We start from the raw sequence: 144,179 nt of genomic DNA on the forward strand, positions 1-144,179 counted from the left end.
CCAAGGTGGCATAGTGCTAGTCAGTTGTTTGCGTCTAAGCACGTACCAACCTGTAAGGCAATCCTGAGACAACTGATGTATGGTTTCAATTATGCTTTTAGATTGCTACTTAATGTGCCTAGGTGGCATAGTGCTGGTCAGTTGTTTCTGTCTAAGCACGTACCAACCTGTAAGGCACTCCTGAGACAACTGATGTATGTTTTCATGTGTCGACTGGACAAGTCTGAGAACTGAATAGTAGAGGCTCTGGTCAACCCTCTAAAGAGCTGCTATCAACTACTTGGAACTTAAGACTACATTGGCACAAAAGTCTTCATACTTTTTATGCACTGTATTATCTATGTTTTATGTTTTTGTTTTACTCTCTTTTTTATAGCTCTATGTCTGTTATTTTATGTGGAACTTGGCGTCTGAAATAAAGATTTATATATATATATAAATACATATATATATATATATATATCAATGTTTCAGGATTTGTATAACTTTTTACCATTGCATACAAAATCGGAAATGCAATACCAAAAATATCAGCTTTTGTTAAGAGATCCAAGATTACAAGATCCACAAGGCCTTTGCTAGAGACTAACGAATGAGTGGGGGCTTGGTCAGCCCACACTCTCCTGAAATGTTGCGTGTGCGTCTTGCCAAGCCCGCGCGTGTGTAAGTTAAGGCTGAGTGTGTGAGGATGTGGAGCACGCGCGGGCAGGAGGAGGGGAGACATTCATTGGAAATTTGGCTAGAAATTAGCCAAGCAAGCATGTTTCAAACATTCACCAAAAATCGACCTTTGATCTTACAGTCAACTTTTTCACAGATTTGTGTTATAAACATTCTCAAGAGTCTTCATATGAACTTGTGATTGAATCAGAGTATCAGTTTTTGAGTGGCTGATGTGTAAAGCATTATTTTAGCGTTAGCGATAAGTTCAATTTGCTTTATATCAATCATTTTTGGAGATATGAAGTTACCTTTGCACACGGTAAGATGTTGTAGTGTCTTCCATCGATATACCAAGTTTCGTGTTGATATCTCAAAGATTTGCTGAGACATGACTTCACATCCTGTTTGGCGGCTTTTCTGATGAATTTGATTGGCTGTACCGGACAAACGGTTGTGAGGATCAAAATTATTTTCAATAACTTTTGTGAGGCTTGGTCTGAAGATCATCTCTGGTAACTTTGAAGAAGATATGACAAAAATTGTAGGAGGAGTAGGCTTTCAAAGGTTTTTCATAAAACCGGAAATAGCGGAAAATCTACATAACCGGAAATTGACGCCATGGGGTGCGTTGAACTCGGCTTGATCCAGGGAATCCAATGGTACCTCATTTTTGAAAATGGGTCATACGGTTCAAAAGTTGCGTGTGTAAACACAAGTCCAACTTTGACCCGTTGGTGGCGCTGGAGTGGTCTAATGGGAGACATGAAACTTGGTGTAGGTATAGAATCAACTGTCCTTAATGAGTGTGCCAAATTTCATAAAAAGTTGTCGAAGGGTTCTAGGGGCTGCCATTGACTTCCATGGAACAAGAATAATAATAAAACTAACAATAACAATAGGTTTCCTCCTGACGGAGGAATCCTAATAAATATAGCTGCAGGCAGCAATGGCGGGTTCCTCCATAACATTTCAAACCATTACCAAATTGACATGACACAGACATGTATTCCATACATGTACACAACATTTCAAGACAACTGGCTCAATGGCTGATTTTAAGTCATTTTCTGAAATTCTTCACAAATTGTCACTCTAGAGAAATATCCATGCTGCCGACATTATGGGTTCTTGACACTCTTTTGTTCCCCATGAGCAATATAAGGCATGCGTACCAACTTTTAGACATTTTGGACAAACAGGGTTAAAATGCCACCCTTTTGAAAGTGACAACTTTGAAGCGTGTTCTGTCAGGCCACCCGTGCTCTGGTCAGGCCCACCATGCAGAGATCCATTCTTTAAAAGCTTTGATTACAACAATAACTTTATGAAAGGGAAGATACACTTTAGTAAAGGACGAGTATGTAATGGTAGGACGACAACTACATTAAGGCCTATAAGTATAGTAATATATGTATTATATGTAAAGTAGCCCAATATTTGTTGGGTGTACAACAAAGGAGTTACCACTAGTTCCAATAGATGCCTCGATATTTGAAATGTAAAAATGACTGGCGGATTAATATTTTCCTTGTTTTCTGCTGTTTTTGGGGACTTTCCACATCAGCACCCATTTCCCAGTGTCATGTAACTGGATCTAGTTAATGGCGTAATGTTTTGGGCATGGAGATGAGGCTACTACAAGGGGCCGGGGAGCAGGGCGGTAGAATAAGGCAGGGCGAGACGTTATATACTGGAAACACACCACGAATAAAGGGAGCCTTCTCAAGTTTTATAAAACATGTCACGGAGCATTCATTCCGCAAGCAGAAGCTTGTACACCCAGTTCCTCTATTCTACGCTACTACACTTTGACTTTGAAACATTCATGTTGTCCCATACTATACCAGTTACAGATATACAACACAGATGAGAGTGAATAAGAGATAATGGTAGTGGGATGGTGTTCCACTGTTCTGCTTCTCTTTTTCACCACTCCTACGAAACATTTCTGGGTACCACTGCTTTTATTAGTGTCTGCAATGCTGGGAAGAAAACTGTATGACAAAAATAATGTTTAATGTAACTGGCCTTTCTAACAGTACAACTGGGCCCAGCTTGGCACCCCATAGTTGCATTGCAAATTAAAACAAGAGCCTTTTCAATAGGCCCAGTGGCAGACTCATGCTGTTTGAGGTTGTCAAATATCACCAGACATGGACTTCTGCCTAAATTGACATGCACCAACTCAGAGCAATGAGTTTCAACAACCATTAGCACAGTTATTCAATTTGTTGACTCTACTCTTAATGCAAGACTATGTTTAAGTTATTATCTGAAATTCTTTGTCACCAACTGTTTATGTAGGAACCCGCCCTCACCAAATTGCTTTGGTCATGCTTTCTTAAAAGTCTAGTCCTTAGTTTAGATGTGCCAACGAAGGTGATAACATGACCAAGCTGTGTTTGGTTGATTCAACTGTATAGTTCTGAAGAAGAAGACCTTCTGTTTATTTTAACAGTAGAATTAGCTGTGGCCAAACTAACCACACAATGCCTACTAGTCTAAAATGGCTACTAGACTAAGGAGTGAAGGTGGGAGCTTGGTACTGTTGGGGCCATGTACTGTTATGGTTTTTGAGTCAAACAACTTGCTAAATGATTAAATGTCTGTTAAATGTCAAATCCAACTTTAAATGTATAAAAGAGAGAATTAAACCTAGAGGTTTAAAAGGCTATGTTTGTTTAAACAAATTACAGATAGGATTTGGGGAAAAAGCATTAGAAATTAGCCAAGCATACATATTTTAAATATTCACAATGAATCTAATTTTCATCTTACATTGAACTATTTTTCAGATTTGTGTGGGTGCCGTTATAGGTTCTAGAGGCTTTTTTGTTCCTCATGAGAAATAAAGCATATGTAATGAATTTCAGAATTTTGGGACAAATGGGATGCAAATGGCAGCACTTTGAAAATGGACAATTGGGGGGTGGCCATAGCGCCACCTATGGATAATGGTGGGTCTTTTGTGGTGTGGTAGTTACTCATGGCCTATACTATCAATGTTTCAGGATTTGGAGAACTGTTTACCATTGCATACAAAATCGGAAATGCAATACCAACAAGATCCACATGGGCTTTTGTTAAAGTGTTTCTTGGCCTATACTATCTATGTTTCAGGATTTTGAGACCCTTTTACCATTGCATACAAAATCGGAAATGCAATACCATCAAGATCCACATGGGCCTTTATTTCAAGCCAAGAAGTGAAGGGAGGGGGCTTGGTGAGCCTATCCATTCCAGAAAGCCTTGTATCTTGTGCTTTAGGGCGTAACCTGTAGCGCCACCTATGGGTAATGGTGGGCCATTTGTGGTGTGGTAGTTACTCTTTATTACTCTTTACTCTTACTCTTACTCTTTATTCACTTCCTGTTTGGTGGCTTTTCTGCTGAATTTGATTGGCTTTCACGGACAAACGGTTGTGGGGATCAAAATGCTCTACCATAACTTTTGTGCGGCTTGGTCTGAAGAGCATATCTGGTAATTTTTAAGAAGATTTGACAAAAATTGTAGGAGGAGTAGGCATTCAGAGGTTTTTGATAAAACCGGAAATAGCGGAAAATCTATATAACCGGAATTGACGCCATGGTGTGCATTGAACTCGGCTTGATCCAGGGAATCCAATGGTACCTCATTTTTGAAAATCGGTCATACGGTTCAAAAGTTGCGTGTGTAAACACAAGTCCAACTTTGACCCGTTGGTGGCGCTAGAGTGCCCAAGTATGGGACATGAAACTTTGTGAATTGGCCAGGGGACTGTCCCCAATGAGTGTGCCAAATTTGACAACTTTCGACCAAGCGCTTATGGGGGCTGCCAAAGACACCCAGTCCTAAGAATAATAATAATAATAATACTAACAATAACAATAGGTGCCTCGCAGCTTCGCTGCTTGGCCCCTAATAATACTAACAATTACAATAGGTGCCTCGCAGCTTCGCTGCTTGGCCCCTAATAATACTAACAATTACAATAGGTGCCTCGCAGCTTCGCTGCTTGGCCCCTAAATATAGCTGCAAGCAGCAATCAAAGGGGCCAAGCATCATTCGATATGGAGATTCAGTAGCTAAAAAGCAAATTTTCATAAAAAACATTCATGTCATTTTGAGACAAAATGCGCTTGCTACATGTAGCAGCGTTATATCTACAAAGCACAATAAATCCGCTTCTTCTTGACTATAAATCCCCTGACAATGAAACGTTATCGTTACCATTATGATTATACTGCTAGACAGCTACTGTGGCATACCTGGCTTCGATAAACAGATAATCCAGTGTCACTACATGCTTGACGACGGTGGCTGGATTTGATCCTACGACCTTGCGTTTCAAAGCAGCCCGTCTTCTCCCAGTGCGCTATTCTCGCTGCTGGAAAATGCTGTGTTCGGTTACTTTATAAAAAAAAGGAAGCCGTTTCTCCCGTGGCGCACTTTGTCAGATTTGACCCAAGTATAAACAGCTGTAATTCAGTCATATTTTGACATATCAAGGTTATTGTGGTAAGAAGATGATTAGATTGCATGCTCGTGATGACATTTCCAAAGTTTCGACTCCATACGGTAAACCGTCACAGAGTCAAGGCCTCACGTCCGCTTTGGCGTCCTCTTTGTCAAAATTGTTTGCGCGTTATTCGTGAACGATTTGGCTCATCGATAAACTTTTGATAACTTTTTGTCGGCATGGTCTGAAGATGATCTGTTGCAATGTTCATGAAAATCGGAGCAACAGCCTCGGACGAGTTCGAAAAAGTAGCAATTTCTTAAAATACAAATGACGTAAAAACCATCATGACGACAATGACGTCACAGGGTTCAATCGAATCGTCTGCATCCAAGGAATCCAATGATACCTCAATTAAGAAAAACGGTCTCACAGTTCAAAAGTGGTGGGCATAAACGCACCTCCAACTTTGACGCCTTGGTGGCGCTATAGAGCTTCAGGGATCAACATGAAACTTGGTGACGATAATCATGAGACCGTTCCAAATCAGTTTGCCAAATTTCAAAACTTCGCACCAATCGGTTCTATGGGCTGCCATAGACTCCTAGTCCTAAGCATAATAATAATAATAATCACAAAAACAATAGGTGCCACAACAATTGGCCCCTAAATAAAGCTGCAAGCAGCAATCAAAGGGGCCAAGCATCATTCAATATGGAAATTCAGTAGCTAAAGCAGCAAAGCAAAACTTTTCATAAAAACATTCATGTCATTTTGAGACAGAATGCGCTGGCTACATGTAGAAGCGTTGTATCTACAAAGCACATAAATCAACTTCTTCTTGACTATAAATCCCCTGACAATGAAACGTTATCGTTACCACTATGATTATACAGCTAGACAGCTGCTGTGGCATACCTGGCTTCGCTAAACAGATAAACCAGTGTCATGACATACTTGATGACTGTGGCTGGATTCGATCCTACGACCTTGCATTTCAAAGGAGCACGTCTTATCCCAGTGAGCTATTCTCGCTACTGGAAAATTCTGTGTTCAGTTACATTATAAAAAAAAGGAAGCCAATTCTCCCGTGGCGAGCTTTGTCAGATTTCACCCAAGTATAAACGGCTGTAATTCAGTCCTATTTTGACATATCAAGGTTATTGTGGTAAAAAGATGATTAGATTACATGCTCGTGATGACATTTCCAAAGTTTCGACTCCATACGGTAAACCGTCACAGAGTCAAGGCCTCACGTCCACTTTGGCATCCTCTTTGTCAAAATGGTTTGCGCATTATTCGTGAACGGTTTGACTCATTGATAACATTTTGATAACTTTTTGTCGGCATGGTCTGAAGATGATCTGTTGCAATTTTCATGAAAATCGGAGCAACGGCCTAGGACGAGTTCGAAAAAGTAGCAATTTCTTAAAATACAAATGACGTAAAAACCATCATGACGACAATGACGTCACAGGGTTCAATCGAATTGTCTGCATCCAAGGAATCCAATGATACCTCAATTAAGAAAAACGGTCTCACAGTTCAAAAGTTGTGGGCGTAAACGCATCTCCAACTTTGACTCCTTGGTGGCGCTATAGAGCTTCAGGGATCAACATGAAACTTGGTGACGATAATCAGGAGACCGTTCCAAATCAGTGTGCCAAATTTCAAAACTTTGCACCAATCGGTTCTATGGGCTGCCATAGACTCCTAGTCCTAAGTATAATAATAATAATAATAAAAATCACAAAAACAATAGGTGCCACAGCAGCTTCGCTGCTGCTTGGCCCCTAATAAAACCACCAATAACAATAGGTTTCCTCCTGACGGAGGAATCCTAATAATAAGAAAAGGTAGAAACACTTAAGTGGCTTCGCCGCTTCGCGGCTTGGCCACCATATATAGCTGCAAGCAGCAATGTGGTGGCCAAGCAGTCAAATGACCCATAAAACACTTTTGAAATCCTCAGAACAGGGTTCCGAGTGCATGAAGCAAGTTTGGTGTGAATCCATCAAAGATTTGCTGAGATACGACCCAACTTCCTGTTTGCTGGATTAATGGCACATTTTGACTGCCTGTACCGGGCAAACGGTTCTGAAAATCAAAAAATCATGTGAAGCCCTTTGTGAGGCTTGGTCTGAAGATACTCTCTGCCAAATTTTGTGAAGATTGGACAACATATGTAGGAGAAGTAAAGAAAAAACGTTTTTCAATGAATTAAAAATGGCGGCCGGATCAATTCGGCTATTATCACAAGTTATCATGTATCACACACGGGATGTCCCAACATATCATGTCAAAAGGAATATCAAAGGAATCAGAATCCATGGACTTACACATTCTTCTTTTTAGTCAGAGATGGACTTACATGTTCCACTTATCACAGGACTTGTGTTCATTTTCTAAATGAGAAATCTTACATGCTCAACTTCTTAATGAGAAATGTCCAACTTTTTATTTAGAAAGCATTAACAACATGTTGGCTTGACTTTTTAAAATCTTTTTATTAGGTATTACAGGTTTCTTCTCCTTCTTCATAAAGTTCATAAAATTCATAGATAAATATAAATATTGGGCTTGACTTTTTAATGAGAAATCTGGGGCTGTTTCTTTTTTACAAGTCTGTCAACATTTGGGGTGATTGAATTGATTCAACGTTCAGTTTGTTTCTGCTTTTGTTCAAGCAGAAAGTCACTCTGCTAAATGACTAAATGTAAACGTAAATGTTAAGCAGTGTGAGAGCACAAAATCCAACTTTGCATTAAAAAGTGGTGCTGAAAGGCAAAAGAACTCTGATTGCATTTGCCTGAAAGGCAAAAGGACTCTGATTGCATGGTGAGCAAGGGTAGAATACTCGTGCGCAACACTGCACCAAAACTGAGGGAGAGTCAACTCTAAGAACTTCTTTGGTAGGCTATGATCACATGATAGGTCCACCAGTTGAGATTCCTCTTCTGATGATAAAGTCACCGTCTCCACGTCAATTCCAAAAGATTCCCTTATCCAATATTTGTCCGGCACCTTCTGCTCTGGAAAATAATCACAAAAGCGCACGTGCAGCTTTTCCAAATGTGCTCGCTCCGATCTGTAAGTAGGCCTATCCGTCAGGTTTACTACCTCTTGACTCACGTTCGTGAACAAGTCCAATCTGTCGCTGGAAACATGCTTGGTCCACAGACTCAACTTTTTCTTGAAGGAGTCGATGTTGTCCATCTGTTCAAATCTGTTCTGCCCCCTGCTTGTAATGACACATTCAAAGTGTTCAAATGATCAAAAATGTCGGCAAGATATGAGAGACGTGCAATTCGTTTCAGAGTTCGTAAACTCTGGATAACACTTTGCCCCTGGATAACCAGCGGACCTCGGCATGATACAGCAATTGTTTGTGATCGCTCCCCATCTCTTTGCAGAAGGCTTGGAAACACCTTGCATTCTTTGCGCTATGCTTGATGTAATTCACAACTTTCACAACCTCTTTCAATATTCCTTGAAGCTCCGGTACTATGTCTTTAGCAGATAATGTTTCCCCATGTAAAAAGCAGTGATTCCACGTAGCGTTTGGTGCAGCTACATCCAAAATTCTTTTGACAATACCTGAATGTTTTCTTGTCATCGAGGCTGCCCCATCCATTGTCACACCAACACACTTTGACCAGGAGAGCCCCACTGAGTTTAGGTATGTGGCCATTGCAGAAAAAATCTCTGCTGCAGTTGTTGATGTTGGTAAATCTGCATTAAATAAGAACTGCTCTTCAACGTCACCATTCTGCACATACCGCACATAAACCAAGAGAATGGCACGGCTTGTCACTTCTGTGGATTCATCCAGTTGTAAGGCGAAATAGTCACAAACGCAGAGACGTTCAGTGAGGTGCTGCTCAACATCTATGAAGTGTCGTTTGACAGGGGAATTGTCTTTTTTTTGCTCCTTCGCTTTGCTTGGAATTTTGCTCCTTCTTTTTCACCTATGTGTGCAGTGCACATATCGATGGCACAGGGGAGGATAAGCTCTTCTGCAACCGTATGGGCCTTTTTGCATTTAGCTAGCCGTTAGGTACCAGATAGGATGCACGTAGTGCTGGCTCCTGAATAATGATGGCACGTTCAAATGTTTTTGGGGATGCCTCAAGGTTTTGGCTCATACGATTGAAAAAATCAAAATCTTTGTCTTTGTAATTGGCACAGGATTTTCTAATGGACAGAAGGAGCATGGCTAATGGATAAAAAGGTTAACATTTAGAATTTGTCTCGCGACCCTTTCAGAAACTCCCAAATGTTGAGAACCGCTGATTTAGATGGTGGTTAGCTCAAGCTCACCCCAGAAAAGTATCGATAGTGGTATCGATAAAGACTCGGATCGTTAAGCATTCTTGAAAATGGTATCGATAAATATAAATACAATTTAATGATCCCCATCCCTCGTTAAAAAAGGGCGTGTTCAGGGGGGGGATACGATGCTGATTCACGTAGGCTACGCACACTTGTGGGTAATCTGTGATTTATAAAGGGAACATTTCTTACAGCGTATGCACCGTTTCATGAGTCAGAATTTTGGAATGGATTGGATTTATTATCATCAACAGACTGCAGACATTACGTTTAACCACAAGGTGGTTTACGTATACATGGGAGTAAAAATAGGCCCTGAACTTTGATCCAGACCGGCCCACCAGAACTGGCCCCGTATACGCCACCACAGCTGCCCTGCCAATGCATCCACATTCTGTGTTTGATGTGATTCTAGTTCGGGAGTTGGATAGTAAATGTGCGAGCGCACATAATGCGTGAGCCACATTTTTTGGCCTTTATTTGAGCGCAAAATAGTTTTTGAGCTTTGTGTAAAATAAACATAGCCGTTTTACAATTGATAAAACCTTGTCTAGTGAAGGTGATGTCTTTTTGTCAAAAAATTTCAGCCCCACCCTTACGTTTCTTAGCCTGGTTTCCATCGTTATTCTTCTCCCGGTGCTCCCGATGGCCAGTCCGCTACTGCGGGGCAAATCATATTATTTTTAATTCTCGTAATGTCAAGGGGTGCTGCAGCATCCTTAGCACCCCTATTTCCCGCGGCCATGGGTATTCCCTCTCCACTGAAATCCAAAACTCAGCCAGTGTCTTGGCTGAGAACGCTGCCTTTAACGTTCGGTCGCTTGACAGTTCAACTAATGCGTCCTCCTGGTCGTATGTCAAATGGTTTGCCGTACTTACAGTGAATGGAAAATCAAAAGGCTGAAGTTTTTTTTATTTGCATGCATGTTTGCATGTTGCATGTTTATTTAACTACTATTTTGAACTTTGGCAACAATATGCTATTTCTAATTGTTTTAAAATGTTCCTTGATTTTCTGGAAATCCACTGTTCTAAGGGTTCACCACCTAGCCTGGCTCTGCTCTCCTAAGTACTCGCTGCTCAATTTTCATTTTGCTTCTGTACTAGGTCTGGCCATGAGGTACGTAAGTCAGATGTCTCCGGTTAATTTTCTACCGGCCAATCAGCAAACAGAGGTAGTGGCTGAGAACGATGACGTTGATGTCGTGCGCTAGTTTGTGTTGTTATTCCGTAATGGCGGCGGAGAAAGATGCGAGCGAAGCCATTCGGTCCGTTGTGGCAACGCTGCCGAATCTCCATAAACTAAAGCCGGAGCAAGAACAAGTTTCGCTGAGTTTTGTTGGTGGCCATGATGTTGAGGCCCTCTTCCTTACGGGGTTCGGGAACATTTTTATTTTCCAGCTGTGGCAGCTAGCTCTCTTACAGTAGTGGTGAAGGAATTGGCTAAAGTAAGGCGAACGCTAGCGATTGGTTATGGCAGATCAGTGTGGCTCTAGGCAGATCCAATAGTTTTCAACTTCGACAGACTACCTGCCTACAAGGAAGTCAATGCTTGTCAATGTAGCGAGCCCAGACTCTCTGTACAAATGAAATGTACGAGAGTCTGGTTCGGACCAGGCTATTCACCACCTTCAAAACCCTACACAATGTTATCCAGCATGTCAAACATTTTGCGTGGAACAGTTTTTTCAGTATAGTACATGTTTATTCATATAAAATTGTGATGTGTTAACTTTAACAATTAGACACAACATGCCAGTTTTACATAGGCCCAAACCAAATAAAATGAGAGGCTGTATTCATTTTCATTAATATTCATGTTAGACACATTCTATGAATACAAAGAAATAATCCAGGCTGAAAGCACCCATTTCAGCACTAAGTGATTAGTCTCTAAATTAATTTCAATAATGGACATTATATTAACCGACATTGTAAGATTTTTTGGTAACTTAGTCGGTCAGTTAGGTTACCAGGCACATGACATCTCAGAGGCTGCATCACTGTTGCGTCGTGTACGAATGGAGTTCCAGCCATTCTCTGAGTGGGCATCATCTGCAAGCTGAAGCCGGGCCCAAAGAGTGCCATCCCTGGATCCCTGCTTCCTTCCCCACATACGAGCTTTTGGGTTCGTCTGTAGAAGCAATATCACATATTTGAAAACTCATGAAACAACACACAATTAAAGATGCAGTCTCAAGTGGGTGTGAAAATATCTTTTTTATTTTTCTTGTGTTCTGTCTGGGTCCATGTACCTGGTGGCCATTGTTTTTTCAATTTTGTAACCCATGTTGACAAACTCAAAATAGGGCCGTAATATTGTTTTGTCACTTTAGTAACCCTAACACACATTCAAGTTTAACTGCTTGGGTTTGGTTGTTTTGTTTTTGGGGGAATAATGAAATAACCAGATAACACAAATGGTATAACGACCCATTAATCGTTGTTTTGATTATTCCATATCCTTTATGCTGGTATCTGCAAAAAAATGAAAAATAGGCTCGTATATCGTTTTGTACATTTCCGATATCAGAACTGGATTATGGGGAAATACTCGGTTGTTTTTTTAATATTTTGGAATAACGGAATAACCATACAACACAAATGGTATAACGAGCCATTTACTCGTTTGTTTGATTGGCCATTAAACATTAAAACAGACCTATTGGCCAACTACAATTGTAAATCTCTTATGACTTCTGCTCCAATTGGGCCTTGATGCAATACCATCTAATATTTTCTGCAACATTTTTGGGGACTTTCCATACCAACACCAGTTACAGTCAGCCCCACACTGGAGCCCCGTCTTGTAATGTTTCTAATATATATTAAACTTGGGTTTATCAATGATTATTGTTTATTAACTAAGTAGCAACTAGCAAACTCGGGCAACATGTGCATCCAGCTTGGTGTGTGTCTTCTACTAAAGAACCTGCTCTGTGTCGTCAAGATAGTAGGCCTACAGATCACAGGTTAAAAAAAAATAGATAGTCGTTGCTGTCCTCTGGTGTTCCGAAATAATAACACCTCCAATCATTGCACATCTCTCTCCCCCCCCTCTCTCTTTTTCATAGTGCCAATGTGCATAATACGGCCAATTGTACACACATGACTGCCTTGCCTCTTCCTCCTCCAATCTCATTGTCAAATTGTGCTTGACAATTGACAATTGTGACAATTGTGCTTGTCAGTGCTCGGTCTCATTAACAACAACAATGAGAATGCCTATAGGAATGAGGTGCAACATCAACGTCATGGTGCTACTGCAATAACCTGGTCTTGAACATCAAAAAGACCAAGGAGATTGTTGTAGATTTTCGAAAATTGGACACTCTCTATTGGCGCAGTGGAAGTAGAGATGGTGCCCAACTTTAAGTTCCTGGGGGTGACCATGACTGAAGATCTGTCCTGGGGTACTCACATTGCCTTAGCTGTGAGAAAGGCCCAACAACGCCTATACAATATGAGGAAACTGAGGAGCGCCAAAATCCCGAAACCACTGATGGCAAACTTTTACACCTGTGCCATCAGCAGCGTTTTAACATATGGATTCTTAGTGTGGTTCTCCAGCTGCACTAAGGCTGAACAGCAGGCACTCCCAACAGGTGGTAAAAACTGTAGGGATAATCATTGGGACGACTCCCCCCGAGATCAGTACCGTCTACGCCACCCGCTGTCTGAGTAGAGTGCACAACATCCTGCGGGACTGTCACCACCCAGCTCACCATCTGTTCCACCTGCTGCCCTCAGGTAGAAGGTACAGGTCCATACAGGCCAGAACATCAAGACTGACCAACAGTCTGTATCCTCAGGCTGTGAGGCTTCTGAACAGTGCCCCCTCCCCTTTTCTGCCTCCCTCTCATGGACAGTAACCACACCCACCAATACCATGACAATGAACTGGACTTTGCATTGTTGCACAAATTACAAAATACTCCACATTTCTTGACTGTACCGCCCTTGTTAATGTTCCTGTTATGTTGTCTATGCTGTTAAAGCCCTTCACAATGCTGCTAATGACTGAAGATTGTTACTGTTGAGAACACGCGTCTTGATTGTGCTAAGGTTTAAACAGAGGTTATTAATGAGAAGTTTATTGGAGGGATGTTGCACCTTTGTATTGTACTTTCTACGTCAAAACTATGCAGTGTTTGAATGCTCTAAACATAATTTCGTTGTTTTTCTATGACAATGACAAATAAATATTGAATTTAATTGAAAACAACGATTAATGGCTCATTATACCATTTGTTTTATATGGTTATTTCATTAATCCCCCAAAAAACAAAACAGGCAAAAACAAGCCCGGTAACACTTTACTATAAGGGCGCATTAATGAACGTTCATTGATGCTTTAATTAATGCATGAATCATCATAAGTTAATACATAACTCACAAGGTAGGCTATTGAATTATGCATTGATCTTTAACACATCCTTTGTTAATAGGGAGTCACATATGATTTACTATTAATTAAATCCGGAATCATGGATCAATTCCTATCGATATTAACACATGAACTGATACGTGAGTTAACTACTTCAGTGAAACATGTTAACTAATACTGTTAGTTAACTGTGTGAACTAAAACCCTGAGTTAACAGGGTAAACTAATGGTAATACCGTTAACTCGTGTGTTAATTACCACAATGGCTGTTTAGCAGAGAGTCAACAGACAAAGCATGGTACCATCCACACCTTTCTCCTACCCCTGACAAGGGAAGGGTCTTTCCCCCTTTGTCCTTATCTCCCAGAGCAGGAGTTTCAAAGCCCTGACCCACATGGTCTCACAGTATCAGACAAAGGATTATAAGGAAGAACTTTCTTTTGTGGATTGACAAACATATTCTCAAGGACTACATGGCTCATGGACACTAATTCATTGACAGTAGTCGATGTGTTATAATGTGTGTTTTTCTCATTTACCTAGAACATTGTTTAATTGATGTTTGATCATAACTCCCTTTCAGATATAGTTAAATCAGTAAATCTCTGTATCAAAATAATTGTATCATACTAACAAAACCAGTTATGAACGTTGTATAGTTATATTCTGAAGTTTAAGCATTCCATGGACATTTGAGATAACGGAACTCAAAGCTATCAGCCACTTCACACCTCTGGGCAGATCCCAGGACGACGCCCAGGTGGAAGTAACTGACCAATGAGAGAGGTCACCTTCACACGGATAACCCCCTGTTCTTTGGAGTATAAAACCCCCAAACGTACAATCACCCCCGCTTGTTCGTAGGATTAACCTGAGATGAACGCGTCACTCTCTAACCTATTCCTCTTACCCAGGACAATCACTGAGCGCCCGGAACTTTGACGAGAGATTCCGTTTTCTATTAGTTGGACATATCGAACCATTGACTCCGTCCTTCAAACCGACAAAAGTAACCGCGATTTGCAATATTTCTTACTTGTGACACGTGATGGAATTGTTGATGTTTGATTGTATTTTACAAATTATTTAACTTAACCATCGTTAGGTCAGTTGCCATTGATCGTCCATTGTTACTATAGAAGCCTCTTCCTCTCTACCTCTTCCTCACTCTCTCTCCCCTCCCCCTCCACACGTGCTCTACGCAGCCATTGTGTAGTGCACTCTCATTAGAATTAAGGCCTACTGTACTACTTTAGCCCAACTAACACGTAACTTATCTGGTACGTGTTCACTATAATTACATTCTCTTAAACAAATAATTGTGTATAATACTCGCTTATCTCTCACGTTATATGATCTGCTGTACTTTCATAGAATTCACTACTTAAAATTAGACTGATTATTACGAGTGCTATTATTCAATATTATTAAATAAGGTTCCTCTGCTCCTTTCACAAATCAGAGGTGGTGCCCCCAAGAACTACTATACTTTACTATAAACTAAGTATTGCTAATCTTAAACGTGCAAACCACGCTACAGCTGCATCCATGGATTGAGACGGTACTTAATCATTTGTTAATAGTCATGTGCCTCCCCAGGGAAAGTCATAACATAATGATACATTCACAAATCATTTTGTAATGATCAACCAATTATTCACGAAATCAAATACGTTTTTTCAGGGAGACAACATTTAAATAAACACTATTTTTAGTTGGAATCCTGCTTTACAGTCAAAATTACTTATTTGACGAATTGATGACTACTATGCAGGGGCGCCATATAGGGGGGGGGAAAGCTAGGACGATTCTAAGGGCCCCTGACTGACAGGGGCCCCAAAAAATAGAAAAATGTATAGAAATCATCAAAAAATATAAATATATATTTTAATTTTCATGGGGCCCAAAATTCCTGACGGTGCCCCTGCTACCATGCCTTTGCAAATCTTTTTATTTCACTCGGACAACACATTCAAGGCCACCTTTTGATTAAGTAAACTCAAAGTTTCAATCAGATCTTCTGTAGAACATGCCTGGCTGCAACAAATCCTGGAGTCTGGACCGATTCATGACGGTGAACTTCTATCTTCAAATGTTAACTTTCCACTATCCCCTAAGCTCAGCATTAACTTGAAAAGGGTGAAAGCTGACAGAGAAGAATTTACACTTTGAAGGGTAAAGACAAACTACATAGAGCTGACTGCCCTCCTCAACTCATACAAACTTAACAATGCCCCCCCCCATTATAGTTAGAGCTATACTAGCTAGCTAGTCAGCCAGGCTAGCTGACAGGCTAACCTCTCCATTTAGAGACGCTGAGGTGATTGAAATTATAAAAAACAGTAGTTACTAAAATGATTGGTAAATACTGATTATAACAGTACAATACAAGTATTTGTTTTATTCAATAATTATTCATTAGTAGGCTATGCAGTGGCATAGCTACATCTCTGACGTTGATAACAAACCAAACCGTTTAAAAATCGGTTGAAAATTGAGCAAGTTATGGTTATTTAAAAAGTACATGTAGCACCAACTCAATGTTGTGGGTGAACGAGTTCACTGTAACAAGATGGCCGCCATGTGCAGACGTTCTAGACTCCGCCTTAAAACATCTAGCCTTTATATATATCTATGGTTCTACCCAGAGCCATATACTTTTTTTTTTCTATGGCTCTGGTTCTACCCATATTAGACATTTTCTGGAACAGAGGACAAGCACAAAAGGGAACATCAGCAAATCGCTGATTTACCTGAGCTGAATGAGAACAAGGAGAAAGGATTTGATAATCTACAGTTGCCTGCCTTTATTGTAGCAAGTTTTACAAATAGTTGCACACATTGTTGACGGTTGTTTGTAGAGTTTATTTCTGTTATTTTATGCTCATGGCATGACGAACGTCATTATAGGCAAATATAATTTGTTATAATATCGTGGCATGTTACGGCATCATTTTAGATTGTCGACATGTTATTCTGGAGCAAAGACGAAGATGTATAAATCATGTCTGATAACCACAATATTGTTATGGTCGTTATATTCTTAGAACATTATGTCAGTTAACACCACAACAATGGCATTAACAATAAGATAGTAATAGTAAGCATCACTCATCATCATTATAATAGTCACATATGTAGGCTTAATTTAGCTTGCTTTACAGAGCTAGAACAACAACGGAGCCAGATATTCAAGTTTACAGTTTCTTCCTGTTAAAAGACAGACAGTCCGTCTGTCGAATCAGGAGGGTCCGTCTTCTGTTAGATAGGCCCTACCTTTTCCGTCTGAAGTTAATGTTGTTGTGTTTTCCTATTTGCGGTTGTGTTTTCCAATTTGCCGTTGCGTTTCCTATTTGCCGTTGTGTTTTCCTATTTGCCGTTTGTGTTTTCCTATTTGCCGTTGTGTTTTCCTATTTGCCGTTGCGTTTTCCTATTCGCCGTTGCGTTTTCCTATTCGCCGTTGTGTTTCCTATTTGCGGTTGTGTTTTCCTATTTGCGGTTGTGTTTTCCTATTTGCCGTTGCGTTTTCCTATTTGCCGTTGTGTTTTCCTATTTGCCGCAGTGTTTTCCTATTTGCCGTTGTGTTTTCCTATTTGCCGTTGTGTTTTCCTATTCGCCGTTGTGTTTTACTATTTGCTGTTGTGTTTTTATTTGCCGTTGTGTTTTGCTATTTGCCGTTGTGTTTTGCACCTCAGGGCCACCTTAGCTTTTTGATCTGACTTGTACCACATTCTGACAGTTTTCTGCAATGCCTTAGCTCCAGCTCACAAGCTCGCGACTAGTTGTCGCAAAGTATGACGTGTACAGTAGTGATGGGAAGTTCGGTTCATTTTACTGATTCGGTTCTTTGAATATCGTTCAGTAAAATGAACAAATCTTTTTTCGAGTCATTCGTTCATTTCAACGGGGGGGGGGGGGGGGGGGGGGGGGGGGGGGGGGGGGGGGTATACGTCCACTGCAAACACGTATCATATTCTCATGTAGGTTAGTGCATGACGTGCACCAGTAGATACTGTTTCCAAAGAAATTCCTGCATTAAAATATTGTATCATGACAGTTTGTATGATTTGGTCATTTATTATCACACTAGCATTTAATCATCACGGCAAACAATTATATTGCACTAAACTGTAAGTGTAAATGTAAAGTGAAAATAACAAAACCAGTCAGTATTATGACTTGAGCGAATATCATTCACGTCCTACTAAAACAGCTGCCACGCGAAAGGGAATGAGGAAACTGTTTCCTCTACTGAAAAATACAATGCGGGTCACGGGAAAAAAGGATCCAAAGACTCGTAGAAAGACCGAGTCGGGAAATTAATGAATCGTTTGTTTCCTCTAGCTACCAGTACAGAGCCTATGCAGGTCACGTGAAAAATGATCCAAAGAATCGTACCCGAAGACCGAGTTGGGAAATGACCGAAACATTTCTGTTTACTTGGACGAGCCTATGCAACAGTCCCGATGCGCGGCAACGAGAAAATGAACGAATCACTCTTTGAGAGGACTCGTTACTCCCGAGTTCTTGTAAGGATTCGTTCAAAATGAACGAATCGTTCACGAACGACACATCACTAGTGTACAGCTAGTTGCAAGCATTTACAAGTTTTGGAGCTAGCTAGACAATTATATTCAATTTCATCTGGAAAAATAAGACACATTATATAAGAATGACTGTTCTTATGGATTCCTATGAAAATGGTGGACTAAATGTATTGGATTTTTGTACTTTAAATAATACTTTTAAAGGCCACAAGACAGGAAGACATCTTAATTTTATTTTCGCTGGAAATGCGCCAACACAACCTCTCAAAGTTTTGCATGTCTGCGCCAAACATTTCAGCCACCACTGTTTCCTTAACTTGAGCCAATACAAAGTTGGCCTTGCTGACCGTCTGAAATTAAATTCTGGATCAGTACACCTTGGTCCAGCTACAAACCTCGGACAAGGAAGTCAACTAATACTATATCATTTGTTGCTTACTATATGGTTACCTAGCTTGCGACCCTTCTGGCTGTAACATTAGCTATGTAGCTATCAGCTGAGGTACTGTCGCTAATGTAAAGGTAGATAGCATCAAGTATGTGTGTGAATACACATTCTGTAACGCTGTGTTGTACGCTTTGTTATTATGTGGATAACGTTCTGCTATTGGTGTTATGGCGCGATATCCGCCTTTTCCCACATTGAAATGACTGAGTGTGCAGCTCTGCAAACCAGGGTTATCATATGAGAATGGGCAAATTTGAGCCATCTTACAGCAACGGGTCTACGAGCCATTGCGATACATCCACTGTAAACATTAGCGCATGGTGCTGCCTCTCTCCTCCTCATTTAGCATTTAAAGCTACAGACACAGAAACAGCGCGTTCTGAGGAAAGCTCATTGTGGGACTACTCGTAGTGGCTATAATTCTGTACCAAGGCTGAATTTCGGGAAAGAGAGTTCAGATACAGTATTAGGGGACCACTAAGGCCTATACAAAAGCATCCAAAAACAGCATTTCATGTGACCTTTAAGATAAATTGGCTGAAATAATTTTTTGGAAACCCCTCTTCATTTTGGAATATGATATCTCTCCATGTGTTGTCTTTCATATATAAACACAATTTTCCTCCTCACAACTATTTGATCTGGAATAAAAAAAACATTTTATACAAACACAACTTTCTATTTTTGGAAAATTGGGTCTGTAATAATATCTTGCTGGTAGATCAATTATTTAATGAGAAGGGTCGTCCTTTCACTTATGAAAAGTTTCTTGCTAAATACAGGATTCCAGTGACACCTGGGGATTATGCAAAAGTCTTTGGAGCAATACCCACTGGTATTTATATGCTCTGTATTTCTCAGCCAAGGGTTACACTCCAACGTCGGCCCGTTGTGTATAATCTTGTTACAGACTCCCCTATAGGCAAAACCTGCTTTTCCAATATTGGTAGAAATAATAATAGATCTATTCGAACTTTGTTTCAGAGAGATATAACTACGATGTTATTCCTTACTGGAATCGTTTTGTCAATGATATTGTTTGGAAGAACGTCTGGCTTTTACCTGATTTATTGTGTCACAAATAAAGTAAAGGAAATTTCATTTAAACGTATCCATGAATGTTGTCCGGCAAAAAGCTATATTAAGAAAAGATTTAAGAAAAACATTGATGTTGTTTGCACTTTTTGTAATGAATGTGGAGAAACGGTTGTGCATTTATTCTGGCATTGTCCAATTGCAAAATAATTTGGCAAAAACTTTGTAAGTTTATTACAGAAAATATTGAGGCTGATTTTGGTTTATTTTGGAAGGATGTATCGTTTGGGCTATTATATTCCAGGAAAAACGTCAGCCATGATGGATTTTCCTGTACAGTGATAATTTGGGAAAACATTCAAAATTCCTCTTCTCTTGAACCAAAGGTCTAATTGACTTGAAATTTGGTACATATATGTATCATTGACATATTTTTTTTTTTTTACTTAAGGCAATTGACTCAAGTACAAAATGGCTGAAAGGGGTGTATTTATGTAAATGTCCACATTAACTCAATATGTTTGTGTCACTAAATCAAATGTCATTTTGAATGATGGTTTTTCAAACCTAATAGGCTTTAAAGTGACATCACTCTGACGTACCGTACACAATTTCACCTTGGTATGTCAAAATATGATTGAATTAGAGCTGTTTCAACTTTCGCTTACCACAGGAGAAACAGCTAACTTTTTTTATACAGTAACTGAACGTGACAATATTCAACCCTAAGATTAGCTCACTGGGCTGGGTCGGCAACCTGCAAAGTATAAGGTCGCAGGATCGAATCCAGCCACAGTTGTTTAGCCCGTCTTAAATTTGAATATCTGTTTAGTTGAACAGGATTACATCGTTCTGAAGTACCATGTGCAATTTTACCTTGATATGTCAAAAGATCATTGAATTCCAGCTGTTTAAACTTGGGCCGAATCAAACAATCCGTGCTACAGGAGAAACGTCTTCCTTTTTTTGTACAGTAACTGACCACATATCCTCATTCTTGAGGGTAGCTCAATGGGTTGAAACAGTGTCCTATAAAGTGCAAGGTCACAGGTTTGAATCAAGGCACAGTCTTTTGGCCTGTCATCATTTTGATTACTTGTTTAGTTAAACAGGCAGACATCCTTCTGAAATACCATGCGCAATTTCATGTAATTTCACCTTGAAATGTCAACCGTTTCTTAACCTTTGTCCCAAAGCTGACCAAAAACTAATACTCATATCACGCAGTCGGAGCACAGCTAGATAATCAGCGTCGGCACACTTGGGTACCCAGCATGCAGTGCGACATGGAAAATAGTTTGGTTACAAAAGCCGTGCCAGGGATTTCAGTTGTTGTATTCGTTCAGTTGGATGTTTGTAATGTTATTGTTGGTTAGTTAATATAATCTTGTTGGTCACCCTGATTGTGCATGTTGTGTAGTTTAATCTCACCAGAGAGTCGGCTGCTGACCTGTCACAGGCTATTCTCGCAAGGAGTTGAATATGTGCTCTGCCCTAGCCCAGTTGCCCACATGACTAATGTTAGTTGTGCATTGACTGAGAGTCTGGAAAGAGATCAACTCAAGAAGAGTTTCAATAGTGTATGGAAAGTTAATAATCAGCCCTTAATAATCATAAAATCTCAGCGGTTGGTGTGTAGCAGAGAGGCTCGAGACACTGACATGTAACCTTATGATCATGAGTTCAAATCCCCGTTCAGCCTATTGTTGTTGGCCAAACATGAAGTAGTTTTGCTCTCTTGTTGTCCAAGTTTCGATCTTCTACAGTGTACTAGGGATGGGCGAACGATGCCTTATGAAGCTTTGGTGGTTTCTTCCGGATTGTGCCGGCCCTAAGAGCCGAACTATCGGCGCATTGAAAATGAACAGCATCATCTAGCAGCCGTTTAAACTGGCTGAAAGAGGCGTAGTGGTTGTCTCCGACGGTAGACTACCCTACGTTATTTAATATTTTAATTAAGGCTACATGTGTTCATTTTGATCTGATATTAGTGCTCACACATTAAAATGTTGTGATACATCTGTAGGCCGTTAGAATTATAACATTTTCTCACAGTTAAAGTAAAAGAATATCGTACGAGGGTCCCGCACTGGGGCGCGAACTCGGGAGCCCAGATTCGCATCATCAGTATTTTGTCGTATAACGCTTTAACCAACTACACTACCGAAAAAGCTGTTACTTGTCGATGCGGGTGGACGGTATTTATACGATATGGTCTTCATATCAATTAAACTAGGTAACACTGATTTTTTTGTGATATGTAGGTCTTGTGATATGTAGGACTGAACTGGGGGGACTTTTTTTTTTACAAATTATTATTGCTGTTGACAATGTTGACGAATCGTCAACATTTATTTTCTGGGCACTGTATAGACATACCTAGTCCTATCATGTTACATTTTATTTCAATAAAATAACACAACACAAGTGCACGGATTTATAATTATTACTAAACGGATTTGGCTAAATAATAATGACTGATGGAATAAACTCGAGCGATGCCTGGTGCTGCTTCTCTGACGACTGTGAGATTTGTCTTACCAAGAAGCGGTGGCTTCGTTCCTTCTATGGCTCTGCTTCAGAAGAGCGGAAAAACTTCGAACCAGTTTGTGACATTTGGAGCATTGAACGTCATCTATCACGTGGTTTCGTAATTTGATACAAGCTCCAAAACACTTATTCGAAACTGTGCGTATTGGTTTTGAGACACAAGCATCGATGCGTCAGTGCCATCCGTCCCATCCCTACAGTGCACATGTTTATAATATTTTGCCATTTTGCGGAGGAACCCGCATCGCTGCTTGCAGCTATATTTCTTATTATTCTTGTAATTTATCTCATGAACACATTGGTAAAAAGTTTATAAATTTGGCATATTGATACATGCCACAACTACGGCCCAAACACAGACTGGCCCACATCAGACCATAGGGGGCGCCACAGGCAACGCCCAAATGTCGACTTTTCAGAATGATTGCATTTCCACCCCATTGCTCCAATTCTTTTGAAAATTGGTGTGCATGCCTCATATTTCATGAGGAACAAAAAAGCTTCAAGGACCCATAAAGTCCACCACGATGGATTGTCCTGTACAGTGATAAATTGGGAAAACCTTCAAAATAGATCTCCTCCTACAAAAAAGGTCAAATTGACTTGAGATTTTGTACAGATATGTATCATTGACACATTTAAAATTTTTACCTAAGACAGTTGAATCAAATACAACATTTGTGTAAATGTCCACATTGCCTCAATAAGTTTGTGTCACTAAATCAAATGTCATTTTGAATGATGGTTTTTCAAACCTAATAGGCTTTAAGATGACACCACCCTGAAGTACCCTGCAAAGTTTCACCTTGATATGTGAAAATATTAGGGCTGTCCCCGACTAAGATTTTCTTTGGTCGACCAACAATCGACTAAAAGGTCTGAAAATCGACTAATCAAACTTTAAAATGCTTAAAAAATAAATAAAAAAACTAACATTTTCGCAATCTCACTCAACGACTGCTGGACATTGCAGATTCAGCCACTAATAGCCTACTAATAAGACTCGTATCACCAGTCCTGTTGTAACCGAATGCCGATGGTATTTAGTATCTCTTACAATGTACTACAAATTAAAAATATTGTTTGTTTAACATGCAAATCATCAAAGCGCGCTTATCACTGCCTGAAAACTTGCAGCATGCGAACTTAAGTAGAAGCTGAGTGGGGAACGTTGCAACATAGACAATTTTTGTTGTCTTGGCTGGAGAAGATGTCATTCGATTTGGATCCGTCCGTCCGTCATCTGCCGCTTGTCCGGGGATCGGGTCGCGGGGGCAGCAACCTAAGCAGGGAGGCCCAGACTTCCCTCTCCCCGGCCACTTCCACCAGCTCTTCCTGGGGGACCCCGAGGCGTTCCCAGGCCAGCCGAGAGACATAGTCCCTCCAGCGTGTCCCGGGTCTTCCCCGGGGCCTCTTCCCAGTGGGATGTGCCCGGAACACCTCACCAGGGAGGCGTCCAGGAGGCATCCTAATCAGATGCCCAAGCCACCTCAGCTGGCTCCTCTTGCCGCGGAGGAGCAGCGGTTCTACTCTGAGCCCCTCCCGGATGACCGAGCTTCTCACCCTATCTCTAAGGGAGAGCCCGGACACCCTGCGGAGAAAGCTCATTTCGGCCGCTTGTATTCGCGATCTCGTTCTTTCGGTCACTACCCATAGTTCGTGACCATAGGTGAGGGTAGGAACGTAGATCGACTGGTAAATAGAGAGCTTCGCCTTTCGACTCAGCTCCTTCTTCACCACGACGGACCGATGCAGAGCCCGCATCACTGCGGACGCCGCACCGATCCGCCTGTCAACCTCGCGCTCCATTCTTCCCTCACTCGTGAACACAACCCCGAGATACTTGAACTCCTCCGCTTGGTTCAGGATCTCCTTCCCGACCCGGAGATGGCACTCCACCCTTTTCCGGTCGATTACCATGGCCTCAGATTTGGAGGTGCTGATTCGCATCCCAGCCGCTTCACATTCGGTTGCGAACCGCTCCAGTGAGAGCTGAAGGTCACGGCCCGATGAAGCCAACAGGACCACATCATCCGCAAAAAGCAGCGACCCGATCCTGAGGTCACCAAACCGGATCCCCTCAACACCCTGGCTGCGCCTAGAAATTCTGTCCATATAGGTAATGAACAGAATCGGTGACATAGGGCAGCCCTGGCGGAGTCCAACCCTCACCGAAAACAAGTTTGACTTACTACCGGCAATGCGGACCAAACTCTGGCACCGGTCGTACAGGGACCGGACAGCCCCGATCAGGGAATCCGGTACCCCGTACTCTCGCAGCACCCCCCACATGAGCCCCTGAGGGACACGGTCACACGCCTTTTCCAAATCCACAAAACATGTGTAGACTGGTTGGGCGAACTCCCATGTACCCTCCAGGACTCCGCGGAGGGTATAAAGCTGGTCCACTGTTCCACGGCCAGGACGAAAGCCACATTGCTCCTCCTGAATCCGAGGTTCGACAATCCGACGGACCCTCCTCTCCAGGACCCCTGAATAAACGTTCCCAGGGAGGCTGAGGAGTGTGATCCCCCTAAAGTTGGAGCACACCCTCCCGTCCCCCTTTTTAAAGAGGGGAACCACCACCCCGGTCTGCCAGTCCAGAGGCACTGTCCCCGATGTCCACGCGATGTTGCAGAGTCGTGTCAACCAAGACAGCCCTACAACATCCAGAGCCTTAAGGAACTCCGGGCGGACCTCATCCACCCCAGGGGCCCTGCCACCGCGGAGCTTTTCAACCACCTCGGCGACTTCAGCCCCAGAGATAGAAGGGCCCCCCCTCCACGTCGGAAAGCGTGTTGGTGGAATTAAGGAGGTCTTCGAAGTATTCCTTCCACCGAGCCATGACGTCCCCCGTCGAGGTCAGCAGCGCACCATCCCCACCGTATACAGTGTTGACAGAGCACTGCTTCCCCCTCCTGAGCCGCCGGATGGTGGTCCAGAACCTTTTTGAAGCCGTTCGGAAGTCATTCTCCATGGCCTCGCCGAACTCCTCCCATGCCCGGGTTTTTGCCTCTGCGACCGCCAAAGCCGCGTTCCGCTTGGCCTGCCGGTACACATCAGCTGCCTCTGGAGTCCTACCAGCCAATAAAGTCCGATAGGCCTCCTTCTTCAGCTTGACGGCATCCCTCACCTCCGGAGTCCACCACCGGGTCCGAGGGTTACCGCCGCGACATGCACCGACCGCCTTGCGGCCGCAGCTCCGGTCAGCCGCTTCAACAATGGAGGCCCGGAACATGGCCCATTCGGACTCAATGTCCCCGGCTCCCCCCGAGACATGATCGAAGCTCTCCCGGAGGTGGGAGTTGAAGCTCCTTCTGACAGAGGGTTCCGCCAGCCGTTCCCAGCAGACCCTCACATTACGTTTGGGCCTACCAGGCCTGACCGGCGTCCTCCCCCACCATCGAAGCCAACTCACCACCAGGTGGTGATCAGTTGACAGCTCCGCCCCTCTCCTCACCCGAGTGTCCAAGACATGCGGTCTCAAGTCCGACGACACGACTACAAAGTCGATCATCGAACTGAGACCTCGGGTGTCCTGGTGCCAGGTGCACATATGGACACCCTTATGCTTGAACATGGTGTTTGTTATGGACAAGCCGTGTCTAGCACAGAAGTCCAACAACAAAACACCACTCGGGTTCAAATCGGGGGGGCCGTTCCTCCCAATCACGCCCCTCCGGGTCTCACTGTCATTGCCCACATGAGCATTGAAGTCCCCCAGGAGGACGAGGGAATCCCCAGGAGGAGTGTTTTCCAGCACCCCCCCCAGACTCCAAAAAGGGTGGGTACTCTAAGCTGCCGTTTGGTGCATAAGCACAAACGACAGTGAGGACCCGTCCCCCCACCCGAAGGCGGAGGGAGGCTACCCTCTCGTCCACCGGGGTGAACCCCAATGTACAGGCGCCGAACCGAGGGGAAACCAGTATTCCCACCCCAGCTCGATGCCTCTCACCAAGGGCAACTCCAGAGTGGAAGAGAGTCCAGCCCCTCTCACGGAGACTAGTTCCGGAGCCTATGCTGTGCGTCGAGGCGAGGCCGACTATATCTAGCCGGAAACTTTTTACCTCGCGCACCAGCTCAGGCTCCATTCCCGCCAGCAAGGTGACGTTCCACGTCCCTAAAGCTAGCTTCTGCAGCCGAGGATCAGACCGCCAAGGCCCCCGCCTTCGGCCGCTGCCCGTCTCACACTGCACCCGACCCCCATGACCCCTCCTGCGGATGGTGAGCCCACTGAAAGAGGGTCCCACGTTGTCTCTTCGGGCTGTGCCCGACCGGGCCCCATGGGAGGCCCGGCCACCAGGCGCTCGCCATCGAGCCCCACCCCCTCCAGGGGGGGCCCTCGATTTTTTGTGATTCTTATAATGGACATATTAATTTTTCAACCCAAAACGTTAGCATGAGGTAAGTAGAAACTTACGTTTTTCAGGTGGTAGGCTACATCATATTCAACGTTGAACTATGAAAAATAAACCGTTGTTAGCAGAGTTTGCATTCAACGTTTTTCGAGTCACCTGGTACTTTGTAAATGTAAATGTACTTTAATGAAATGCTGCCATACCACAGATTTCTTTGCCATTTTGACTAATAACACCGACAAAGTAGGCTATGGCAGTTTGTAGTTCTGCAGCCAATTGTGCTCGTGCCGTGTGCAAAATACCAAAACAAAACAAAGCGCAGATTAACGAAAGGGAAAACAGTGACACCTTTTCTATACATTTTTTGAGTTGGTTTATTTGTCTTAAATAATATGATCTACAATTTCTGTTGAACATTTTGTTAATTCAGCAATGATGACACAAGCGGGAATCAGATCTCACACTGCCATATGGCAGCTTGACTAAAAAAATCTTAGTCGACCAAGAGCATATAAACCAGAAAATCGACTCGTCGATTAAGTGGGGACAGCCCTAGAAAATATGACTGAATTACAGCTGTTTGAGCTTACACCAAATCTGACAATGCTCGCCATTGTAGAAACATCTTATTTTATTATCCAGTTGATGACTGAACATGGCAGAGTCTAGATCTGGCAATGGCTCAATTGGATGTGATATTGTGCTGGTAATCGTAGAGTTGTAGGTTCAAAACCAGTCAAAGGCTAAACATTTCTTTTTTGACAGAATGGTTTCTAGTCTTCCGGTCAATCCTCCGGTTGTAAAACATAGCAATGAGTGTTTATTTGAGCCCATAACAACACTCCGATCATCTATTTAGCGAGACTGTGTAAACCACTGCAAAACAAGCCAGGTTTACAACAGTAGCTAGCTACTTGGAGTCTACGCATTGTAGTGTCAGATTCACAACCGAATTAGCTCGAATCAAGTATATTGATTGTTCAATCTGTTGCGCAAATTCATTTCAGGAACCAAAGTTGGGCTGCCACTAACGACTATTTTTCTATCGATTAATCTGTAGACTATTTTTCGATTAGTCGATTAATCGAAACGATTAATTTTCCTCCCAAATTTTATGTATTTTTCTTTGATTTTTTACCATTTCAGTAAATTTTATTTTGAAAACAACAAACTGTATGTCATTGACAAACAAACAAAGGCTTACAAATTAAAGTGCAAAACTGTAGATTTAAACTATCAACTCCAACGTTAATTAAAATATTTAGATAAGGTACATAACATATCCCAACATACACGAACACACACCCCTTTTAAACCAAAAAACCAAGGTGCTGGTTCTGGACTGGTGCTTATGCCAGTTTGGTAATGATTCGATAGCCAGGTAGTGTAAATTTACCACACACTATAGCCGGAGTAGGGCTAACGTCTTTAAATCACTTTATAAGCCTCCATTGTCCTAGCAACGCGTCATGGTTACGGTTAACAAGTTAGCTAAATAGCAAGAGAAAGGAAACTTACGGAGCCGGCGATTGTCATGGTAACGCTCATAAACAGTCATTGCGGTAATCTAATTCTGATGCGAAATAAAACATGTGGGAACACAGCCTGTTACACCTGAATCTGGACAATTTGATCATACCTTTGCCTTCTACTATCGAGGGATGGGAGGCCGACCTGAAAAAAGGCCTCAAATAACGTAAACAAGCAAATTTAGCTACTTTATTAACTCTGTTGCTACGGACGACGGGTGAAGCGATGAATAACCTGAAAAGCTCAAAGTTTAATCAGTAGCTAGCTACCTCCACAGCAATAAAGTTGGTCGCGTTTTAATAACGGAGGTGGGACACAACCTTGTCTACCTTAAAGCAGACAGAGCCTAGTCAAAGCCACAAAGTCCCACATCACCGGTCCTGGGTTTTAGTTTCATCGTCAGGTGAAATAGAAACGACTGGGTGCTCATGTGTTGCTGGACCAGGACACTACTAACCCACAAAAAATCCTATATGAACACTTGCATCCCACCTTTACTGGCAGTACTGCAACTAAATCTGTCGAGTTTGGTGGCCCTGAAGTGCAAATGACACCCCCTAATATGAGTACATCCCCCAAATGAAAATACTCCCCCCCAATACGAGTCAACTCCCCCCAAATCGGATGACTTGTTCACCTCCCCCCAATACAAAAACGCGCTCCCCCAAATGGAAAATGACATTACATTAACTCAAAAACACATTACATTAACTCTGAACAGAAAGGGTAGGTACTACACTTTAGCGCTGATTGGATGCAGTAGGTTAACTAACAAGAAATAATAAATTAATCGATAAAAGTACAAAATGCAATAGCCTGACAGAGTTACGTGCACCAGGACATTTATTTGGGTATCGAAGCATGTAGCATAGGCTACGTATGCAAAAGCATAAATTGCGTGTTAAACGTAAACATCGATAGCCAAACAACTAGTCCACGTAACTCTGTCATTATCATGAACTTAATCGTTTTGATTGGAAGGAAAGAGGAAACATTAATGTTTACAATTCAGAGTCATTACACTACTCTTTATTTTAATCAGGGTCATTCCTATGAAATAATCTTAGATCTGCTGTTAACGTTTCACAATATAAGTAGCCTATGCGCACGCTAAAAACGCAGTTGAAGGAAGCAGGACTTTTCAGAAGAAAAAACTAATAGTCCACTACAGAAGAATGAAATGCCACAATGACAGAGTAACGTGGACCAGGATAGTTTACATTTAGTCATTTAACAGACGCTCTTATCCAGAGCGACTTACAGTAAGTACAGGGACATTCCCCCGAGGCAAGTAGGGTGAAGTGCCTTGCCCAAGGACACAACGTCATTTGCCACGGCGGAGAATCGATCCGGCGACCTTCTGATTACTAGCCCGATACCCTCACCACTCAGCCATCTGACTCCTACATAGTTGTTTGGCTATCGATTTTTACATTTAACACGAAATACTTTTGCCTCAGTAGCCTACTATTTGTACATTCTTCGATAGCCAAACAAATGTTCTGGCGCACGTAACTCTGCCAGGCTATTGCATTTTGTACTTCTGTAACTGCATCCAATCAGCGCTAAAGTGTAGTACCTACCCTTTCCGTTCAGAATTAATGTAATGTGTTTTTGAGTTTTTGTATTGGGTGGGAGTTGACTCGTATTGGGGGGGAGTGTTTTCATTTGGGGGATGTACTCATATTAGGGGGTGTGGTTTGCACTTCAGGGCCACCGTAGTGGAGGTCTTTCGTAGCCCAAACACAAAGTAGGATGCGGATTTCCTCCGTCAGCTTTTTGTCCACAAAATGAAATGAGTACACATACGATAGTGTTTTGGGTGGTCTCTTTAAGGCTAGGTTTTTCAGCTACATTCTTTTGTAGTACTCATCTGTTGGCAGGCGATGGAAACTGTACCGTTTGTCACAAGAACAATTCCTTTTTGTTGTGGGTGTGTGTTCAACACACTGTCGTTGAAGCCACAGATTTAGCTAAATCTGGTTGTTAGCTGTAGTTAAGCCGCAAACAGCACAACAGGTAGCCTACCAGAGCTTCGCAATGACATTTTATAACAATAATAATAACAATCAAATGACAACATATGTTAAGAAACAAACCAGTTTTAGTTAAATTATAGTTGAAATTACTTTAGAAAGAATCACTGTTGATGGCTGGCTGGGACTAACGTATAGCAAACCGCAACTTCCGCTACTCACCGGAAGCTGCACCCATAATCATTTCTACAGTAGACCCCCTGAGAATAAGGTGGATAATGAATTGAAGCGTTTTTTGTATTTTTTATAATAAAAAATTATAAAGATTTGTCGATAATATTGATGTTGACGCATTTTCAGCGACGTCGACAAATTGCGGCAGCCCTAAACCAAAGCCAGGACAAATCGCCACTGATGCTAGGCATGTTTTGAAATTCCCTTACATGACAAGTTTTGGCACCACAAGCAACCTTTTTAAAGCACTACGAGTAAACTATTCTTTACAGCAGCACCCAGTCTTCCCGTTGTCCCGTTTTTACGTCCCATATATAAATAGGACAAAACTACAGCAGTTTGAACTTTAACCATATCTGACAATGAGTGCCATTGGAGAAATGTCTTATTTTCTGATACAAAAACTGATTGATCAAAGGTTTAAGTCTGTGAATGGCTTAGATGGATGAGACGCAGTGCTGACAAGTGAAGTGTGGTGGGTTCGATACCAGTCAGAGGTACAAACTTATTTTTTTATTCTGACAGAAATTACAGTTGCAAGTCTCCTGGTAAATCCCAGTGTAACTATCTATTATGTCAATTTTACAACATATTGCCATTTTCAAGGAGGAATCCCCCATTGCTGCTTGCAGCTATATTTAATCTTATTATGGCCAAGTATCATATTCATAGAAGCAAATTCATGGGAAGACAAATTGCCTTGAATGGATAGCTCAGACAGTATATTTTTTCAATAAAAAAAAAAAATTAACAAAAGGCAATTAAAACAGTAACAATATGTAGTAATTAAAATATATTTATGTCAAGTTTTATATCCCCAAGCATTAATTTTATTTATTTTAATTTGTATTGATACTTTTTTACTCTGAATGTAAATTATGTTTTTTTACTTTATGTATCTTGTAAACCCAAATGCATTTGACACTGTTGAAATTGCTAATAAAATATTAAATAGAAAATTAACAAAAAAAGAGTTTCTGAGCTAGGAACAAGCTTCTGCGTAAGACCAGACGAGTCGGTCTGGAAAGATGGCGCGGTCCATTTCGCGCTTTCGGTTGCCTCACTGCGCCACTGAGCACTTTTCATAGAAATGAATGGGGACGCCATCTTGGAAGAAAAATAGCTGTGTCTATTAATATATAAGTCTATGCTCTAAATAGATAGGTTAGCCTGTCAGCTAGCCCGGCTGACTAGCTGGGAGGGGTGGGGGGGATTGTTAAGTTTTTATGAGTTGAGGAGGGCAGTCAGCTCTACGTAATTTGCCTTTACCCTCAAAGGCTAAATTCTTCTCTGTTAGCATTCACCCTTTTCAAGTTGATGCTGAGCTTAGGGGATAGTGGAAAGTTAACATTCGAGGATAGAAGTTCACCGTCATGAGTAGGTCCAGACTCCAGGATGTGTTGCAACCAGGCATGTTCTACTGAAGATCTGATCGAAACTTCAAGTTGAATTTATCGTCTTAGAAAAGTGGCCTTGCATGTGTTGTTTTGCAAACGGCATGGTTGTCATCATTTTGTCAACAAGTAATTTTGACTGTAATGCAGGATTCCAACTCATAAGTTAATTTAAATGTCGTCTCTCTGAAAAAACAGTAAGTATTTGTTTTAGTGAATAATTAATTAATGATTTGTGAATGTATCATTATGTTAGGACTTTACCTGGGGAGGCACATTACTACCGTATTTCTTCGATTAAACGCCGCCCCCGAATAAACGCAGCACCAAAAATAAACACCAAAAAAGATCAATGTGTGATAAACGCTGCAGCATTTGTTCGAAGAAATATGGTATTAACAAATGATTAAGTACCGTATCAATCCATGGATGTCACCATTGTGGTAATTAACACACAAATTACCGGAATTACCTTAGGGGGGTCAGAAGCTGAGCGGTAAGGGAGTCGGGCTATTAATCAGAAGGTTGTTGGTTTGATTCCCGGACGTGCCAAATGCCGTTGTCTCCTTGGGCAAGACACTTCACCCTACTTGCCCTTAGGGGGAATGTCCCTGTACTTACTGTAAGTCGCTCTGGATAAAAGCATCTGCTAAATGACTAAATGTACCCTGTTAATTTAGGATTTTAGTTCACACAGTTAACTAATTGTATTAGTTCGCACGATTAACTTAAGTAGTTAACTCACCTATCAGTTCATGTGTTAATATCGATAGGAATTAATCCATGATGCCGGATTTAATAAATAGTAAATCATATGCGACTCCCTACTAACAAATAATGCGTTAAAGATCAATGCATAATTAAGTAGGCCTACCTTCTGAGTTATGTATTAGGCTAACTTATGATGATTCATGCATTAGTTAAAGCATTCATGAACGTTCATTAATGCACCCTTATTGTAAAGTGCTACCACAAGCCGTTATACTTAAGTGTGTTTGAGTAACTAAAGTGACAAAACGATATTACGGCCCTATTTTGCCAACACGGGTTGCAAAATAGACCAATGGCCACCAGGTCCACGGACCTGTCTGGAGCCTCACCTGAACAAAGACAGTTGTGTTCATCTGAATATTATCCAGTCTCTCAGACAGCTGATGCAGCCAGTGTAGATGGTTTTCAATAGATTGATTTAGCTCATCAGTACTCTGCAATGGCAAAACCAATATCTTTGGACAAACGCATGCTAAATGACTTCATGTAGCCTACTAAATCAGGGGTTCGAACAAACAAGTCACAATGTCATTGATTGACATACAAAAATGTTTTGCAAATGATGGCCTACATTTTTGAAGCGTAAGGTAAATCTTATGTCAGGCATTTTGCTCAAAGTTAACTATTGAGACCTAACTATATTAGTCAACTCTTTTTTGTCTTGACCTGCAGTTACATTATCAATATTTAGTCGTGAGCAGTTTAACGCTAGCTGTGTAAAAATGGTAGGCTATATTTTCATGGTTTGGCTATGTGAATTTACCCCAGATAAGTTGTCTTTCAGTTCAGTGGTCGAGAAACGAACATGTTCCAGTTTGTCAATTTGCTCCTTCAAGCGGTCGTCCAATTCCTGCATCATCGTCAGGCCTTCAACTGGCCTCATTGTTCCTTTGCCTGGCATCTTAACACAAAATAAGTTCAGCCGAAGTACTCTGACCATTTCTTGAAACAATTCGCATGTTGTTGTAGCGCGGTCTTATCAAGTAGGCCCTAGACCTAGACCAATTTGGAAACAGTGTTTCCACATGTATTCATGTTTGATCAATTCAGACTAGTGTTTTCAGATTGGTATAATTCATAATATTTCTAAAAAACGATTAACTGTTACGCCTACCAATAGGTAAAAGGCACGAAAACTTTTAATGGCAGGGCAATGGTTTCGGGAAGTGAAAGCAAAATGGAGCCTCCAATCCCGACACATTAAGGGGAAAAGTATTTCTAAAACGATGCAATTTTACCTTAAACCTTATTTTTCGTCAAAATCTCAGTTCGTTTCCGAAAACAAAACGTATCCTGCACTCCTTGTATGTTATCCAAACTCCAGACAATTCGAGGGGAATTCGACACTTGTGACGTCTACGTTCCCCTTTTTTCTGGTGAACTGATTCAGAAAATCTAGCAGGAATAATACAAGTTGAACCCTAACAGGTATTTCAAGCATATTGTCAAAAGTAAACTTTTACTACAATTTCACTGCTATAATCCTAAATTAATAAATACATTGATCATGGACAAACGGTTTGATAAAGCACAACTGCTTTATTTTCACTTTTGCTCTTTTTTAGCATGGAAAGAGCGAACAATGATCAGACATGGATAATAGAAGGAAAAATATTTGGTAGGATGAATACTGTAATCAGTTCCAGAGAGCACTGATCCTTTGACAAAAAAACTTAAAAGTCGAGAAAAAAATGCACCTGGATGAAATCTTGCTGTGTAGTTACAGGTATGAGTGTAGATAACAGGAAAACCCCTCAAAACAGTTTATGGTGTATGTAAGCAGTTTCTGTACACTGAACTACTGGATGAGTGCAAAGACGTCAATCCACAATAAGAAACTGTAGCAGAAACTGTAAAAAAAAAAAAAAAAAACTTCTGAACAGTGAAAACAGTTCACCCTATAAAAACAAGGGCCTTTTAACATTAAATCCTTTTATTTGTGATACAATATCTAAATCAAGCAGTAGCCTATATATCAGGTGTCACCCATGGATCAAGTCTGAATATAACTGTACAAGTATGCAATGCATGTACACAGTATACCAGTGAAACACAACCCATATAGATGAAGCTGAACATGTTTTAGTGTCATGAAGCATTACCATAAGAATCTGTAACATTTCAGTTATGATCGCACTGAGTAGTGAATTTCAAACCAAGTGTCCATTTGACCATTAAAAGAAGAAATCTTTCCAACAACAGAAATCTAATATACTTTCTTCAGTCTGTTGCAACTGCAGTGCTCACAAAATAAGCTTAAGCGAAGTACATCAATTCATCAATCTATTCTAAGTCATGTTTGAAGTCAAATCATACATAAAAATATATATTTGGACCCTAATTTAGATTATAGATTTTTCTCTCTCCTTGCAACACCAGAGACCTGACATGGGAAAGAATATAGAAAGATGTTCACTCATTCCTTCACAACACCCCTCAAAATTGTATTAAATGGAAGAAATACAAATTGTTTTTATGGGGAGAAAAAAAAACATTAAACACTGAAGAGGAATAGAAAAATCACGTTAGGCAAGTCATACATTTCCAACTCATCACAACCAACAATTAAGCAATAAAGATCAAAGCAAAATTTCTATTGGCTAGTTTGATTTGATTTTACACTAATAATTAAATGAAGTTCACCCTCAGCTTCCTGAAAACAGAACAGCCAAATTATGACAACCACACATTATGCATAAGCTGCATTATGTCTAAAAACTTCTGGTAGTCTTTTCTAGAAATGTCTCTGCAGGTCCCGTGGAAAGGCTCTGCGGTTTACACATGTTCAGCATGTCACATGCACACAGCATCAATGCCAGAAAAGCTTGAGGCAACATGATTTTGCTTAAAATGTCCCAACTTTTGCTTTTGTTTACAAAGTACATAAACAGAATAACAAAACTGAAAAGCAAAAATAATAAAGACCATAATTTTATACTAATAATCTAAGCAGTTTAGTCAGTCTTTGAGCTGTACCCTATAAGGACTGCCAAAAGATTCCCTCATCAGATCAAGCTTCCCATGTTAAGCCACAATAATGTCCTCAAAGTTGAGTTTGAAGGATTTTTATTGAATAAAAGTAGTCCTTTAATAATGGAGCAAGCAGGCAATGATATTTAAAAAAAAGTTAAAACTGTCCACTTTTATCAGCATATAAATCGCATATCATGTGAAATGTGAAAAGGAGAGTGGGGAAAGATGAACAGGTGCCACTTAAAAGAAAACACTATACATATTTTGCTTTCTTGTCTCAAGTGTCAGCCTCCTTTTATGGGCGCAAGTCCCAAAAATAGGTCTTGGTACAGTTTGGCAAAAATGGTGTGGAGAATGGACTGTGCAGGGGCTGGCGGTTTCTTTTTTTTCTTCGGACTGATCCAAGAACGACAAAACAAACACATTTATTTTCCTCTATCATTATTCTTCTTGCAAAAAAAGGACAGATAAATGTTAATAAATAAAAAGGACATTGAAGTCTGCTTAGAAGTGTCCCAAACGATGGTGTCTATGCATTTATATATATAACAACACTTGTTGTTATTCCTTCACACCACATACAGATATATCTGTATGTGGTGTGAAGGAATAACAACAAGTGTCCGTTTTGACAGTTCAGGGAGGGTTCATTATGCCTGCCAACCAGTCGGGTCCTCTGTTCAATGCCGGTTCTGGGTGGTGGAGGGGCAATGGAGGGCTCAGAACTGCTTCTGCTGGCAAGCTGGGTGGGAAAGTGGAGGTTTAAGGTCCGTTGCTATGCCTTGCCCTCCTCTATTCTGATGGCATGGGGTTTGATGGCTCCGGTGCGTGATTGTTTGTCCTGCCTGACCGAGATGAGGGGCTCCTGGAGTTTGCTGGTCAGGCCCCCAAAAGGAGCCTGGGCCTCACCCACTACCTGGCACACGCCATGCAGGCCTTTACTCTGCAACATACACACACATCGAAGAGGCAGCGTGTCAAGTCAATTTCTATGCATCACTAACAATCATCTATTTAAACAATCTTTTGGTGGCCAATTGATTAGTTTATTATTGTTGTTGTGGTCGTGGTTAGCAGTGTATGCCATTGAAGGGTCTTTCTTTTCAGCTCTGAAATGTACAAGGTAACACCAGTCTAGTGGGTTGGTGGAATTACTGAATTGCAACCAAAAATGCATAGACAATTTTGCACAAAATCTCCTAGAATACTTTGGTAGGGTGAAAAATGCCTTTGGCGGGTCACGTAAGCCTTTTCAATGCAAAAAATAAATAAAAATAACCTGGATAAGCAAAATCTTTAACTTGTCTATGAAGTCACTCGACAAAATTATTCTACACAGTATTCTACACATTTTTGCAAAGTTGGCTAGCATAAAATTTAAAACATAACACTATCACAATTCATTTACTGTATGTATCAGAATACTACAGATTTTCTTACGGCATGAATGTTTAAAAAAGAGAAAGAAAGTCAAGACACTTGTCACAACAGATAGGCCTACTTGTTATAGAGACACTTGTTGCAATGTGGCCATCGATGGACCAGACCAAGAGGCCTTTGACCGTTTCTTGAATAGTTTCATCACTTTTACCTAATAATACACAATCACCAACTACAGCCAGTTATTATTCTTAAGAACACCATTTGCACACAGCAGGCTTTCATTAGGAAAACAAAAAACAAGAAAATTCATAAATTTATAAATTACCTATCGGTTTTACAGTGGGTGGCTCACCTTCATGCCATCCTCCGGCCCTTTGACAGGGGGTTCAGGGGCAGAGGGTGGGGTGGAGTGGAGAGGTTCACGGCCAGGGTTGGGATAAGGGGGAGAGCGTATGATGACTGCCTTGTTGACCTGCATGACAGGTCGCTGGATGGGGGTGGGGAAAGGGCCAGTGGTGGGAGGGCGCATGTGCATCACCATGCTACCCTGTGGAGGGGGCACCTGCAGAGAGGGGGCAACGAGACAGAGAGAATGTTAGCATAGTAATGCTATTTGTTGCATTGTACATTTTTTTCTTGCCTCAGTCTCAAAGACTGGAGATGTGTGCAAGCTCATCTAGAACACAGTTCACAAATGCTACACATTTTTTGTTTTATTTCAAAATTGAAATGATGTCAAAATGACCAATACATTTATCTATTATCAAGATTGATCCTCTGACAACTGGTGCAACATTATGGTTGTGTGTGTGGAGGTTTCTATGACCTTCCTGTGGAGGGGGCACAGCGAGGGCTCAAACCAGCCCGGGTGTGTGTTGTAGCAGGTGCTACAGGAAAGGAGAGAGCCACTGGAGGCCCCACCTTGCTGCACGGTCTGCATGGGAGAGATCCTCTGTGTCCAATGAAATGGGAGGGGAGAGGGCTATATGTAAGTGTGTATAAGGGCAGGGATGGACTATGAGAGGATGGGCTGTGTCTTGTTTGGGGAGAGTGTGGGTCAACGTGCGTGGCAGTCATTTTTGTAATCCTAATTTATTGTGGCGTGTGAGCAGTACATGTAGTGTTTGTGTGTTAAGTCATACCTGTTGAGTGTAATGTCCAGACAGTGGGCCCATAGACCCCCCAGGACCAGAAGGCTTCCCACTGGGGCTGGCAGACCCAGGCCTGAGGACAGCAAAACATCATAATGTGTTCTTTAGCCATCAGAACAAACCTTTCCAGTTAGTATGCATTGGGCTTGCTATATAGAAGGGAGTTCACCTGTAGGAGCCTGGCATGCCTGGAGAGTGATTGGACTTGTCAGAGAACTGGAATCCTTTCATCTCCATCTGAGAAGCCTGGGAAAAAAAGTAACTGGTTAACGGGAATGGGGGGAAAAGCAGCTTTTAGTGCTCATTGTGGAAAAACATCCAACAATGAATATTAACAACAACTTTTGTTAATATTCATATTTTGAAAACATGTATTTAGTTATTATTGTTCCCCATTAAATATCAATTCAAATTTTGATAAATACCACAAAGTGTGTGACATCATAGAGATAGTTCACCTAAGTGACAAAATTGCACACATTTTTTCTATCCATTTGACTTACCTTGAAAGCAGTATATGGACCAGTAGACATTGAGAAATTCTGCAAAACATTCAAGTCATTTTGTAATTTAGGTGAACTATCCCTACTTGTCAATTGGGAAAACAATCCCTTAAATTCATTCCCGCTTTCAATCTTCCCATGTTAAATTTAACAGCGCTTGTCAACCCATATGAAATCAAACAGCTAGACTGATTTATCCAGGTGCATAGACGGTGCTCACCTCTCGGTTGCCTGTCAGGACAGGAGGCTGGGAGACGGGGGGCATCATGCGGCGCGGAGCTCCCACAGTCAGGTTCTGGCCTTGCTGGAGCTGGATAGACTGGGGCAAAATGAGGTGCTGCTGGGCCGAGCCGTAGCGCAGCTGGGAGCCTGGTAAGGGCATGGTCACCTAGGAGGTAGGATACATTGTCATATTCAATAGGGCTGTAGGTATATCCACAAACTCCTAAAATGTTCAGGTAAATGGTTTATCCACCACCTAATCCTTGTATGGAAGAGTGGGCTCCACTGACCTGAATGAGCTGGGAATCCATGAGCTGGGAGGAGCCCATGCCTGCGCCCTGGTTCATCTGTCCGTCGTACACCAGAGGCTGGCTTCCATTCATAGGTTGATAGTGGGAACCTGACTGCGGCTTGACCATGTCAGAGGGCTGCATGGCTGGGAAGGCTGAGTAAGGGCCCTTCAGTGGAGCTCCGCCAGACAGCACCATGGGGCTGGGCTGGGATAGGTTGGGGTGCATGTACACCTGGGACCTGGAGAAAACAAAGATAAATAACGAGTTGGACAGTTGAGTTCTGTGGAGGGGAAAAGGACATTTTAACTGGTTTCTTGGGTTTGTATTACTTAAGTAAGTGGACAGCACGTGATGCACTTGGTGATTACGATGTCAGCGAAACACACAGATTACTTGAACTATAAACAGTGCCCGTGATATCGTGTGGCCACGCACACACACATTGAATTATAGATGGGGCACAATGGCCACGATAGTGTTGGTGACAGATTTCTGGAATTATGGACAGTGCAGTGCCTGTGATGCAGCCAGTTCTTCTAAGTGGCTTTGGTAGGCTAACCATATTTCTCAGATCACAATTGAAATTCTCTGAAGTACTTGTTCAACCTCCCCATCATCTATTCTAGTCACTTATGCACATCATAAAAGGAATTTCTCATTACTTTATCTCATTATGCCAATGCACTGGTATATTCATGCAAATTAATGTATAGCTTATGTTATGTTGACCAAAATGTGTTATATTGGCTCTCTGTTAAATTGTCTTGCCACCACAAACATCTAGACATTTAGTTCATAACAGAAGTCATTACATGTACAATTCACTTTCACTATCTGGGGTTGCCACCGTTACAGGTTGAGACAGTTAACATACAGCGCTTGCATGTACAGTTCTGCCTAAAGGGTGTTTGCTATGTTTCCATTAACGTTTGTATTTTTTCCTTTGTGCTATGCAATGCTGTAAAAATAGTGATATATTCTGTATTGCATTCACATAAATAAGACACGACAAGGTCCGAAGAGACAAAATTTGTAAAAATGTGTAACTTGAACATTGTGTCTGTCGTAAGCCGATTAGTGAATCGCTATATTCATGCCCTAAGAAACCGTCCAAGAAGGCTCCAGTAGTAGCAGGGCTCCAGATAAACTTTTTACTAGGAGCACTGTAGCCCCTAACTGAAAATTTAAAGGGCACAGGCAGAAAACTTGACCTGCGACTCAATTTTTCCCCATTTTAAATATATGATAATTTGCTGTTTTAGTTCACAGTAGGGCTGTGCGATATGAGCAAAATCTTATATCCTGACATATCCCAATAACCATAGATATCACGATATGGCGAATTTTCTTTAATTCATTAAAAAAATTGTTTATATAAAATGACCACAGAGGCCAATTTCTTCGTAAGTTTTTTTAATTATGCACTCGAAAAATGAATATGACTTATTCTAGTTCTAATTCTTTAAGAGTCAAAATGTATCCTTTTGGTTGCATATACACCCGAAATCTATTCTGTGCAACCTCAATATTTGGGAGTGTAGCAGACTACTTGTACATAATTCACAATCTGCTGCCCCAAAATCTAATTTAAATAAATACAGACACACACACAGATTCCTGTCATTATTATAGAGATAAACATCCCTTGTTCCAAATGAAAAGTTGGTCAGAAGACTTAACAGTATGTTAACTCCTTCGGGTCGGTGATCGCGCCGGCGCGATCAGAGCGCAGGTCAGCTTTCGGACTACGCAGCATATAAACAAAGACACTCAGAGGGCAGCCGCCGATTTCATGCGGAAGTGCAGACCTGAAGCTACATTTGAGTGCCTGGTTTGTGTAAATACACCAAGTAAAACTTAAGATACGATCATTTCAATTCCATGAAAAAAGTGCGTCCAAAAAATGCGCTCTTTTATGCGCGCGTTGCATTTATTGTAATATTTTTCTAGTTTTTTGTCCAAAAATGAAACAGAGAAAAACGGGTGATTCTACTGACTCATAGCTATAGGATGCACGAGAAAACGAGAGGACAAAGAGACGTCTAAGAAAAAACTAATTTGGTTTATTATGACTAGTTTTCGAAGTATTTTGAGTAGTTTAGCTAAACATTTGGACTTATTTGGGGGGAAATGAGTCGGACACGCTGTCCAACATGCCGGCGACTTGTTATTTCTACCTCAGAGCAAAAAAAAAAAAAAAGATGGACGACCAAGATTTTTTGTTTACAACGAGAGGTAAGAAAAACATTCATTGCTTTCGTTTATCTTATTATATTATTCTATTCTACTTCACTGTAATACAAATACCTCAGAACATATTGATTTTTGAATCTTATAGATCTTTTTTTTTTTTTACGTTTTATTGACATAAAGAGAAAAGAGCCATTGTGGCATAGACGGAGGTTCTGCGGTGGTCAAAGAGAAGGTTATAAATGAGCCAAGGGTGACATCTAGTGGAGAAAAAAAATATATATATTTTTTATTTTTTGAATATTGTGAATAATTTTTTATTATGGGACAAATATGGATGAATAACAGTGCATATGGATAGACCTGCTCTCTTTGTAAATAGCTTAATTATAAATCAACTTTACCTTTTTATGTTCACATATACAACTTGTGCTTCAATTTCAAACTTTTGAAATGCTTGATTGAGCATATGTGTGTGTATTATAGTCAAAAAACCATAATTTTTCCACACGGAGCTTGTGTTTTTGTGTCTGTTTGGGTCCAGTATGTTGAAAAGTATGCCAAAGTGAAAATCTTAATTTAACTGGTCATGTAGGTGAGATTGTGCTGAAAAAAAAGATACCAAACATTGGTATGATAAACATTTCTTTATGTAGTATATCAAGGCCAAATCAAAGGTACTCAAAAACGGACAAAATAACTCCAGACTCCATAGAGTTAAGGTCCCATTACCTGAAGGGAGGGATGGAGTTGAACATCTCTTGAGACTGGGAGACAGGCAGGCCTCCACGGAGCCCAAGCTGGGCCTGGGCCTGCAGGGACGTGTGCAGGGAGATGGGAATATGCTGTGCCGCAGCCGCCTGAAAACAAAAAATATACATACCAGCATTTAAATACAGATGGCTGTTTATCATTCCTCGCTTTGCTTCCATTTTTGTTTTCTCTTTGTGCAGAAACAAGCACCAGGCTCTCAGTTTCTTGCACCAACTGCCAAAAGGCCTGCCGTCTCTACCTTCTTCTATCCACGCCCAGTGCCATTTATTTGAGTCCTTTGTCTATGGGTAGGACATCATCCCCAGGCTTCATGAATTTGCGCTCCATGCTTTCACCGACAACGCTAATGTGACGTATGGATCTCATTCACACTGTGTTGCCAGGACCCGCCCTGCTATGCTTCTGATAGGCTTGTAACGTTAGTTATAGCTCCGTTCCTCTCATATGATTGGTAGGTGAAATCCATTGACTCAACAACAGGGCCGCCCCCAAGGCATAAGCCACCAGAGGGCCCCCAAGAGCACATGAAATTACAGTTTAATGTGCCATGTTTCTTCGATTCAACGCTGCCCTCGATTAAACGCCGCACCAAAAATGAACATTGTGTAATAAACGCCGCCCCAGAAATACGGTAGGAGCAGCATGTCCTGAATTACCTAGTAGCAGCATGTCATTTTTATAAACATTCTGTTGTGTTGCACTCGGTTATCTAGTTAGCTGTTCTTGCATTCCTTGCAAATCAGTGTTAACAAAAAGCAGATGAGATAGAGCTAGCTAGTCTAACTAACATTGACATTTGATTGTTGCTTAGAAGACCTTAATGTTCAAACTATCTTAACAAACATTTAATGTAGCAAACTAACACGTTAGCATGCTAGCGCAGACAGCCTAGAGGACCATATTTCTTAGATTAAACGTCACCTCAAATAAACGGTATAAATGTAATCAAATAAATAAGGTAATTAAGAAAAAATTAAAATAATTGGCGAAGCCGAGGGGCCCCCAAATCAATTCTGCTTAAGGCCCCATAAAGGCTTGGGCCGGCCCTGCTCGAAAATATTAAACCGCATGCAAGTCCCCCAATTTATTTTAATTTTTTATAGCCTCACGCCAGATATCTGGCCCGGTACCGGAATCTTTAAACCCTGCATACATTTGTGCGAGTAACGCAGTTCCAACATCATGAAATTATCATAAAGTGTACATTTGTGTGGAAAACACAGCAGCGTAACTGGGGTTAATCTGAAGCTGACTTGCTAGTGTGTCCCATACACAGTATAATGAAATTCCAGGACTTTTCAAGCACTATTTTGGGAGTTTTCAAGGACTACAATCAGATCTCATTTATCAAACGTATACTTTATTTATTTTAAATTAATCCTTATTAACGCTACAAATGTTATTCAATCAAGAGCAGCAAGGTATTGTCTCTTTTTCTTTTGTTCTTTGATTAACATTAATGAGACAGCAGTGGGTTTATTAGACGGCTGTCTCTTTAAGACCTGACACATATGTCGCGGATCTGGCACAAATCCAGTTTTCTTCCAGCTCTTCACCTTCATTTAAGACTTTGAAACTCATTTAAGACTGAACATTTTCTCTTTCGTCCATAGGTAGGCCTAATCAATACGAAAAAACAGATTGTGCTTTAAATTAGCAGGGGGGGGGGGGGGGGGGGGGGGGTTATTTTGAGCAAAAATACTTTCATAGAAAAAATTGAACACTTCAAAATTACTTTGGAAATGTATATACAGTGCCCTCCAAAAGTATTGGAACAGTGAGGCCAATTCCTTTATTTTTGCTGTAGACTGAAAACATTTGGGCTTGACATCAAACGATGAATGTGAAACCAGAGATCAACGTTTCAGCTTTTATTTCCAGGTATTTACATCAGGATCTGATGCACAAATTAGAAAATATCACCTTTTTGTTCGAACCCACCCATTTGTCACGTGAGCAAAAGTATTGGAACATGTGACTGACAGGTGTGTTTTGTTGCCCAGGTGTGTCCTATTACATACATTATTCAATCAATAAATACCACTGAATGTCTACACTCAGGTTCAGATTGGGTAAGATAGGTTTTGTCTATGCAGACTGTATTCAGAGGTGAAAACAACATGAAAACCAGAGCGCTGTCTTTGGGTGAAAAACAAGCAATTGTGAGTCTTAGAGAAGATGGAAAATCAATCAGAGCCATTGCAGAAACATTGGCCATAGCCAGTACAACCATTTGGAATGTCCTGAAGAAGAAGAAAACTACTGGTGTACTAAGTAACAGACGTCGAACAGGTAGACCAAGGAAAACATCAGCAGTTGATGACAGAAACATTGTGAGAGCTGTAAAGAAAGACCCTAAAACAACTGTTAGTGAGATCAGCAACAACCTCCAGATGGCAGGAGTGAAGGTATCACTATCTACTGTTCGCAGAAGACTTCATGAACAAAAGTACAAGGGCTACACCAGAAGATGCAAACCACTCATTAGCAAGAAGAATAGGAAGGCCAGGCTGGAATTTGCCAAAAAGTACAGAGATGAACCTCAAAAATTCTGGGACAAAGTTTTATGGACTGATGAGACAAAGATTAACTTTTACCAAAGTGATGGAAAGGCTAAAGTTTGGAGAAAGAAAGGAACTGCTCATGATCCCAAACACACAAGCTCATCTGTGAAACACGGTGGAGGTAATGTCATGGCTTGGGCTTGCATGGCTTCTTCTGGGACGGGCTCATTAATCTTCATTGAGGATGTAACACATGATGGCAGCAGCAAAATGAACTCGGAAGTCTACAGAAACATTTTGTCTGCCAATTTAAGGAAAGATGCAACCAAACTGATTGGCAGAGCCTTCATCATGCAGTAAGATAACGACCCAAAACACACTGCCAAAACAACAAAGGAGTTCATCAGGGGCAAGAAATGGAAGGTATTAGACTGGCCAAGTCAATCTCCAGACTTAAACCCTATAGAGCATGCATTTTACCTGCTTAAGAGGAGACTGAAGGGAGGAACCCCACAAAACAAACAACAACTGAAAGAGGCTGCAGTGAAAGCCTGGGAAAGCATCAAAAAGGAAGAATGCAAAAGTTTGGTGACGTCAATGGGTCACAGACTTGCTGCAGTTATTGAAAGCAAAGGATTTGCAACTAAATATTAAGTCTTATTCACTTAAATATGTTTTAAGTATATCTGTTCCAATACTTTTGATCACATGACAAATGGGTGGATTCAAACAAAATGTGATATTTTCTTAGTTGTGCATCAGATCCTGATGTAAATACCTGGAAATAAAAGCTGAAACGTTGATCTCTGGTCTCACGTTCATTATTTGATGTCAAGCCCAAATGTTTTCAGTCTACAGCAAAAATAAAGGAATTCGCCTCACTGTTCCAATACTTTTGGAGGGCACTGTATATAAATCACCGACACACACCAGATAGTTAGTTAGTTTTCTGAGCTGTGCTCCCCCAGAAAAGTTTCCTTAAATTGAAAGCGCATCCTTGTGCACTTTAATTTGCATAAATACACGCCCCGACAGCTCCTTATAAAGGCACACAACAGCAGTGACGTGTGCAGTCAGAATCGACACAATCAGGAAAGCAACAGGAACGCAAGTTATGTCCAAGCGAAAAGCAACCGGTGCACAGGTGCATCATCATGATCATACCAGTAAGATGAGCAGTGGAATTGTTCTCCAATGGATCTAACAGTGTGCACACTAAGCAAGATAAATTGTTATAATTATTTCAATCCGAGGATGTCTGTAGAGTTGATGTGAATGCAATCACCAATGATTTCCCACAAATTCATTAACACTTCTAGAGTTTTCTTAAATGCGATTCCCCTTGTGTTTTTTTAAGGAATTGCATATGAGACAACTCTGGCCGATTTCCGACTGCTATTTTGAGTTCGGAAAGTCTTCTGCTAGTCCAACGTAATGTTTAGACAACCTAAATCTCAAAACCATTTTGCGCTCAAATTGATGCAATAAAAATTCTCACATCACTTGTTCAGGTCCCTATGTATACTCACATCAAACTGGTACAAGGACCTAGGTTTGGGCTAAGCCCCTAATGTTTACAACGTCTGGCTCCGCCCTTGCCTACCACAACAAATATAATCTTATTCTGTGTGAAACACTGCTTGCTGTTTAAGTCCTTGATAGACAGGGGGAATAAATAACAGACTAGAAATTGTAAATTAAAGTAAACTGTTACATTAATTTGGTTAAAATATATATATATTTTTTATCACAGCAAACAGAAACCCATTTTCATATGTGATCTTGTACCTGCTGGTAGCTCTGTGGCTGGGTCATGGTTGGGGGCACCAGGCGAGGCTGACTGGGGAAAACATGGCCATCCAAATACAGTGGAGGGATATGGTTACCTAGAAAAAAAGATTACAGTTGCTCAGTTCATAGTTGTTCATAGTTATAAACAATGACAAAAAAGGCTTCCATGCAAACTTACCCTGCATTGACATTGAGGGTGCCACAGAGGCCACGGGCATGGGTGGCATTGCCCCAAAAGAGCTGTAGCTGACTCCAGTGGAGGAGCCCACACTACAGGGTGGCTGGGTGCTGGAGCTGACCCCACCTGGGGAGCCCTGCTCCGGGAGGGACTGAGAGTTCTCCCATGCCTTACGGGCTGACTCCATCTGACAAAATACAGGTAAAGACAGGGAATTGGTCCATGTACACAACAATTTTACCTTGACAGGCCTAATCATGCTCATAGAAAGGGGTATTGCTTTAATGGAGCCTTATAATTTCAGCAATAGAGAAAAAGTGGATGGAGATGTGGACCAACCAAATCCAACGGATCTCTTCAGAGATCTGACAAGCACAGGACAGATATTTTGGCTAGTCAACCAAAACGTATGTAAAATGTATTTATCTAAATCAGGTCTGTAAATCTGTAACCTGGCAGGTGCAGCAAAGATGGGGAGCTGAATGCGGTTTCTTACCCCCAAAAAAGAAGGGAAGAACAGAGGAATCAAAGCTCAGGCCATCAGACTGGGGCCGTAAATATGTTATGAAGTTTGTTGCATGCGCACACCACCCAGTTAAAACTGAACCAACCACAACCTTCCACCCTCTGCTGAAAACAATCAGCACAATTAGCAAAACGTGTCAAAAGAAATAAATGACCACCACAATCCCAACTTCACTAACTGATGCAAATAAAATTGATTAGTATGCAGCTGTTATATCACAATACAACTTCATGCACCAGTTGAGTTAGTGTTGTGGTGATCATTTGAATTTCCATAAAACATGGAATCAGAATCCTGTTCATTGACTGACAGTTCAATGATTCTCCATGCTGAGACTGAGCTCTTTGAGAGGTCTTTCTATCACATGTTTCCACTGAACTAGTAAGGTGTGTGCGTATGTGTGAATATGAGAAGGTAATTACTCTACCTTTAGAGTAAGGTCTGCGCTGGGGAAGGATATTGGGTTAAGGTTGATGCCTGGCTGCAGGTGGTTGCTGCGTAGCATGGGGATGCTCTGGTTAAGGGCCGGCTACAACAATAAACAGACATATATATTGTTGCTTTTCTACATTTCAATTCCATCAGTAAGTGAGATTCAAAATCACAATTCCAAAGCACTGGACACACTGGCCATCAAATCCAAACTCACGTTGCTAGCAAGGGCATCCTGCAGCTTGGCAACTGGGTTGGATATGGGAACTGGAGTGGAGCCGGGTGGCAGGCTGAAGTCTGAGTCCTTGGGGCTCACACCAAACTCAATAGGCGGTACTGGCAGCACTGTGTCCACATGGTGGTCCACTCCGTTGACAGGTGTGATGGGGCCACCTTCCAGGCGCTCAACGGCCTCTGAGCCCTTGCGGTGTTTCAGCGAGCGCTCATTACCGATGGGGCCAGGTTTGTGCTGCTCCTTGCTGGGCTCTGGGCTTGCATCAGAATCCTGGAATCATTAGGGTTATGGTTTAACCCTTAGATCAAATCAAATGTAGTGCATATAGCTCTTTTGTAAGTCACAGAAGTCTTCACAGATGCCCATAGATCTATGCCCATAGCACCTATAGCCAACTAAAACCCTCATGAAAAACAGGGAAAAACTACCAGGAAGGCTCCTTGGAAGGAGCAAGTCAGTGAGGGACCCCCTCCTCCAGAGATGTGCAAATGAAACTAAAACCCAACTGTGGAATTAGCAGAATTATGAGATTGGACTACACAGCAAGATTGTACAATACCTCAGAGTTAGGTTCACTTCCTGTATATGACACTTGCTTGGTCCATGAGTCTCCTCCTGATGACTGGACTGACAGGGCTGGAATGAACAATGTGTGAATGTGGGAAAGTTAGAAAAATACGGTATTCGAGGGTGGCATTTAATTAGTAAGAGATATAGTGAATTGTAGCTGCAATGCGGCCATAGACAAACAAAGAATAGACAAGGAGGTCAAACACAAAGCCTAGTGTAAAATTGAAACCGTTAAGTCGGGAGTACAAATGCAAACCATTCACAACGCTTTTACAAAGACGTGTAGTGGGTAGTGCCTTAACTGTCTCAAATACAAGTGTTCTACATTGTTTAGAAATCTGAAGCAGCATGCCGAAACGTTCTCACACTTTAGCTTTTAAACAGAAAGCTGTGCAGAAAGCTGTGCAGAAAGCATGCACTCACAATATAGTAACTTCCTCGAGCAAAACGTGCAGAAACGAGCACCAGGCTCTCAGTTTCTGGCACCACCTGCCAAAAAGCTCGCCGTCTCTACGTTCTTTTATCTATGGGTAGGACATCATGCCCAAGCTTCATGAACTTGCGCTCTATGCTTTTGGACAACACTAACGTGACATATGGATCTCAATCACACTGTGTTGCCATGACCCGCCCTGCTCTGCTTCTGATAGGCTTGTAACATTAGTTAGAGCTTCGTTGCTCTCATGATTGGCAGGTTAAATCAATTTACTTGAAAATATTAAACTGCATGCAAGTTCCCAATTTGTTTCCCTTTCTCACAGCTGCACATCCGGCACGGTGCAGGAATACTTTAAGCCCTGAGCACGCAAACTTGGGGTTGAGGAAAGGCGATTTTTTTTTACGTAAAAAAAAATAATATATTGTACACTTGTGATTTACATGTGTAATAAATATTTGTTTATTGTAAATGTTTTCATTTAACCAACTAAATAAGTTTTCAGATTTTTTTTTTGCAGCGTTTATTCGAAGAAATACGGTACATATGTTTTTTAAATATATAATTATATATAAAAAGAAATGTTCTCGCCAGTACTTAACAAGAACGGTAAGAGGTTAACAGAGAACCACTATAGTAAATTTTGATCAACATGACATAAGCCATTTATAACATAGGAAACAGCAGACAAATGAAGACTACATAATCATTTGCATGAATGTAGGCTACCACAGCATTGGCAATTTGACTAGAATATATGTGAAGGTTGAACAAGTACTTCAGAGGTGAATGAGAATTTCAATCGCGATCTCCGAAATATAGGTACCAAAACCAATTAGAACTGTCATCGCCAGCTGCATCACGGGCACTGCACTATCATTCGAGAAATCTGTGTGTGTGACAAACGTTGCGGGCACTGTGCACTAGTGTAGTCAATTACAATTAGGTCTGTTTTCTCTGCGCTGCAATAAATATGACCTCTCTTAACATTGTAGTTTGAGGTAAATCTACAAGAAAAAACTAATGTAAGCAACATTTTGCAATATACATAACTAAATTCTAAGAAACTCAGACATTTACCTCCACCTTGTAATGCTAGTTTGAACAATTCTGAATGCCTATACCTGAGCTGTTGGTCTCCCAGATCTCTGTGCCCAGATTGTTGGTGGACAGTGCCTCATCTGGTTGCTCCATTGCTAAACTGCCCTGCTTCTTGGCAAAGCGAGGGGGCATCTTTGATGTTATTGTTCTGCTCTTCACTGGCACCTAATGATGCAGCAACAAATGGTTCTGAGTTCATTAAAACACACTTTTGCTGAACAAGGGATTTTAAAAGATGAATATGTACAATTATGTCTAAGTAAAAATTATTAATCTGTCTTTAAAGAGTTGGTAAACTACACACAAGGGTTGTGTTGTCCCATAAGATAAGCCAAGATGTTTAACTTACAGGAGCTCCCTGTTCCTTTCTCCTCCTCTCATCTTCCTGTGGCCGTCGCAGTTTTTTGGACAAAGCATCCTGGTATGCATCCGAACATGGAACTGTGCCTCCAGCATCACTCTCGACTGTGGAGACAGCAAGCCAGTCAGTGCAGTACACCATCAAGAACAAAAAAAGGTTGACTGAATAAATGTATTGATAATGTAAGTTCAGTTAAAAACTAACATTGGTTGTAACATTTATAGTACTTCTGCACAGTGCCCGTGATGAAGTTGTGATTAAGATGTCAGCAAAACAAATACAGAACATAGGTGCAAGCAGCAACGGCGGATTCCTCCTCAAAATTGCAAAACATTGTAAAATGGACATGTTACACTTACCTGCCGACAAAGAAACCAAAAAATATATTTCTGTGAATGCATTGAGATTTGAACCATTACCCCTTGGTTTACAGATACTACGCTCTAGACAGCTGAGCCACAGGCACCTGCATAATTGTTTAGTGTGAGTGTACAGAGTGACTGACATAAATGGGAATATACTGTCTAAAGCAGTCTCACAAATTCAATAAAATAACTTGTACGTACATAATGCAAGGTTCCAATACGCTGGCTAGATGTAGCATGGTCTTGTCTACCAAAAAATATCTCTGGCTCTTTGTGTAGTAATCCCCTCAGAGTAAAACATTCAAGTTTTCACTAGCAGCTAGACTACAAATAGCTGGCCACTGTGGTGAACCTGGTTTGTTTACCAGTGGCTTACACAGTGTCGCTAAACAGTTTATCGGAGTGTTGTGATGGGCTCAAATACACACTCATTGCTATGTTTTACAACCGGAGGATTGACCAGAAGAAACCGGTCTTTCTGTCAGAAATCAAAACTATGTGACTGGGCTTGAACCACGACCATTGACTAAAAAGCAGTATCTTTACCAAGTGAGGTATTCACAGTGGTAGGAGACAATGTGTTCAGTTACTGTATGAGAAAATAAGCCATTTCTCCAATAGCAAGCATCATCAGATTTGGTCCAAGTTCAAACAGCTGTGATTCAGTCATATTTTGACATATAAAGTGAGATTTAGCATGGTACTTCAGAGAAACGTCATCTTCAAGCCTATTAAGTTTGATAAAAAAGTCCGTCAAAGTTACATTTGATTTATTGACAATAAGATATTGAGGCAATGTGGACCTCTACATAAATACACCCCTTTTAGCCATTTTGTATTGCATTTCTTATTCCATTTCACCCTATATAAAGACATGTTTTCTACACATCTGTAACACATTTCAAGTTGATTGGATCTATGGTTCATGAGGAGAATGGTTTTGAAGGTTGTATCAAATTTGGACAGTACAGCAAAATCTATCATGGCAGACCTTATGGGTCCTTGAGGCTTTTTTGTTCCCCTGACAAAATAAAGCATGTATACCAATTTTCATTGGTATAATGGGCGCTGGGGAAATCACGTAGACTTTGGGCGTGGCTTATAGCGCTACCTATGGGCGTACATGGGCCATTAGCGGTCTGGGAGTAGTAAGTGACGAGTCGAGGACTTTGAGCTGTTGAGCCATTTCATGGAGAAGAGGAAAAATAATAATATTAGGAATACTAACAACAATAGGTTTCCTCCTACCGGAGGAACCCTAATAATAGTAGCAACAAAACCAATTGGTTTTAAGTCCCCTGAAGGGACCTGTGAAAGAAAAGAAAAAAAGGACACTCATATAATAATTTGAAAATAACATTTAAACAAAATATATGAGATAGTTTCAAGTTCACTTGCCATTTATATTTACAGGTATGGCTACATTGGAGCTAGCTGGACCTGCTCCTCTACATAACCCAAGGCCGTAGCCATGGAGTCAACATTGGGGGGGACAAATTACATTTTTAATGATAATTTCAGACAGCGTGCGTGGTTGCCTGTCGTAGCGTAGCACATTTATATCAATATATTGGGGGGGGACATTTTAACCATGTTTGAATATTGTGGGGGGGTGGGGGGGGGTCAGACAGAGAATTGGGATACGGCCTTAAACTTGAAATAGCAATGAAGGCTTAAAATATATTTTGAGAAGGTCTTCAAAAAGTCTTAAAGTGTTGAAATTAAATTCAGAAATCCTGCATATACATTTTGATCAATATAACATAAGGAATCGATAATGTAGGAAACAGCAGACAAATGAAGGCTTCATAATCATGTGTGAATGTACCACAACATTGGAAAATTGTTTAAAATAATGAGAAATTACCACTTGGTCCATTCAAGGCCAGTCAGAGACAGTGTTGGGTAAGGTTACTTTTTAAAGTAACTAATTACAGTTACTAGTTAACATTCCTTGTAAAGTAAATAGTTACGTTACTGAGTTACTTGCTGTAGAGAGTAAGGCGTTAAGTTACTTTTGCGTTACATTAAGAAAAGTATTTTATTTCTAAGACAATTCACCTTGGTCACTCTTATGCCCAGAAGGCACATGTAATAGCACATATTGTACTGAATATTCAGTGTCACTCACATATAACATGATCAATCCTCATTATCCAGCAAAACAGATCAAGGCAATAATCCACCATAATGAAAAGCATGAAGTTCTTGAATCAAGAAACTCTTTAATCAATAAATTATGTTGTAAAATGCCAGGCAGAATTATAGGTATTAGCTACCTCGACAATTTACCAGGGCTAGGTTAGAATCTAGGAGCAAAACGAAGCTAAGCTAGGTATATGGTAGCAAAATGGTGTTCACTTATGTACTGAACCAGACTATTATACTTAGGATGCTTTCACACCTATTACTCCGTTTGCTTGGTTCGAATCAGTGATGAGTTGCTACTTTGTTGCATTTTTCATTAGGTCCGGTTAGTGTTCACACGGTCCTGTTTTAAGCGAACCAACGTTTGAAAAAAAACAATGACGTTAAAAAAACAAAAAAAACAATGACATGCAGTCATACAGGTTGTTAATCTATTGGACAGAAAATGTGTGAGGGAAAATCACTTCTCTGTCACGAACAACAATGGAGCAACAGCAGCGTATTGCGATTGCAATTGTTATGATTTGGTGTTGCAAGACCACGTTTTTTGGGTTGCTTGTTGGTTTTACTCAGGATTATATCCAGGTTATCAAACCATGGGAATTATGTTTTCGTTCGACGAGCTACCACTTTTCCATAGAACATCACACACTTTTAGCTGTAAGTTTTTAACTTTCAACAAACATTGGTCCACTGTGCAATAATGATGCTTTATTTCGGTATATCACTAAATAATGTAAATACCTCACTACTCTTATGTTTCTCCACAAGTATCTCTGCACTATGATCATCAGCCCATATTTACCGAAGAGCCTTCATCATTCCCCCACGTTTTCCCTCAACTAATTTCGCTGCTAATTAGTGGCACGTACGGCTGTCTCCGCCAAGTGTAAATTCCTTTTTCAACCCACAATGCACTACATTTTGGTTTGCTTCCTGGAATAGGTCAATATTAAGTCCAATTACGTTATGACCTAAAGCAAACCGAACCATGGTTCACTTGGAACCGGACCGAGTCTCGTCTTTTTAGGGGGACCATGGTTCGGTTGTTTGGTCCGCACTAGAGTTCGAATGCATGTTCTCAACTCTCCAAACAAACCAGACTTTCAGAGAAAACAGACCATGGTCCGATTGAAACGAACCAAACATGTTAGGTGTGAAAGCACCCTTACTGTAATATAATCCTAAACCTAAAGCACTGAACGATACAGCAACACATCACACAAGCTTGAGTTCAATACATTATTTAATGTAACATTACATAGGTCTGTACATGCAAGTCTTAAGCGTTAAATAACTATTTAGCTGGTCGGCTCCATGATGCCAGGTAAATTGGGCTTGTGAGACTGCGCACCAAAAGAACAAAGGGGAACCCACCTGTCTAGCAGATTAAGACGTTTTCATAGGTACCTAGCAAAAAGTAGCCTCAACTTTCCTAGACTTTTAGCTACATACTGAGTGCTCGTGACCAAAAGACTAAATTAAGTAATGCGGTACTTGTTTGAACAAGGAACTATTAATGGATTCATTCAATTAAATAAGTAACGCGTTAAGTTACTCGTTACCCAACTAAAGTAATCTGACAACGCGTTACACCCAACACTGGTCAGAGAAATGAGGGACTGTTGTACAAATCAGCAATGTAACGTTAGTGTAGCAAACTAGCGCAAATAATTTTTTTACAATTAAGAACATGGTTGCAAATAAGTATGTACAGCAGGGCTCTAGACTAACTTTTTCCCTTGGTTGCACTGGTGCGCATAACTTTTTTATTTAGGTGCACCCCAAAAAAATTGTCGCCACAATTTCAAGGTCACCTTTTTATCACACCATGTACATTCGTATATTTTATATAAATGATCTTAAGGTAAGGTGTAGGTAAATATTGGTTTTATTATAAGCACAATTCAAATACAAATCTTTTAAGTGCTTCACTGAGCTGCCAAACTGAAACATTGCAATAAAAATAAAACTTCGTTAAACAAAATTTATTAAAACTTATAAATCTTATAGCGGGTCCCCCCCTTACTGTAGCATGCCATTCAGATGGCCAACACCTGTAATTTGGCTTTCTTGCCCTTTGGCCTTGGCTAAACCAGTTTGCAACACTCTTCCCTAGCATCAAAATCCTAGCTCCATGGGTTAAGCTCCATGGCCCAGCTCCGTAACTCAGTGGTGGACAATTAGTTTTGACAAGGTGCCACATGAGAAACTTATAATGTGTTGGATCAAGAATAACTTGAACTTAATTCTGCTCACTATTCATTTTCCCCCATTGTAAAAAGCAGTAATGTATATATTTTGATTAGCTGCTACTGGTTATCAGAAGAATATGGATATTCTGTAAATAGTTATATAAATATTTTACATGTTGGTCAACTAGGAAAAGACTATCAAAGTAACAGTAAAAACAAAAATTATCATTACATCAGTGTTTCATTTTATTTGTAAATAGTTAATCTTCACTGAAAACACTGAAAAGTTGTTTTGCTGTATGTTAAAGATATGCAATTGATCAACTTTACACAAAAAACTAAACTTTTTTTTCAGTTCTTTTTGTTCTGTGAGAGGAATCCAGTGGGTTTGAACAAGTGCATCGAAATCTGGCTGAATGTTTGAGGTGGATATGCGAAGGACAGCTGACAGGTGATGATCCGGGTCTGCAATTTAACTAGCAAACCATCAGCCCGTGCCCACTGAATCAGTCAAGCTCTTATTATGGCTGCGTTAGTTTTTTTCTTTAGTCCCTTAGTGCCGATTCAAATTATAATCCTTCAACACAGCGACCTTAGCGAACTAAGGACACAGCTTTGACTTTGACCTCAGTAAACAGATACTTAGAAGTCCATGTCTTGTTAAAAACTCTACATTCTGTATCAACCTTTCGTTTTTCATTTGAGGGCTAACCAACAGCTAACTCTGTCGGTGAGGTTGCGCAAGCGCACATATGTAAATCGCCTGATCACTAGTTTTTCAGGACTACATAGTTCTTACATTACTAGCTCTCAACATATGTATTTTTTATTTTTTATTTACCTCATGTGGGCCAGATTGGAACAGCCTGTGGCCCGGTTGTGGCCCGTGGGCCGTACCCTGTTCAGGTCTGCCATAACTGATTCTCTGGTGCTCAGGTCGTAATTTCAATCATACATCACGGAGCAGTGTAGGCCTACAGGAATATATATATCAAACGCAAAGACCCGCCCCATCTCTGTCTCTGATTAGTTTAGACCACGATATGATCCAACCATGAGTGGGAGTTCCGTCAAAGAAGAAACAAACGCTTAGTTCCTGGAAAGGCAGTGGATGCGAGGAGGTTAGGTGCACCGGTGCGACCTAGAAATTTTTTTAGTCGCACCCGTTCAAATTTTGGTCGCATATGCGAACGCCAAATTGGACGCACTCTAGAGCCCTGTACAGGACTGTGTAGCGCACCAAACAAGACTGTCGTCATTTTTAAATCAATTATTTCATCTTAAAATATTACATTTATGGGACTCTGGATGATCTGGCCACCATTGTTGCCGGTTGCGCAGTATTCACATACCCCTTGGTTTCAAGTAAGCTTTCGAAAACACTTGGTTTTAAGGGGTATGTAGCCCTACCCCTTGATCAAAACAAGTATTGGGATAGCCCTTACGCTCACCAGAACGAGCAAAACTAAGGGGTAGGGGTAAAACAGAGAATTGTGATTCGGCCTAAATCTGCAACAAACCTTTAACTTAAAACAGTTGTAGGTTGCAAATAAATCTATAGAGCACAATCATACAACAGAACTCAGATAAGCTCAGAAAAAACAAAGCTCGTAATAAATTAAAGCAAAAGGCAAGGTTTATTGAAATATTTGAGTTCAGTAAGTGGTGGTTCACCACAGTATTGAGACACCAGATTACCTCCTCGCGCATCGTTGATGTGCCGCTCATAGCCACCCTGATGTCGGCAGACGATGGGGCAGAGGTCGCTGTCGTAGCTGTTTTGACAAGTTCAGCTGTCGTGTTGGGTAGTGGCGTCACTGGTGGAGCACAGGTGGAGCACGAAAAGAGGCAACTAAGCTTACATCTCACCTAGCAATACATAACTGTCTATCCCACCCAGTTTTTCAACCTGTGAACAACAACTGCAGCTGGAGCTGGAAAGGGGTCTTCCATACAGTTATGTTACAGATGCCTTTTCCCGACAGTGCAAATATAAACGTGACAGCGCAAAATGGCGCACACTCACGGATGAAATAACTCGCTCTAAAGCCAAAGAGATGCAGCCATTAAACACGGTAAAAAAACCCAGCATTTACAAATATGCTGCAAACTTTTGCCGAACACAGGGCTGCCAACTTTCACGCATTGGCCGTGAGACACGCATTTCAACCATTTCACACGCTCTCACGCCACACCTATATATCTCAAGCTGAAAAGGCAACACCAACAAACCACCAAGTAGCCCTGTTAACGTTGTAAACAATAAGGGATGATGGAGTGAAGCGACAGACGCGCGAACAGCCATGAAAACTCGCCTTAGGGTGGGGCGGTTATTATGTAATCAGTGGCATAAAATGGACTGAAAATTACAATTGACGTGTGTGCAATAATATCGTTTCAATTCCCGGAACTGTCAACCCAAAAGCCATAGCGAGTACGGGGATAAGCGCTATAGCTGTCAGTGTGAGTGATAATTTTTGGAGTAATACCTCCGCAATATCCTCCAGATCCAGGCAGAAGGGACTGCAATATGCAGTGGAAGGATATATTCAAAATAGCAACGAAGGGGAAACAACAAAAATCGAAGCAATTTTACAGGCATTAACATTTTGATTTCAACATTAACAAATTTGTTGGAGTGACATCATGCATAGTAGTGGTAATAATACTAGTTGACATGAACCGTAACTGTTTGGGGATGTTCTCTCAACTAGCAGCTTTACTTAGCTACCTTGGAGCAGACATATGCGTTTGTTGATGTTCTTTAAATGAAGTTGGGAGTGGGGTCTCCCACACTGTTTAATCCACCGCCGGCACCTTTCCTCTTGTGCCTTGGGCTTTGGAAATTGAAAGAAAACCAAGCCTCCCTCTAATCTGTCAGGATACCTTGTGTCAGATCAACACGTCCCGTAGGCACGCGTTGCTTCAGATGTCAAAGCTTGACGGACTTTCTTCTCTTAGTAGCGGTTGCTAAGGTACGATTGGACGAGGGTCGTTCTAGGCAGGAGTTTCGGGAACTGTCAATTATGAGTTTCACTGAATGCATTTGATCCTTGTATTAACATTGTTGGCAAGTAAAACACAAACTAATCCTATCAAAGCATGCTTAATTGTTCTTTATCGCCCACCAGGACCGCTAGCCGACTTTGTGGAGGAGCTGGACATGCTCCTCAGCGTCCTTCCGGATGATGGAACCCCCCTGATAATCCTTGGGGACTTCAACATCCACCTTCAAGGAATGCAGGCTGTCGACTTCTTGTCTCTCCTGACCTCTTTCGACCTGACGCTGCTGAGCACACCGGCGACCCACAAGGCAGGCAAACAGCTAGACCTCGTCCTGACACGTAACTGTATCACTGACTTAACCTCTGTAACCCCACTGCACATCTCTGATCACTACTTTATCCAATTCACTGTCTCTCTCCCTCCAATCCCTCCTACCTCCCCTCCCCTCGTAACTTTCCGGCACAACCTCCGCTCGCTATCCCCCTCCCACTTCTCCTCTATTGTAACATCCTCCCTCCCTCCCATTGACGAGTTCTCGTCCCACCCCACTAACACTGCCACCGACACCTTGCTAACCACTTTAACTGCATCACTTGACTCTCTCTGTCCCCTGTCTACCAGGCCTGCACGATCTTCTCCCCCCTGCCCGTGGCTTACGGATGTTATTCGTGAAGAACGGTCCACCCTTCGAGCAGCTGAGAGGAGATGGCGCAAGTCCAAAGACGGTCTGGACCTTGATAAGTATCACTCCCTCCTCAAATCCTTCTCTTCTCACATAACTGGTGCCAAAACCCTCTACTTCCTTAACAAAATTAACTCCGCTTCAAACCCCCACAAACTTTTCTCTACCTTCTCCACCCTTCTTAACCCACCTCCCCCACCCCCTCCCTCCACCCTGACAGCAGACGACTTCTCCTCCTTCTTTGAGAAAAAAGTCGCCGACATTAGCAGTCGGTTCCCTAAACCCACCCTTCCTACCCCCTCACCCTCCATTACTGACCCAACTAAATCTCTAAACTCCTTCTCTCCCCTGTCCGAGGCAGAGCTCTCTGACCTCATTCTCTCTCATCGCCCCACCTCCTGTCCCCTTGATCCTGTCCCCTCCCCTCTCTTTCAAACCATCTCCCCCTCTATCATAACTTTTCTGCTCCATGTTCTAAACTCCTCTCTTACCTCTGGCACCTTCCCCTCTGCCTTCAAACAGGCCAGAGTTACCCCTTTACTCAAAAAACCCTCCCTTAACCCTGCCGTCCTCCAGAACTACAGACCGGTATCATTGTTGCCCTTCTTTTCTAAAACAATTGAACGTGCTGTATCTAACCAACTGTCTAACTTCCTTTCTCAGAACAACCTGCTCGACCCCAACCAATCGGGCTTCAAGACGGGCCACTCCACAGAGACTGCCCTCCTTTCAGTCACCACTGCCCTCCAGTCTGCCAGAGCGGCTTCCAGGTCATCCGTCATCATTCTGCTGGACCTTTCTGCGGCGTTTGATACGGTTAACCACCAGATCCTGCTCTCCAGACTTTCTGAGATGGGCATCACTGGCACTGCAATCCAGTGGATCTCATCCTACCTGTCGGGAAGATCCTACCAGCTCTCCTGGGGAGGCAAACTGTCAGGCCCACGCCAGCTCTCCACTGGTGTCCCACAGGGCTCCGTCCTTGGTCCCCTCCTCTTCTCTCTGTACACCACCTCACTTGGACCAATCATCACCTCCCATGGCTTCTCCTACCACTGCTACGCTGACGACACGCAGCTGTACCTGTCATTCCCTCCGACCGATCCGGGGATCTAAGCTAGGATTGAGGCCTGCCTCGCAGACATCTCCGCCTGGATAACTGAGCACCACCTCCAGCTGAACCTTGCCAAAACGGAACTTCTCATCATCCCGGCCAAACCCTCCATCTCCCATGACTTCTCAATCACCCTGGGATCTGCGACGGTGACCCCCTCATCCTCTGCCAGGAACCTTGGGGTTACCATGGATGACGAGCTCTCCCTCACGGCCCACATTGCTGCGGTCTCCCGGTCGTGTAGATTCACCCTCTACAACATTCGGAAGATCAGGAGATACCTGTCTGAGCACTCCACCCAGCTGCTTGTCCAAGCACTTGTCCTCTCCAAGTTGGACTACTGCAACTCGCTGCTCGCCGGTCTCCCATCATGCGCAACCCGCCCTCTTCAGAGGATTCAGAACGCAGCGGCCCGTCTGGTCTACAATCTACCCAGACGCTCCCACGTTACCCCGCTCCTCATCTCCCTCCACTGGCTACCCATAATGGCCCGCATCAGATTCAAGACCCTGGTACTGACCTTCCGAGCAGTGAACGGGACTGCGCCCGACTACATCAAGTCTCTCCTGCAGCCTTACACCCCCACCCGCCACCTACGGTCTTCTTCAGACAACCGCCTGGTGGTCCCACCTCTCAAGACCGCCCGGTCCCAGCACAAGCTCTTCTCCTGCCTGGCACCCCAGTGGTGGAATCAACTCCCCACCTCCATCAGAGACACGGACTGTCTCTCCACCTTCAAGAGAAGGCTCAAGACACACTTGTTCCGGGAGTACAATGGTACTTAGGAATGGTTTGCTGAACCCAACGCTAGTTTCCTCAAGGTTCACAATGACTCTTGCTTAGACTGTTGCTCTTGTTGGTTAGTGGTAGCTGATTTAAACTGTTGTATTCTTTTTTTAGTTAATCCTATTTTTATTGCTTTCCTACAGGTACACCTGCACTTAAGAGATTAATGTTGTGTAATTTTTAACTTGTTTAACTACATGCTCTTATGGTTTCTTCCCTTTAGCACTATTTTTTGGTTGTTCACAATATGTACTTCTTGTTTTTGACTACCCGCAATGCTGTGGGGCTATCTTGTTGTTATTATCAGTGACCTATGCACTTTGTGAAGCTCTCTCTTGGAAGTCGCTTTGGATAAAAGCGTCTGCTAAATGAATAAATGTAAATGTAAATGTAAAATGAAGTAAAATGAAGCACAGAAGTATGATGCAAGGGTGGGGGTGGGCGGTATACCGGTATGAACGCGAATACCGGTATTGCGTTGTGCCATGATATGGATTTTGCCATATTATGGATATCACGATACATTAATAAATTTATTTGTAAAGTGTTTGTTTGGTATAAAATATAAGTCAAGTGATACTGCCTAGTGGGTTAGTTCAAATTTGTATCTTTTACAAAACTTGTGCCAGCCAATGAATGTCAACAAACATGCTAGCGCAACTCCAGAGGAAGCAAATATTCATGAGTAAACTGCTTTTGTTGGCAAGTGTAAGCGAGTGTTAATGTGTGATGAGTGTGATGTCTGAAAATAATGCCAGTGGGGTTGATTTGCCAGACAAAGAATTGGTAAAAGAAATTGAGCCTCTGTCGTTTGGAAACGATTTGATTTTAAGTTATCCGACATCGATCAACTAACACTAGCCTACTCTGTAAGTTGTGTCGCCGAATTGTGATAGCCAAAGGTGGAAACACTAGCAATCTTGTTCACCACCTGAAAGCCATGCATGTGCACGAAAATGAATCTACCAGAATGCATTTCACAAATCCAATGCCGGGTTGGTTAGAATTGTGAAATGTATGTTTATTGTAGGCCAACAGAATTGAGTATTCAGCCATGTAATAATTGCTTATAGCTAGAGCTAACTCTACAAATGCCGGGTTGGTTAGAATTGTGCCAGGTTGGTTAGAATTGTGAAATGTATGTTTATTGTAGGCCAACAGAATTGAGTATTCAGCCATGTAATAATTGCTTATAGCTAGAGCTAACTCTACAAATGTTCAAGTTTTTTTGCGATCCCATAAACGTAGGCTAATGTTGAACGGGTCTACTGAGAAGTCAATCTTCGTGGCAATTAAACGCTGCAAAATTTGGAAAATTCAACTCATGTGACAGTGACACACCAGAGTTACCCAATCCAAATCCGTCCGAGTGCAGTAAATTAGCCGCTGCAGTGCGGAGTGCATTGTCATGACTAACTAATATATCGTGATTAATACCGATACCGTCAGTCCTTACGAATTATACCGTGATTAACATTTTAGGCCATACCGCCCAGCCCTATGCAATAGTATGTGAAATCATCAACACGTGACTAAGTAAGGACACGTTATTGTAAATGGCTAAAACGGCCATTTGCGTCATTAGATTGACTCCTGCCCATGCATTTACAGTAACGTTTTTGTCCTACGCAGGCATTAATTAAACCGACCAAAAAGACTCTTTATTAAGAACAGTGTATTTACATTACAAAAGACTGTCAGTAAGCAGGTTAGCTCCAACTAACTTCTAGCTTCTAACCCCAAGCAGCCTCGACTTTAAAATTATTTGTTCCCACCACGAAATTGTTCGTTTCGTTTTTTTCTTTCGCATACATGCAGCAATCCTTACAAAACATAACAACATTTTCATTGTCAAACACAAGCCATTCCGTCAGCCATTTTGCATTAAATTTTATTTTCTTTGTTTCTCTAGTGCTATCAATATCCTCATCCCCTGCCTTGTTTCTTTTCTCGCCCCCGGAAGTTTGTACTAACCTCCGCAGCATTTAGTAAATGTTTTACTTTACTACTGTAGTTAGCTCTTATTACCTCCTATGATCATCTATGCTTTGTTTTACTTCTTCCTTGTGTTTTCTGGTGAACGCTCCGTTCGTTTCCATGGTTTCTCGCACTGGTTTCACTGCGCGCAGCCAATGGGTGTATAAAACGTTATTATGTAGCATTACGGCATAGCGTTCATGGGAAACGTAGGAAGTACTGCCAGGGTGATAAATGACTGAGAACCATGCCGAGAACAGAGCCTTATGTATCATTCATGTAATGCCTCATGCATCACCGGCCAAACTGGCTACTGAGTTTTTATTAACACCCGGCAAAATGAATTTTAACACGCATTTGGCGGGTTTGCGGGTGTTTAGAACCCTGCTTACCGCCACAAACATTTAGACATTTAGTTCATAACAGAAGTCATTACATGCACAATGATAGAGCCAGTTGTCATAATTGTAGGCCATACAGTGCTTGCCATGTACAGTTCTGCTTAAGGGGGGTTTGCTATGTTTAAATTTACATTTGTATTTTTTTTAACTTTGCGCTAGGCAACAAAGTTTTAAAGCAGTACTGCTTTAAAATAGTTCGTATTTTTGTATCGCATTTGCATGACTAAGACACGACAACTGACCGAGGAGACTAAATATGTATGAACTTTGTTCCTGTCGTATGCCAGTTTGTGGATCGCTATATCCATGCCTCAAGAAACCGACCCAGGAGGCTAAAGTGGTAGGAATAGTGCTGATGTCTGTGTACTGCACTCCATTGGATTATATAAAGGACCAGTTTGGGGCAAGCTACCAGTTACTCAACATTAAATAAAGCTTCACTACACTGAAGCTACCCCCCCCGGGAAATGTAGCATGCTAAGCTACAGCAACATGGCAAAAGTAGTTTACTACATCTAAGCTATTTTGTAAATGTTTTATATTGAACCAACTTCATTCCAAGTCAATGCCATGTCAGTGATGAAATAAACTGTGTCAAACTGATAGTGTTTAATTTCAAATGTTTAAACAATAAACTCTTACCAGAGAAAAACACTAATATTAAATGCTAATTATGTTCTGGCCCACCGACTATTAGCTCAGAAAATAATTGGCCTGAGGCCAAACCTAGTTGACGATCCCTGCTGTATAGGGCTGTCCCCACGCAGTCGACAAGTCTATTTTCTGGTCGATATGCTCTTGGCCAACAAAGATTTTTTTAGTCAAGCTGCGGTGTGGCAGTGTGAGATCTGATTCCCGCCTGTGTCATCATTGCTGAATTAACAACATTTTCTACAGAAATGTTAGATTATATTATTGAAGACAAAAAGCAACTCAAAAAATATATAATTTTAAAGAAAAGATGTTACTGTTTTCCCTTTCGTTAATCTGCGCTTTGTTTGGGTTTGGTATTTTGCACACGGCACGAGCACAATTGGCTGCAGAACTACAAACTCTGCCATAGCCTACTTTGTTGGTGTTATTAGTCAAAATGGCAAAAAATAATTGTGGTCTGGCAGCATGTCATTAAAGTACATTTACAAAGTACCGGGTGACTCGACAAACATTGAATGCAAACTCTGCCAACAACTGTTTATTTTTCATATATCAACGTCAAATATGATGTAGCCTACCACCTGATAAACATAAGTTGGCTTAGCCCTACTTCGCTCATGCTAATGCCCTGGGTTGAAAAATGAATAAGCCTATTATAAGAATCACATCCAAATCGAATGACATCTTCTCCGGCAAAGACAACAAAATCTTTCTCTGTTGCACCGTTTCCCACTCAGCTTCTACTTAAGTTCGCAAGCTGCAAGTTTTCAGGCAGTGATAAGCGCGCTCTGATGATTTGCATGTTAACAAACAATATTTTTAATTTGTAGTACATTGTAAGAGATACTAAATACCATCGGCATTCGGTTACAACAGGACTGGTGATACGAGTCTTATTATTAGAAGGCTATTAGCGGCTGAATCTGCAATGTCCAGCAGTTGAGTTGAGTTGTTGAGTCAGATTGCGAAAATGTTTTAAAGTTTTTTTTTTGTGAATGAAAAAAAAAAGCATTTCAAAGTTTGATTAGTCGATTTTCAGATGTTTTAGTCGAGTCTTGGTCGACCAAAGAAAATCTTAGTTGGGGACAGCCCTACTGCTGTACTGAATTGTGACAAATAGCTTGGTTGGCAATGGTTGTGTGAAAAAAAATAACCTTAGCAGTTATTTTTCCAGACTTGGGAAATGCAGCTTGTGTGGACGCTACAGCACTACTTTATCAATAAGAGAGCTACGCTACTGAGGAATGTAGTTGAACTAGCACTACTTGTAGCGACGCTACTGCCCAACACTGTAAAGGACAACTGCAAAATATGAACTTTGGAGCGTGCCCGGTTCTGGAGATAATCGTGGGAAACTCGCTGCCCTAAGATCCCATTTCAAAATACACAGAGATTAGAGAAGTAGACTGAAACTTGTGGTTGTATGACTTACTTGGATAGCTGCTACGTTCGTATTGGGATAGAGATTCAGCCATTTCTCCTTTGACAGAACTGCCCTTCAGCTCCTTATCGATTTTTTTCCCCAAGGGCTCATTAGGCCCACTCTGATAGCCTTCCTCAGACTGCTCAACGCTATAGACTGAACCTGAGCCAAGGCCCGGGCCGGAATCATCAGTACTCCTGCTGGAAATAGTAAAATAAACATGAATTGAGCGTTCAGAACGTATAATATTGCCATCTTGTCTTAACTTAAGAAACATACAATGCATAAACACTTTTAAAATGTTCCAACAATCCCATTATGTCTCAATAATATCAAAGGAGCGCCACCTTTTGCAGCCTGGTGACACTCCGTTCTGCCAGCTGTCATTTCTGCTGGAGGAGGATGGGGCTGTAGAAGTATCTGTTGACCGTGGCATCTTGTTCCCCTCCATCATCGTTGGTTCTGGTTTCCTGTTCTGCCGGTCAACCAGGGGCCGCTGGCTGGAGAAGCTCCTCTTGGCTAGCTCCCTCTTCTCTCCGGCGCCCTGCTCACCGTGGCCAGAGTCTGATTGTAAATCTCCATGGGTATGCTGACCCCCACCTCCACATTTCTCCCTCCAGTCGTTGAAGTCACTGTTTTCAGAGCCTGTTTCCCAGTCTTCTGCCTGTCCCTGCGGACCCAGCTTTCCACCTCCAGAGTATTGACTATAGGGCCAGCCATCCTCTCCACTCACCTTGGAACGAGCTGGCCAGGGGTTGGCAAAGTTCACTCCATTGATGTACTCTTCACTTGTCCACTGGCATGTGCCAGGTTCCCGCTCTTGACGCAGTCGACGGAAGCGTGGGGGCTTGTCCTGGCGAGGTGGTCGCCTCCTCCTCAATTGTTGACGGTCAGTATTGTCATTATCTAGGTAGCATTCACCGTCAGCACCACGGTCTTCTGTACCATTCTCCATGAAGAAGCCAGCAGTAAGCTTGGGAGGATGTTTGAGGGATTCACGTTCTGTTGGAGGTCTGCGCAAGTAAGTTTCAGGTCCCAGTCCGTAGCCATTCTCCTGCATGGGTGCTCCGTTACCAAATTGGGTTCCCCTGCCCCTCCAAGTTGAGATGTCTCTGGATCCACCAAAGCCGCGGCTGTAGCCTCCACTGGTGTTCAACCTAGGGGGAAGCAAGCGCCCGCTGAACCCTTTTGTGACTTTGCTCTTCTCACGGGAATCGCTGACAGCTTGGTCATCAGTGTAGACCTTGTTGGACCTCCAGGAATCCCGGTCAGCCTTCCTGACCTCACCAGAGTCTAGGCACCCACCTTCTCCATTCTCTGAACCCTTCTGCCGCCGCCGTTTGGGCAACTCCTCATATTCCGATGCCTCACTCAGCGTCTCACTGACATTGCGCCTTCGTGGTTTCCCTCTCTGGAGATCCTCAACCTTCATAAAGTCCCTTGGCAGTCCTCTGCCTCTACCTGGCCTTTGAACATCCCTATTATTGCTGCTGTAACCTGCCCTTGAGTTCTCTCCTCCTCGTCCTCCCCGGCCACCTCCTCCCCTTGAGCTAAACTCCCTGAAGCCCCGGCTTCGGCCTCGACCTGTTCCTCTGGCTCCTGCAAATGCCTGTTCCTCATCAATAAAAATCCAGTTATTGCGTCGGGGAAGCTGGGGTTCCCTGCTCTCCTGGATCTCCCTAGACGACTGGCTCTTGCTGCTGTCCCAACTGTTCTCTTTGGGTGAATCGTCACTATTACTTGGAGGCCTCTCCACCTTTACAGGTGATAGGTGATGTTTCTCTTCTGGCTGCTTCTCGATCGCAGGTGAGGCTGCGCGTCTGTTACTTACAGACTGGATGTCTTTCTTTAGATCATATACATTGGTAAGGACCTCCTTCTCTAGTCGGTAAGGAACTGTCTTTTCCTCGGGTTCCACTTTAGGCTTTTCGTTCTCCTTGTCTTCCACTTTCAGGGCCTTCAGTACTGGTTTCTTGATAGGTCCGGTTCTGCGTGTCAGAGTTTTCCCGCCGATTTCAGAAGGCTGGCTCACACTGCTGCTGCTGGAACTGGAGCCTAGGTCTGACCACTGCCCTTGACCTCCGCCTTCCTTCTTCTGCCCTCCATCTCTTCTCCAGTAGTCGGAGTCAAAGCCCTTCTCTTTGGAGACATCAAAGACCTCATCATGGGACTCAGTACTGTCCTTTAAGTGTCTATCTTTGGGGTCCAGTATGGGGTAGTCGCTATCCGGGTGCTGCTGCGAGCGGCTGGGGGCAGTGGCAAGAAGGCCTTGATTGTGCTGGGGGTCTCGGTCCAGACCTCTGCTCTGGTGATAGCCATGGTGTTCTAGGCCCTCAGTACTCCTCTCTTCATATGAATCCTGTTGGGAGCAGGTCCTGTCACTCCTGAACACAGGAAAATACACAAATTATAAGACCCTGTCTTTTGACAGGGGACAATCTTGTGCCTAGAGCCCTCATGTAGAGAATGGTGTTATGGGTCATAACTGAAAGTAGAAAAAAACGCACTCTCAAGCTTGTTCGTTGCTTCTTTTATTAAGATGTTTATTAAGATGACAAACGCGTTCGGCCTAAGCCATCGTCAGTGTAAGTGGCTTAGGCCGAAACGCGTCTGTCATCTTAATAAACTGGTCAAAAGAAGCAACGAGCAAGCTTGAGAGTGCGTTTTTTTCTACTTTAAGTTACTAGTCTTTTTTCACTTGCACCCAAAATCAATTTTTATTTATTTTGTAAGCAGAGCGCGCCTATCCTTAGTAATGGGTCATAACTGGCCTGTCATCTGGTTGGCACCTATCAGAGTTGTCCTGCTGCCTCTGATAGGGTGGGGTGAAGCTGCGAGGAGGGTATCCATCTTGGTTCCACACAGGGTAAGGCTCAGTTGAAGGGGCCCTTCTCTCTTGATGCACATTGGGATGACAGCCCTCATCAGAACCAGGGCTGTTCAGGTGGTCTTGCTGCATCATGGGTTTCATCAATCCTGTAACACAGAATGGCAGATTAAATCACAACATTCTAAGCAAACAATATTACAACCAAGTACAATCAAATATTGAACACACTTCAACAAAATTGTTCCACTGGCCAGAGGTTACCTGAAGATTGCACAGCATTAGGGTAGTAGTCTACAGGTGATCGGCCCTGGGCCATGCGAGGGTCCATGAAGGGGGGCATCATCATCCAACGAGGGTCAAACCCCAAGACATGAGGAGGGTAGTAGCCTCTCTGGGGGTGGCTGGAGCCAGAGGGGGCAGGGTGGCCAGATTGCTGCCAGTGCTGCATTTTATATACTTGTTCCTTAAAAGGAAAAATAAAGACAGAAAAGATGACACGGTAGGGATCTTACATACCAGTTAAAAAAAGTTATATACAACCCCAATTCCAAAAAAGTTGAGACATTGTGTAAAATAAAAACAGAATACAATGATTTGCAAATCTCATAAACTCATGTTACTCACAATAGTACATAGAAAACATATCAAATGTTTAAACTGATGAAATGTACAAGCTTTAGGAAAAAATAAGGTAATATTGAATTTGATGGCAACAACATGTCTTGAAAAAGTTGGGAAAAGGCCATGTTTACCACTCTGTAGCATCCCCTCTTTTAATAAGTCTGTATCTGTCTGGGAAGTGAGGAGACCACTTGCTGGAGTAGTAGGAGAGGAATGTTGTCCCTTGTATCTGATACAGGGTTCTTGCTGCTCAATGGTCCTGGGTCTTTTGTCATATTTTAGTTTCATGATCCACCAAATGTTTTTGACTGGTGAAAGGTCTGGACTGCAGGCAGGCCAGTTCAGCACAAGGACCATTCTACTACGAAGCCATGCTGTTGTGACAGACGCAGTATGTGGTTTAGCATTGTCTTGCTGAAATTTGCAAGGCCTTCCCTTAAAAATATGTAGTCTGGATGGAAGCAAATTGTCCTATAAAACCTGTATATACACACCTTTCAGAATTGATGGTGCCTTTCCTAATGTGCAAGCTGCCCATTCTATAGGCACTAATGCACCCTCATACCATAAGAAATGCAGGCTTTTGAACCGAGCACCGATAACAAGCCAGATGGTCCATCTCCTCTTTAGTCCAGGGGACGCAGCGTCCATGGTTTCCCAAAATTATTTCTAATTTCAACTTGTGTGGCCACAGAACAGTTTTCCCACTTTGCTTCAGTCCAGTCAAAAACATGAGCTTTAGCTTAAAGAAGATGGCAGTGTTTCTGGATTATGTTCACAAATGGCTTCTTTTTTGCATGATAGCTTTAACGTGCATTTGTGGATGGCACAGGAAACTTCAGACGGGTTCAAATGAAAATAAATCCTGAGCCGGAACTTTTTTGAGGGGTGGTGGTGGAGAGAAACGCTTTTTTGTCTTCTGCTAGTTTTCTAGACAGGGTGACCAGTGGCTAAGAAGATGTGAATGACGTTCTTGGCTTCGATTTGTTCGTGTTTGTACCCCCTCATTTTGTTTGTATTATTATTAGTTTTGTTTTGGTCTACACACGGTGTAGCTTTTCTTTTGTCCCCCTGGCAAGGAACAAGGGGACAGGCAAGCTACCCTTGGGTTTACACCTCCCATCACGTAGGTTCACCTGTTGGAGAAACACTAGGTAAGGAGCAGGTGCCACCCATCTTACTTTTGTTTAATTAGTTTGTGGTTAGGCAGACAGGGTGGTTTTTACTTTGCTCTTTTATTTGTTCTCCGTTCCCTTGTACCCTTTTCGGGGTTGTTTAACCAGCCAACAAACCTTTGTATATATATATATCCATGTCCAGTGTTCCTTGTCATATGCACTTCAGTGTGTGTTGTGCGATGGCGACCCAAGCCCAGGTTGTACGCGATTTCTTGGGGGTGCCATCCATTGATTGGCACCAAATCCACTTTATCCAAAACTGACAGTGTTTCTCTCATTATTGACAACTCCTCCATTTCACCATCCCCCCAGGTTAAGAGTCTCTGTGTCATCCTATCACACTATCCTTTCAGCCCCACATCAGTAACATAACCCGGTCTGCGTAATTCCTTCTGCGAAACATCAATCGTCTTCGCCCCTCCCTTACCCCCCACACTGCCGCCATTCTTGTACACAGTCTCGTCACTTCCCGTCTGGATAATTGTTACTGTCCTTTTCAGCCTCCCTCAAAAAAAACCTCCATAAACTTCAACTAGTCCAGAATTCAGCTACCCGCATTATAACCCGAACCGCCTCTATCCACCACATCACTCCTGTCTTGCAACAGCTCCACTGGCTCCCGGTCCAGTTCCATATTAAATTTAAAAACCTTCTGTTCACATTCAAGGCCATCCATAACCTTACCTCCCCGTATTTGTCTGATTTCCTCCAGGGTCCCACTACCTCCCGCACCCTCAGATTCTCTTCCTCCATACACCTTCTGTCTGTCCCCTCTGCCCGCCTCCCCACCATGGGGAGTAGAGCATTCTGTAGAGCTCTGTTCCACGTCTCTGGAATTCATTAGTACCCCAACTCAGAAATATCGATTCAATCCCCTATTTCAAATTGCAACTCAAAACCCAACTGCTTATTCCATTTAATTTCAATAGCTCTGCCTTCTTCTGTTGTTCTTTGTTGTTGTATTATTTATTTTGCTGCTTTTAATGTCTTATGTACCCTTGTACAGTGTCCTTGAGTGTCGAGAAAGGCACCTTTAAATCAAATGCATCATCATCATCAAGAGTTGGACAACGAGTGCAAAATTACTTAATGTTTGACCAACAACATAAGGCTGAATGGAGATTTAAACTCAAGAGCATGAGGTTGCAAGTCAGCCTCTGCTACACAAACTGTTGAGAGTTTATGAATAGCCATATTGTCTTGTACATTTCCTATAAAAACAGGACAATGGGATGACTGGGTTGCTGCTGTAAAGAATAGCTTACGCGTAGTGCTTTAAAAAGGTTGTTTGAGGTGCCATAACATGTCATGGAAGGGAATTTCAAATAATGCCTAACATCATTGGCAATGTGTCCTGGCTTAGGTTACTACAATGAATTGCAACAGGCAAGGGATCCACCTGAACAATTAATATACTTCATTCGAGCTAACTCGGTTGTGAATCTGACACTACCATGCGTAGTCTACAAGTAACTAGCTACTTTGGTGAACCTGGCTTGTTTTGCAGTGGTTTACAGTCTCGCTAAACAGATGATCGGAGTGTTGTGATGGGCTCAAATAAACACTCATTGCTATGTTTTACAACCAGATGATTGACCAGAAGACTACAAACCGTTCTGTCAGAATAAAATAATAATACATTTAAAAAAAACATGCCTCTGACTGGTTTTGAACCTACGACCATACGCTTACCAGCACAACATCTCATCCAATTGAGCCAATCCCAGACTTGGACTATGCCTCGTTCAGTAACTGGATGATAAAATAAGCTGTTTCTCTAAAGGGCAAACATTGTCAGATTTGGTCCAAGTTCAAACAGCTGTAATTCAGTCGTATTTTGACATATGAAGGTGAAACTTTGCATAGTACTTCAGGGGGGTGTCACCTTAAAGTAGAGGTGGGCGGTATTCCAGTCTGAACGCGAATACCAGTATTGCGTTGTGCCATGATATGGATTTTGCCATATCATGGATATCACGATATATGAATAAATGTATTAGTAAAGTGTTCCTGTTTGGTTTAAAATATAAGTCAAGCGATACTGCCTAGTGGGCTAGTTCAAATTTGTGTCTTTTACACAAAAAAACATGCAGCATGGACGCTGCACGCATTGTGCCAGCCAATGAAAGTCAACAAACAAGCTAGTGCAACTCCAGAGGAAGCAAACATTCATTCATATGAGTAATGTGCTTTTGTTGGCAAGTGTAAGCGAGCGTTAATGATGTCTGAAAATAACACCAGTGGGGTATATTTGCCAGACAAAGAAGAATTGGTAAAACAAAATGTTGAGCCGCTGTAGTTTGAAAATGATTTGGTTTCAAGTTATCCGAAATCGACCAACAAATAGTAGCCTACTCTAAGTTGTGTCGTCGAATTGTGCTAGCCAAAGCTGGAAACACTAGCAATCTCTTTCACCACCTGAAAGCCATGCATGTGCGCGAAAATTAATCTACCAGAATGAAAAAATCCACCAGTTTGACAAATCCAATGCCGGGTTGGTTAGAATTGTGAAATGTATGTTTATTGCAGGCCAACAGAATCGAGTATTCAGCCATGTAATAATTGTTTATAGCTAGAGCTAACTCGACACCGGATTCAAATGAATGGTTGTTACCAGGCTTCTGCTGAGCTAGATAACGACCCAATCATTTAAATCAGGTGTGTTGGAGCAGGGAAACATGTAAAACATGCAGGACAGGGGGTCCCTGAGGATCAGGGTTGAAGACCTCTGCATTAGAGGGCTGTCAATGGGGCATGGAAGCTCCTATTGGGTCAAGCAAGGTGTCAATCGAAAGGGCAGAGTGTAGCGGCCATTTTAAGAGTATCCACTTGTCAGTACTCGAACCACATCTCCTCCTATGAGCAATAGTGCATGAGAGACTGAAATAAAAAATAATTGGCGAGGAAGAATAAAGCAACAAGATCGTGGCTGTGTGTGGATATAATTCATTGTTTGGACAACTGCTCAACATGGTTAGATACTTTTGACCTTTGGGAATGTAAGCAGATGAGGTTTTGATCAATTGTTTGCATACCTGGACCATTACGAAGTAATGGTAGGCAAGTACAACTTTTTCCTCTGGCTTTGATGATATGTTGGTCACCGGACAAAGACGTTGACTGTACTTGCGGTTGCGACTTGATCTTGAATTGGTTTATTTCAATGGAAGCACAAGAATCGTAGCTTTCCACTGATGTGCAACATGTGTAGCAGTCTACAAAATATATTTAGTGCGCAGTAACTGGGGGAGAAGGCAGCGTTTCGGGCCCGACCGTCTACAGGTTAAAGCATTCGAGACGAACATCCCTGCAGTCATCGCTCGTCTAATTGAGGTGGGAAGTGATCAGCGGCAAGATGTAAAGAAAGCAGATGCTGCAAGAGTGAGAGGATGGCTCAAGAAGGTTAAGTCCAATGAATTCCTCTTCCATATAGGTCTTTACATGGATGTTTTGGGTGAGTTGTCCCATCTATCTCTCCAATTCCAGAAAGACAGCATCTCTCTCCCCACAGCTGTGGAGGCTATTGAGACTTCCAAACAGGTGCTGAAAGACATGGCGAAAGGTGATGGCCCAAAGCTGAGAGCAGTGAAGGTGGAGTGTAGGTGTGGTAGTTACAGACGTGTAGTTCTTTCTGACACTTATGTAGATCCTGAGGAGAGTTTGAAGAGCTCCAGAGAGCCGCTCATCCATGACATTGTGGCCTGCCTTGATGAAAGGTATCAAACAGACACAATCCTCGTGGCCATGTGTAAACTGGACCCTAAGCACTGGCCTGAAGATCTGACTGAGTATGGTAACAAGGAGGTCTTGCTGCTCCTAGAGCATTTCAAGGAAATACTGAAGAACAACGGCTGTGATGTAGAAAATGTAATGGCAGAGTGAACCCGTCGTAAGAAGGTCATCAACAGGAATTACAGAGGTCTAAAGTGGGAGGAACTAAGGTCACAGATTGTAAGGGTGCGGTCTGAGGAGTTCTCCAATATACTCCACATAATTGAAATAATTCAAGGCATGGTCCACCTCCAAGGTAGAGAGGGCGTTTTTAACCTTCTGAATTGAGTCAAAACTGACTGGCAGATCAATCTCAACACAGCCACAGTCCTAATGATGATATCACTCATATCAGGGAGTCAGATGGCTGAGCGGTGAGGGAGTCCGGCTAGAAATCAGAATCGATTCCCGGATCGATTCCCCGCCGTGTCGTTGTGTCCTTGGGCAAGGCACTTCACCCTCCTTGCCTCGGGGGGAATGTCCCTGTACTTACTTTAAGTCGCTTTGGATAAGAGCGTCTACTAAATGACTAAATGTAAATATCACTGGAGGGACCAGAAGAAGAAGATGCAGCTGCTGCTGCTGCAACATGTGCAGAATCTGCTGTGAAAATCTTCCGCAGTGGGAAGAAAACAAGGCGGTCCCACATAAAACCCTATAGGAAAAGGCAGCAGGTCAGACCAGCAACTTCTCCAATGGCTGACAGTGACACAGATGACGACGATCATGAACTAGTGCTATTTGACAAAAAAGCCACTAATTTATGTCAGGGATGCAAACACATGTATGGTCAAAAAAGAGAGAAGTAATTTCAGCCATCGCCCCGCGGCAAATATCCATATACTTACATTGCCACCAACCCTGACATCCCTGGCCCACCCCTATATGCACAGAGTAAAATGACATTCTGAAGATCAAAATACACCAAAACGAATTTATAATATTCAATTTCATTTTTTTCTCCCGAGACAACTCTTATTAAACTATCTAGCACTTCTTCTGGTTTTACTCCTTCTTCCTATTCTTCCTGGCCACCTCTAAGGGCACTAAATGTTGATGATCCTAGCCAACTCCTTCAGCTGAGTAACAGCCTGGGAATGGCCCCTCACCACAGGATCAATGGAGGACAAGGCCTGTAGGTTCTTACTTTTGAGAGGTAGTTTGTTCTACTTGCCACAAGCTGTGTATGGTCACCTTCCCAATAAAATCCATGACAGTAGGAGATTTCTTTAAGGCTGCAAAGGAAGCTCCGCTTCCCCTAAAATGTCAAAAAAATGGATGGTCAAATATTTACTATCGTGTTAACATTTTAAATGTGTTAGAACACGTTTATCTCGAAGACGCGTTCGTTCAGAATCAGATACATTATAGCAGCAGGTCGACTGACTCGATTTCCTTCTCATACTTTCCGGTAGCGTCACAGTGCATTTCTCTGTTGAAGCCCAGCGTCCAGGGACTTGAATGGGGCTGCTTTGAACAGTTTTTTTTTTTTATGTTTCGAAACTATACAGTCATTGGAGTCAGATGGCTGAGCGGTGAGGGAGTCGGACTAGTAATCAGAAGGTTGCCGGATTGATTCCCCGCCAAGCCAAATTATGTTGTGTCCTTGGGCAAGGCACTTCACCCTACTTGCCTCGGGGGGAATGTCCCTGTACTTACTGTAAGTCGCTCTGGATAAGAGCGTCTGCTAAATGACTAAATGTAAATTGGATAAATGTTGCGATTATGTCCCTCCCACGGACGCTCAGCGTCACGCACGCTAGGTTTCTGCTTGATGATTGGAGGGTCTGTCAAAAGACTGCATCTCCTTTTTAATGATAGCGATTTTGTACTATAAAAAGTCGCCGAAGCTATTCGAGCTCAGTCCCATAAGCGGATTTTGCAAGTGTAGTCAAGACAAACTGCTGCAACCTATTTCTTGGTATTTGTTTGCGCGAAATTGCTAGCCAATTTTCATCATGCATTTCATATAATTATACACCACATTCCTTGTTTCAGTTAACCTAATTCCCACATTTCCTTCGATGTTTATCCTAATTCATCCCCACTGGCAGCACAAATGCATACTTGTCAGCCCACTCTGTCTGAAATTTGCAATTTTTGGAATCAACTTTTCGCTTTATGGGTTTGTCTCGCCATGATTTTCGTTAAAGAAGAAACACGTACCGTTAGCAAATCGATGAGCCTGCGTTGTTGCGAATGACACACACAACCTGCGTGACCCATAGAGGTTGCAGATGTTGAGTGAGTGATTCCTGATGGAGCTTTAGATTGGACACGGAAGATATAAAGCACATCTAGTAGGAAAAAAATATAGGCTATTGCACAAAATCACGCACCAATGAAAACTTGCTTGTATTGCGTCTGGTCCGGATCCGCCTATTGAGTCACCTCGCCATAGACCGTAAAAGATACGCAGCAAGAAGACACACGGGTAGGCTAGTTCACGCTTGGGCGCATACTGCTGATTTGTTTATTTCCTATTTACTTTTTTGGTGGACGCAATCCAAAATTACTGTTGGTGCAATTATAATCAGACCACCCCCCCCCCCTAAAAAAACTATTCGGATCTGCACGATTGACACAAGTCACCCAAACTGACGTGGAAAAAGCGGGAGGCGCCGAAAAGCGCGCCGTTTGCATCCCTGTTATGTATACTAGGGGTGGAACGGTACACTGAAGTCACGGTTCGGTTCGTACCGCGGTTCAGACATCACGGTTCAGTACGAGTTCGGTACAGTGGGGGGGAAAGCAAAACAAAAATGCAGAAGCAGGGCTCCAGACTAACTACTGTACATGCAAGTCTTAGCTAAATGTATGATGCGCTTGTCGATCAGTCCTCCTACACCACGACACGATAGGCTACTAGCTGAGCAACAGCGCAAACACAGGCAGGGATACAGTAGCAGCAACGCCGGCCCTGGTCCCTTACATACAGTGCCCTCCAAAAGTATTGGAACAGTGAGGCGAATTCCTTTATTTTTGCTGTAGACTGAAAACATTTGGGCTTGACATCAAATAATGAACGTGAGACCAGAGATCAACGTTTCAGCTTTTATTTCCAGGTATTTACATCAGGATCTGATGCACAACTAAGAAAATATCACATTTTGTTTGAATCCACCCATTTGTCATGTGAGCAAAAGTATTGGAACAGATATACTTAAAACATATTTAAGTGAATAAGACTTAATATTTAGTTGCAAATCCAACCCTGCTTTCAATAACTGCAGCAAGTCTGTGACCCATTGACGTCACCAAACTTTTGCATTCTTCCTTTTTGATGCTTTCCCAGGCTTTCACTGCAGCCTCTTTCAGTTGTTGTTTGTTTTGTGGGGTTCCTCCCTTCAGTCTCCTCTTAAGCAGGTAAAATGCATGCTCTATAGGGTTTAAGTCTGGAGATTGACTTGGCCAGTCTAATACCTTCCATTTCTTGCCCCTGATGAACTCCTTTGTTGTTTTGGCAGTGTGTTTTGGGTCGTTATCTTGCTGCATGATGAAGGCTCTGCCAATCAGTTTGGTTGCATCTTTCCTTAAATTGGCAGACAAAATGTTTCTGTAGACTTCCGAGTTCATTTTGCTGCTGCCATCATGTGTTACATCCTCAATGAAGATTAATGAGCCCGTCCTAGAAGAAGCCATGCAAGCCCAAGCCATGACATTACCTCCACCGTGTTTCACAGATGAGCTTGTGTGTTTGGGATCATGAGCAGTTCCTTTCTTTCTCCAAACTTTAGCCTTTCCATCACTTTGGTAAAAGTTAATCTTTGTCTCATCAGTCCATAAAACTTTGTCCCAGAATTTTTGAGGTTCATCTCTGTACTTTTTGGCAAATTCCAGCCTGGCCTTCCTATTCTTCTTGCTAATGAGTGGTTTGCATCTTCTGGTGTAGCCCTTGTACTTTTGTTCATGAAGTCTTCTGCGAACAGTAGATAGTGATACCTTCACTCCTGCCATCTGGAGGTTGTTGCTGATCTCACTAACAGTTGTTTTAGGGTCTTTCTTTACAGCTCTCACAATGTTTCTGTCATCAACTGCTGATGTTTTCCTTGGTCTACCTGTTCGACGTCTGTTACTTAGTACACCAGTAGTTTTCTTCTTCTTCAGGACATTCCAAATGGTTGTACTGGCTATGGCCAATGTTTCTGCAATGGCTCTGATTGATTTTCCATCTTCTCTAAGACTCACAATTGCTTGTTTTTCACCCAAAGACAGCGCTCTGGTTTTCATGTTGTTTTCACCTCTGAATACAGTCTGCATAGACAAAACCTATCTTACCCAATCTGAACCTGAGTGTAGACATTCAGTGGTATTTATTGATTGAATAATGTATGTAATAGGACACACCTGGGCAACAAAACACACCTGTCAGTCACATGTTCCAATACTTTTGCTCACGTGACAAATGGGTGGGTTCGAACAAAAAGGTGATATTTTCTAATTTGTGCATCAGATCCTGATGTAAATACCTGGAAATAAAAGCTGAAACGTTGATCTCTGGTTTCACATTCATCGTTTGATGTCAAGCCCAAATGTTTTCAGTCTACAGCAAAAATAAAGGAATTGGCCTCACTGTTCCAATACTTTTGGAGGGCACTGTATACAACAAAACACGGACGTTGATGGAGCGCGAGTTGTCAGCTGCACCCTCCGTTTCACTAACGACTGATGGTTGGACTTCTCGTGCTACCGAAAGCTACCTCACGGTGACTGCTCATTTTATTGACTGAGTGGGAAATGAAAGCGTCAGTTCTACAGACACGGCCCCTGTATGAGCAGCACACAAGCACTCACCTAGCTGAGAAGCTACAGAAGGTCTTGGCAGAGTAGAAACTAGACAGGCCTGGAAATTAGGAATTGATTGGGTGTGTACAACATCAGCACACGTTAGCAACAACCAATAGATACTACGCTCTGGATAAAAGCGTCTGCTAGACTAAATGCACGTTCTAGTAAGACAGCAATATCAGCGAGCCCTAAGCATTAGTACCGCAGCTAAAAGTCTAGGAAAGTTTAGGCTATTTTTCGCTATACTTACACTACGAACATTCATATTTAGCACTAGCGTTGCATAGGCTACGTGCTGCTAGTGCTGCTGCTAGCTATCTCTGACTCACTCAGGCACAGTTCGGCTACACAGGTGGCGGCGTTAATCAGTTTGAGCTAAGGCGGGGCTACAGATTGTCCCTAAAGAACACGAATATCTTACAGTAGTTCCGCATTACATTAATTAATTTGCACGCGAGTTTTATTAATTTTTATAGCGTGTATTCTCCGTGCAATTTCACGGGCCGAACCGTGACGCCCGTACCGTACGGTTTGGTACGAATACATGTACCGTTCCACCCCTAATGTATACATACATATTTTTTTCTACACTGTACATATAACTTAATATGTATCGTTATTTTCCCCTCAGCTTTGCTGAGCTTTTTGTTTGTAGATTTAATTTAATTAATGTATAACCCTTTTATTGGGTTTCGTTTTTGTTGTTTGTTTAGTCTGTCCTATCTGTATTTCCTGTACTAGGTAGGTACAACATGATAAAAGATAACTTTTTTTAAATAAATTATATAATAAAATATAGCTGCAAGCAGCGATGTGTGTGCACTTCAGAATGATGTCATCCTGTTCAAAGGCCAGACACCACAGGTTAATAGGGTAAACATTTTAACTGATAGATAGCACCATTAAACTTCCCCAGTTGTTTACTTATATTAAGACTGTTTTTTTGCATTACAAGTTTTCTGAAGATTTTATTTAGATATGCAAATTATATGCAAATTAGGCATAATTTAGGAAAACTACCCACACATTGCAAACCTGCTAGCCTTACATCGCCACCCATTCTGCAATGGAAACATGTTTTGAAAGTTGTAGTAGAGCATGTAACTTTTGCTTAATTAAATCTATCCCTAGCGTTTGCAATCTTTCGACCAGTGTGTTAGCAGCAGTTGGTCTTGTTGAAGCCAGAAGGATAAAGTTAATCTACCCACATAATGGGGCCGTGCTAGTTTAACCTAGTACCAGCAGGCTAGTAGCAACTCAAAAGTGATATTAACTGGTAATAAGTAGGCCTATATGATCCCTTAGATAGTAATATCCCTATAATCTCAACCAATTTCAGCAGTCAACTAAGCATGGTTAGTGTCTGTATTAAATTGATGAATTACTGTACAGGAAAAACGGCACCCTGAAGCTACAGATGTAGAGCAGGTTGGTGATGAATCAGCATCAGGGGTTCAGGTGACAAGTTGAATTGTCCACTTTGGTGAAGATTGCATTAAATTGCTGTTTTTTAAGGGATGTTTAGACAATGTTACCCATGAATGTTATCATTCACACTTATACTTGTAGGTAGTAAAAAGGTATAAATATAAATCATTGCTTAAAAGTCCATTACAGATGATGTAGGCCTAGTACAGCTCCATAAAACCTGAACCAGTTACCTACATATATATATATATTTTTTTTTTTTTGGCCAGTGTTCAGTGTCCCTACCAAAGCTGAGACCAAACCTACGCCCTTGAATCGCGCTACATAAACTTTCAGCTGTGAGGCGCGTTGTTCATGTTCAGCGGTATACTCTTTTCCCATCGATTGAACTTGACAGTCGTCTTCATTAAACTGTTGAGCCTTTTATCTAGGAAGTGACAATAGTTGTCTTATTTTCTTAGAAGTTTGTGTTAGTGCTTCTTTCGGCATTTTGAAATTCAAAAGGTCTCGCTGACAGCTAAACCAGGAAGCGTCAGTGCGCATCACGTGATGCATTTGAACGAATCAGGTTATCAGAAATCGACTCCAGCCAATCGGATTTCTTATTTAGGTCAAACCCTCCCTTTGTACCTTCACATTTGGTTGCTGATACAAAGGAAATGACCATGTTTGGATCGGATATTGTGCAGATATTGTGCGGATATATGTATACATTGTGCAGGAGAAAGAGAGCTTTACAACGATACCACGAATGTCATGGTGAAGCCAACAGTCGCAGCACTGTATGTTACGTTAGAATGCTAACTTTTGTTGAATTTTGGTGAAATCCACAGGCACAACAAGACAAAGTGCAGTAAAATAAACACTTTAAAATATATTTTAAACGTTTTCTTTCAACTAGTTTGAAAATAGACATGTTGAGGAAGCAAAATAGCTAAGAAAATCAAAATTGACCAGTATACGAAAAACTCCTGCCGTGTCTCGCCTTAACAAAACAAATAATCAGTATCATGACAGGCCCATAGGCTGTGGTTAAATTCGAACCTGTGACCATGCACATTGCAGTGCACTGTCTTGGACCATTGAGCTATCCTCAGTGTTGGCAATTCCTTCGGTCAGTTACTGTATAAAAAAGTTAGTTGGTTCTCCTGTGGCAAGCATTGTTAGATTCGGCCAAAGTTGAAACTGCTCTAATTCAATCATATTTTGACATACCAAGGTGAAATTGTTTATGGTACGTCAGTGATGTCATCTTGAACCCAATTAGGTTTGAAAAACCATCAGTCAAAATTATATTTGATTTATTGACAAAGATATTGAGGCAATGTGGACATTTACATAAATACAACCCTTTTGTATTTGTATATAAAGACATCATTTCTACACATCTGTACAACATTTTAAAGATTTCCTCAAGTTTTCACTGTACAGGAAAATCCATCATGGCGGATGTAATGGCATTTATTGACAGTTACAATATCTATGTTTCTTTAAGCGGTAAAAAGTAAGTTCCTTTGTTATAGACAGTCGAATGTAAGACACTGAGGCTCTGTGGTATGGTTTACTCTGTAGAAGGGACATTCAGATTGTCTGAAGGTATTTACAACTGATCTAATCAACAGCCAGCAAAGGCACCAAATTAGGGGAGTGGAGTCAGGGTTAGTCAAGTTGACCCCTCTGCCCAGAACCTTTAGGTTCAGGGAGATTGGGCTGGTGTCCTGTTTGTAGAAACTAAAAACTACATCAACGTGGGACACTGGTCTGGGTTTTTTTATTATCCTAAACTGGCACTGACCAGTGCTGACCAATCATGGTGACCGCTGTATTGATTGATTATTAACATCTGTTCATATAAGGGAGACCTTTCCTTATTGACCTTTATCACTCTTACGAACAATCTGTGTGGATGGCACACCCTTTGTTAATGACTGAGCAGCAAAGCTTTGTTTAATCTTATGTAATTGTATAAATAAACTATTGAAGTCCTTGAGGCTTTTTTGTTCCCCATGAGAAATAGGTCATGTACACAAAGTTTCAAAAGAATTGGAGCAATGTTGTGGAAATGCAATCACGTTGAAAATCTGAGTTTAGGGCGTGGCCTGTGGCGCCCCCTACAGTTGAAGGTGTCCCATTATTGGTGTGGGTGTACCCACTTGGATGTGGTATCAATGTATCAAATTAGAAAATATGTGACCAATAACGGAGTTATTGTGGCGCAAAGAGAAGAAGATTAATAATAATAATAATAATAAAACTAACAAAAACAATAGGTTTCCTCCTACTGGAAGAACCCTAATAATAGGAATACTAACAAAAATGATAGGTTCCCTCCTACCGGAGGAACCCTAAATATAAATATAATAAGTTAAGATTGTTAATAGTTATTGAAAAAAAGTAATCATTGATTATGATTTACGTTTTCAGTTTTTTTGTTAAAAGAATTAAGAAAACACTTTGAATATGTGTAGACTACTGCTTAATAGTCTTATTTTTGCCATTTGCTCATATACTGTTAACCTAAATAAATATATTTATTATCTTGAACAAAGGTTTAATGTTATTTCTAGGGCTCTACTTGAACTCCCCTCGCCGACCAACGCATGCTTCGCGTTGAGGTGGTATAGGTTACTTTAGGCTGGTATTGCTTCGGTAAAACGATAACATTCAGTCATTTAGCATATGTAAATGTACTACCGTGTCCAGTGTTGCCAATTTAACGACTGTCGCTAAATTTGGCAATTCTTCTCCCTCCCTAACAACAAAGTCTCATCTAGCGACAAACCCAGCAACTTTTAGTGACTTTAGAGAGCCACGAATGACTTCTGGTGAGATGTATTTGGCAAAACTGTGCTCGTCAGCGTCCGACTCTGCATGGGTACCAGGTAGACCAGGTACTAACGTAACTTCTGGTATCATAGGTTTTTTCCCATTTGAGTACCAGAGTTTTTTGTTGTTGAAAACACTACTATAGAGAGGGATTAGGCAGAGATTCGTAAATAAGGTACTTGAGGGGTCTGAGTAAAGTGTGAAATGGCGTTGTCGTACCTGCTGCTGGTGCTGCTTTTGGAAGCGGGGAGGAAGGGTTTTGGGTGGTTGCTGGCGACTATAGTCGACCAAGGGAGAAGTGGGCTCGGGGAAATCATCCTCACTGCGGTAGGCAGATAAGCCCTGGGGTGCTTCATCTCTGTAGTCCTGGCCCGGGGAATATTCCTGGGGATAGTCACATGGGTCTGAAAGGGGGAGGGCATAGAGACGTTAAAGACTAACACGTTTTCTAAAAGCACCATTTTAAGCAGTAGTTACTTTTATCAACCTATATTATTCATTATGGCAGATAAACAGATACACAGAGCAATATAGGTAATTATACCTTTCGTCCCGTACTGCCAGCTCTCCTGGTGACTTTTGCTTTGCTCCTTCCCAGGGGAGAGTGCCAGCTCCTTGCCCTCTGTCTCCTTCCCTTCGTCCTCAGACCTCAACACCTGCCTCTCTGTCTTTCCAAACTTCTCATCCAGTTTCTTGAGTTTCTCTGCGCATGCAGCCAGTCTTTCCTCACGGGCCCGTCTCTCCTCCTCCTCACGGCGCCTGCGTGCCCTCTCCACTGCCTCAGAAAGCTCAGGCGACACAAACTTTGCCCTAGGTGGAGCCTGATTCTGGGGCTGGCGCTGAGCCTCTTCCTGGTCATCAAGGGGTTCACCCTGGTGGATTGTCCCTGACCCAGAGCTCTTTTGCTGGGACTGAAGAAAGTATAGTACAAGGGGGTCAGGTATTAACCAGCATTGTACAGGGGGAAATGATGGCTACACTGGTATTAAAATAGTGAACTATAAATAACTATAGAATTTGTGGCTCAGTGTCCCTTTCAGCCAATATTAGTCTGGTATAAAACACAGCATAGTCCAAGGAAAGATGTGGTTCTATGACTTTGTGCCCATCAGTTTCTCTGTCTTGCTGTCCAGGGGCTCATAATTAATATCCAGTGCTCCAGCATCACCCAAGTTACTTTTGAGTTAATTTGTCAAGCAAACAATCACAGACACAATTAATTCAAAGTGAAGCAGGGAGCCAACATTCTCTGCTTGTTTTTCATCTAGAATCGTACTCCATGGCAACCAAAACGATATGCCCTTTATATCTTTAGTCCTCCAAGACATCTGGGGTAAAGACACATTTCAATCAAGTTAAGAAAAGACTAACCTAATAACAGTTTATTAGGTAAGTTTCAAAAATAGTTCTGAGGGCTATTGGTGGTCTTACTTGGGCCTCAGTGTATGGGAACCTGCCATTGGTCTTGTGAGCCAGTGAATCCCGGTGGTATAAGTAAACCTCCTCATCTGTGCCATCCTGGGGGTATGCCCCCTCTCCCGAGCTGATGGACGACTGGCGCTGCCGGGGTTTCTCCCACTCAGGCCTAGATACAAACACATATAACATGGCTGTGAAACACCACTGCCACACTCTGGGTCATTAATTTAAGTTCACAACCCACAGTGAGATCATGCTCAATTTACTCACTAGTCAATTTACAATACTAGACAGCAGAGAGATCTTACCACATCTGGTTCTTCTCAATTGTAGAGTGGTCTTCCTCATCGTCACTGAATTTGAGTTTCTCGCTGTAATCCACTTCTTCGTGGAGACCTAAGAGGCAGAGGGAAATTATGCTATCAGGGGTTAAAGTGAAAAACAATCCTGAGCCGGAACCACCCCCACTAATTGCTTTCTAATCTGTGGGAAACACTGAACATTACTACATTTGTAAGATTTCTTTAATTAGACAAGTTATTTTTAAAGGGGCGATTTACTTTTTTGGGGGTATTTCACACTGTTCCTTAAGGTCTCCAAATAGGGTATGTAACATTGGTTGGGTTGAAAATGGCCCGGGTGCTGTTCTATGCCCCCTGATAGATCCTCTAAAATGTTCCCGGGAAAAACACTAGCTTTTCTCCTTTTATGGTATGCTCATTAATATTTAGATGAGCTGCGCACTGATTGGTTGGTTTTCAACGAGTGAAGCTGGGGAGCAAAACGCAACACGGCTAACACAGCACTCACGAAACACCGAAGGTGTAGACTTGAAATAAAAACGCGCAAATAAATCTATCGTGTCTACACAACACTGTTTTCAACAGATTGACTACATATCATTTGAAATGATAACGTTGGTCATTTCTATTTCTGTTGTCGAAGCAAACTGGATTGATTTAGGTGGGTAGAATGTTAGGCTACAGCTTAGCAACCAAACTACTACTCGGCTTCAGTTAGCTAGCTGTTGTAGCTCTAGATATATTGCTAAAAAATAACCTGACAAAGATCTGGACAAACATGCATCGTGAATTTTTGATTTACATAACACAGGTTATTTATTTGAATGAAACAGTCAGGAACATTAAACAACGTTAGCCCCATTGCCAATAAACTAGGCTAAATCATCACACATTGTACCTATGCTCTTATGTTAGCAAGCTAAAGTAGTTTACATGCCTACTAGTACAGTAGGTGTTTTCGCTATCTAGCTGTTCTTGCATTCCTTGCAAATCAGCGTTAATAAAAAGCAGATGAGCTAGAGTCAAACTAACATTGACTAGACGGGCATGGCTGATTGTCTATACCATAGCATAGAAGATCCCTGTGCAGTTCGACCCTTGACAAGTTTGCGCAAACCATTTCACCAAGGACGGTTTTAAAAATCTGGGACAAGCAAGATTTGCTATGAAGCTGTTGCTGAAAAGAGGAGCATTCTGACCTTACGTTCAGCACAACTGCAAGCTGTAGTATGATTTTGTCGGTAACAGTTATTAGCAATGCTAACATATCCTGTATCTAGCACCTGCCTTTCTCTAGTTCTTTCAAATAGATCATTTAGACGGGCGCTAGCAATAGGCCAGACTACTATTCCATTTCTGGCTATTTTTTGGGAAGCTTCCCTTCTAATGCCGACTACAGCTAGTCTAGCTGGAGTCATTTGCTAAGTAAAGTATGTTGATGTGTTTAGCATTGTACTTATCCTAGATACACAGGAGACGTTAGCATTGCTAATAACTGTTAGCGACAAAATCATGCTGTAGCCTACTTTCAGCTTGCAGTTGCGATGAGCGTACGGTTGGAACAGCAAATTTTTTCAGGTTCAGCTTCTTAGCAAATCCTGCTTGAAATTGTCCAAGGTTGACAAAACTGTCTTGGGTGAAATGTTCAGAGCAAATGTATAATTGCGTGTCGAACTTCGCCGGTATCTTCTCAGACAAACAGCAGCCATGCCTGTCGAATGTTTGGGTCCTTGGGAAGACTATAAGTGTTAGCCTTCCCTGTACAGCCTGAAACACAGCATTTACGACCGTTGTCCATTTTCAATATCTTTGTTATTGCTCAGAAGTAGCCTACAGAGCAGCGAGCAGCTAAACTAGCATCGGAGATCTACGCAACCTCGGACTGGGCAGGAACACCAGTGAGTGGGCTGGTCTGGATGTCAATTTTGAGGCGTGACAAAGATACAGTCCAGAGCCAAAAAGGGCGGTCCTACGTCACTCCGGTGGCTTTGTTGAAAAGCTAGCGTTTAACAGTAAAAAAAAAATCATTTTGAGATTTGTATAGGAAAGAGGTGTCAATGGACTTTGATTTCACTGTATGTTCATTTTACCCACCGAGCTGTCGTTATACAACTATGACAAAGTAAAATCGGTTTTGCAATCATCCCTCATAGTATCAGAGAGAAGCTCGACCTATTTTTTGTTAATGTTTACAACAGTCATTGAGCTGTTCTCTGCTACTAAACAAGGAAAGAAAAGTCTTCATGTTATAGCCTTTCTATTAGTGCTGTCAAACGATTAAAATATTTAATTGCATTAATGTCAGTTAACTCGCAATTAATAACATTTTTATCTATTCTAAATGTCCCTTGATTTCTTTTTGTCCCATTATTTTTTGTCCTCCACAATGTTAAAACACCTACATGCAGTAGCCACCCATTTAGCTATAGCTGTAGTAAGTTTGTTCTTAGTTGTGGTATCCATGTGGTTCTGCCTGAAGTCATCCATTGTCGCCTGGCTTTGACGAGGGGGCGGAGAATTCTCATCAGCTGTGTGCTTGGCAATCAAGTGGCATTTCAGACTGGACGTGCTGCGATGATAGCTCAGGAGGGTATTCGTCGTAGCTTGCTAAGCGGTTTCTCATTTTCAGGCTAAGATAAAACTCTTTTTGGTTTGTGGAAGCAACTTTCAATAAATCACCATAGTAACACATCAATTAGCACTAAGCTGCTCCAGAGCAGGCTAACAAGTGTAGCTGGATAAGCTTGCCACACCGCCGGAAAATAATTGGCAGCTCCCTTTTTGAGAGACCCAGTTGACCAAGGATATATATTCTAGTTCGATTAGCTTTCCATACCAACAGAGTTCTTTGCGATCGCCAAGATCCTTTATTTCACACGGATGAGTTCTTGTTTGAGCAATATCGATTCAGCCGACAAAGACTCATTTATTTGCAAGACCTTCTAGGGCCGTACATTACAAATATCACACGCCGCAGCAAGCTTTATGAGCTTATGCTGCTGCATGTGAATATGTAACTGTTTTAAGAAATGTCTTGTCTTATCTGTTGTGCCTGTGCTTTTTATGTTTCACTGTGGGAAACATCATATCGATTCCTTTTATGTCTTGACATGTGAAGAAATTGACAATAAAGCTACTTGAAACTTTTACTGTGCTTTTAGACCAGGCATGGGCAAACTACGGCCCGCGGGCCACATCCGGCCCGTTAGGCATCTTAATCCGGCCCGCCGAACTTGTCCAAATTATCGTAAAAATCTAATGAATTCAGATTTTTGTTTGAGTGGTGTAGGCCTACTATACTCTCTACGTCACGTTTTCCCTTTGCCGTTGGAATTCTTCGGTAAAAATGAGCAAAGAAAAGAAAAGTGGACCGTGAGTGCCGGGTGTTTAATAAAGAATGGACAACAAAATAAAAAAAATTATACGAGCAAGGGGACTTCAGCATCATCAGTTTATTACGTTCCTGCAAGAAACCCATGCGGATCATCAGGACTTACTTTACCACTCTCGTGTCCGATGGTTAAGTTTATGAAACGTGTTTCAACGAGTGTGGGAGCTCAGAGGAGATTAGCTAATTTTTGGAGCTAATGGGAAAATTCAACAAATTTCCTGAGCGACACGAACTGGCTTTGTGACTTTGCATTTGCTGTGGACATATTTTCACACATGAATGAGCTGAACGTGAAGCTACAGAGGAAAGATCAGTTTGTGCACGACATGTACACAAATGTGAGAGCCTTCAAATCCAAGCTGACCCTATTCTCCATACAAATTTCAAACAATTCTTTCGCTCATTTCCCCACTCTAGCCACGCAGAAAGAGGCCACCCAAAACGTGAAGAAATACAGCAAATCACTGGACGACCTGCACGGAGAAATCTGCCGTCGGTTCTCTGATTTTGAAAAAAGTCTCTTCAGCTCCCCTGTCACAAGACCCTGAAACAGCACCGCAGGAGCTGCAATTGGAACTGGTCGATCTTCAGTCTGACTCCATCTTAAAGGAGAAGTTCAACTCTCTCAAACGGAATGACGTTTATGCTTCACTTGACGAAGCCACGTTTCCAAACCTCCGGAAGGCACAAAAGATGCTGGCGTTGTTTGGTTCGGCCTATATGTATGAGCAGACGTTCAGCGTCATGAACATCAACAAAGGCCGTCACAGATCCAAGTTAACTGACCAACACCTCAGATCTATCCTGAGAATATCCACTACAAAACTAACTGCAGACTTTGATGCACTGGCAAAAAAAGGGAGATCAACAACACTGTTCCCACTAAAAATGAAAGCGAGTTTCTCAATACTGTTATGAAAAAAATGCATTTGGAAATAATGACAATAATAATACATAATTAATAATAAAATATTCGTACAATAACCCTTGCATGTTTATGCTTTGCTACCTGTTAAATGCCAAAACCTTTTATGTAATGGCTTTTTTATGTCATTTATATTAATTCACACAAACACTCCATCGATCTGCTCCTGGCCCGGCCCCTATGTCAAATTTTAGAACCAATTGTGGCCCGCGAGTCAAAACGTTTGCCCACCCCTGTTTTAGACTCTCTGCATAGCCTTGTGTTTTTTTGCGTCAGGTAATTTTTTTTACAGTATAGGCGATGCAGAAAACATTGGCAAAGCATGCGTTGCTGTAAGAACAGTGTAGGCTATTGGCGCTTAACCAGCTGATGAATCAATTCATCGTATTCCCTGGCCATGTCCCAGTCAATGAAATCAAAGAAGGATTTACACATAGGCCTACACATATATAGTACATGATATGAGCGCTTTCAGTAGGCCTACAGATATCCTCATAAGTGTCTATGAATTCGTATCAATAAGATATTCTTTGGCCTTGTTTTTATACTTATTCTGAAATAGTTGATATAATTATTTTTCGCTAGCAAGATCTCATTCGATAATTAATTTCCATTAAGCCTACTGCCAGCAGGCACATTTTAAGAAATGTGATCTGATTGATCAGGGCCGGCCTAAGGCATAAGCGAACTAAGCGGCTGCTTAGGGCCCCTGTGGCCACCAGAGGGCCCCCAAGAGCACATGAAATTACAGTTTAATGTGCCGTGTTTCTTCGATTAAACGCTGCCCTCGATTAAACGCCGCACCAAAAATGAACATTGTGTAATAAACGCCGCCCCAGAAATACGGTAGGAGCAGCATGTCCTGAATGACCTAGTAGCAGCATGTCATTTTTATAAACATTCTGTTGTGTTGCACTCGGCATCCACTGGTAGCTATGCATTTCAAATATCTAAACATAGCTAGCTACCTTAGCAAATGACTCTAGCTAGAAGGGAATAGACATTAGAAGGGAAGCTTACGAAAAAAATGCCAGAAAACTAATAGCAGTCTAGCCTATTGCTAACGCCTGTCTAGGTTATCTATTGAAAGAACTGGAGAGAAGCAGCTGCTCTTGCGTAAGCAAGCTAAACTAGTTTACATGGCTACAGTAGTCTAGGTGTTTTCGCTATCTAGTTAGCTGTTCTTGCATTCCTTGCAAATCAGTGTTAACAAAAAGCAGATGAGATAGAGCTAGCTAGTCTAACTAACATTGACATTTGATTGTTGCTTAGAAGACCGTACGTACAGCCTAGATTACCATATTTCTTAGATTAAACATCACCTCAAATAAACGGCACACCAAAAATTAACAAATGTGTAATAAATCGAAGTCTAATCGAATTAATTAGGTAATTACAAAAAAATAATACTTGGCGACGACGAGGGGCCCCCAAATCAATTCTGCTTAAGGCCCCTTAAAGGCTTGGGCCGGCCCTGTGATTGATTGGGGGTAATAAGGCACTTAAGATGAGCCTATACATTTTACGAAAATACACATTTAGCTTATTGGCAATTTTTTGCCAAGCTGACTATCTTGCCTGGCAGCGGTGGCGGTGTTTGACTTAGCCATGATAATATGCTTATCGTCTTCGTAAAGACTCATTATAATAGTTTGCTCGGATGGTGAGAATATCACCGCTCTCTCTTTTGTCTTTTCCGCCATCATACCGTTAGAAAATCAAGGTTTTGGTGATCGACCTTTCCTTCCTTTTGAAGTAGGACGTGCACGAGCACTTGCCCTGAAAGTTTAGCCTGATTGAAATTAACCACATGATTTGGATGCAGATCAGCCGTCGACGAACCGATATTTGCGGTTTTCGATTAGCTCGCTAATGTTAACGGGCTAAAGGGACAATTGATTAACTTAGCTTCAACGCTTACTTCCGTTAAACGCTGTTAATAACGCGTTTAACTGACAGCACTACTTTTTATATTTATTGTAGAGGTTTGAAATCTTGCTTCCTGAAGTAAGCAGAGTTTAGTTATTGGCCTCAAGTTAATTAGTCTTTGTCTTGATTCTTCCCATCAGCTTCTTCCCATCAGATTCTTCCCATTCTTCCCATGAGCCATGATCCCCTGGGGGCTGATTCGTCGACAATCAAGACTACGTTTCCCGGATGAAGTTCCGTGATGGATGATTCCATTTTTGTCTCTTCTGGAGTTGAGGCAGATATTCCTTGGTCCAGCGCCTCCAGAACAGATCGCTCATTTTCTGGACTTGCCTCCATCTTTTACGCGCATAAGTATCATCCTTAAGGAAGAGTCCTGGTGGTAAGTTGGGGTTAGTCTTTAACAGGAGTAAGTGCTGTGGGGTAAGAGCTTCCAGATCATTAATATCGTTGGAAGGCATGGTAATAGGCCTACCATTCAGAATGGCTTCCCATTCACAGAAGAACATCTGAAGACCTTCCTCATCCAAGTTTTGTTCTCTCAGTGTAGCACCCATGATTTTCCTGATGGAGCAGATGATTCTTTCCCGTCCATGATGGGATCCGGATGATGGATTGATAACCATCTGATGTCACGTTGGAGGAAGCTGTTTTCGATTTGTGAAGTATTCCACTCCTTTATTGCCTTTCTGAGGTCATGATCAGCTCCAACAAAGTTGGTCCCATTATCAGATCTCATCTCCTTCACCTGACCTCTTCTAGCAATGAAGCAACGCAGAGCTTGAATAAAGGAGTCTGTTTCCAATGATGTTGCCAATTTTATGTGGACCGCACGACAAGCAAGGCAGATAAATATCACCCCATATCTTTTTACAGATGATCTTCCACGTTTAATGTTGAATGGCCCAAAAAGATCCACTCCAGTTCTGGTGAAGGATGGCTCGTTTGGTCCAACTCTGTTTCTTGGTAGATCCGCCATCATTTGTGTGCCTGATGCACCATGTTTTCTTCGACAGATAGTACACTGTGATAGCATTCTTCTAATTGACGAACGAGCATCGATAATCCAGTACTTTTGACGTACATGAGACAAGACATTATTACGTCCACTGTGTCCCAGCCGCTCATGTGAATCCTGGAGAATTAGGTCAGCCACACAATGGTTCTTAGGCAGAATCATCGGGTGCTTGGCTTCGGCTGGCATAGACGCTCGACTGAGCCTCCCTCCAACACAAAGAATTCTCTCTTCAATTGTGGATTCAGTCTGAAGAGTCGACTACTCTTGTTGATGGAGTCCTTTCTCCGAAGAGCAGATACCTCTTCCTGGAACATACATTGCTGACAATGGCTGATATCCATCTCGGCTTGTCGCAGATTGTCTACAGTCGGTAAGTCTGTTTGAGACCTTTTTTGTAGCTCAACATCTCCCTGTTCACCCGTTGATCACTGTATAATCCAGTCACCTCCTTTCTCTTCCTTGACAGGTTTACCAGGGTTCCCTTGAGTAATGTGAACCACGCCACAGCCTTTCTTGAGGCGCATCCATGAGGAATAGTATCGAATTAGTTGTTGCATTGCATCAACGCTTTCTTCTGCTGTTGTAGCATTGACAAATATGCCTTTCTTGATCTCAGGATCTTCGGCCGTGAGCTCTTCTAAGTGATAATGCTTGTCTGGCAATTCCTTTTCAGGTTTACTGAGGAAGACAGGCCCAGCAATCCAAACTTTGTTCTTCATGAAGACGCTAACCTTTTGTCCCCTGGAGGCGCAATCAGCAGGATTCAACTGAGTGCTGACGTAGTTCCATTGCTGCACTTTCGATGCTTGCAAAATGGCGATACTGTTCGCCACAAATGTCTTAAATCTAATGTTCTCGTTTGCTAAGTACTTGAGTACGGCAGTACTGTCTGTCCAAAACCTTGAGTCAGACAGTGGTAGCTGTAGTTCTTTCTTCAGCATGACATCCACCTTCACAGCTAAGGCAGCCGCCGTCAGCTCCATCCGCGGAATAGTTGGTGGTTTGAGAAGGGCAACCCTTGCCTTTCCCAAGACAAATTAGCAGAAAATGTGGTTGCTACTGTTCTCTTGATGGCGAGTGAATCCTGGTCAAGATTGAGATCTTTGACTTCTGATGCCCGTTCCTCAAGTGGAATGTTTAACAACACATTTTGATGGTTCGTTGTCCATTTTGTCAGTCTAAAACCTCCTGTTTGACAGATGGCCTTCAAATCTTGGCATAGTCTGACTGCTTCTTGTTCAGTGGCAACTGATTTCAAACAATCGTCTACGTAAAAATTATGTAAGACTGTATCCACTACTGTTGCACCAAACTTATTCTTGTTGTCCTCCGCACACCTTCTCACCGCATAACTCGCGCAGCTTGGTGAGGAGGTGGCTCAGAATTAGTGTACCTCCATTCTGTTTTTTGCAGCTCATTTGAGGTGTCGCCGTCCGGCCACAACAAAAACCTGAGGAGGTCAGCATCTTCAGGAGGGACTTTGACCTGGTGGAACATCGCTTCCACATCCGCGCTGACTGTGACTCACTCTTGACGGAATCTAGTTAAGACACCAATCAGACTCCTTGTCATGTCAGGCCCTTGCAGTAATTGTTCATTGAGTGTGGTTCCTTGATATGAAGCGCCACCGTCGAATACCACTCGCATTTTACGCTTCTTAGGGTGGTATACACCGTGATGCGGGATAAACCACACCTTTCCATCACTCCGTTTTAGTTTTTCATCTGGGACCTTTACAGCGTAGACCTTCTTTATCATATATTTCCTGAAGCTGACATTCTTCTATGAACGTCTATGTTGAGCGCTCGTTGCTCTGTCATTGCTCTGTTGTTGGGCATTTTCACCTCTTTGTTCTTCAACGGCAGACCAATAGACTAGTGGCCGTTGAGCAGCTTTTCCGATTTGGCGACTGTCCATAAACAGTTGGTATACCTTAGACATTTCTAACTGCTTTCCTTGAGCATCCAATTAATCTGGATATGCGGGTGTCCACCTGGATAAGCGGGTGTGCAATTGTTGATATCGAGAATTGAATTCTTGATATCCAAAATTTGAATTCTTGATATCCATAATGCAATTCTTGATATCAAGAATTCGAATTTTGGATATCAAGAATTCATTGATAAATGATAAAACGGCTTGCCATAGTCTGTAGAGTTGAACGTAATCACCAACAATTTCTCATAACTTAATTAACACTTCATACACTGAGTTTTCTTAAATGCGATTCGTTTGATCCTTGGTTTTTTAAGGAATCGTATTTGAGACAAATCTGGCCGATTTACGACTGCTATTTCAAGTTCGGAAAGTCTGAAGTTCAGAACAAATCCCAGATGAGAAAAATATTTTGGCATTCATGAAAGTTTCCTAAATCCAATTCAGAAGAAATTCCTTCTTAAATTCTTCTTAACTGCGTTCGAGAATGAGGCCCCTTGTTAGCTTCTTCTCTGCGTAGTAGAGAAGAGGCTGTATCCAAGCATCCACTTCTTGCACAAATTCTACGTGCTCATTATATCTTGGCTCAAACCAATCCCTTTGATCTGCGTTAAAATTGTCTACGCATTCGACCTTGGAGTTTGTCTTTAACGTCAGCATTTATTTTACTGAATTCCTTTATCAGTGTTTCATACTTGGCCAACCATTCCTTTGCTATAATTTCCACAGTGCCTAAAACAATAATTTTTTTTTCAACATCAAAAAAAGAAAGAAAATACAAATATCACAGAAAGATTCACACCTGCCCAGCCATCTTCACAATCATTGTCAAGTTCATCAAGATCCTTAAGGTCATCTGGGTTGACGATGGTGGGGCGGGGAGGTCGTTCGCCAGGACGTCGAATGGGGCGGGATGAGGGGCGAGTGGGTCCGCGGATGAAGCGGTTTTCTCTTCTCATCTCACCGCTGGAGGAGCAAATGATAAGCAATGCTTGTTTTTGTCAATCAGCAAAAAAGTATTCCAGTTATGTTGAAGTTAAACACTTATTTAGTAGCAAAGAAATAGCATCTAACTAGACAAGCCACAGGAAATTGTGAATTGTTCTATGCCACTCCAAAACCACGAGGTGACTACTTACTTCACAGGCTCTGGGTTAGGCTGTCTGAAGGTGGGCCTGTTGTCAAAGCGCACTGGGGCCACTACAGTGGCGGGAGGGTGCTCAACAGAGCCTGGGGCATCACAAGTCTGTTTGGGGCACATCTGAAATCCAATACAGAGGACAGAGGGTCAAGACCAATACTGACGTGGTTATATTTTTGGCTTTGTGAGCGATAACATGTTGAGTAGAGTAGAGTGTGACATCGGCTGATAAGTCAAGTTGGAATAAAAATGTAGCTAGGGTAGTAGAATACAGCACAGATACGAGGTGTGCGTGAGGGAGTACAAGCAGTACTCACAAAAGCAGGCAACATGTCATGGTAGACAGTGGTGGGGGAATGGTGGAGCTGATACTGCAGGGAGGAGGGGGTGGATCTGCGTAAAGGCTGGGCAGGCCGGAGAGAGGGCTCCTTGAGGTCAGGGGATGGGGGGGCTGCAACAACCATTGCAGTAACCAAAGGACTAGCGGAAAGGGGGATGGAGGCAACGGAGGCCGAGGAGGGGTGAGAGGGAGGGGGGGGGGGTCGCGGTCTCAGCCACACCGCTGGACTTGCTCTCTGGGTCGGAGGGCAAGGCAGATGGCAGGGACGAGGGCTGAAGGTTCCTCCCTCCACCCTCCCTCCAGCTTGTCACATCTGCGGGAGAAAAAAGAAAATACATTTTGTGAGAACCCTAGGTTAGAAGAAGCTGACAACTATGTCATTCCATGCTACCAATCACACATGATGAAGGAACAAATATTTATATGCAAGCGATTTTACCGTATACCCACAGCAACGTTTTTGCTTGGCCCACAAGCAGACATGCATGAGCAAATAGTAATAATAAAAAATGGGGGGTTCTCACTCTGGGGGCGGAGGCTTGGTCCGGGCCCATACGACGGATCGAAGGCGCTTCTTTCCTTGCCAACCTTGTCCTGTTCCCCGGCTGCCTTCAACGTTGGAAATTCCTCGTGAGAGAAGGGCTGCAGTCGGTTTGAGGCCCTTGAACCTGACAAAGAAGTTGCTGTGGTTAAATAAGACAGCAACGGTCATAGTTAAAGGTAACTGGATACTATAGGTGCAAGAGAAAGGATACAGCCTTCAGTAATAACTTTAGCAGGGGGTACTGACCATCTTGTTCGACTGCCTTTCCATTTAGTTGGGCCCATTGCTTTGGTCCACCCGTGTTTGTGCTCTATAAAAATAAATTTTACTCTGTCAACTTAAAGCCTATTAGAGGTCACATGACATGAAAACTTCACTTTAGGAGATTCTTTAACATTAATATGAGTTCCCCTAGCCTGCCTTTGGTCCCCCAGTGGCTCGAAATTTCAATAGGTGTAAACCTAGCCCTGGGTCTTCTCCGCCGTTGAGAAAATGAAAGCTCAAACGTTTGGTTTGAAAATCTCCTCCTTGTGACATCACATGGATTAAGGTTACCTCCCATCTCTCTGCTTTGCCCGCCCAAATGTTCTGGCCCGCCAATGAGAAACTGAGCTATAACCGTGCAAGTGTTTTTTTCCTCGAGAGACATCATGCCACAAACGTAGCATTACATTTGCTCAGTTTGGATGTACAAAGGAAAACCAAAGTATTTTTACAGTGAAGACCCAGTGTCTTAATTTTATTTTCTCTGGCAATACGCAGACACAACTTTCCAAAGTTTTGTATGTCTGCACCAAACATTTCAGCCATGACTGTTTCCTCAACTTGGGCCAATACAAAGCTGGCCTTGCTGAAATAAAATTCTGGATCAGTACTAACTCTCCTTGGTCCAGCTACAAACCTCGGACAAGTTGGTTAATTAACGCTGTATTATTTTGTTGCTTTACTGAATATTGTTACCGAGCTTGCTACCCTTAGAATGTGGCTGTGACATTACCTCTGCAGCTAACAGCTGAGTTACTGTCGCTAATGTAAAGGTAAGTAGCATCAAGTATGTGTGTGCATACACATGCTGTAACGCGTTGTGTTGTACACTTCTTTGTTATTTGGATAACCATTCTGCCGTTATGGCGCACGCGATATCCGCCTTTCCCCTCATTGAAATTACTGAGTGTGCACCTCTGCAACCAGGGTGATCAGATGAGAATTGGGAAAATTCTAGGCATCTTACAGCAACGGGGCTACGAGCCATTGCAATACATCCATTGTAAACCCAAATCCATTAGTGCATGGTGCCGCCTCTCTCCTCCTCATTAGCATTTAAAGCTACAGACACCGAAACAGCGCGTCTTGAGAAAAGCTCATTGTGGGACTGCTCGTAGTGGCTGTAATTATGCACCAAGGCTGAATTTTGGGAAAGAGACTAGATACAGTATTAGGGGACCACTAAGGTCTATATAAATGCATCCAAAAACAGCATATCATGTGACCTTTAACAAAGACTATAATATCCGGAGGGCTGACTAAATACAATCTTCAAAACATTCAAAATCTAAAATATATTCTAATCTTCGGCCCACCTCCTGGCTGGTTGCTGGTGTGGGCTTCTGAAGATTGGAGACAGACTTCTGTAAAGCCAGCTGCGGCTGCAACTCCAGCAGCTGTGTTGTTGATGCAATGGAACTGTGGGACAAAAAAATACCAGTGTTTTACCCTATGCATCACTAAATGTGTGTGTCAGCTATATTGTGAAAACGACACTGGTAACAATTTGGCATGAAGAGTTATCCGTTTTCATAAGTCATATGTTTTATGTCCTTGTGGCAAACTATTTGTTTGCCTGTTCTTATTCCTACCACCCACATAGTGAAACAGACACAGCATCACTAAATCAGACACACCATGTTGGGAGCACCCACTGATATTAAGGATCCACAAAATTAAAATGTTATGGTATTGATTTAATGGACTCTCAAGTATTATCTGAAGTTTGCGTGAGATTACCATACCACCATCTCATGTTTTAAACAGTTCAGGAAGCCCCGCCTGAGCAGGGCATCTTAAAAATGGTTGATACTCGTAATTTCCTCTCCACGGAAGTCTTTAGTAAAAGACAAAAGCTTGTGCGTGCTGGGGAGAAACCAGAGTGTACTGAAGACTGAAGGAAATTTGTTTCTGATTGGCTGGTAGGTGGCATTTAACTTGAGACACTTCCCTTCCGTATGCCTGAGCCTTGTCCATTAATTGTACACAGCGGGACAAGTTATTCCTTACTTCTCAGCTAGGGATGGGCATAATTAATCGGCGATCGATTAATTGATCATTAAGAATTTCGTTTATTACATTTTTTTTTCAAAAGATAAAACGAATACGTGTTCTGTTGCGTAGTGTGAGTCTTGAAGGAATGCAATGGATTTGCTATGTGGCAGCAATTAAACATTTTACCCCTTGAAGGCAATGTTTGGAAAAAAACACCACAGGCCTACTCAGTTACCGGCGAGTTTCCATGTATTTCAAAAGTAAACATGGAAGATGTCACGGCGAAGTGTAGCGTGAGCCCATTTTGACTTTGTTCACTGCCAACACTGCAACGCTGAGTATAAATACAACTCCTCGACGACTCAAAAGATGTAGCCTCCCACTTGAAGAACATAGCTTACATCCGACCCTGGTTAGTGGCGGTGCATCCTGCTTTTGGTGTTAGCACGGAGGAGCTGCGATGCACAACGAGCAGAGAAAATTACCCAACGGATCTGCAAGTCCATCGAGATGGATATGGGACCCTAAAGTTTCATTGAGGGCGAAGATTTTTATGAAGCTGTGTTAATCAGCCGGAAAAAAACGAGGTTCAGTTGTGTTTGAGCATTGGCTTCTAGCTGTCAGCTCCGCTGCTAGGAGTACAGAAAGAGTTGTTCTTCTTGTAATACAGATCTCAATGCGGAAACATACTTATTTCTATTTTCTCTGCATTTTAATATAGCCTATAAATAATTTAATGTACAAATGTCAATGATTAATCGAAAATCGATCGTTAATTCTCCCAACGATCGATTAAGACAATTTAATCGAATGCCCATCCCTATTCTCAGCATGAGAAATACTAAGATGTTGCGTGAGAAATACTTGAAATGCGCAAGTCTCACAACCAAAGCGTGAGAATTGAGAGCCCTGGATTTATTTTGCATGCTAGTTAGCTCGTCACGTGACAACGGAGCACAGTGACTAGTACTGACTGAAGGTTAATATTAACCAACCTAAAATCTGCATTAAAGTTTCGAACGTAAAGATTAGGTTTAATTGGTTACATAATGTTGGATAGATTGGTGAACCGGTCATTGCATCAGCTCACAGAAAGCACATCCTGTGCAGTAGGTTAATTAGCGAGCGTTTTGTACAGAAATTGAAACAGGTCACAAAATTATTTGCACTCACAAATGCTCCCAAATTTTGAGGTCGCACAGACCCAATTTCGGGAGCATATATGGCAAAGTATTTCCCAATTCAAGCCCTGTAAAACCACCTACACTTTGGAGTGTTCACCTGCAACCACTTTACACTCATACAGCTCAAAAGCCTGCATCGCCAGCTAACCCTGAGTTAGCTTAACACAAACATGCCAACCTCTCCACAGACCGTCACTAACCTTGGGCAAGTTCTCATGTACACAAACACACTGTCATGCAGCACCTGGGGGGTGGTGTTCCATCAATGTCGATTAAGGAAAAGCGAGACTTATTTCGCCAAGTCTCACTTACTTTAGCGAGAGTTCCGTTCCATTATGGTGGATTATTGTAGTTCTAGCTACGTAACCAAGGTTCGGAACTATAGATTTAATTGTCATTCTAAAAAAAAAAAACATATATATATATATATATATATATAATAGAGAGAGTAGACTATAATAGTAGAAAGGAGGGTGGTAGACTGCAGTCCATGTAGGTAGGCCTAGACTATGTAGTCTGCTAGAATCACACACAAGGAAGCAAACCCACTGTAGCCAAGCCTTGACACCGTTCAGTCTGTCTGCATCTGTCTATGTCTTTGCATGTGGGACGTTCTATGCCAGGAAATATGAAGGGTATACCTTGCTCCAAAGCAGTACCTGAATATTGAAAATTGAATCTTGAAACACAAAGAATCAAGGAGACTTTTTATTCAATTGTATAAAGTATTTTCATTGTTTAAAGTAGCCTATATGTTGACAATATTACCTCTCCTCGGCTTCCCCAATGTTATAGGTGCAATATACTGTCCCCATGAGTGTCTCCAGGCCCATTGGACACAGGGGGTGACTGCCTGGTGCCCCATGGTTGAAAGTGTTTCTAAAATGCCTTTGAGTGGCAAAAATTACACCAAGTGCCCTACTGTCTGCCATTCACATTGTGAAATATTCTTGAGTGCCCAGGATGGCCCACGCAATAAATGACATTGTGCCCTCTATAAATGAAAAAAAAATTCTTAATGAGTTCCTTTATAATAAAAAAAGGACTCACTTGAAATCACTTGAAAATGTGATGCAGTACCCTATAAGGTGCCCTTATAATGGCCTAAATTGGACTGTTCCCATGCCCTTACTTCCAATGGAAAAGGGTGCTGTTATGAAGTGCCCTTTATGCTGCCCCTACATGACAGTGTCCCAAATGTTGCCCTTTCCAAAGAAGACAATTAGATGCTGTGCCCAACAGTCTCCCCCAATGGTCCCAGTAGGGCATGCTTTCCCAAAGTGAGGCTGTGACAACACTTGGCACAGCCACAGTCGGTCACTGTCCAAGCCCCCTCTGGATCTGTGGAGGCAGACTATGTTAATTGGAAATACTTGTACTAATAATAATGATAGTCTTGCTGAGCAATTTTAAATGACTGTTTTGCCAAACAAAGTGTGCAGTTTGGGTCACCTTCTAATCTAAAAAGTGGATCTGTGCAATAGTCATTCTAGTGAATCCCTATTTTAGTCATGGTTATCTTTCCATTTTATCTTAAAGCTCAGAATTTAGCAATGGTTTGACAAGTTGTCTCCCTTGCCCTGTTAATTGCGGCAACATTGCCCTTTTTGGGGACAACTCAAAAAAAAAATTTTTTGACGATCGCCTGATCTGGGCTGCACAGTCTAAGCTTATTGAGGTCTAGCTTGAATTATCGTTGCCTGTTAGTGAAACGGAACTTTAGTGGAACGGCTTGAGACTTAAGTCTAAGTTGACGTTTACCCAAGTGAGACTTATTCGCGTTAGCGACGTTGATGGAACACCCCCTGGCTTTAAGACACCCGTAAACACTCACACACCTTTTGTTGTTCATATTGAAGAGGTAGTGTTATCTAAACTAACACTACTTCAGCATAACTTCACATTTTAACTCTACCCACCATTCCTCCACATTTTGCCTCTATCTCTGGAAATTGACAATCTTTCAGGTACCATCAGACAGACTATAGCCCACCTCTTTTGATCGGGATGTTCCTGCTTGTTTGCCCATCCTGTTCCGTCTTTGGGAACGATTATCACGTTGGGATCGTTTCCTTTGTTCTCTGACTTCAGACTCGGCAGGTGAGCAGGTGGGGGCATGCGCCGGGCTGCGGCCACTTTGCCAAGACTCTGTAAGCCATGTCGTGGAACTACTGGGAGATGTAAGAAGGGGTGAGAAATGTAAACAGGGGATGGACAACCGATAAGAAACAAGAGTGGCAGAGAGATGGAGACATTAAATGAAAACATGGGCAAGTAAAAGTATTTTGTGTAAAAGGCATAGCACCCAACCCCTTTTCAATCCCATGCCCATAGATAGTAGCAAAAAGCATGAAAACTTATGTTAGAGTTTGGGTCTTACCTGTGTTTTTTTGAGTTTCTATAGACTTTCCCTTGTACTTATCAAATAGGCTGAGTGAGGAATACTTGCTTTTCCCATCCTTGGACTTGGTTATTTGCCCCAAACGATCGGACATTGCGATGTAATGTCATCGAGTATGGAAGTTTTTCTTTGCGCCTCTTCCCTTGTGCCTTCTGTGTCTGAGTTCAAACAAACCACATAATTCTAGACAAAATAATGTTGTAATATTCAAATTAACAGTGAGAAGGAGATTTAAACATGTTGATGTTGACTGAATGTTCCAACTAAAGATTGGCACTAATTTTTACAGTCGAATGTGGTTTAACTCCACACATATCTGAAATACAGTGCTTGCAGACCATTTACTTCAAGCAGCGCAAAAAAGAAAAAGAAACAACAAGCTCAGGCACTTAAACAAGACAGAACATTGATAAAAATCCAGACGCACCAACCCAAAACACACACAAAGACTATTAAAAAAGAGGAGACAACATTAACAAAGGTAATTTTGGATACTATCCACCACTGACAACAGGAGTTTAAAGCCACTATTAGGGCCGACCATGAAGAACTGCCAGAGGTGGTAAAACTGACTCAGACAGGACACAAGAGTTAGTTGGTGCAAATACTCCTCGGTATCTTACTCTACTTCAAGATTGCTGACAGCCACAGGAAGGCCACGGCACCATACATTTAGGCAAGAACTTAAAAGTAACTGGGCTATCCACTATGCATATTTCCAGTTTCTTCCTGCATTGCTGTGCAATAGCCTACATGCAAGAGTAAAAATAATAAATACTCATTTTAAAAGTCTGTCCCATTTGGTCATGTTGAGTTAACTAGAAAAGTTGCTAATATTCTGTCACATGCACTAAGCTAACATGAAAAGAAGTTACCTGCAGGCAACTGAAGATAAAAGCACTGGGAAAAAGTTGCAGGGCTAAATTAAGGGGAAACAGTTTCCCGACTATGTGGGTGTTTGTGTATGCTACCAGTAAATAAACTACCAGTGTGTATTTCAGTGTAATTCATGGATTTAAAAACTGCTTACCCTCTGAAGCTGTTATAGGCCTAGTTCGGTGATTGGGCTGTAATTCAAAAGCTTCATTGTTATAACGCTTATAATCTGACTGCGCAGCCATAAGAGCCTTTGTGGTCTAATGAAAGGTAGAAACTTAACATAGCTGAGCTATAAATTGGTTGCCAAACATGTCAACTTGCTGAGCAGCAAGAATCGAAATGGTGACTGACAAAGATGTATGTCCACAAAGACTGCGTCATTCTACTGGATTTGAAGAAAATCCGGTCCGTGGTTCCTAAACAGACTGCAACTACTGTACTTGCAATACAACATGCAAGGCCTTTCAACCGTTGCTATCCAACCTTAAACGTTTCCAGATGTGCTCATAGCGGTCATTTTTATTGCAGGCCTAAATGCAAGACGATAACCGTTTAAAATGGTTACCGTGCCATGTTAGCTAGAGTAGCCTACCTTCCATCGCCATAACCGTCAAGCATACTATAATAATAGTAGTCTTAGCAAATGTGTGAGTAGTTTGATGCGTTGACGTGGTTAGCCTAGTTTTTAGTCAGTGCACAATTAAGTACAGTAGAGTAGGCCATTTATGTATTTACAAAACCATCTGGCTATATTGCATTGATAGCTAACTTTCTGGTAGGGAGAGCTACACTGCTACAGAAACAGAAGTTTCCCCCCCCCCCCCCCCCCCCCCCCCCCCCCACCACACACACACACACACACACACACACACACACACACACACACACACACACACACACACACACACACACACACACACACACACACACACACACACACACACACACACGGCTAATTGACTAGACTTACGTTATGCGAATAGAAATGTAACGTTTATGTACAGGAATTTGCTCTTTCTTGTCCTGTCATTTTAATCACAAAACCAGGTCCGTCAATGCATTAGCTAGTGTAGTAGCTAGCTACTTGTTGTCTACACGGTAGCTGATCAAGTACCGAGTCTTCCGTGTTGCGCAAGATGAGTGAAAATGAATATGGAAAACGTTTAGTTAAATATTACTTGAAGTCATACTCAAACATAAAACGGTTACAACACATGTGCAAAATAAGATTGGTGCAGGTAAACGTAGGATGTGCTTAGCTTTTGACACTGAAAGCACAAAGGCCTGAGTGCTAAGGCTAGCTGTTACTCTACAGCAGTACTAGAGAGCTACAAAGGGGCTAGCTATGCTAGCCTGCATAGACTCTGTGATTCAACTGGTTAGGTAAACATTGCATTGTTTATGTCAAGGAATAGTCTATCAAACAAAAAATTGTTAAAATAACAATAATATATATATATGTTTTATATACTCTTAAATCACACTGCCGTATTAAAATGATACTCACGGACACTTAATTTCGCAAGCTTGATTATGGCTAAAAAGGCTAGCCTAGCTACACAAGGTTGGTAACAACATAGTGGCTCTAAGACAACCTGCTACCTAGCTAGCAATGGCACAGCTGAAGTTGGTCTGAAATTCTAAAATACAGAGCTAGATATTGAATTTGGGATTTAGTCGCACTTCGCAATTCTGTAAGCACTAGTCTATGACGTCGCGAGTGTACTATACAGGAAATACTGCTTAAAGCCATAAAGAGCATTTCAACTAGCAAAACCTATGAAGAAGGCTAAATATGTAAGACAAGGCGATTAAAAATGGCTGCTACTCAGAACAAAGCAACAATAAAACAGGGCAGTTAGATGAGTATCTGCTAAATAAAAAATAAATATCCATAGCTTACCAGATGTATGTCTTACTCTTTGTTCTGACTTATTATTGTGATTTATTTCTACAAAGACAATTTATTTCAACAGATGGATTGGGATTGTTCTGCCGATTTGATATCTATTTTCCCGTTGACTACTGTTGTTGCAAGACCTACCCGGCCTGAAAATGAAAGTACTTGCTTTAGTCGACTTGACGGTGGCTGTATACGGATGTGACGTATCAAACTGAATCGCGACGCCCTCGAAAATCTTAAATATATTTTCTGAAGCTTCAGGTTTATCTCTAAATGTAAAAAAAAAAAAACACTTAAAAAGAACGGCATTCCTTTAACCGAACCTAGCAAACGAACGAAGCATGACAGTTGCTCAGTGTTTGGATGTACAAATCAAAACAAAAGTACTTTTTTAGTTCCTTCATCCAAGTCTCTGCACAACCAGTATCTTAATTTGATTTTCACTGGAAATGCGCCGACACAAATTCCCAAAGTTTTGTATGTCTGCGCGCATAAACATTTAAGCCACTACTATTTCCTCAACTTGAGCCAACACAAAGCTGGCCTTGCTGAAATTAAATTCTGGATCATGACTAAATCTCCTTGGTCAAGCTACAAACCTTGGACATGGAAGTTAACTAAAGCTATATCATTTTGTTGCTTTACTGTATATGGTTACCTAGCTTGCTACCCTTAGAATGTGGCTGTAACATTAGCTCTGCAGCTAACAGCTGAGTTACTGTTGCTAATGTAAAGATAGATGGCATGTTCATGTGTGTGAATACAAACGCTGAAACGCGCCAGTGTTGTACACTTCTTTGTTGTTTGGATAACCGTTATGCTGTTGGTGTTATGGCGCGCACGATATCTGCCTTTCCCCCCATTGAAATTATTATTAGTGTGCACCTCTGCAAACCAGGGTGATCAGATGAGAAAGGGCAAATTCGAAGCATCTTACAGCAACGGGGCTACGAGCCAGCTGAGTTACTGTAGCTAATGTAGATGGCATCAAGTGTGTATGAATACAAACGCTGTAACGCAAGTGTTGTACACTTCTTTGTTATTTGGAAAACAGTTCTGCTGTTGGTGTTCTGTCTCGCAATATCCGCCTTTCTCATTGAAATGACTGAGTGTGCACCTCTGCAAACCAGGGTGATCAGATGAGAATGGCTCAATTCGAGGCATCTTACAGCAACGGGGGCTGCGAGCCATTGCAATACATCCGTTGTAAACATTAGCGCATGTTGCCGCCCCTCTCCTCCTCATTAGCATTTAAAGCTACAGACACAGAAACAGCGCTTTGAGGAAAGCGCATTGAGGGACTGCTGTAGTGGCTGTAATTATGCACCAAGGCTGAATTTCGGGAAAGATACTTCAGATACAGTAATAGGGAACTGTCAGGCCAAATAGTGTCCTAGGGCCAAATAGTGTCCTAGGGCCAAATAGTGTCACAATGCCGTTCCGAAGCAAGGACTATGCCGACCTTAAATTCCTGAGATATTTACGCGTGCTAGCAGGAAACTGTCATGGTTGCTATACTGGTTACTAGGTAGGAAGTTTTGTATTTAGGCTTATTTAAACCAGTTTATTCTACTCTACTATTTAAAGTTTTCACTCGTTCGACATTCCTGAGACAGCAACGCGCGCAGGTAGAATACTATATGTGTTGCCTTCCCGGTCTGTTAAAATTGATGCTAAATAAGTGAATTATTTTGACGAAAACAATTAGCCAGCTCGCACTAGCTATCAAACGAGTGAAAACTTTAAATAGTAGAGTAGAATAAACTGGTTTACACAAGCCTAAATACAAAACTTCCTACCTAGTAACCAGTATAGCAACCATGACAGTTTCCTGCTAGCACGCGTAAATATCTCAGGAATTTAAGGTCGGCATAGCGACGGACGCGTCCTTGCTTTGGAACGGCATTGTGACGTCAGGTAGGACACTATTTGGCCCTAGGACACTATTTGGCCTGACAGAACCACTAAGGCCTATTTAAAAGCATCCAAAAACAGCATGTCATGTGACCTTTAACTGAAAAGTGCTGCGGAAAACCCTGGAATCTCTTAGACTGTTGCACAAAAGGCCTAAGTATCTACTACTTAAAGATCCTGTGAAGTGGAATTGAAAATTAGTTTTAAGTTCATCACACCATAGAAGAATGTGTTGTTAACTACATATCCAAATTAGAATAAAAGAAAAAACACGTATGTTAAATTATGCTTTGAAATTGTGAGAAAATCAGCAGTTTCTCTGCTTGAGACTGGGGGGGCGTGTCGTCTGAAGGAGCTGAATCTCCACCCCCTCAAATTGATTGAATTTAGCAACAACAGAAACAATAGCTAAATCAACTGCAGATATCAGAACAGACCTACCTGCAGTCTCTGACCGTTTTATGTATTAATTACTTTGTCTTTGCATCGTACCAGCTGAGTAACAGAATGCAACCATCTGTGATCTGACATAGGTAGGTCGCTGTGACATAGATCGGTCGGGTTTTGGCTCCGCCTATACAAAACCTGAGCTGAAAAGAGAAGAGAAACTGTTCAACGGTCTAACTCCACATTTCAGTGCGACAAAGTTTTCGCACTTTGCACATGCTTTCAGTAAGTAAGTAAGTAAGTAAGACTTTATTTATATAGCACATTTCATACAGGAATTGCAGCTCGAGGTGCTTTACGTAAAATGAACATAAACAATAATACAAGTGATAAAAGTAATAGATCTAAAACATTTAACAACCCACACCAGCCACACTATCTGCGGTCTCTCGAATCCGTCCTAGATCCGAGCTGCCACTTGCAGTTTCCACACATAAAACAACCCAGACAAGCAGCACTCTATCTGCGGTCTCTCGAATCTGTCTTAGACCCGAGCTGCCACTTGCAGTTTCCACACACATAACAACCCAGACAAGCCGCACTCTATCTGCCTTCTCTCGAATCCGTCTTGGATCTGAGCTGCCTCGTGCAGTTTCCAAACATATAACAGCCCAGAAAAGCCGCACTCTATCTGCGGTCTCTCGAATCCGTCTTGGATCCGAACTGCCACTTGCAGTTTCCACACACATAACAACCCAGACAAGCCGCACTCTATCTGCGGTCTCTCAAATCCGTCTTGGATCCGAGCTGCCTCGTGCAGTTTCCAAACATATAACAAACCAGACAAGCCGCACTCTATCTGCGGTCTCTCGAATCCGTCTTAGATCCGAGCTGCCACTTGCAGTTTCCACACATATAACAACCCAGACAAGCCGCACTCTATCTGCGGTCTCTCAAATCCGTCTTAGATCCGAGCTGCACTTGCAGTTTCCAAACATATAACAAAACACATGAACTCTTGCACAGTCTTTGTGGTTTCTCAATTCAAATAAAATAAAAAACTAAAATAAAGTAAAATTATAATAATAATAATAAAAACTACAGAATAACAAAATACTATAACTCAACAAAATGGATAAAATGTAACACATAAGCAATAGTGCAAGTCAAACACAAGCTGCAATTTTTGCGGGAATACAAAGCAAATCTATAAAAACAATAATATAACTACTACCAGTTGTAAGGCCCTTCTGAGATAAAAAAAATAGTTAAATGCTTTGGTAAAAAGGTAGGTTTTAAGCTGTCTTTAAAAAATGTCTAGCGTATTTGCTTCTCTGATATTTATGGGTAATTTGTTCCATAGTTTTGGGGCGTAATTGGCAAAGGCAGCATCACCAATCTTCTTATGGCTGCTTCCGGCGACCTCTAATAGGCCTGCATTTGATGATCACAGTGTTCTAGCTGGTGTGTAGTTTATAAGAGAGTTAGCAATGTAGCTAGGTCCTTGTCCGTGTAGAGCTTTGTATGTGAGGAATAGGACCTTGAAGTCAATTCTGAAGGTAACAGGGAGCCAGTGTAAAGTAGCTAGGACAGAACTAATGTGTTCTCTCCTTTTAGTTTTGGTTAATAATGTAGCTGCAGAATTTTGAATGAGCTGTAGTCTTTCAGGGTTTTTTTGGGGAAGACCAGCGAAAAGTGCTTTACAGTAGTCCAGCCGGCTGGATGTAAAAGCATGAATTAACTTCTCTGCATCATTTTGGTTTATGATTGGTCATACCTTTGCTATATTCCTCAGGTGAAAGAAAGCAGTTTTGGTCACTTTATTAATGTGGGAGTTGAAATTCAAATCTGAGTCCAGGATTACACCGAGACTTGTCACCTCTGGTTTAAGCCAGGGGGTTAAACTTCCTAGATTCTTCGTAAGCATCTCTTTTTTGGATTTGGGGCCACATAGTAGGACTTCAGTTTTGTCTTCATTTAATTTAAGAAAGTTATCATTCATCCATTTGTTTATTGCCCACAGGCTGCTGGTAATGGAATTGATGGCCGTTGCATCGTGGGGTTCAGTGGATATATATAGTTGTGTGTTGTCCGCATAGCTATGGAAATTCATGTTATGTTCTCTGATTATGTCACCGAGTGGTAACATATAAAGAGAAAAAATGGACCTAGGCAGCTTCCTTGAGCAACCCCGTAGCAGTTCTCATGTTTCTTAGACCTATGGTCTCCTAAACTAACATAAAACTTCCTTCCTGTGATATATGATTTCATCCAGTTCAATACACTATCCGTGAACCCAATAAGCTTTTCCAGTCTATTGATTAGGATGTTGTGATCAATGGTATCAAATGCTGCACTGAGATCCAAAAGGATAAGGATAGAGACTTTATTTGTATCAGAGTTTAGTCTGAGGTCGCTAATTATTTTGGTGAGAGCAGTTTCAGTACTGGAATATTTCCTGAAACCTGACTGCGAGACTTCCAGTATGTTATTTTCTTCAAAAAAAGAATTTAGTTGGACTGAAACTATCTTTCCCAGTACTTTACTAATAAATGGAAGGTTTGATATCGGTCTGTAATTTACAAGTACACTGTTATCCAATTTGGGTTTCACATGCTTTCAGGAACTCATTTCACACGTATATAATGTACTGAGAAGCAAATCATGGAATTTGCTTTACAGGATCTTTAACGTACACTGTTAGAAATGTTCATAACATTTACTGTAAAAAAAAACTAAATGACTGTAAAACAGTATATCATGTACAAACCACATCATTTTACTGTGGAAAATATAATACTTTGTAAAATTAACGGTGAAATGTCATAAAAATATTCACACTAAAATTTGCGGTATGATGCTGTTTAAATTACAGGTTTTGCTCATGTATACTTGTAATTGATGGTATAAAACTGTTTACAATTCAGCAAGAACACACCTTAATTTATACCGAAATAAGATTAAAAAAATAATTGAATTTAAAAAAATCATAGTCAGTATGGACAGTAAAACACCAGAATGTGAGATTTTGCAGATGTGAACTTTCGTGTACTTTTTGAGTTCAGCATTATAATCCTCAAAACGGGCCTGCTGTGACTGCAGAGTATTTGGAGAATATTGTGTGCACTCTGCTGAGGAGAGGCGGTTAGAACCGAAACTGTACTGTCCTGTAGCTAGTGGTATGTGCCTGTGGAGCGAGTGGTACGTGTCAGTGCCTCCGCTGGCACATGACAGTAGCTAGTGGTACGTGACAGTGCCTCTACTGGCACCTATTGGTATGTGCCAGTGGAGCGAGTGGTACGTGTCAGTGCCTCCGCTGGTACATGACAGTAGCTAGTGGTACGTGACAGCGCCTCCACTGGTACATGACAGTCACTGTTCTGTTGATAGTGGTACGCAAGTATCTTGTGGCAGTAGCATTGGGTGTCTTGCAGCTTTTGTTTACTGTCATGTCGACTAACTGCCCCGCGGCCATTTTAGAATAGGAGAACAGGCTATAAACTTTTATTTAAAAAAAAAAGTTAAATTAGTTGTTGTTGTTCATATTTCTAATTTTACAATTGTGGATAAATGTTTCTATTTATCAACTATTTGTTGGTCAGTCCGTCGTTATTTCCCAATCACTACTCTTTCTAACCAAATACGGCAAGTCTGCAAGAAGTAAGAGCAGCAAAAAGTGACTAACTTTACGCTTGCTTGCGCACATCGTTTTAAAATATTTAATATATGGATCATGCAAGTGTTGATATGATAAGTGCAGAAACCAAAAACACTGTGCTTCAGATAAGAGCACACAAAGCTCAGAAGCCACACAGTTTGAGAGATAGATAGATGGATGGATAGAGAGATAGATCTAATTAAAACTAACTAAAAACAGTACTCCTGTGTGGAGTTAATACAAATAAAGGCAAATAGTGTAGATAACCATGTAAAATATAAATAATGCACTCTAGATACAAATGGTTTTCAAATTACACTAAATTAGCAATTAGCAATATCTTATATTGTTACATTTTGATAACATACACACTTGGAGACTCAAGTGTGTGTGTTTATTAGAAATAGTCAAAGGTGCCGTAGGTGGGAAGCGAACCCCAGACCTTTGGTTCCATTCTACGTCTTCCCCAAACACTGTAAAATTCGTAATTTCGGGTGTTTTTCCGAATTGTCTTAAAACGTAACGGGTTAAAAATGTTTAAACTATGAATGGGGACTTTCAACTTTCCCCTTTTCTCTCTTTTTCCTCTTTTTCTCCCTTTTTCCTCCTTTTTTCTCCCTTTTTCCTCCTTTTTTCTTCCCCCTCCCTTCTCCCCCTTCTTCCCCCCTCAAACAGGCAATTGTTCCCCAGCTTTAGCGGAAATGGTAGAGCGCTCGCTTTGCATGCGAGAGGTAGCGGGATCGATGCCCGCATCCTCCATAGGTAATGCTGTTTAACTGGCAAGATTTAGCTTCTTTCCACAGAAACATTTACAAGAATCGCATTGGCATGAAGGACGACTACTACCTAGACACGGTTGGCCTAATACAATCACTCATGCTGACGCTCACAAGTTCCCCAACGAAGGGCTTAAACTGTTTGTGCTAACAGACTCCATACCATACTTTTGATGTCTCACTACAAGCTCAGCATACTAAGTAGTCAATTTAGACATTATATTGCATATAGTGTAATGGTGTGACTGTAAAGCAGACTTGTACACACAAAATGAATTAGTAACAAATTATTTTATTCCGAGAAACTGAATTTAAGCGTGCACATGAGCCACCGTTGTAGACTCTCCTACATCTCTAATGCACATCGTTGTGTTGTTATCAGCGCCTCCTAGTGCCGTATATAATTAAGTTTAATAACTGAAGTCAATGTATGTACATTACTACATTTGCATTTCGATACTTTTGAGTAAATACAGTTGTTAATAATAGTTCATTATTTTCATATGAAGAACCATGTCAATAAATGACACCCTATGATTGCAAATGTACTTTCTGGGTTTTATACATATTGGAAACTACAAACTCTCCTCGATACAAATCTGTTTAAATCACTCACTCATCTTTATTACAACTGAAGTTACATTTCAAAGTCGACCTGTGTCAAAAAATAATATGGGAGAAAATCCTTTTGTTCGTAATGACGTTGTGAATGTAAATGTCAGTTTAAGGCCGAATCCCAATACTCCTCCTTACCCCTGACCCTTTAGCCTGACGTTGTCATACTCATAATTCTAGTCAGAATATGAGTCTGAGAACTCTCCGTTGGGCTTTGACTACAGGGCGTGTTTCAAACGAGCCTGGAAAGCCATACTTGTTGTCAACAGAACTAAACTACAAGCAGACTTGAAGTATGCTTGAAGAATGAATACAAATGATTTTTGCCGGTGTTGTAAAATTAATTTAAGGGTAGGGAGAGTACTTGTTCACACGGTCAACCTTTTTGAGCAAAACAATAAAGGGCAATGCATATATGAAGTTCTCCGTTTAGGATTACAACTCCATCGGGGCCAGCTGATAAATTAAACTTTTACCGAATCCCGTAGGAAGGACGGCAAAAACATTTTCCATCGACAAATGCCTTGATTGCGTCTCTCTGTTCCTCTTTCAAAATGAATGCGCTGTCGATGTCTTCTAAAACAGACTCGATGGCAGAATCACAACATCCCAGATCTCCAGCGGTAGCCATGTTTGTTCAAAACGAATTCAACTTAAGCGCTCTTTTGTGACGTGGGTGATTACGTTACTGTTGATCATCTGTCCATCATCGTATAAAGTGATATAGTGGTACGTGTCAGTGCCTCCGCTGGCACATGACAGTAGCTAGTGGTACGTGACAGTGCCTCTACTGGCACCTATTGGTATAAAGCCCGCCCTGGCAATTTAATTGGTTCGCCCAGATTCTGGTTTTCTGTAGTTGGTCCCCAATACGAGACCCTCCAGACCCAACTTCCCGACCAATTTTTTTGGGGGGCGGGGAGAAGTTGGGCTGGCAGCCAGGCTACTGACCCTTACCCCTTCCCCTTAATTTACCCCTTCCCCTTGGCCCTCGAAAGTAAGGGGTAAGGGCTACATAGCCCTAGGAAATGGGACGCCACTTGGTTACAGGTACGTCATCTAGCACGTATCGATATCTCCAAAGCAAGTAGCGTTATGCACTGATATTAAACGAAATTCGCTGCTAATGAAGTTTACTTAGAACTGTAGACATGCTAGTCAAAGAAATGCGGGACTGTTGTGCAATTCAGAACTGTAACATTAACGTACCAAACTAGCGATTTTTAGAAACGTTTCAATTAGGAAAATGGTTGCAAATATATATGTTCATGACTGTATATAACACAAAACAAGACTGTCATAATTTTTTTATCAATTAATTAAGCCGATAATATAACATTTATCGGACTCTCTGGATGATTTGGTCGCCATTGTTGCCGGTCGCGCAGTTTTCACATAGCCCTAGGTTTCAAGTAAGCTCCCGATCTAACTTGGTTTTAAGGGGTGTATACCCCTTAGTCTTAGCCCTTCCCCTAGCTCCAAAAGAGTATTGGGACACCACTAGCTCTCACGGGAACGCGCAATACTAAGGGGAAGGGGTAAGGGGTAAGGGGGAGTATTGGGATTCGGCCTAAGTATAGTGTTAATAACTTCTCTGCAAGTTGTTTCATTGATCAGTTGTTATGGGCTGCTGCAGCACACAAAAGAGCAGGCAAATTAAGCATTTGATTTGACATGGCTTGAAAATCTTGCAAGCTGACATGTCCAAGTAATCATATAGGCTACTTTTTGTACATTACAATTAAGTTTAGGGTGTTAACAATACAAAACATCAAAAATCTCAATTTTGACAGAAAACGATTTTCGATCTTTTATGGCTACAATGAGCGGCCGCGACATCCACGGGTTTCCGCAGGCCGCCACACATATTAAAAAAATAAAAGTTAATAGCCTGTTCTGCTATTCTAAAATGGCCACGAGGCAGTTAGTCTACACAAGCCCCCACTCCTCGCCCCTCGGCTTGAAGCAACGGCCCCGGTGGATGTAGGTGGTTTATTGCATTTACGGTTAGGATCCCGTGTCTTCCGGTCGTTTTTATTCTATTAACTCCAGTCAACATTTACAAAACTATCTCCCCCAATCATCTTTGTTTGATTTGCCTACGTCAATAAAAGTTGCCTGCAAATGTGCTTGCGGATACTAACAGGGCACGAGTACAAAAGTTCACATTGGCCAATAGCCGATTTACATGGAGCTGAATGAGCCATAGACTTATATTGAATGAGCACAGGGAGAAATGGCTTGAGTTGCCTGCCTTGTTGTAGCAAGTTTAGCAGATCGTTGTCACACATACATGAAATGTTGTTAAAATAGTTTATTCCCGTTATTTTTAAACAGATTTGATTTTTCGTAAAAACGTTCATGACATGATGGCAAATATATTATGTTAAGCGCGAGTGTAACCGGTGTGAATCGGTGAAACTCACTCCTCAGGTATGTAATCGGCCACCCGCGTCAACGAATAGCTAGCTTTTCTTTGGCGCAGTTGGTAGTGGTTGCGCTTGGAAGTCGAGAGGTGGCAGGTTCGACTCCCTGTGGGGGTGAACATTGGCCAGATACCTCTGACTGAGCTTGCAATACCACGTCCGTTACATACCCGTCACATCGGTGCCGTGACCCGGATCTCACGAGGTTAGCAGTCAGCTAACGGCCGGAGTCAGTTTCAGAGGGGTGAATGTAACCGGTGTGAATCGGTGAAACTCACTCCTCAGGTACGTAATCGGCTACCCGCGTCATCGAATAGCTAAGGGGTGAACATTGGCCAGATACCTCTGGCTGAGCTTGCAATACCACGTCCGTTACATACCCGTCTATCTGGAGCAAAGATGAAGATTAAAATTTTAACTGTTAACCACAATAGGAAATGATATATATTTAAATAATATTAGTCTTGCCTTCAGAAGCTTTTGTTAAACACACCCATTATTCTTTTTTTGATCGTGTCATCAAGCCAGACTGCTTTTGTGGGACAATGAAGGTCCTCAGTGACTATGTTTCACCTCCACTTACATCTGATGGAAACGTCTTGTAGCCTATATGGTTCTATGAATATGCCCCTTTCAAAAGCAAATGTTCAATAAAGTATATTTTAGACACACTTCTCAAGCTTTTATTTATTACATTTTTTAACACGTCTAGTTAGATCACGTTATATCCATTAATAGACTTTTCGTTTTCTAGGTTGAACATATAAAACACAGGTCACATTTCGACACTGATGTGAAATTGAAGGCAGTGTGAATTTCGTGGCATTTCATTTGAATATAAAGTTGACAGTAAGCTATGGTAAGTCTGCATTATGGAAGATTTCGGTTACCAAAATAACCTTTAAGCTTTCTTTGCCTGGCGAGAACAACGACGGAGCTGTTCATGTTAACAGTTTATTTCATCCGATACAATGCGTTGGAAATCATACTCATATCACGAAGAAAAAAACATCATATGTGATGAGTTCCATCTAGAATAGCCCTATATTTAGCCCTAAAGCCTATTTCAAAAAAACAAGTGAAAGGAATACTATACAGTGACAGAATACATTTCCGTTAAGTTTGCATCATGTGTCTGATTCTTATCGGACTTGTACCCCATTCTGCCCATAGATTCTGCAACTGCAATGCCTTAGCTCACACGCTCGTAACCATATCAATCTATGCTCGCGACTGGTTGTCGCAAAGTATGACGTGTACAGCTAGTTGCAAGCGTGCACAAGGTTTCGGAGCTGAGGAAAAAAAGAGCCACTGTTTAAAGGGAGTCAGGTGGCTGAGCGGTGAGGGAGTCGGGCTAGTAATCAGAGGGTTCCCGGATTCGATTCCCCGCTGTGCCAAATGACGTTATGTCCTTGGGCAAGGCACTTCACCCTACTTGCCTCGGGGGGAATGTCCCTGTACTTACTGTAAGTCGCTCTGGATGAGAGCGTCTGCTAAATGTAAATGTAAAGCTAGACCGGAAGACACTATACTTTGGAACAGTTTACAGTTTTTTGGTACAGTATACTTTGGAATACTGTAAAGTAACCTGTGTAGTGCACTTTCAGTTCATCAAGTATACTTCCTAAAGTACTTAAAGGTATACCTTGGAATACTCTAAAGCAGGGCTCCAGACTAACGTTTTTTACTAGGAGCACAGTAGCCCCTGACTGAAGATTTTAGGAGCGCAAGCAGAAAATTTAAGGGCAATACATTTATTAATGTAACTAGAGAGGGTACAATTCAGTGGCAATTTTTAGACCCTTTTTAGGAGTGCTCAAGCACCCCTAAATGTTTTCTCAGCACCCCTAAACATAATAAATATATTGTTTATTATCATTTGATACTGGTAGTTCATGAAGAACGGGACATCCTTAGTTATTTCATTCAATATTTTGCACAATAATACATAAATGTATTAATTGTTATCCAGTGAAATTATGGATTTATATTAGCAAGGGGGTTTACGTTTAGCACTTTTGCAAGGCACTGTATTCATGTCACATTCTCATTGGGGGCTGAGCACCCCTAAAGGTCTGATTCTAGAATCGCCCCTGGGACAATTTCTGGGGAAATTGTGGGGTGTGCCTGTGTCGGTTGCAGATGGATCCGTTTTTTTTACTGTCATTTTTACAACTGATATACAGCGACGCACCATATAAGCTTGAGTTTAAATACATTATTTAATGTGATATTACGTACTGTACATGCAAGTCTTAGCTAAATGACTTAAATGTATGATGCACTTTTCGATCAGTCCTCCGACACTACAACACAATACTTGCTGAGTATAACAGCGCAACAGCTCAAACACAGGCAGGGATGGAGTAGCAACGCTAGTGCTAAATACGTATTTAGCTGCTAGGCTCCATGACGCCGGGTAAGAAGGGCTCGTGAAACTGCTCATCAAAAGAACAAAGGGGCACCCATTTTTCTGGCAGAATAAGACGTTCGTAGGAACCTAGCGAAAAATAGCCTCAACTTTCCTATACTTTTAGCTACGGTACTAATGCAGAAGGAACACTGATATCTTTGTCATACTAGAACGTCGTATCTGTGTCGTTGCTAACATGTGCTGACATTGTGCACACTCAATGTATTCAAAATTTGTCGGTCGCACATGCGCGAGTGTTTGTAAAAAATGCACGCATTGTCTAAAAAACTGGTCGCAAAATGCGACCATTTGGTCGCAGTCTGGAGCCCTGCTCTGAAGTAACCTGTGTAGTGCATTTTCAGTTCATCAAGTATACTTCCTAAAGTACTTAAAAGTATACCTTGGAATACTGTAAAGTAACCTGTGTAGTACACTTTCAGTTCATCAGTTAATCTTCAGTATACTTCCTAAAGAGCTTAAAAGTATACTTTGCAACACTTACAAGTGCACTTTCATTTAATGTAAGTACTTCCAGAAGTAAACTTCAAAATTTAATTTGACTATTACTTACTAATGTATTAATATGTTTGAGACCCCTGAAACGCCTCAGATCTTGTATCACGTGGTGAAAACAGGGCCCTCGCATCATTTTACTACAGCTTCTTAGCTGAAAGACATTATGCCCTACGTAAATTAAGAAGAATCCAGCTGTTCTTATGAAATGTAACAGTTATTTAACTCATGGTTACAATGGTAAACCAGCACAACAATGACAATTACCACGCAACAAAACACTACATTCTAAGCAGACACATTTAAAAAACGAAATTCATGAAGTTACATTTGTATTTCGAGCAAACGGCAAACTTATCAGCAAATTTTTACACTTTTTACCGCCTTGCATCATGGGAATTGACTAGCCTATGAGCCACACCATCTTCATTAATTCACGTAGTTATTTTGTTCTTGACAGTATAACCTTCAAATGCATAATGCAACCCTTCTGTCTGCTTGTTTCTCAAGTAGCTTTTTTGTTGTTTTCCATTAATACTCCAATTGATAATTATTAGTATAAGATTATAGGGCTTCAGAATGTTTTGGCAGTAATTAAGGTTACAGCTTCAATACCAAAAAAGATTCAATGTGCAATGCATAATAGATTTTCATAGACATTAATAAATAGGATAAGATGGATCTAAAAAATGTAACCTGTATTGTACTTAATTATACTAATAATACTAAATTATTTTGACTGTTTTTGCTGTATAATAATGTAGATACGAGTCTGGTGAAGATAGCCAGAATCTCGGATTTCTTTAACCTAGTTTTGCCCGATCACTTGGACAGGCTATTTATTTAAGGGTATCGGGGTCAAGTGACTTTTGTGCATAGACAAGTGAACGTAAATGTATTTGTCCAAAGGCCAAGAGCCTCAAAAAGTTAATATCAAGCCCTGCAATCCAGTGGCCAGAGATATATGATGACCTGAACGACACTCCAAGAGTAATAGAACGGGGAGAAGTTCGTCTTTTGCAACCCACATGCGCAGTTGAGCCTGCTTGACAGTTGTGTGACGTAGGGTGATAATTGGTCTATATAGGCTACAATTAATACTACGCCTAAAAATAAACCTAAAATTTCTATTGTAAATTGTTGTTACATGATCATTCCTTAATCCATTTGCATTACAGTGAGGAAGATAGGTTGGCTTCAATTGCCCCTGATGACGTCGTTCTGGTCATGGGACCACAAGATCTCGAGTGCATTTTCATTTTAACAGTTTGTAACCTATTGCAAGTGAGAGTTTTGAAATATATAGCTACCACATGGATTTCAATCACGCACAATATTAAGTGTTGCATCCTATTGGGTATAAATGTAGGCTATGTCGTGTAATTAATTGGCAAAACAGCCTTATATCATAGTAGTCATTCATTTTTTTATCTACAGAAACAATTTGGGCTACTAGCTAAGATACTAAAATGAACTTGGAATAATTTCCATTCTTTACTATAAAAAATTACAAAAGCAATCAATTGGTGATGTGTGACATTATTAAGCAAATATTATTGGTATAGCAGACCAAAGCTGTATAAATCATACACATTGTTATGCTGTAACTTTTCTAGTACACATTAACTTTCACCTACTACAGATACCACCAACCCCCCACCCCCATCCAACACCTTCGACCGCTTGTGTGTCCAGCGCCTACCATGGCTGCAGGTCCAGATGCTGCTTGCCTACCCCCCCATTCCCCGTTGCAAGTGTCTTTTTAAATGTTGTTGGGCTTATGTGCTGAGGTTTTTGCCTGTTCCCACACTGTACTCCTCTAGGAGCATTGTATGGGGGTTGCCTTTTTCTCTCCTCCTCTCTCCTCATGTTATGCTGTAACTTTTCTAGTTGAAGCCGAAAATGGCTGCCTAGGTAGGCTCTTCTGCCAAAGTAAATTCCTTGTCTGTGCAAACTTTTATGGCGAATAAACACCAATTCTGATTCTGATGCAAATTTTAGCTCCAATAATTTAAAAGTTAAATGTGATGAAACGGCAAATCTCCCATGAGTTTCATTTCCAAAGACAAATAATCACATGATATCACAGTTCTTCCTGAGTGAACCTAACTAACATTTTGGAAAAGAATACACAACTACAGCAATTGCAGAATAATAATAATAACTGTATTGATACAACACATTTTCGTACAGAGATTGCAGCTCAAAGACCTTTCCATAAAAATGCTAGTGAAAAAAGATACTATGCAGGTCTGCTTTTGCCATGATCTATCCCCCCCCACACACACACGCTGAAGCAGAACAGATGGCAGTGGATGCTTCTAGGACTATGCCATGAACTTCCTCTGCTAGCCTTCCTCGCTGCTAAGAGAGAAGACCAGGTGAAAAGAAGGAGAGACAGATGAAAATTTGCAGCCAATTCTAGATATGATGTTCATTCTTTGTATTCTAATACAAGATCATTTTCATAGGTTTACTTTCTACAACAATGACATGTCATGAACAAGTGAGTAATTATATCAGCTTGCTCCATTAATAAAATACTGAAACATAAAATACATATGTAATTCAGATTGAACTTCAGGTACTTCAGCCTTCAGGTACTAAGACAACAAAAAAATTAGTAGCATCGAACCAGAATTGCATTTATACAGGTATATGTAATGTTACACAGATGGTATGCATACCAATATACAGTGAGGGAAAAAATGCTGATTCCCTGCTGATTTTGAACGTTGCACCAAGTACTAAGTTAGGTTTTGCAAAGGGGTCAAATACTTATTTCACTCCTTAAAATGCAAATCAATAAAAAAAAATGTTGACATAGGTTTTTCTGGATTTTTTTGTTTGTATTTTGTCTCTCACTGTTCAAATAAACATACCATAATACAAAATCAGCAGGGGATCCAAAAACAATCCCCTGACTGTACATACACTGTAAGTAAATACATAATTATATGCAGTGAGACATGTAAATATGAAGTGACTAGGTATGTGGTATGGGTGTAGTTTTGTAGTTGTATGTGTGGTAGTGCAGTTTCTGTACCTGTTGGTGCAGGAGCAAAGAGGTGGGGGACAAACAGTCTGGTTGGGGTCCCTGGTGATGCCCCGAGCCCTCCGCAGGCTCTCTTCAGGAAGATGAGGGACCAGGAGAGCTCCTCAGAGGTGTGGACAGCCAGGAATTTGAAACTGGAGACATAGAGTTAAATTGTATTAGGCTAACACCAGTTGTACAGTAGTATTTAGTAGATCAATATCTCCATCTTAAGAATTCTTGAGGTCAAAAGTTACTTTGAGAGAATACATGTGAACTAGGGGTGGGCGATATGGCCGAAATCTTCTATCACGGTATGAGTAATTTTATATCACGGTTACGGTATATATCACGGTATAGTAATTGTTCTGTAAATTCAATTAAGAAATGGTACAAAATAACCATACCGTACATCCTCACACTCTATTATTTATTTATTACACACAAAAACAACTCACATGAGACAAAACTGTAGCTACTGTAGCTACAATATCCAACTTATCGATTAAAGATTTTCTGGACTGCGTGAGCTTTCTAGCTATCTGTCTACCTGGATACAATAATTTGCGTTCGGGGATTAATAAAGTACCTATCTATATTATCGACTGTGGAAACTTTATCATATGGCTTCAAATTTTACAATGAGGAGGCTAACAAGTAGCTAACACTAGCAGGAAACAACGTATCCTTGGATACATTGATTGAATAGGGGGAGACTGCCCTCTCAAGGAAAGGCCCTTCACTACATAACTCCCACCCTCCTTGATTTTCTGGGAAAACTCCTCATAGATTGTAACTTTGGCCACCGAATGGCCGTCAGACATTGCGGCCACTTTGTTTAACTTTGTGCTTGCTGGTCTTGCGCCATCCTTATCAAACTCCCAGGCCAACACCCTAGGCTGCTCCTCCGCCAAGACCACACACGGGTGGATTGGTGGGGGTCGAAAGTAGGGCGTTGGAGGCTTGGTTTCCAAGAGTGTCTGTAAGGCCATTCTGAAATATTAAAATACACACAAAGTGTTAAGAATAAGCTATGTGCATATAACGACACACAAGCAACACCTTACAAAATAAATACATCAAAGTTAGAACGTTTCAAGATATTAATTGTAGCCTTTATCATTTATCATTTGAGAATTTCATTTATAATTTGAATTTTGACAGGAATAATCTTACATATTGGCTACTCCCTCTGATGTGAACAGAAATTGTAGAGAGTGCCTTTGACTTGAGCGCGAGTCTCCTGCTCGAGAGGACGTTCTCGAGCAGTTTTGTAACCAGCACTCAAGTCAGAGGCGGCTACTAGGCTAACTCTAACCGACTTTTATTTAAATTCTGAAAACATATATGGCTTTGTTGATCAAACTGTTGTCACTTTCTTCTGTTTGTCTATTTATCCGCATATTGAACGTTTCTTTGGTCCGTGTTAAAGTGTACAAGTGGCTATATCAACAAATTATTGTAGACAATCGAGTTTTCACCCACTTCTGTAACATGTTAGACATAAATTGACCCAAAAAATCTATCAAATGAGGCAAATAATAACGTTTCAAGCTGTATTAATGTATACAACTATTGATATCTCTAGTAAAGGATGGTGGTAGGATGTAACAACCTAGTCCAACCTGACACATTGTAGCCTACTACAATTTGTAGCTAGCTAGCTGCAACACATCATTAGACTAACTATGTCAATATTACTAGTAAGCTAAATATCATAAACATTATCTAACGTAAGCTAGACTTAGCAACACATTATTTTTTATAGTAAATATCCCAAAAAGTAGTGTATTTTTCTATGGACTCACCTGGTAACGACAACTGCTCCCTCTAATGACCGTTAACTGGAATGACGGTGGAAAAATTTGAGCGCCTCTTACACACCATTGCTGGATGGGTGCACGAGTAGCCTGTGACAGCGCCTCTCACACACAGGCGCTGGATGGGTGCGCGAGTAGCCTAATATATTCCCGCGGCCAATTCAAATTGTGTTGTTTTTCCAAATGTGTTCAAGATACAAATGTTAGTACAAACTACAAATACTGCCATATCAAGAATAGGCCTACGATAGAGGCGCGTCGCACCCGTGGGGGATGTGGGTGTTTTAACACCCACACTTTTCCCGGTGAGAGAGTTAAACACCCACACTTTTTCTGCAGTTTTTCCACAGTTTTACACAAACGCCTTAAACGTAGCTACGTCGTAGGCTGTGTACAGCGATTATATTGCCTAAGTGAACAGAACTGCGCTCTGTTTTTCATGGCAACGGTGTGTTATACTTCGCAGTGGTCTTAACAGACCGTATTCTACACTGGAATTTAACCAATAGTCCAGTACTTTTAAGAAATGTAATGCAAGTATCTTTAGTGTTTGCCGTACACGTGTTATCACCGTTAATGTGTTACATCAATGTAAAGCTTAACTCTTTAATACTGGTACAAATTGCTATCGTACTGTAATTAGGTAGATACAACCTGCTCATGAGCTAACGTTAGCTAACTGAACCTATTATTTAACATTAGGCTGTTAGCTAGCTTGCTAGGTTGTATATTGCCATTTGTGTTCGTAAAGTTTAATGTCCGGTGGCATTTTCATCTCTTTTTATATGCCGTTACTGTAGCTATATGCGTAACGTTAGCAGATATTTAGAAAATGGTGTGTTTATCAGTTGTAACTACAGGATGGAAGGTACTGTAACTGCACCTTTTTAACTTCACAAGCAACGTCTTTTTGTCACGCAGTATGAAGATGCAGAAAAGAAAGAGGCAGGAGAATATTGACACTTTTTTAAAGAGAAATCCTGTAAGTGAAGTTGAAAGCTGAACGTTGAACATTGTTGACATTTAACAACAGTAGCCTATTTCCATTAGATATTGTTTGCATTTACTTCATGATATTACTTTTCAATATTCACTGAGGTTTGCTAGTGCCACAGCTGTAACTGTTTGGCCCTATTCCTTTACCACTGCCCACTATTACTAGCCTGGCTTCCAGCCCAACTTGGCGTCGCCCACCAAAACATTTGGTCGGGAAGTTGGGTCTGGAGTAGCCTGACGTTGTCATACTCATAATTCTAGTCAGAATATGAGTCTGAAAACTCTCCGTTGGGCTGTGACTATGGGGCGTGTTTCAACCGAACTCGTAAAACAAATGCTGCTTCGCTCAATTGGATACACCTACAACCAATCAGAGCAACGTAATATGTTGTTTGTTGAAAACGAATTCAACCCAAGGGCTCTTTCGTGACATTGTTGATTACGTTACTGTTGATCATCTGTCCATCATCGTATAAAGCCTGCCCTGGCAATTTAATTGGTCCGTTCAGATCCTGGTTTTATGTAGTTGTTCCCAATTTGAGACCCTCCAGACCCAACTTCCCGACCAAATTTTTTTGTGGGCGGGGCGAAGTTGGGCTGGCAGCCAGGCTAGGTAATGTTAATATATTTTGTTTGTATATTTGTAGTTTGTAACAAAAATAATTTCCCCCTGGGATTATTCAAGTATTTCTGATTCTTTAGCAAGTCTACTGTTGTGTATTTTCACCAGAGTTTTGACTTATTTTTCGTGTGTTCCAAGTGTGTTTTTATACTTTTCTAGTATCACTCATTTAAATGTGATGCTTTTTAAATCTTGTATGTTATACATGTTGTACACCTCTGTCATTGTATCCATCGTTTCTATTTGTGATAAACAAATCACATCCATCCCCCTCACTTTTGAAAAGCTTGCTACGCCCCTGTACGATACACACAAAATGATTTAATTTGTTTTATTGAAAGACAGAACAGAAAAAGTTCAACCCACAACCCCCAACACTCAAATAAACTGGTACAGAGATAGCCATAATTTGGCCGAAATATGCAAATTCTCGGCCGAAATCGGCCCATGTCCGCACAGCCAAAACCTAACCAAATCTGGTAATATTCCGTGCCATAGCCGGATCAATTTCATGTGTAGCAGGGCCTTCTAATGTGAAGCAGGTAAACCCCAGGGGTCAAAGTGATGCGTCATGTGTACCAGAGGTATCTAATGCAGATACAGTAAAGAGATGGCAACACAGCAAAGATCCATGTGTAGCAGGGCCTTCTAATGCAGACTGTGTAAACCCTGGAGATCAGCCTTCTGAACAACATGTCCGTGCATCCCGCAACAAGGCTTCTGTTAAATACGGCAGATCCAGAAATCGGCAGTGTACCTGTAACTCATTGACCTTTCTAGCATTCCTTCATGAGAATGAAAACATCACCAGAGCAGACCTAGACCTTGTTTTGGATAAAGGTAACAAGATGTATAGAGAGACCAGGAAACGAGTCCCTAATCACATCTATCTGACGACCGATGAGCTCACTGATGAAGTTCCTGCACGCAGGTCTACACATTATGCCGACATGACAAAACTTTCAAGGTATGGCACATTAGGAGAACCTTTACCTGGAGCTATGGATAGCTTTCTGGACCTGGAGTCAGGACTGAGCTGCTTGTTGTCAGATGTGAAGTATGCTCTGCTGTTGATGAGACTGTTATGTATTGCAGTATTCAGAACCAAGTCAGGCCGATATGGTTTCTTTGATCCACACTCCAGAGCAGCCAGCGGCTTGCCCCTACACCCCTGTTCATGCACATCAGGTACTGCTGTCATGGTGACATTCACACGTCTCAGTGACATGATTGACAGACTCAAGAAGTCCTACATAATGATGGCCACGCAGTCCTCCTGTAACTATGAGTTGAAGCTTGTAGAGTTCAACAGTGTGAACACAGTCAACCTGAACGATGCTTTCCCAAACACAGACTGCAGACCTACAGCCGTCCCTTTGGAGGAACCTCCTCTGTTGGATTAAGCCATTAATGAATCTAACTCACCTACTCTAAACAGAAACACAGCCACTGATCAGATCATTTCACCTGAAATGACTCCTTACACTCCAGCTGTTAAACAACCAGAGGCCCTTATCACAACATTGCCATCACATGATGCTCCTCACAATGAATCAGATAACCCAAATGAACCAGAACTGTCAAGTCAATCCAGTTTCCTTCCATCACACGATGCTTCTCTCAATGAATCAAATATTTCTTCAGTAGTAAAAACTGTTGCCAGTGATCTGATATCTGATATCTATCTGATATTCTATTACAGGGAATCTCATGTAAATTGACAAAGTGTAAAAAAAAGCAAAGGACAAAAATGAAGAGAAGACTAATGATCTCAGAAAAAACTCAAGAAAGAATAGAGTTTAAAGAAAAAGGAAAGAGAAAAGTATGCTTCAGATAAAGTATATAAAGCCAAAAAAATATCTCATGCAAGAAGGCAATATCAGAACAATCCTGAATTCAGACAAAATAAAATAAATTACACAAGAGACAATGTTGACTTACATCAAAAACGGAAAGCGTACATTTCCTCCCGGTACAGAGAAAATGCTGAATTTAGAGAAAAAACAAAACAAATCTTGGTCTCTCGTTACAGAAACAATGCTGAATTTAGAGAGAAACACAAACAAATCTTGGTCTCTCGTTACAGAAACAATGCTGAATTTAGAGAGAAAAAAAAACAAATCTTGGTCTCTCGTTACAGGAACAATGCTGAATTTAGAGAGAAAAAAAAACAGCACTTTACGGACCGCTACATAGACAATGCTGAGTTTAGAAAGGAAAAAAAACTGTCCTTCACTGCTTTTTATAAAGACAGAATCGATTTTAGACAAAGGAAAAGATTTCATATTATTCAGCGATATGCTCATGACCAATCATTCAGGGTAAGACACAAACAACTAATGAGAAAACAAATGAAAGACAGATATAAAAGCAATACTACATATCGGAGTATGCAGAACATGAGATGTGCCATGAAAATAAAAAGGAAATACAAAGGGATAAATAGACAAACCGAAGAAAGTGACAACAGTTTGATCAAAGAGGCCATATTTGTTTTCAGATCTCAAATGAAAGCCGGCCCCACTTATTTGTGCACCGTCTGTCATAAAGCATCATTTCCAAACCAAGTGAAAATTTGTAAAAGGTTAAACTATGTAAAAAATCCACACATGGTTGCAGCATGCCTAGCAGGAAAGTACGTCCATGTTTGTGATGATGAGTGCAGAGATGAACAACAGTGCAATGTGCCCGATGAGAGAAGGGAGGAGTGGATTTGTCACACCTGCCATAATCATCTTAAAGATGGAGTCATGCCAACATTTGCTGTAGCTAACAACTTGGAGCTCGCTGACATTCCACCTGAACTGTGTGACCTCAACATATTGGAGAGACATCTCATAGTTAAGTGCATAGCGTTTGCAAAGATTATTCCTCTTCCCAAAGGAAGGCAAAGAGCAATACATGGTAACGTGGCTTGTGTCCCATCTGAGGTGCAGGAAACAGTTGAAGCGTTACCCAGACTGAGAAGTGAGTCTCAAGTGATGAGAGTAAAACTAAAGAGACGATTGTGTTACAGAGGTCATTAGCTGTTCCAGACTGTCACCTGGTCTAAACTAGTACAGGCACTGCATAAACTCAAACGCATTCATCCACAATATCAGGACATAACTATCAGAGATGAAGCTGAGCTGTGTGACCCAACACTTCCTGATGAAGATGAGGATGATGAGGATGCCACTATGGATGAGAACGACTATGATGATGCTGATTTAAAGGAAATTGATATGTGTGAGAAAAGTGCACAGTGTGAGACAGAAACTGAGCTTGATGGAGAGCAGGATGTTGACATGTTGTCTTGTGATGGTGAACAACCAGAGGAGCAAAGAGATGATGAAGAACAGGAAGGTGACATGCCTAGCGGTGGTTTTGCTCTAGAATCATGTCTTCAGCCATGTGATGTTTCAGAGGAGAATTTATGTTTCAGTGAAGGAATCTACTCTGTTGCCCCTGCAGAAAGTAATAGTCCAGTTGGTTTCTTCAAAACTCCTAAACTTGAGGCGATGGCTTTCCCCGTGCAGTTCCCTACAGGTCAAAACACACTGGATGAAGGGAGACGTATGAAAGTAACACCCAGCAGTTATTTTAAAGCGAGGCTTTTCTGCATTGATGATCGTTTTGCCAGAGACACAAACTATTTGTTCTTTGCACAGTTTGTGACTGAAATACACTTGGCCACATCCAGCATGACAATACAGTTGAGGAAAGGAAAGCCAATGACTCGAGATGGACGAAAAATAACTTCTGGTATGCTGCAAAATAAACGAGAGGTAGAGAAACTGGTGAGGAACAAAGATGCAGTCAGATTCATGCAGCCGCTGAGAGGAACACCAGCCTACTGGGAAAAAAACACACAAGATCTTTTTGCCATGATCAGACAGTTGGGAACTCCCACATTCTTTTGTACGTTTTCTGCAGCTGAGATGCGTTGGCCTGAAGTGATTGAAGCAATAAAAAGACAGCAAGGTGAAGAGGTACATTTTGAAGGGCTTGACTGGTCAGCAAAGTGTGACATTCTGAGAAGCAATCCTGTGACAACAATGCGCATGTTTGATAAGCGTGTTGAGGCCTTATTCAGAGATCTGCTCTTATCTCCTGCACAGCCTCTTGGCAAAGTTGTTGACTACTTTTACCGAGTTGAGTTTCAGCACAGAGGAAGCCCATACGTTCACTGTCTCATATGGGTAGAAGGTGCACCTGTGTTTGAGGAGGATGATGATCAGACTGTGTCAGATTTTGTGTCCAAATACATCACAGCTCAGCTGCCTGACCCACGCACACAACCTGAACTACACAAGAAGGTCACAGAAGTGCAAATACACAGCAAAAAACACTCAAGGACATGTTTCAGAAGTCCCAGCTCTGGTTGCAGATTTGGATTTCCTAAACCACCTTCCACAAAGACAATCATATCAAGACCTGGTAGGGGCGTTGATCCACTGCAAATGCAAATAGCTAAGTCAAAGCTCCAACCACTGAACTTGTTGCTGAATGAACCTGAAACCGCTTCACTCAGTTTGCAGCAGCTCCTAGCTCAATGCAACTTAACACTCCAAGAGTATGAAGGATGCCTCAATGTTATCAACAAATCCAGTGCGGTGATCCTGAAACGTGAGCCAAAAGACTGCTGGGTAAATGGATACCATGCACATCTTCTTGAAGCCTGGGATGCCAATATTGATGTTAGTTATATTCTCAATGCATACTCATGCATCATGTATCTCACCAGCTACATAACCAAAAATGAAGCTGGACTTTCTGAGTACCTCAAAACAGTAATTGAGAACTCCACCAGAGACCACGTCAATGAATGTGATGAAATGAGGGAAATCATGCAGGCTTACTCTAAAAAGAGAGAGGTCAGTGCTCAGGAGTGTGTGACTCGTGCGTGTGGAATAAACATGAAGAAGTGTTTACGTGGTGTCATATTCGTACCAACAGATGACAACGCACTGAAAATGAGTCGCCCCATGTCTTACCTGGAGAACAAAACATCAGAAAGTGTAAATGTGTGGATGACATCTTTGACTGGCAAATACAAAGCCAGACCAGAAACACCAGAGTTTGAGCAGATGTGTTTGGCTGATTTTGCAGCTACTTGCAGAATTGTCTATGGCCGGCAGAAAAAAGGTAGAGATGTGTTGCCCCTCCTCAATGAGATGGGATTTGTGCAAAAGCGCAAAAACGATAAACCTGCTATCATCAGATTTTACCGCTGCTCACAGGAAAAATATCCTGAGAAGTTCTATGGCACATTACTGAAACTGTACATTCCTCACCTATCGGACAAGGAACTTAAAAGACCGCATTTCCCCACATACGAGTCCTTCTATAAATGTTGTTGTGTTCAACTACCAGGTTCTAACCATCATGAGTATGTCAAACACATAGTGAAACGAAACAAAGACAAATATGAGAAAAACAACGAGGAGATTGAGAAAGCAGTCGAATAATTTGAACAGAACAGAGGAGCAATTGATGAATGGTGTAATCTGGCTCCAGAATCTGAAGTGGAGAGGTTGGAATGTATCGAAGAACTGGAGGCAAGAGAGCCAGATCATGAAAATGTACAAGAAAATGTTCCAGAATACACTAATCAGGCTAATGTTGCAACAGAAACCAGAGCCATCAGAGAGCCTCCTGCGTTTGACCCCACACTGTTACGGCAGATGTATCAGAACCTGAACCAGAAACAAGCATGTGTATTCTATGCAGTTAGAGATTGGTGTGTAAAGCGTGTCTGTGGCCTAAATCCAGTTTTTCTTTTACGTCAATGGCGGTGCCGGAACAGGAAAGTCCCATCTCATTAAATGCATCTACTCAGAGGCATCTAAGATACTGTGCAAACTGCCCGGCCATTCTGAGGAGGTTGACATATCAAACCCCACTGTCCTGTTGACAGCTTTCACTGGAACTGCAGCCTTTAATATATCAGGATTAACACTGCACTCTTTTCTCAAGCTTCCACGAAGTCTGAAACCTCCATTTCAAGGACTTGGTAACCAACTGGATGAAGTCCGATCAGAACTTTTAAATGCTGAAATCCTCATCATTGATGAAGTGTCCATGGTGTCAAAGCCCCTGTTTGCTTACGTGGATGCGAGACTGAAACAGATCAAAGGTAGCCCCAGACCCTTTGGAGGAATGTCAGTGATAGCTGTTGGAGACTTTTATCAGCTACCACCAGTTCGACAGTCCAAGACCCTCTGTGTGTACGAGCCGTGTGAGATTGATCTATGGCAGGAGCACTTTCAGATAATCACCCTGACTGAGATTATGCGGCAGAAGGATGATGTTGCCTTTGCAGAGATGTTGAACCGGATCCGTGTGAAAGGAAAGTCAGATGAGTTGTCTCAAGCAGACAGAGCCTTGTTGTCACAGACTATCACTGAACCATCACTTTGTCCACCTGATGTCCTGCACATCTTTGCAACTAAGAAACAGGTTGATTCTCACAACTCAGTAACATTAGCTCTGCTCCATTCTAATATCACCAAGATTGATGCAGATGACTATAAGAAGGACCCACGAACTGGAAGAATGGCTCGACAAGACAAACCATACAAAGAAAATAGAAATGAGTTACCAGATACACTAAGCGTAGCCGAAGGTGCTCGAATCATGCTCACCAGAAACAAAGACGTGTCTCAAGGACTGGTAAATGGATCCTTCTCTACACTAGTCAGGGTAATAACCTCAGAACAAAGTGGTGTTGCACATGTCACTATGCTTGGGCTCAAGATGGATGATGAAAACGCTGTAAGGAAATACCGTAATAGAGCACCAGGCCACTCTGATGATATAGTGTACATAGAGAGAGCAGAGGGAAACAGAATGGAGTGGTACGCAGACAGTTTCCTGTTAGACTTGCATTTTCCTGTACGATACACAAGGTTCAGGGTATGACAAGGACATCAGCTGTAGTGTCACTGAAACACATTTTTGAACCTGGCATGGCTTACGTAGCTATCAGTAGAGTGACCTCTCTCAGTGGACTGCACATGCTGGATCTGGATGAGAGTAAAATCTATGCCAACCCAGAAATCACTGGAGCCCACGAGACCATGAGACAACTCAACTTGGACGACATGATGCCTCTTCTTCGTATCAAACAGACATCAAACACATGTGACACTCTGACCATTGTTCACAATAACACGGAAGGTTTGCCTTCCCACATCAATGATATCAGGAGCCATCATGAACTGTGTCTTGCAGATGTTTTGTGTCTCACAGAAACTCACCTTCAAGGTTCCTTTGTTGCAGAGTCTCAATTTAGAGGGCTACAACATGTTCAAACGCAACAGACACCTTTCCTACACAAATGTTCAACAAATAGCCAACAGAGGTGGTGGTGGAGTTGCTGTTTATGTGAAAAGCCACATTCAAGTGGATGAGAAACAGTACGTACATAATGTAACTGATCTTGAGTTTGTGGCTCTGAACCCTTACGGAAGGAAAATATATTCCAGTATATTGGAAAATATCATGTGATATATTAGGCAATATATGTCCATATATGGGATGTAATATTTATATTGTACGGAAATACATGGGATAATATATTGATGATAAATATATAACTAATATATTATAAACTATAATATATATTCATGCAGTGTTTCCCACAGATTAGAAAGCTATATGTGGCGGGGGGGGAGGGGGTTGTTTCATGTCAGACCGGGGGGGGGGATCGAAATAATTCACAAAATCAACAACAACAAACAAATAATTTCTGCATATGCAGGTAGCGACGCTGCATACAGGGTGCTAAATAACTTTTTAACTGGTTGGCTCCATGACGCCGGGTAAGTAGCTAGCTCTTAAAACTTCTCACCAAAAGAACAAAGGGGAACCTTCGATTAAGACATGTCCGTCGGTACCTAGCGAAAAGTAGCCTCAACTTTCCTAGACCTTTAGCTACGGCACTAATGCTGAAGGCTCGCTGATGTAGCTGTCGGTCTCACTAGAACGGCGTATGCATCGTTGCTAACGTGTGCTGACGTAGTGACTGTATGTGAGAAAGACGCGTGCGTGAAAGAGACGGAGGGAGAGCAGGGAAAGGAAATGCAGCTGAACCAATACGCTGCGTGTTTTTACCTAAATGGTGTTAAAAAAATTGTTTTTACAAAACGCAATATGTGGCGGCCGGTGTTGATTCTGTGGCGCACCGCCACAAATTAGTCTATGTGTGGGAAACACTGTCATGTAATATATTGCAATATATTGCAGAATACAGCAATGATTGCCGTTTTCCATATATTGCAACATATTCAACATGAATATATAATATGTGTTTATATATCCCAAAATATATGCAATTTTATATCTATAAATACTACCATAATGTATTCTGATTTATATGGGAAAATGTATTGGTAATATATGTAAAGATATAGTGTCACATGTATGTTTAATATATGGTAGAATATATTTGAATTATATGTAAAAAATATAGCTGCAAGCAGCAATGGCGAATTCCTCCTTCAAAATGGCAAAATATTGTACAATTTACATAATAGATAGTTACACCGGGATTACCCAGAAAACCAAAAACTGTTTTGTAAAAAAAAAAAAAAAGCCTATGTCTGGAGTTGAACCTGGAACTCTTCATTTACCAGCACAACATCTCATCTAATTGAGCCATTCCAAGATCTAGACTATGCAGTGTTCGTTACTGAATAATAATAAGACGTTTCTCCTATGGCAATCATAGTCACATTTGGTCCAAGCTCAAACAGCTCAAATTCAGTCATATTTTCACATATTAAGGTGAAACTTTGCAGGGTACTTCAGGCGGAAGTCACCTTAAAGCCTATTCCTGACGGGGGAATCCTAATTATATGGAAAGATATTTACATTTACATTTATGCATTTAGCAGACGCTTTTATCCAAAGCGACTTCCAAGAGAGAGCTTTACAAAAGAGCATAGGTCACTGATCATAACAACGAGGTAGTCCCAAACATTGCAAGCAGCCAAAACATGAAGCATACATTGTGGAAAACTAAACAAGTGCCAAAAGGGAAGACCCATACGAGCATGCAGTTATACAAGTTTACAAATTAAACAACATGAACCACAAAAAGTGCAGGACTGTACCTGTGGAAGAATAATCAATAGTAAAATATTTCACAGTGAGTACAAGACTTAAGTTTGTTATAACTAACCTACAAGAGCAATATTTCACAGTGAGTACAAGACTTAACTTTGTTATAACTAACCTACAAGAGCAACAAGTCACTCAATAAGAGTCATTGTGATCCTGGAGGAAACTAGCAACAGGTCTAGCCAAGCATTCCTAAGTGCCGTTGTACTCCCGGAACAAGTGTGTGTTGAGCCTTTTCTTGAAGGTGGGGAGACAGTCGGTGTCCCTGATGGAGGTGGGGAGCTGGTTCTAACATTGGGGGGCCAGGCAGGAGAAGAGCTTGTGTTGGGACCTGGCAGTCTTGAGCGGTGGGACCACCAGGCGGTTGTCTGAGGAAGACCGTAGGTGACAGGTGGGGGTGTAAGGTTGCAGGAGAGACTTGATGTAGTCAGGTGCAGTCCCGTTCACTGCTCGGAAGGTCAGTACCAGGGTCTTGAATCTGATACGGGCATTGATGGGTAGCCAGTGGAGAAAGATGAGGAGCGGGGTAACGTGGGAGCGTCTGGGTAGGTTGTAGACCAGATATACGTGAAATAAATGTACAGATATGTGTTCAATATATTGTGGAATACATTTTAAATATAAGTACAATTATATGGAAAAATATTTAAAATATATAATGACAATAATAGCTTCCAGCAAACTTATTTTGAATTAGCCATTTCCCCCTAAATAAACGTCAATCTTACAGTGTTTATGTTTTTGGGGGCACATTTTCAGTTAGCAGGTGGTACTGTTTAAATCGGGATTCCATTCGCAATACTGCCGTTGACAACCTTCTTAGAATACCTTCTCGATGGCTGAGAGGTTAGGGAATCAGGCTAGTAATCAGAAGGTTGCCGGTTCGATTCCCGGAACCGCAAAAATGAAGCTGTTTCCTTGGGCAAGGCAATTCACCCTACTTGCCTCGGGGTATGTCCCTGTACTTACTGTAACTTACCTGTAAGTCACTCTGGATAAGATCGTCTGCTAAAGGACCAAATGTAAATATCAACATATATGTCTGTACATTGTATGGGCATGTTCTCATTTATATACACATGCATTGTACAATATATCTTTCCATATAATTTTACATATATTTAAAATAAATTCTACCATATATGAAGCATATATGTGACACTATATCTTTACATATATTACCCATACATGTTCCCATATAAAGCGGGATATAAATTGCATATATTTTGGGATATATAACCACATATATGATATGTTAATGTTCCATATATTGCAATATATGGAAAATGGCAATCATTTCTGTATTCTGCAATATATTGCAATATATTACATGAATATATATTATAGTTTATAATATATTAGCAATATATTTATCATCAATATATTATCCCATGTATTTCCATACATTACATATTGGTCAATGTAATGGAAAATAATATATTACAATATATTAAAATGTATTTCAAATCATATATTGGTATATATATTTTCTTTCCGTAAGGGAAGGTAGAAGCCCCAGTGAGTGCCCTGATCGCAGCTGTGTACAGACCTCCAGACTACAGTGTGAGATCATTCCTGTTTAACCTGGGGAGCCTGCTGGACTCATTGGAGATCATGGACTGTCAGCCCATCATTGTCTGTGGTGATTTCAATGAGAATCTCTTCTCCAACACTGCTAAGCCAATCCTTGAGCTCTTCCAGTCCAGAGGATATGCACAAATCATTACTAATGCAACCACTGATAAGAACACACTGCTGGACCTCATTTTCATCTCTCAACCACAACACTGTCTCCACTCTGGTGTGATGAGAACTTATTACAGTTATCACAACCCTGTCTATTCTGTCATGTCCTCTAACGGTTCATAAAGGTATCCCCTGAATTTTAAAGAAAATGTAAAGTACTTGTGACTTAAATTAAACTAATATTGTATATACATTGATTTAATAATATTAGTACTATTGGATTTTCTAACAACACCAGATTATTGTCTGAGATTATGTAATTGTCGATGTAAAGAAAACTAATTTTAAGTGTTCATAGTATTGGACAACATTATGGGTCATACAGTTTTCCAGGTAACCATGTTGTTTTTAGCTATATTTCTAACACATTTTGGCCTGTGCATTTATCAGGGTGGGTTTGGGTCAGGGTCTATAAATGCACAGGCCAAAACTCTTTAAGCAGCTGTTTACAATGCTGTACACAGCATTGTACACAGCTGCTGACATTTAGTGTAGCAGATGCACATTAGAAAGTATGTGTTCTATATGTAACTCATACTTTCTGATGTACCTACCAGCTGAAACCCCACACTTCCATCCCCATTAATTTAATTTGAATTATCCTGTGTTCTCTGTAGTGTTAAGTTTCCTTTGAACCTCACAGGAGGCACAGTCCTCCTGTGTCCTCTGTAATGTTAAGTTTCCTTTGTACTGGACAGGAGACACAGTTCTCATCTGTCCTTTGTAGTGTTAAGTTTCCTTTGTACTGGACAGGAGACACAGTCCTCCTGTGTCCTTTGTAGTGTTAAGTTTCCTTTCTGATGGACAGGAGACACGGTTCTATGTGTCCTCTGTAAAGACACTTTCCATTTTGGCCTCACCTCCTTCCACACTGTGAGGATCAGCTCACAGCATCTACGACTGCAGCACCAACTGAACTGTCAATCAACTGAGGACCCATCACTGTTAGACCTCATAGGGACACATTTTACTTCCTGCCTGTCCCCATCATTCTTCAAAGCAAAGGACAAGAAAACACCTGCCTGTCCTTGCCTCACTTCCTGTCTGGCTCTGAGATTCTGGATCAGCTCATACCGATCAAGACATCATGCCACCACAGAGCAGAAGTTGAAGCACAATCTCCACTGTTCATCATCAGTGGACACATCACTGAGACACGTGTTCTCCCTGCCAGTGTTGAGGTTTCTTCACAACAGATAATAAGGTATTGTCTTCTTATTTCATATGTGATTTCTAATGTTTTGTACTAATTCTGTTATCATTCGTGTATTCATTTTGTATAAATGCAATATTCTTAATAACAGTAGTTGTACATCCAATATAACATTGTAATTTATATCAATTTCTTCCTTCAGGTCTTCCTTCTTTGTGATTCCTCCACCTCACAGTGAAGACAGGGCAGGGCAGAGGGCAAAGCACATGAAAGAAGATGAACATCATGAAGCATATTCAGGTGCACTGGACGTACATGTTGATCTGCCCTGCAGCAGAGCTCAAGGTATTTTATTACTGTGAATTATAAACCCTTTTAGGAAGTTAAGTTTGTTTTTAGTTTATAACAATAACTTCCTGTTTTCTTTTGTCAAGATTAGGTGTGCGACTGCAAGGAAGCAAACTGCTGCAGAAGAGTCATCAGTCAGTCATCACTGTCCCAGTGACAGCCCCACCTTTATGCAGTATCAAGCTCCTCCCTAAACCAGCTGTAAAGGTAACAATTGTTATGAGGTCTTTTAAAAAATATATCTCTGACGACAAAAAAACATCTGTGGTGGTTTTACTACTTGCATGTGCTATTTACATTTTTAACTACATAAATACATTTTCTTCTGTTTCTGACTTTAAGGCGTCTCCTCCTCTATGTAGCTATAGTAACACTATCCTTACACCAGGCCCTGAAGTGATGACTGGAGCAGTGGTTCTACAGCCACTGCACAGATCAAAGGTCCTAATGTTACAGGTCTTTAAAGCATACACTACTAACTCATAAACAGTATGAATGTCTCTAAAAACTGCAGGTCTATTTTGTTTGTTTCATCTCTACCGTATTTGATTTAACAATGTATGTTTTCTTTATGATTCATCACATTTCTTTTTTTTAGTTGACTGTATTTATTTATTTATTCATGTCATCTGTTCCCTTTTCAGTCAGTTTTCTAACAGATATATGAGAAAATTAAGGATGGAAATGTTTGTTTGATTGCCTCGTGCATACAAACAAATTAACCTTGAAGAAATTGCATATTTGTATCACAATGAGTCATTAGTATGGGGTTTCAGCTGGTAGGTATATTCAAGGTTTTTCACACGTGTACACCGATCCTTAGCGTAACCTAAACTCTACTGAGATGATGAATATTTAAGGCCAGTGTTAAATTGTATAGCTGTGAAATCCATCTAAGTGTGTCATCTTCAGATTGGCCAAAGCATGACTTGTCAAAAGATTTAACAGGAAAACAAATCCTACAAAGCTTGTGACCTAACCTTGAGTCAACAAGTGACTCTAACTCAATGTTCTATCAAAGTAAAGAGAACTCCGTGTTTTAGTGAGCCTCAGTAAACTAAGCTTAACGTTGGGGTAGTCTAAATTACAATGTTGACAGGACTTATCCGTTCGGGGCTACTGGACCTTGAAGTCTTGAACTTCTGTGAGTATTAACCTAGGTCTGGAAATGATGTGAAAAGCCTTTGATTGTACAAAATTAACCATATTGTTAACTATTGAAACTATTGAAAGTATATTTATTCATGAATATCAAAGGGCCCAATGTTCACAAAACTCTGTGTTGATACATTTGTCAAGTTTTTATATTGCACGAAATTGTGCACTGTACTTATCTATATTATTTCATTATATAAAATAGAAGAAAATGGGTCAAAAAAGGATGTAAAGACAGGATGTCAATGCATCTTTTGAAATATAGCACACACACCTCACACTACTGAAAAATAACAACACAAAATAATTATGAATGAATAATGTTCTGCCTGGTCTGTGGTATACGTCTATTTAAAAACGTTTGCTTCTTAGGCACTATGGGTATATCTTGTGGAAAATCTTGTTTTTTTCTTTATTTCCAATTCTATGTTTTAATTCACTTGAGAGCACCTATAGTATGATGAGTTAATTTAACCGTAACTTATTTCAGATTAATTCAGTATGATAAACAAGGCATCCTTACTTGGACAATTAAATATACAAAGAGAAAAACATTTTTACTTTGCCAGTTTTCAGTGTACAGAGAATTTGTATTGACAGTTTTTATAATTGCTATTGTTTTTCCTCAAAAAAATCTAGTGATTTATATTTTTGCATGAGCAATATATTAGGTTTTTCTGTATGTTAGTTTTGACATACTAATTACTGTTTTAATTATTTTGAAATTGATGGTTCGCAAAATTGTATTCTAAATGTTAACAAATAAATGTTTGCAATGTGGTAATTGTCTGCTTTATACTCGATACAACATTGAGAATACTACTGATTTTTACGACTACACCTGTTGCTACTGTTGATATGCAAATGCTGCTACTACGACTGCTACTACTGCAACTGTGAATACTACTACCAATACTTTTGCCATGACTGTTATTTCTGCAGATTCTGATGCTAGATTTCAGATGGTGCTACTATTGGTTGTATTCTAGTACACCACTGATACTACTGTATATGCTACTGCTATTACTATCCCAGCTATAATTTCAGCTAATAAAACTAATATTATATGATGTATTATAATATGTTTACTGCTTCTTAAAGTATTTCTTCAGTTTAACAGTGCAGATTTTGGCTTCTTTTGCATTGTATTTCAGCTCTTAGCTTTGTTAAATGCTGCAGTTCATCTTCAACACTGCCACTTTTATGTTTTCCTGCTGTGCTGGTCTTGACTTTTTGGCATTAACACTTTTTCAGCAAAGCCATTGGAATATTGAATATTTTCTGCAATTTAACTTAAAGGGGCAATTGACTGCAAAACCGATTTGACCTTGTCATTGTTGAAAAACGACAGTTCGGAGGGTAAACTGAACATACCGTGAATATCAAAGTCTATTGACACCTCTTTCCTATTCAAATCTCAAAAAGAAAAATTTGGCTGTAAAACGCTAGCTTTTCAACAAAGCCACCGGTCCTACGTAGGACCGGTGATCGCCCTCTTATTGGCTCTGGTCTGTATCTTTGTCACGCCCCAGAATTTACATCCAGACCAGCCAGAGGTAGCGTCTATCTCCGATACTAGTTTAGCTGAGCGCTGCTCTGTGTAGGCTACTTATAAGGAATTACAAAGAAGAACGTTTTGAATTATAACAAGGATATTGATTATGGACCACGGTCGTAAATGCTGTGTTCCAGGCTGTACAGGGAAGGCTAACACTTACAGTCTTCCCAAGGAGCCAAACATTCAACAGGCATGGCTGCTGTTGTCTATGAGAAGATCCAGGCGAAGTTCGACACTCAATCATTCATTTGCTCTGAACATTTCACCCAAGACAGTTTTGACAACCTTGGACAATTTCAAGCAGGATTTGCTAGGACCTGAACCTGGAAAGAGGTGCTGTTCCAACCGTATGCTCATTGCAACCGCAAGCTATAAGGACAGTATGATGTTGTGCTAACAGTTATTAGCAATGCTAACGTTTCCTGTATATAGCATACCAGGTAGAATGCTAAATACGTTTCTACACACATCAAATGACTCTAGCTAGACTAGCTGTAGTCGGCATTAGAAGGGAAGCTTCCGAAAAATAGCCAGAAAACGAACTGCAGTCTGGCTTATTGCTAACGCCTGTCTAGATAATCTATTTGAAAGAACTGGAGAAAGGCAGGTTTTAGATACAGGATACGTTAGCATTGCTAGTAACTGTTACTAGTAACACCTAGACTGTAGGCATGTAAACAAGTTTAGCTTGCTAGTTAACGCAAGAGCATAGAATGTGTGATAATTTAGCCTAGTTTATTGGCAATGGGGCTAACGTTGATTCATGTTCCTGACTGTGTTTCATTCAAATAAATAACCTGTGTAATGAAAATCTACAATTCACGATGCATGTTTGTCCAGATCTTTGTCATGTTATTTTACAGCAAGATATCTAGAGCTAGCCTAGCTAGCTAACTGAAGCCGAGTAGAATCACGATTGCAACAACGTTTGGTTGCTAAGCTGTAGCCTAATGTTCTACCCACCTAGCGTTAAGTCAATCCAGTTTGCTTCAACAACAGAAGTGGAAACAAGTAATGTTATCATTTCAAATGTTATATAGTCAATCTGTTGAAAACAGTGTTGTGTAGACACAATACATTTATTTGCGCGTTTTTATTTCAAGTCTCCAACTTCAGTGTTTCAGCGAGTGCTGCTGTTGGCCGTGTTGCGTTTTTGCTCCCAGCTTCACTCGTTGATAACCAACCAATCAGCGCGCAGCTTATCTAAATATTAATGAGCATACCATAAAAGGAGAAAAGCTAGTGTTTTTTCCCGGGAACATTTCAGAGGATCTGTCAGAGGGCATAGAACAGCACCCGGGCCATTTTCAACCCAACCAATGTTACATACCCTATTCGGAGACCTTAAGGAACAGTGTGAAATACCCAAAAAACCCAGTCAATTGCCCCTTTAATGTCATCTTTGCGCTTGCTGGTACATTTTCGGATTTCTGTATTCTCAGCAATTATTTAAATAATTTTCGGCTTTTCTAATTTCTGTATTTTTAGCATTTAAGAAAAATCTTTTCAGCTTATTATTTTTGTATTTTCAGCAAATTTCTGAAATTAATTTCAGCCTTCAGCATTCCAACGCATTTTCATCAGGAAATGCCTTTTCTAGTTGAAATTGGAGTGCACAGTGACATCTAGTGGTCAGCTAAAATTATAAACCAACTTTTAAACCAACTGAATGCGATGTACCAGTAGTTTCTGGCGGTACTTAGCCTCGTTAATTGGGGTGTGCTTGCCTTTCGGCGAGCACAAACCATTGTTATATCACATATGTATTATTATTATTTTTGTTTATTTTCGCGCCCCTAAGGCTCAGTCAATTTGTATTTGGACTACATAGACAACGGTGGTGTCAAAAGTTTCGTCTTGGTAGCGATTGCGTTGCTTCTATTCGGATTTACGTTCCGTTGCACAGTTTAGGAGGTTGTGGCGACAAAGTGCCTTTAGTCGACGAAGGGTAATCTGTGCTAGCTACGTCACCATGTCAACACACGTTAGCAAGGACGCATGGATACAACGTGCATGGATACAACGTGATAGAGACGTTCTAGCACACAAATTGGAGCTTGGATTACGATTGAAAAATACCACCCAAAAAAATCCCAACCATTTGGCTTTGTTGAAAAAGCGATTTCGAATGGAGCTGAAGTCTCGGATGTTTGATTTAGATCGTCAAAGTCTTTGTAATTTGAACGAGTGCGGATCGCCTGTGAGACCGCCTAGTCTTTTAGGCGGCAGCCATGCTACAAAGCGTCATAGTAGTATTTTCGTTGCTATTTTTGTACTTCAATTTTACACTAAAAAACTGAAAGAGGGACATTTTATGACGATATGACTATTGTAAAGACAGCCAGGTTTTCAATTTCAGTGAGACCGCGTCTTGTTTTGACATTAGCCTCTGAGTCACAAACTCGGCTCGCCCACTGCCACTGGCAGTGTGTAGTAGTAGGCTACAGTACTGTCTTTAATGCCACAGCTATGGCTAAACTTTATTATGTCTTATTACACGGCTGTTCTTAATGCTGTAGAATGCTCCATTCACTTAAAAGGGGCTTCCCTCTCATATTTGACCGTTGCCATGCATATTTGACCGCTGTCAAGGGAAGTGACCTTTTTGCCTCGGGTTCACGTCTTTCGTAGCATTCCGCAAGTAGTCCGGTAACTTTTCAACCCCAGCGTACTCTGTTGCTTAGCGACGTCAGCTGATTTGAAGCCTAAAGAATGTTCAACGTCTATGAAGTTCAACGTCTTTGGCGAACTATTTCTCTGCTGATGAACAATACGAATGGTAACAAATACATTGTAAAAAGACACACTGTGTTAAGTTATTTTTGTTGGCAAGTAGCCGAATCAGAAAGGGATTTATTTGCCATGAAAGTTTGCACAGACAAGGAATTTGCTTTGGCAGGAAGGTGCATATAATAAACATATAGGAATCTTAAATTTAGATAGCCGTGTAATAAGTAAGGGATAATGTATAGAACGCCGGTCATTATCGGGAAAATAAGCCCCGACAGGGCGAACAGCACCGGTGGCCGACATGTGCAAACGCGCTGCAAACTAAGAAAACACATGCATAGACAAAACACAAGCAAATTAAGAAAACATCTTCATAAATTTGACAACACATGTGCAGCATTCAGCAAACACGCTGCAAATACACACAACACAACCAAATACATAAACACGCTGCAAACACGCGTTGCAAAAATAAAAGCACGCATACCAAAAACGCTGCAGTACATAAACGCGTTGCAAAAACGAAAGCACGCAAACCAAAAATGCTGCATCCAGTTTTCACAACGGAGGTTTACCAGGGCTCTAGGGGGAGAGCCAAGTCGAACATCTTGATTTTCGGCCCCATGGAGCGAGAGAGAAAGAGAGAGCATATGAAAAGTTTGGATCAACATCGAAGTAAGTCTTCTGAAAAACTGTCAAAGAGGAGGGGCATATGTAATGAATACTAATCTTTTTATGTCGCCTGTTTACTTCGATTTTGGTCCTATTCACATTACACAACCACTCTGCTTATATAGCTGTCTCATTCCTTACATTTGTGATATGTATTGTGAATCGGGGGAATACTTGTGGGGACGGTGGGGGTGTGCTTGTGCAATATAAAAAGGCAGTGTACCATAACAGTGTTCAGGGGAATCGCTCTCTTACTCCAGTAGCATCCATACTCTATTGTCTTTTACTTTCTGCTCTTCTGCTAATTATTCTCAACTGTACTACTCTTCTGCTAATGAACTATACTCTTCTGCTAATATAACCTACTTCTCGTCTGCTGCTGAACTATACTCTTATGCTAATATAACCTACTTCTCGTCTGCTAATGATAATTCTCTAATCGTCCTCTAATAATAACTATGTACTCTATTAATAACTGTTTGCGCTTCTGCCAATGTAGTGTTTGCCTCCTATTAAGACGACAAGCACTGGTTTCTTTCCCTCTTCTAAGGTTTAGAAGTGCACCACAGGGTTAGGGTTAGGGTTAGAACCAGTTTGTGACTTTGAACCAGTTTGTGACGTCTGAAGCATTGAACGTCATCAATCACGTGGCATCGTCATTTCACACAATTTCCAAACCACTTTTTCGAAACTGTGCGTATTGGTTTTGCGACACAAGCATCAATGCGTCAGTGCCATACGTCCCATCCCTAGTAATTAGTTATGCGATTACTTAAACACGTCTACATGATTCTTTTTATTAATCGTTGTACGCTCCACGGACAAAACTTGCACCATCGTCCTTCTGCAAAAAAGTGTTGCCGTGTCTTGTATGTTGTATTTTTCATTCAATCAACACATTAAATCCTACTAAGAAAGCCGAGTAAACACACTCAATGATAGGCTACATCTGCTACTGATATTACTATCCCAACTAATTTAAGCTGTTAAAACTATAATATTCTTTTTACAACTAGCTAGCCTACTTCTTCTGTTCAACAGTTCAACTTTCAGCTTCTCCCCTATTGTAGGCTATTTAAGCTCTTAGCTTTGTGAGATGATGCAGTTCAGCTACCACACTGTCTCTTTAGAGTGAGTCACACATTTTAAAAATTAATTTCAGCTTGCAGGTATTTTCTCATTTCTGTATTTTCAGCCATTTAAAAAAATAATTTCAGATTTCAGCATTCCAACGCATTTTCAGGAGGAAATGCCTTGTCTAGTTCTCACCATTGTTTTCCTGTTTCTCTTTCTTATTGTGAGAATGCTGTTAAGCACTGTTGAAGCTTTTCAACTTCTCAGTTCTTCCGCCGTTTTTTGGCCTTTAACTAGTCCTGCATACTTTCACCGATTCTTACAAATTTGGTATCAAAACGTTCAGCTCCTTCAGGAGATGATGGCTATGACTTCTGGTATTACTCACTTTTATACTTTTTAAAGAATTAAGGTTTTTGTGCAAATTATTCTCCCATTGAAAGTAATGGTAAATCCTTTCAAATCATTAAAAAGCTTCCTCCTCTTTCAAACTTAACTACTTCAGCATACTTTCAGCTAGAGACACCATTCAGCTTTTAAAATGTTCACAAGACATTCAGCTATTCCCAAATGATTCAGCTCTTTTAAATATATTCAGCCAATTTTGAATTGTGACAGTTTGAAATACATGATACATTTAGCTCCTTCTTGATTTTTATGATTGAGCAGCCAGCACTGCTCTTTTTCTGATATTCAACTAAATTGTCAAACAAATTCCTCTGACGTTCATATAGTTTAACTTACAGAAACAAGTTTTACCTTAAAATGTAGGAAAACTTGTCCTCTTTCAGCCAATTTAACTACTAAAGAGCTCACATTTACAGATTTTCAGCTTTGAGCCTTGAAGCGAGAGCAGCCTTTCAAATTCTCTCACTAACTTCATTGGAGAGGTGGGTAAAATTCGTCAGAGAATTTCGAAAGTAGACGTGTTTTTAAACTGCCTGTAGAGTCGTATTTCTGACCGCACAGACATATAAAGTGTGGTATTGTTCAATGTTACTGATAACAGTTGATTGACATGTATGTTTAATTAATAGGAAGCCGTATGTTGATAGGCTTGGGACCAATAGGATGAGGGAGTGAATGTGGGGTGCGGGGGTCAGATACGGAATGGGCAACTGATTAAACATGTCAACCTAGTACACAGTCTGTCTCACGCGCATTATTAAGCAAACTTGACATGGTGTCAGAAGTGCTGTGTAGCTAAAACAGGACATATAGAAATTGTACTACTGAAGAGGATGTCAGATGCTGCACACTACAACAGGCGTAAACGTGCAAAAAGGCTCAGTGTCTTGTCACCAGGAAGACATGTATGGGTCACCGACACTAAGACTTCTGGAACTGTGATCCAGAACCACTCTACTCCAAGATCTGGTGGATTTACCTCAGGGGGTGGTGAGACGCAACCGCCT

At 41.4% G+C, this 144,179-nt stretch overlaps 1 protein-coding gene and 1 non-coding gene across 2 annotated transcripts; both read right to left on the reverse strand.

The window, feature by feature from the left end:
• Window positions 1-11,116: 11,116 nt before the first annotated feature.
• On the reverse strand, window positions 11,117-104,217 carry prrc2b (proline-rich coiled-coil 2B). Its single transcript, XM_047018074.1, is given in 38 exon segments — window positions 11,117-11,567; window positions 32,993-33,097; window positions 33,427-33,564; window positions 33,902-36,579; window positions 37,372-37,581; window positions 37,846-37,971; window positions 38,162-38,243; window positions 38,340-38,416; window positions 38,674-38,712; window positions 38,894-39,061; window positions 39,186-39,426; window positions 42,111-42,238; window positions 46,445-46,542; window positions 46,626-46,812; window positions 47,579-47,680; window positions 47,801-48,088; window positions 48,378-48,454; window positions 49,949-50,090; window positions 50,275-50,390; window positions 65,047-65,237; window positions 65,385-67,421; window positions 67,809-68,013; window positions 68,129-68,330; window positions 82,699-82,883; window positions 83,024-83,390; window positions 83,911-84,064; window positions 84,207-84,294; window positions 94,201-94,364; window positions 94,538-94,659; window positions 94,857-95,088; window positions 95,090-95,192; window positions 95,404-95,547; window positions 95,670-95,733; window positions 97,004-97,106; window positions 100,860-101,037; window positions 101,247-101,425; window positions 102,298-102,334; window positions 104,050-104,217. Coding segments are annotated over 33 exon segments (6,903 nt in total). The 5' UTR covers window positions 101,362-101,425; window positions 102,298-102,334; window positions 104,050-104,217; the 3' UTR covers window positions 11,117-11,567; window positions 32,993-33,097; window positions 33,427-33,564; window positions 33,902-36,411.
• On the reverse strand, window positions 97,462-97,573 carry LOC124466292. Its single transcript, XR_006955909.1, has one exon. It is a non-coding gene; the product is annotated as a U5 spliceosomal RNA (small nuclear RNA).
• Window positions 104,218-144,179: the final 39,962 nt, after the last annotated feature.

The sequence above is a fragment of the Hypomesus transpacificus genome, unplaced genomic scaffold (genome assembly GCF_021917145.1).
Source record: "Hypomesus transpacificus isolate Combined female unplaced genomic scaffold, fHypTra1 scaffold_89, whole genome shotgun sequence".
In the NCBI taxonomy this organism is placed as follows: Eukaryota; Metazoa; Chordata; class Actinopteri; order Osmeriformes; family Osmeridae; genus Hypomesus; species Hypomesus transpacificus.